At 38.7% G+C, this 124,058-nt stretch overlaps 3 protein-coding genes across 14 annotated transcripts; 2 read left to right on the forward strand and 1 right to left on the reverse strand.

Annotated features, from left to right (window-relative positions):
* Nucleotides 1-8,386: 8,386 nt before the first annotated feature.
* On the reverse strand, nt 8,387-84,632 carry NAA15 (N-alpha-acetyltransferase 15, NatA auxiliary subunit). Of its 10 annotated transcripts, none has more exons than XM_089911484.1 (21): nt 84,358-84,632; nt 60,149-60,233; nt 57,748-57,852; nt 55,328-55,485; nt 50,206-50,340; nt 48,822-48,975; nt 45,310-45,429; nt 43,641-43,736; nt 43,334-43,440; nt 41,234-41,330; nt 38,414-38,583; nt 36,736-36,888; nt 35,814-35,942; nt 34,503-34,716; nt 26,001-26,194; nt 22,462-22,590; nt 21,180-21,288; nt 18,668-18,766; nt 13,397-13,543; nt 12,189-12,286; nt 8,387-10,823 (listed from the first exon to the last, which is right to left on the reverse strand). In XM_089911484.1, the coding sequence occupies exons 1-21, from the start codon at nt 84,409-84,411 to the stop codon at nt 10,623-10,625; spliced, it is 2,754 nt and encodes a 917-aa protein (XP_089767610.1). In that variant the 5' UTR covers nt 84,412-84,632; the 3' UTR covers nt 8,387-10,622. The 10 variants fall into 10 exon arrangements, with proteins under 10 accessions (XP_089767610.1, XP_089767608.1, XP_089767607.1 ...); XM_089911482.1 differs by lacking the exon at nt 84,358-84,632 and adding an exon at nt 83,759-84,332 and having other exon boundaries at nt 13,397-13,540; XM_089911481.1 differs by lacking the exon at nt 84,358-84,632 and adding an exon at nt 83,759-84,332.
* A 478-nt stretch (nt 84,633-85,110) lies between these two features.
* On the forward strand, nt 85,111-95,935 carry NDUFC1 (NADH:ubiquinone oxidoreductase subunit C1). Its single transcript, XM_022554859.2, has 4 exons — nt 85,111-89,803; nt 90,336-90,439; nt 91,934-92,013; nt 92,990-95,935. Exons 1-3 carry the CDS (start codon nt 89,737-89,739, stop codon nt 91,991-91,993), a joined length of 231 nt encoding a protein of 76 aa, XP_022410567.1. The 5' UTR covers nt 85,111-89,736; the 3' UTR covers nt 91,994-92,013; nt 92,990-95,935.
* MGARP (mitochondria localized glutamic acid rich protein) lies at nt 94,321-110,740 on the forward strand. Of its 3 annotated transcripts, XM_022554857.2 has the most exons (5): nt 94,321-94,433; nt 97,119-97,238; nt 104,463-104,566; nt 108,205-108,298; nt 109,636-110,740. In XM_022554857.2, exons 3-5 carry the CDS (start codon nt 104,477-104,479, stop codon nt 110,076-110,078), a joined length of 627 nt encoding a protein of 208 aa, XP_022410565.1. In that variant the 5' UTR covers nt 94,321-94,433; nt 97,119-97,238; nt 104,463-104,476; the 3' UTR covers nt 110,079-110,740. The 3 variants fall into 3 exon arrangements, with proteins under 3 accessions (XP_022410565.1, XP_022410566.1, XP_022410563.1); XM_022554858.2 differs by lacking the exon at nt 97,119-97,238 and having other exon boundaries at nt 94,323-94,433; XM_022554855.2 differs by lacking the exons at nt 94,321-94,433; nt 97,119-97,238 and adding an exon at nt 99,129-99,267.
* The last annotated feature ends 13,318 nt before the right edge of the window (nt 110,741-124,058 follow it).

The following is a 124,058-nucleotide window of genomic DNA, read 5'->3' on the forward strand; positions in this document are numbered from 1 at the left end:
CTTTCATGTATTTGTTGGCAATCTGTGTATCTCCTTTGGAGAAATGTCTATTTAGGTCTTCTGCCCATTTTTGGATTGGGCTGTTTTTGTGATATTGAGCTGCATGAGCTGCTTGTAAATTTTGGAGGTTAATCCTTTGTAAGTTGCTTCATTTACAACTATGTTCTCCCATTCTGAGGGTTGTCTTTTCATCTTGTTTATGGTTTCCTTTGCTGTGCAAAAGCTTTTAAGTTTCATTAGGTCCCATTTGTTTATTTTTGTTTTTATTTCCATTTCTCTACGAGGTGGGTCAAAAAGAATCTTGCTGTGATTTATGTCATAGAGTGTTTTGCCTATGTTTTCCTCTAAGAGTTTTATAGTGTCTGGTCTTACATTTAAGTCTTTAGTCCATTTTGAGTTTATTTTTGTGTATGGTGTTAGGGAGTGTTCTAATTTTATTCTTCTACATGTAGCTGTCCAGTTTTCCCAGCACCACTTACTGAAGAGGCTGTCTTTTCTCCATTGTATATTCTTGCCTCCTTTTTCAAAAATAAGATGACCATATGTGCGTGGGTTTATCTCTGGGCTTTCTATCCTGTTCCACTGATCTATATTTCTGTTTTTGTGCCAGTACCACACTGTCTTGATTACTGTAGCTTTGTAGTATAGTCTGAAGTCCAGTAGCCTGATTCCTCCAGCTCCGTTTTTCTTTCTCAAGATTGCTTTGGCTATTTGGGGTCTTTTGTGTTTCCATACAAATTGTGAAATTTTTTGTTCTAGTTCTGTGAAAAATGCCATTGGTAGTTTGATAAGGATAGCACTGAATCTGTAGATTGCTTTGGGTAGTATAGTCATTTTCACAATGTTGATTCTTCCAATCCAAGAACATGGTATATCTCTCCATCTGTCTGTATCATCTTTAATTTCTTTCATCAGTGTCATAGTTTTCTGCATACAGGTCTTTTGTCTCCTTAGGTAGGTTTATTCCTACTTTTTTTATTTGCTTGTTTAACATCTTTATTGAAGAATAATTGCTTGACAATGGTGTGTTAGTTTCTGCTTTATAACAAAGTGAATCAGCTATACATACACATATATCCCCATATCTCCTCCCTCTTGCGTCTCCCTCCCACCCTCCCTATCCCACCTCTCTAGGCGGTCACAAAGCACCGAGCTGATCTCCCTGTGCTATGTGACTGCTTCCCACTAGCTATCTATTTTACATTTGGTAGTGTATATATAAGTCCATGCCACTCTCTCACTTCGTCCCAGCTTACCCTTCCCCCTCAAGTCCATTCTCTAGTAGGTCTGCGTCTTTATTCCTGTTCTGCCCCTAGGTTCTTCAGAACCATTTTTTATTTTTAGATTCCATATGTATGTGTTAGCATATGGTATTTGTTTTTCTCTTTCTGACTTACCTCACTCTGTCACAGCTCACTCTTTTAAGTCACCTCCCTTCTGAGTTTCAGACCTATATACCTAGCTGCCTACTACACATCTTATGGGAAACATGCCTAAAATTCATGCCTGAAAAGACCTCCTTTCCCCTCAATTTCTTCTTCCCAATACTTGACTGTGTTTAATGGTACTGTTAAAGACAGTGTTGCATGCCAAAACCCTGGGCATCACTGCTAGCCTTTACTTCTCCATGCACCGCTCTCTTCCCTCCAACATAGCCAGCTGATTGAGGTCCTACCTCTTCACATCTCTTGTATCCTTGGCTCTCTTCATAATGAACTGTTGTTGCCCTTACTGCTTCTTACCAGATGTTATATTGATCAGAAGCAAGCACTTTGTTAGACGTACCTGGGCTTGAACGAGGATTTTTAATCACTTACAAGCTATGTGACCACAGGAAAATTATGATCCTCAAGTTTTCTGTTAAGTGGGAACGATACCTACCTCATCATGGTTTTTTTCAAGGATTAAATGAGCTAATGGGTACAAAATGCTTACTACACTGCCTGGCACATAGTAGGGACTCAGTGAGTTCTTACAGCTACTACTCACTAGCTCAGCTTGAGTCTCCTGATTAGCTGTTGTGCCTCCAATATTGCTCCCTATTCCCACCATCACAGTGCTAGCAGAATTCTCTCAAATACTTACCATCCTTCCCTAATTCTTCAATAACTGACCTTTGCTTATACAAAGCCAAATCCAGTCTTTTAGTAAGTCATCTAAGTCTCTCTTTAATCTCAGCCCCAGCCTCATTTCCCAGATTCTGTCAGGATATTTTACATACAGTTCCTGAATACATTACCTTGTTTCCTGTATCTGTACCTTTAGGCACATTCTATCTTTTGTCTGTATAGGAAATTCATCTTTATCTTTCCAAACTCAAGGAACATCCTCTGTTAAGCTTTTCCTAGTCCATGCAAACAGAAATCAGTACTGACTCTGAGGGGTTTATATATTGCTGCTGCAATCATTTCTTGATTTGCTTGTCTCCTTCACTAGCCTAAGAAAACTGTGAGAGCAAGGACTATGTCATATAGTCATATATGTCATATATCCCCAGTATGAAGCATAGTTCCTGGAGCTGGTAGGCATTCACTAACTGAATGGATGGAAGGAAGGACACTGGGACTGGCCTTATTTCATATCTTCTAAATAATTTTAAACAGCAGCATCAAGAAATCTGCCAAGTTCACTAAAGTTTTCATGAATGTCAAAATGATGGAGGTCATTTTCTCTACTGTGTGAAAAGGCAAAATATGTAAAGTGCTAGTACATGTAACGTAAAACACCAGTGGGGGGGGGAAGCAAAACTTGAGCTGTTAGTATCTAGGCAAAGATTATAAACTATTTCCTGAGTATGCTGGCCCAACGTACTACAAAAGACAAAGATATTCAAGTAGAACACTGACAAGTAAACAACATTGTTTTACTAATATGTATAATGAATGCTTACTATGTGTCAGGCTTTGTGGTAATCACTTTATATACAGTATGTTACTTAATCCTTCCAGCAACTATATGAAGTAGGAATTCTTAGTATCTTGCCTGAGGTACCTGAGCCAAGATTTAAACTTAGTTCTGTCTGGGAGTTCCCTGGTGGCGCAGTGGTTAAGAATCTGCCTGCCAATGCAGGAGACACGGGTTCCAGCCCTGGTCTGGGAAGATCCCACATGCCGCGGGGCAACTAAACCTGTGCGCCACAACTACTGAGCCTGTGCTCTAGAGCCCGCGAGCCACAACTACTGAGCCCCCCTGCCTAGAGCCCATGCTCCGCAACAAGAGAAGCCACCATGATGAGAAGCCCGCGCACCGCAACGAAGAGTAGCCCCCGCTCGCTGCAACTAGAGAAAGCCCACGCACAGCACCCAATGCAGCCAAATATAAAATAATTAATTAATCAAAAAAAAACCACCCACTTAGTTCTTTCTGATCTAAAAGCTTGTTTTAACTATATTATACTATTGTTGGACCAAGCCACAAGGTGTTTATGCCAGAAATTTGACATTTAGTCACAAGGATCAGAGAAAAGTAACTAAAGTATAAAGTAAGCCTTCCATGTGAAGAGATTAAAACAATTTGACCTCCCAGTTTGCAAAGGTGAAGGAAAATCATCCATGTCTATAAACTCAAAAATGGCAATGAACAGTATCAACCAGTTTCATTTATCAAAATCTTTAACCTGGGCTTCCCTGGTGGTGCAGTGGTTGAGAGTCCGCCTGCCAATGCAGGGGACACGGGTTCGTGCCCTGGTCCGGGAAGATCCCACATGCCACGTAGCGGCTGGGCCTGTGAGCCATGGCCGCTGGGCCTGCACGTCCGGAGCCTGTGCTCCGCAACGGGAGAGGCCATGACAGTGAGAGGCCCACGCACCGCAAAAAAAAAAAAACAAAAAAACTTTAACCAGTCAAGAACAAACTAGATAGACTTGAGGGTTGGTCTATAAAACAATTCCTATTTTGTTAAAGAAAAATACTAGACTGGATAAATTTGGGAGATCTATCCAAAATGTCATCTCATAAACTAGGTTGTAATTTGATACATAATTCTGTAGCACATAAATCTCCTTTCCAGGTTCTATACCAGCAACCCACATTTTGGTTTTAATTCCGTCTGTCCTGGAATCAGGGTTCCTTTCACATCTGAGATTTGTAATAGCAATTCACTCATTTACAGAAAATGCAGTCCTTTAGGGAGAAAAAAACCCCATATGTATTTGATTTGAGATTAGGTATGTATATTAGGAGTATATGAATTTTCAGGTATTAATACCTCCCACCTATCCTTATTTAAAAGCCTGCGGGGGCTTCCCTGGTGGCGCAGTGGTTAAGAATCCGCCTGCCAATGCAGGGGACACGGGTTCGAGCCCTGCTCTGGGAAGATCCCACATGCCGCGGAGCAACTAAGCCCAACCGCCACAACTACTGAGCCTGCGCTCTAGAGTCCGCGAGCCACAACTACTGAGCCCGCGTGCCACAACTACTGAAGCCCGCGTGCCTAGAGTCCGTGCTCCGCAACAAGAGAAGCCACCGCAATGAGAAGCACGCACACCCGAACGAAGAGTAACCCCTGGTCGCCGCAACTAGAGAAAGCCCGTGCGCAGCAATGAAGACCCAATGCAGCCAAAAATAAACGATAATAAATAAGATTAAAAAAAAAAAAAAAAAAAAGCCTGCAGGCTCCGTGCTTTGCTTTGGTGCTCATGCATTCAAAAACTCAAGCATCTACGGCAATTACTGCTTCAGTGGAGCCAAGTTACCATGACATCTAACAAAACTATGTAGAGGTGACTTTTTTCCATGTAGTAGAGCAGCAGCATGAGGGATCTTTGTTCCCCAAGCAGGGATCGAACCTGTGTCCCCTGCGTTGGGAGCGTGGAGTCTTAACCACTGCACTGCCAGGGAAGTCCCAGCAGCATGATTTAAGCAGGGAAAAAGCATGGACTTTGAAAATAACCTGACAGACCTTTTGACAGAAAGTTCAACTACAAATTCTTCCCTTTAATGTAAGACAGGGGAAAGTTAATCTTTTTGCACTTACATAGTTGCTTGCCCTTTGAGCTTTTTGAGGAAAAAACCAAATACTATAAAATATTTTAAACTTCTTCCTCAAAAAAGACAGTATCCCTTAGAATCACTGGGGTAGTCTTGAAAGAAAGAGGTAAGGCAAGAAGAAAGGGAGAGAGGGAGAGAAGCAGGATGGGAGGAAGGGAGAAAGGAAGGGAAGGAAAAGACAAGACCAATGTCCAGGCCTGGCTCCAGATAATTTAAATCAGAACTTTGCAGGTGGGCCTGGGCAATGAGGTCTGTGGCTTTTAAATAGTCCTCCTGGGATTCTAATATACAACCAGGATTAAGTTTATGACTTAAAAAGATCCAACTGCCAGTCCTAAGTAGAGAAGATCAACTGTGGACCACAGCTTTGGTTGTGATGCACACTGGCTATATATAGGTCAAGTGTCTAGAAAGAACCAGTGCAGATCCCCACCTAGTGTCTCCGTACTTGTAACGATTAAAAGGCAAGATGCTAGGCTGCAGAAAATAAAGCCTTACAGGTAAGTGGTTTGTGTGTTACCAGTCCCCTTATACTGTCTGAAAGATGAAAGAAAAACGACTGAGTGGCCATCTTCGCAGTAACTTAATTCCACTGGACATGACTGTTACCTGGGTGGCTGGTTGCTAAAGACATGAAGGATGAGTAGATTCACTGACCACTCAGGCCACAATGAACAGGCAGCTGCGAAAGCAGAGGATGGCGCTCCGGTCACCTGCTTCCTACAAGGCCAGTCACAACTGTTCCTCTGACAAACTATAGGAAAAAACCAAAAATTAGATGCGAGACATTCATTCAACATAAATAACGGATTTGTGGTATTCTGAGGAAATTCCTGAAGACCAACAGAGAGGGACAAGGGGAAGATAAATGGGAATACTCTAAACCAATAGATAAAAAATCTATGAGCCTTTGCAGGTGACCTGAAAGTTAATAGTACTTTATTGCTATTTTCTACAATCTATAGGGCAATATTAATGTCCACAGCAAATTTAACAAGGATTTGAATATCTACCATGTACATGTCCTAATCACCGTACCTTTATACTAAAGTTGCCCAGTGTAAATCCTTAAGATTTCATACATCACATTAGAAATGGATTTTCATGAGTCTGAACCAAAGCATTAATCATTTAACTTCACACTGCAATTAGATTGCTCTAAAATTAAAGCATCCTAGCAGGTCAATGAACAATGCTATGAGATATGGAATGTATCAGCCAACAGTAAGACTACTCGAAGTCAAATAGTTCGACAGATAAGTGGTTAGCTTAGTTATTCACTATTAATTAAGAAACACCAGAGTTTTAGAACACTTTAGAAAACCCAGTATCTAGACCAGTGGTGGTAAGGCATCAGGCACTAGACAATGGATTTGATAAACTTGCGGATCAAAGCAAACAAGTGGCAGGTTTATCAAAGCTCAGTACTAGGAAGCTATGGTAGGTTGGAAAGATAGCCATAGAATGGTATGGAGACAGGCTTCTTGGTTGTTAGACAATGCACAGGCAACTAAATATAGAAGGCAAATTTAATTATTAGCTGAAAGCAAGCCATGGGATCCAGAATATATTCCAAAAATCTCTTCCCTCCTATGCTGTTTCTAAAAATTTATACTTATTGAGGCCCAGTTGAAGATTTAGCGACAGCAGAAGTCTTTATATCACAGATAGGAAATTTCCCATCATGTTTTCATCACCATCAATTTTTTTTTCAGTTAGGAAAAACTGTACCACTTGTATGAAATAATACAGACCCTCAAAATAGACACCAAAAAATGTATATAAAAAATGTAAGAACTAAATTACAGTCTTGTTAGATTGCCAAGTGTCAACTTTACTTTTGCTACAGGAAGGCTTGAAACAAAATCTGTATTCTGCTTTTGGCGCACAGAACCCTACAAGGAGCACTGAGGATTAAAATTCCAAGTTTATCTAGAGTTGACAGTTCGGTGAATTCTAATTTAAATAGTACCAATTTTTCTTTCTTCTGGCTATAATCCCAGGATGGCATCGCTTCAGAGGCCAACTGGATAAACCAAGAGGCTGGAACCCTTAGACCCTCCCTCCTACAACACACAGCCTCCCTTCCCTTCTGCCCATTTTTACGTCACCCTAAGAGGGGCGTGTCCTGATGGAGGCAGCAGCGCCAAACAGGCCGCGTGGGTAACCTAGAGTACGCAACAGGTAATCCTCTGGTTATCGGAGTGACAGCACTCTTCTGCAGAGCGTCCTGCACGCTACCAACATCCGCCTCGCAGGATGCACACCGAAAGCCGCAAGCGCAGCTCGACAGAGAGTAATAACCTTTTCCAAAAATGCTTTACTGCTACAAGTTGTGAGGTTTCCAACCATCAAAATTGGAATAAAACTTAAGGTTTCAGCCCCCCACGGGGCAGCAGAGCCACTTCATGGGACTGTTTTTAATGTAGGTTTGGCAGTGGACCCAGCAAAGTTCAGATGACAGCAGAATGGTACCAGGAAACCTTGCCTGTAACCGCAAGAGGTGGAGCACGAGCTAGAAGAGGAAGACCACCTTCCATCTGAAGGATCCGTCTTCCTTTGAATCCTCTTAGTTAAGAGTAACGTCAAAATTTAAGGCTGGTAGTTACTAAGACAAGTATAGACGTATCTGGTAAGAAAATCCAACACTTCACTTTTAAACTTTTTCCAAACAGATGCTACACGTGGCAACTGAAATATTCCTAGAAATGGTGTAGAAGACAGACTTCCCTGAATTTATCACAACCTACCTGAATCCAGACCACACTTTTCTGGCCTCTTCTTACAATCACAGCTTTCGTTTCACACCCCTAACAGCAATATACCACGGAGTACAAACAACACTGTGAAAAACAAGGGCTTGATGAAACCCACAGAAAAGCTATTCACTAATATCGGGACTACTTTTAGTCATGCTATTAGATCACTTTATTCTTGTGCATAATAAATAGATACAGAAAAATGTTGAAAATGTTATGACTCAACTATCTAATTAAAGCTGAGAAAAACTAACCTAGTCAGATTTTAGTTTTTAAATGAGAAATGACAAGAGTAGTAAATATAAAGAAAAACAAAAAGAACTTTACTTCTCCTATGTTAATACAGGTCAAGGGACCCTTTCTTCTCAAAAGGGTTGATAACACCAGTTCTTAGCAATAGACATAAGGCACTTGTTTAGATTACAACATCACTGCATTTTCTTCCCACTTTTTTTTTTTTCTAACCCTGTTTTCCCCACAGTATCATTTGGAATAGAGTGAATGAGGCAAATGTGAGATGATCCAGTTGATACTACCCAGAGCAAGATAGTACAGTACAATGTTTTAGGGGTGATGCCTGGACATAAAATGAACCCTTGTCAATGTCCTCTGACACCAGACAATGTATCCACTATCAAGTAAACCTGAAAGAAAATAAAATATTTATTTAATAGTTCCAGTAAAATTGGGTTGGAATACAATATACAGGTTAGGAATTTAGCTCCTCGTGGGTGGCATCTGCATCAAGAGTTCTTAGTACTTAATGAATATTCATTCTAAGACAATCTACATCATTTGAACATTGTCAGGACAAATATATGAATTTCATTTCCATATACAGTAGCGTTTAAACATAAGTCACACATACATCCCCTATCACATGGCTGGTGCCTCCTCCCAAGACCTCGCTGGTGGTAGAGGGAACACCAGTGTTCTCCCTCCACCACCACCAAGAACTTCAGTTGCCACTCACAGGAGAAGCTGGAAAAGGTTTTGTTTTGTTTTGCCATCTGTTAAGATGTTCCTGAGACAGGGCCAGTTAATAAAACATAACAAAGCACTGGAGTTCAGTCTGTACTTGTCTTTACATCACTAAATCGTTAGACCGGGATGTGGAATGCAGGTCATGTACTATGAAACGTTGAGTTTAGCACACCTGTTCAATCAGTAAAAGGATCAGGTCTCCTGAAAATTCCCTTTAGAATATACTTTCTATAAACTAAAAAGTACCACAAAAGGTCAGTTATATATACAATCGATTCATTTTACTTAATCTCCTTATTTGCTGAGATCCTGCAGATGCAACGAGTGTGTTAAGCCTCTGGCCGTAGTTCTCAGTGTGTAGGGTTTAACATTTTAAGGCTCATTTTCTCAATCAAAATAGCAGTTCTCAGTCTTCCTTTCAAATTACTCTTTACATTCATAGTACCTGCTGCCATCCTGGCCCTCAATGAAATCTTAATGCAGGAACACCACTACACTTGCATTATGTAATTTTCTGACACCAACACTAAGCCCGATCTCAAAAGCTCCCCTCTGCACTAGCCTTATAGCACATTACACTGCCTCAGGCGTGCACCTCTGTTTCCACCTGTGTATTTTCACAGAAGCCCAACACATATTAGTTGAAATATTCACACAACTGTTTTTCAAAACAATTTATTGCATCATATTTGGTACCTTATGTTTGACAACAAAAAGGAAATTACATCTGTAACTGCAGGAAAAAGAAGCTGGTCTGTTATTGAAAAAAAAAAATCTTGGGCCCTTTAAAAATTACAAAGTCTTGGGCTTGCCTGAAACAACTGAGCAAGAAATATATTCTTAGAAATGTAGGGCTTCAAGTATTACAAACCTGTGACACTGTGGAAAAATTCCAGAGGTATCTAAACTGCAGCACTTTTTTTTCTGCATATCGTGAACAAGGCCTGCTGAGGTTTTTAACTGTTAGTCTCTTGATCGGTCATAGAATGGTAGTCAGGAGTTCTGCTCTTTAACTCCGAGCCATGGTAGATTTTCTTTTTTCACTCTTGGGTGAAAAAGTTCATGCTTGCTAATTAGTTGGTGCCACATCACAGTGCATTTGGTTCTTGCATTACAGTTTTAACAAGTTTGGCCAAAACAATGCTGAAAGGTTTGCATTGTTATTTTAGTTCTTCAAGTTTTAGTTAGAATTGAGATTGTTCCAACTGGTTCCTTCAGTTAAAAACTGTGGTACAAGAACACCAAACTGATCATGTACAGTGAATTTTGGAAACACAACAAGTGTATTGAACACCCTCTAGGTTTCTTATAATTCTGCTTGGTAACTCTATGTCCCAGCTTCTACAACATCAAGCACCTGTTGCAGGCTTCTCTGTAAATGGCGATTCACACTGCATACTTCCTATGGTCAGAATCAACCTTGTAACAAAATCAGTCAGATGCTAAAGCCCCAACACCTCTTTGTGCTCAGTGAAAGAATCCAGTGCTACAACAGCATTTCTGCTGTCTGAGATATAGTAAAATCTCACAAGACAGATTTAAAGTAATATTTCTGCCACACACCTGCTTTGTTAGCTGTAACAGCCTCCAGATTTTATATAAATTAGTTTAAAAACATGGGTGGGTAGGTAGGAATAGGATAAGGTATCTTTTTTTAACCCCTCAATTTTAGCAGCTTTTAATTTTTTAAGAAACTGAACCTATATCCTGTAATATGTTAGATATTTTATATATACTTTTCAGCAGGATAAAAAACGTAAAACACTATTTGAAGGCAAGAACATTTACTCTTCTCATTGTGTGTAAGTTAGAGCAATGCAGCAGGTGCGTGACAAAAATATTATACACTAGATATGGTCCAAAGTCATTCCATTTGCTTGTTTAATGATGTTCAAATTTCATTGGCCAGTTCTTCAGTTTCTGCAGAACTATCTCCGTTAACTGTGATCTTCATATCCTCTTCATATCCAGGAGGCATGAAAGCCAAAGCGTAAGGGAAAAGCTTATGACAATTTGCTCTGTAAACTTCAGCAGCTTCTTTACAGTCTCCTAGGCTACCAGCACACAAGGCTTCTAATACCTCCATACATGTCTAAAGAAAGAAAAAAGGTCATGTTATAACTTGTCAAAAAAAAAAAGAGAGAGAGATTTTACTGTGAACTGATGAGACATTTCATTATCAAAAGATTTCCAAAATAAGAGGCGAACGTACATATTTAAGATACACAAAAGCATTTACTCCCGCTCTGCCTTCCATTAGGATTAGTTTCTTCAGAACTGCAGGGTTCTGCATCCAAAAGGACGGCTGTTTAAACAGGGCCAGGACTAAGGTGGGACAAGCAAGGTGAGTGGGGTGCTACATCTAAAGACACTCACTCTCAGCCAGCAACCGCTGGCAACCCTGCCTCAGCCTGCCTGGCTCTGTGTATAAATGTTGCCATCTACATGCCATTATCAATTACTTTAAACTTTCCAGAGGCTTAGAGCCAGTTGGCAAAATCAAACATTGCTTTTCAACCCTGTATTCAAATTAAAGAGAACCGTAAGGTACGTCCAATGACGCAGCAGGGAAGAGAGTCTCAGAAACACAAAGGGTTATGCATGCAAGAAAAATTTGTTCATGAAAACTGGTAATTCTTTCAACCAAACCCTTACGTAGGTCTGCTTATATTTTTAAATGATTCATGCTGACTTGCATTTCTCATGTTTTCTTCCTTTACCTTTTCACCTGGAAAATACTACAGTTTCTGGATATATATAGTACCCCACAAACTCTGACAGCCTAGAAAGGTTCTAATCTAAATGACACGTTAATTAGCATGCGAGAAGTAAAAACTTTCTTTCTTAAACATATTTACTTCATTTGCTATTAAAGGAATATATTAAACTGTCTTTCAGCAAGTGCTTTTTTATCTGGCCAATTATCACAAAGTAGCTGTTCTTTGTTTTCAGCCCAAAGTAGAATCTGTATTTTGCAACACACCCATATTATCTTTTACTCTACTCAATTACATGTATACTGCAAGCTGTAAAATGAGCATTTTAATTTAATTCCTGGTAAATACATCTCAAATACATCAGAATCGTCACTAAAACCACTGCTTGCTCAGAAATGTATAGATACGAACCGAGATCCAAAATTAATTAACTAAATTAGTGTGTAAAACTTTACCAAAACAAATTTCTTAAAAATATTATTCAAAATGATTATTCTTATTATTCAACTAGATGTGAAACTAATTACTGTATGCCAAGTAGCCTGCTGTATGTGTGTGCACACATATACAATCTTAAATAAATTTAAAAGAAGCTCAGTTTCTGAGATGGATTCATAATAGTTTGGAGAACAGTATGCATAAATAACAAAAAACTATTTGGTGAAAATTATTCTCTTGGTGAAAGGAGAAACAAAAAGTAGTCCGGTACTCTTACAGAGAGATTATGAAAAAGTCTTTACCTGGAGGTTTCTGTTAGTGAGGGATTCATCAAGTGTTGTTGCCAACTCTATAGCTCGCTTCTGACTAGATGGATCTAAATAATATACCATTTTGGCAGCTAAATGAGAAGGAAAAAGGAAACTTGTTTTATTTCAAGATAAAACCAGCATTTTATCTTCTATCCATTCTACTATAAAATGCAATGTAGAGGTCCTGGAGTTAAGATTCTGCACTTCCACTGCAGGGGGCGCGGGTTCAATCCCTGGTTGGGGAACTAAGATCCCACATGCCGTGCAGTGTGGCCAAAAAAAAAAAAGCAAGGTACATGTGCACACAGAGTGTGGCACTTTATTAGAAAAATGGGAATAACCATTTGAAATATTGTTATTAAAAAAAATTCCTGAGACAGTAGACCAGAAACAGTCTAAGTGCCCAAACTAGGAGAATGATTGAGGTAAGAGAGACTATGAAGAAATACAAATATTCTAATAATAGTTGTCTTTGTGTGGTGGGACCATGGATAGTTTTCTTCTTTCTAAAATGAGCATAATTTGGGGTTGAGGAGAATACTTCAGTGTGTGTGTGCGTGTGCATGTGTGTGTTTGAGGGGTAGGGGTGTGGGAGATACCCAACCTTGATGGCACGAGCCAAAAAAACTGAATTCAGAATTCCACAAAGGCATATACAAAGCTGCTGGGCTTCTTAGCCAGGTATTTAAAAGCACACCACTAAAGCACTACCCATCAGTCCCATCAAGTCCAGACTTTGGCTCATTAGCACAGACCCTTGCCAAACGGCCCTTGCCCGTGAGATGGTTTCAGGAGTGTAGCACTGTCAAGTCTGATATCTTATAAAGCATCAGAAATGAAAGGCGATGGGTTGTATCCAAGTGAATTTTAAGAGCATGTTGATGACAGAAAGAAAATAAACAGGAAGACCCTCCCTCGCTGTATGGAGCAGATGGCTAAATTCAGTTTACACTTGCTTCTTTGTGATGCTGATGCAGAACCAGGAGAAACTACTGGCCTTGATTCATAGTAAAAATTTTATCTAAGAAATTTAAAAATTTATGAGGCATATTTAAGCTGCCTGTTTTCATGGGAGTAAAATGTGACATGTACGCATTTGCCTCTTCCCTGCAAAAAATGTGTAACCTTGTCATTGATCCATCATAATAAAAACTGAAGTTGTTTTAGAGTCTAAGATAAGGACAAAATAAAGCGATTACCTGATAATCTGTGTGGCAATGAATCAGAATTCCTTTTCAGAAAAGTTTCGTTAAAATTCTTTGGATTCGTTGCTCCAAAAAGACGATTCATTTCTTGTTTTAATACTGTTCTAACTGTATCAGGTAAATCTTTACTTTCACACACTGCTGAACAAATTTAAAACAAACTCTATTAGCAGATACTGATAAAGTTTGTAGGAATTAAAAAATTATCTACCTGATGAGGCCAATGAAACAAAACAATTATATACAAAGACTAGATAAACCTACTCATAAGTCAACATTTAAAGAGCTAAATCTATATAAATTTAAAGAATGTGTATCAGCAGAATAGCCTAACGATTTTCTAAAGGCTACCAAAGACATTTCATTGACAGATGATTCGTTTCCAGAAAAGAATTCTGTATTGAAAACAATATAGATGCTGAAAGACGGAGTACCACAGCCTTCTAAGCCCCTAGCAGCTGCCCCCCTCAACTTTAAAGGGAGTTTATAAAATAGGGGCTTGATGGCACCTACCTGGCAAGTGGTGTCACAGCAAATATGCAGTGCAGAAGACAACAGAATTTTCCTCACCCTCTCCATCTTCTTCTGTACCCAAGTAAGCCATTACAAATTTACCAATTAAAAGAAGTGGTCATTGACCTTTATTTTCAGTGATTACGTGAATTGAGCTATCACTATAATAAATTCCAAAGGACCACCAAAGTATTTTCCTGTAATGAATACACCGTATTCATCATATTCTCAGGCTTCGGCATTCAGAGATGGAAAAACTGGCCCCCAACCTCCCTGGGTTGAATCCTAGTTTAGTTTTGTTTCATTATTATTTTGGTATAGAGAGACAGTCTGGAGCTTTGAGCCAGACAGACCTGGGTATGAATCTAGGCTTGGACAAATCATAACCTCTCTGAACCTCTTTCTTGATCTGTGAAACTGAGGTGATATCTAACCCAGAAGGATCACAGTAAGGAAAAGCTACGAACAAAATAGCTAATGATGTAATAGGTATTCCATTCCAAGGTACTATTTTTGTCACGGATTGAAGAAAAGATAAATAGATTTTCCCTTACGATTAGGAACTACTGTTGGTGGCTTTCAAACTCTGACTACAACTAAGTATCTGTACTCTGATGAACATGTATCCTATGTACATACCTCATTATGGGAAATGAAAGTTCCACAGAACACTGACCCTTAATTTGTGCAACACATGCTTGGATCTTCCACTCTATTTCTATTTTAGGTTTTCAAATGCTGAAAATGACCCACTAAACTTCTTTCATGGTCTCACTAATGGATCATTACCCTAAGTTTAAAGAACACTGAACTCTTGAATAGCAAAATCCAAGTGAAATATTCTACACATAATTAGTAACTGAATAATTGATTGATATATGCCCTTTGTTGGCTGAACAGCACTTCTTCTATCATTGTACAGAACTGCGTAGTTCAAGTAAATGAGCTACTAATTAAATAATTTAGCTTAACCTCCATTATGGCTGTATTTGCAACTTGGATTTGGCAATTTATCAATATCCGTCTTTCGGAGAGGAACTGGCACAGGAGTACAGAGAGAACCAGCAGAAAAGTTGTTAAAATAGGTTATAGCCAATTACAATGAACATTATGTCAACAAACGGGGGTCATCTATAAAATATGTTATTTCCATGGGCCTTATTGGTTTGCTTGAAATGCTTTCAGGATGCTTCATATGCAGATAGGAAAGTAATTGTATAGTTTACATTATAGTTGGAAACTACACTTTTCATGTTTTTCATTACTTTCATTAACTTGTTTTCTTCAGATTAAACATCTCCCCAGAAAAATCAAAACTGCTTTAAAAAACAAAAAAACAACTCATACAATTTAAAAAAATACATAGATATGTATCTCTTGGGATGTATCAAAGAAGAAATATTTAATAACTCCCAACATCGACTAATAGCTGTTTCCTTTTTGGAGGGTATTAATAGTTTGTATTAATAAAGCAATTCTTTGTTTAACAGACAAAAGGAATGTTTCCAAAAACATTTCCTTACTAGTTCACAAATTGTTTCTGGCCAACTCAATTTTCTCCCCTAAATCATGTAGATTGGAACTGTAATTTCCAGAAAGATATTAATTACAATCAATCAACCAACCAACCAATCAATTCTACTGTAGCAAAAAAAAATTTTTTAACATTATACACCAATGAGGTGAGGAATTTATTTATTTATTTATTTATTTATTTATTTAGCTAGCTGGCTGCGCTGGGTCTTAGTTGCGGCATGCGGAATCTTTTTGTTGCCGCGTGTGGGATCTTTTAGTCGCAGCATGCAGGATCTAGTTCCCTGACCAGGGACCAAACCCGGGTCCCCTGCACTGGGAGCTCAGTGTCTTAACCACTGGACCACCAGAGAAATCCCTGTAGTAAAATTTAGAATGTCCTATGGAATTCTATATAAGGAAGTTCCACCTGTACCTTTAAGAAAAGGGGTAGTCTCAAATTCCGAAGATTTATTAGATAAGCTTTTATGGCTGAAGACTAATGAAGGGCGGGGAGTCAATCTAAAAATCCTTCGAAATTGATAAAAACTAACCAAAAAATACTGAGGTCTCAAGAAAGGTAAAAAATCTCAGACTACCTAATTATCTTCCATGATACAATAATAAGTCCTGTGAATGAATCAAGAAAAAGTAATAACTGCGGGTAGGGGAATAAAACCTTTTCTAAAAGCCTTATGATTTGAGTCCTCAGATATCCTAAAATTAAAATCATGTTTGGTTCATGCTATTAGCTTATTAGCAGATTAAATAAACCTAGTAATCACCAATAGTTAAAAGTCACACTGAGGAAGGGGCTGATTCTTAGCAAAAGGAGTTTCCCTGGGTTCCCAGGCTAGCCAGCATTTTTTGCTAATTGCGTAGAGTATGTTCATATTTTGTGTGAGATAATGACTACTCACTACTAGGTTATAGCACAAGTGATTTACTACTCAAAATGACAAAATAAATAAATGAGAGCATTAATTAAGCAAGGTGGTTTTTTTTTGGGTGGAGGGAATACATAAGTATGGAAGAAAAATAATCTGCAGGGAAAAGGAAGAAATGAGTTTGTACAAATGAGAGGGGAAAATGACTTAAGATTCACGGTAGATCAAAGTGATCAAATAATACTAATTTTAAAAGCATTTAAGGGAATTTAAACATATAAGGCAATATTAAAACAACCGAATACCTAAGCTCCTATCTTTTACTTAGAACTGACCAGAAATATAATTAAAATTGCTTTAAATTCTACAACTTAAAAAAAAAAAGTGAAAAACTTCAAAGTGGTAATATCCTCCTCCTAATTAACAACGGGGGAGGGAATACCTTATATAGTAAGTGACTACGTGTAGCAGTTATTATTTACGCTGGTAGTACAACAACATTCTGGAGATTTGGAAGGTGCCCGTAACCATGCTAAAATGAACATTCACTTAGAGAAGTCTCTACAACTGATAAAACAAGTGTGGAGGCACTGTTTTTACCTCCATACTCTCTGGAAAGGTGTTACTTGTGAGGATTTCTTTGTAAAGAAGTTACTACAATATAACTTAACATGACAAACGTGTTCCTGAAAAGTTACTTCAAAATCAAATCTTTTTCTCAAGAACCAAATATATTAGTTAAAGGAACCCTGTGGGTTATAGTAACGAAGATGCCTAAATCTAGTGAAAATAAGGATGACTTTGTAAATCTCTTCCTGACAGTGATGTCGGCTGAACGCCTGGAGCAATGGGCACAGCTAACATCAACTCCGCTCAGTCATTCTAACTTTGAATGCCAGGACCATTCTGCCTTCGTTCCTCTGAAGTCCGTAAGCATTTTAATTTTCTGAAACAACTGTTGCAAGAAAATGGTCATTATGTTCATCAATCCACACACTCATTACAAGCAAATACATCTAAATATGCCACTTTCAATTTGTATTTCAAAGGAAAGTCTCTAACTCCATAAAATTTATATGTATTATTTTATTACCTTTCAGGAAAGAATTGACTATATAAAAACAAAGTATGTATATATTGAAAATAGTTTAAACGCACTCCATTTTAACTGAGAATGAATTAAGACTTGTTTCTAGCCTTAAGTTATTTTTAATACAAAAAAAAGAGACTAAAAAGAAACTCCCTTATTTTCTCTAAATACAGCAATTATTCCTTCTATTTTCTATAATGTGGTTACATTATTTATTACATCAGAATTTTTAAAAATTGAGGAAAATTTTTCTATGATTCAGTTTCTGTAACAGGAATCATTTTTTTGACAAGCATAAATATGATTTAAATAAGGCTTTACTTTTTCTTAGAAGTCAAAACAATGTTCTTAATTGGGACAATTTAGCATTTTTCAAAAGAATGACTGGGATGCTTGGTTTAATCTCATTATTTTAATATGATTTATGGGTTCACATGGGGCTAAGTATTCAGTAATGAGATAGCTAATTTAATAGTATTTCCAAATTCTGCAGACTGTTATATTAAAGATTCAATTTCTCCTTATCCAGTCACTTAAAAAGAAAAACAAAAACAACACTACTTGACTACAGGAGTACTTTATTCTAAACTTAAAGCTCTTGTAGTAGAAAGAACAATATGAAGACTTGGGCTCTCATCCCTGCTTCATTACTAATTATTGATGTTATCTTGAATAAGTAATTTAGTCTTTTAGGGTCCCAGGTTTCTCAACTATAAAAGGAGATAATTAGCATAAAATTCCACCTTTCATCCTCTAAAATTCTGTAGCTTTACTTTGCATTAAAACTATAATGTACGGATCTTACTGTCTAAACATTTGAAAAGTGCAACAACTGTTTTAAAGTTCTTTTTAACCTGTATTTAGTGACAAAGATTTTATGACTCAAATAACTGTGCTAAAGACAGAGATAAATGAGATAACTGATCAATTTCAAAGAGCTACTTTAATTTTAGAACAATTTACTGAGTAGTTTTACATAATGAAAATATTCAAAAATTCAACTTATTAACTTTTTAGAAACAGAAATAAAGGTGATTCTCAAATATTTGGACTGAATGATTCTATGTCAAAATCAGGTAACATTTCTAGCCTGAAAATAAAGACCTTTACCACAAAGAAAAGAGCACTTTTTTTCCCCCTCAGCTAATTTAATACACAGCAGCCTTAAAATGATTGAGTTTACGATAAACTTGTACAAATCACTTACACAGTCACTATCAACTACTGGAGTCAAATACTTAAGTAATGGAAAACAAAACATACCAGTGCTAAAGAGTCGGATCATGCATTCATGAAGCCAGGGATGACTAGAATCAATAGCAAATGCCCTCTTTACTGATTGCAGCATCAAAAGAAACTTTTCTATAAAAAGAAAAAGATATATTTTGATCATTTGATAAAAAGAGATGTCCTCCTTTGGAGGACTAATTTCTTACAAATAGAAAAACTCATTTAGAGTCAATCACATCTGAACTGAAACATATGACTAAGGCAAATGATTTCCTCAGATTAGCAACATTAGCTAATATTTTCCACGCAACATTCTTTAAGAAAAAAAAGGTTTTATTAAGTATAAAAAATTTAGATAGCATTCAACATTACTTGAACTAATGCCATATAAACAAGAAAATTTTGAAGCCATTTCATTCCCTAACCTCTTTTTTGTAGTCAAATAAACTAATTTTTCCCATTACTTAGAAAACTTCATTGTTTACGCTTGAAACTAATATTGTTTATGCCTTTCTTGTGTTTTGTGACACATGAAACGGTTTCCCTTCTACCTGACTGTTCTTCCCCTGTCAATCCCCGGCTTCTCCTCCCCCTCAAAAGGTATAGTATTCAACAAGGTTATGTCCTTAGTCATTTTCTAATCTTTCTCAGTGCTATCTCCTCCCACCCCATCCCCCATGTTCTCCAAGCTTCAGTAGTGTTTCCACCTGATGAATGGAAAATTGCACCCGATACTCACCACGCTTCCAAGTCTCATCCATAAACACCTCTTTGTTAAGACTTTCCTAGTTTGGTATCATTCTCCAAATATCAAAATTCAAACCCCTGAATTCTGACAATTCCTTTTCCCTTACCCCCTACACTCAGAAAGCTAAAAATACTGCTATGTCCTTTGTCATTGCCCATTTCACACTGTTGCAACGCTGGAGAGTGATTCAGAGGTTAGTACACAGCAAAGAAGCCAACTGAATGGAATTTAGATTGCCTTTCACCAATTAAAGCAGAACAGCTTTTGTATTTTATACTTTGGGGTTCCATGCAAGAATATTTGTTTAAAAGACAGTTGTCTTGGGCTTCCCTGGTGGCGCAGTGGTTGAGAGTCCGCCTGCCGATGCAGGAGACACGGGTTCGTGCCCCGGTCCGGGAAGATCCCACATGCCGCGGAGCGGCTAGGCCCGTGAGCCATGGCCGCTGAGCCTGGGCGTCCGGAGCCTGTGCTCCGCAACGGGAAAGGCCACAACAGTGAGAGGCCCGCGTACCGCAAAAAAAAAAAAAAAAAAAAAAAAAAAAGTTGTGTTAACTGTTAAAAGTTTTTAAATTACTTGACTATTTATTAATTTTCCAGATTATAACAAAATCATTGTGGAAAATAGAAAATATAAAAAAATATTTTAATCACTCAAATTCCATCAAGAGACAATCTCTTATCTTTTGATCTATTTTCTTCCCGGCTACTTTTCTATTTTACATACTCATATAAATATCTTAATAAAGATTAAAATCAAACTATAGCTAGTTCTGAATCTTATTTTGAAACAACGTTATATAGCAACCTTTTCCTGGCATTTGATAAACATGATTTTTTAAATTTATTTTATTTATTTTAAAATATTTATTTATTTTGGCTGCACTGGGTCTTAGTTACAGCACACCGGACCTTCCTTGCAGCATGCGGACTTCTTAGTTGTGGCATGCATGTGGGATCTAGTTCCCTGACGAGGGATGGAACCCAGGCCCCCTGCACTGGGAGCACGGAGCCTTACCCACTAGACCACCAGGGAAGTCCCAGCATGGGTACTCTATAGAGGTACCATTTTATTCTATCTTGTTTAGCAGGACAGTTACACTGTTTGGGGCAGTAACTTTTTATCAGATGTTACTAACCAGTTTCTCTTTCCTTCAATATGTATCACCTCAGTGATAAACTTTTTTTCAATGAACCACTTGGATCACATCAATTCAATACTGTAAAATCTTCTTAGTATCTACTACGTATAGCCTATAAGAATTCTAAATCTGGTAACCAAGATCCTCCATTTATCCTTTATGTGGCTCAGGCAATATAGATAACCTCAAACACACACTTGTGTTTTCTTCATGGATACTCTTCCCTTCTGTGCATCTTTTCTTTTAGAAGTATGGTACATTCTTCAAGATACACCTCAAACATCACATCTTCTATTTATAACAAAGGCTAATAGCTGACATTTATTTAATGCTTACTGTGTATCAGACACTATTCTAAGATCTATGTGTATTATGTATTTACTAAATTTTATCCACATATGAACATGATAATGCCTATATTTCACCTTAATCCTGGTTATATATTGTATATCTATTTTTGATGCTAATGTCCTAGAAGAGAAAATCACATCATCGTACTTTCCCACAGCATGTTGTAAACAGGAGGTTATTTCTGTGAGGAAGCCGCACTGGCATTTGCCAAAACACCCTACAGTGGTGAGGCTATCAGAACTGGGTGACTGTAGCTAAGAAATTCCGTGATTGATCTTATCAGGGCCACTGTACCCTAATTGCCTACCTTTCCTAAAGTAAATCTCAAAGGCAAAAAGATGAGTTTCTATCTTGTTCTTCACCAAGTTCTTCAACGGAGTTAAAAATTTAATAGCTTCTTCCAATGGAGTTTCAACCTAACAAAAATAAAAGATATTATACAAATGGAAGCAAGATTTTGGGGGGATGTGAATTTACTCTTTCTATCAAAAACACTTTTTTGCTAAAAATCACTTACCAGTCACCCAGAAACACACTGCCATATTTCACCCACCCATAATCTAAAGGAAGAGGATTTTGAACTCCTCACTGGTTTTTAACTGTTGAGATTATACATTTTCTCTGGATAGAAACTATCCAACAAGTAAAGAAGAAGACTAAATAGAACCAAAACCAGGAAAAGAAAGACAGTATGAGAAACAGGTAAGATAGCCAAGGGAAAAAAAAAAGACAGAGAAGGGAAGTGAAATAGGATGAAAAGGGCTTAAAAACTGTAGAGAACATTGAAGAATGAGTGAATGCTGAGTATAATCAAGCTATCAGAAAATAGTACAGTATCCACTCTGTGTTGCTTTGTTCCACTACAAATTCTACAGAAATCTACATTTATTCAAATGCCATACTATTGGTGAGATGTCACTGGAAAAGATTTATATTTCTAGAACTCTGTCTCTACCACCCTTCATTAATTATATAAATGTACTAATTATATATCTGTGATATTACCGGGCAAGTATAATGCTTACTAGATAATTGTGCTACTCTACTCCTAGACTGAGTACGGAGACAAGACTATTCTCCGTAGACTGGGGTGGAGGTAGGTAACAACACTGTATTTATCAGAAGGGCACTGAACATCTGGGTCCTATATTCACCTTCTCTCATCACAGAGGCAATAACAATTTACCCTCAATGGAATTCGGATATGCCATATCTGTCCAACATGCTTCTGCCAGTACAGTAAATTGTGATTTCACCAACACATTTTCTGGCCAAGGAAATTATTTAATAGCATTCAAAACAAAACAAAACAAAACAAACAAACAAAACCAAGTCAAGCCATAAACGGTGTCTATAGGATTTACCTTGTACTAGTATGTAAAGCACTAGCCGTTATTCTTAAGGATATATGCCAGAAATCAATATATGACAGCATCACTCTAATAGTTGTAGATATCAAGAGACAGAGGAGAAAACAAGCGCCCTCATAAGTATGCCTTTCTCACATTTGTAAATATTCGGCTTCCTATTCCCATGACTCTATGCTCTACTGAGTTAGAATCTGTGGTATACAGGGGAGAAATAGTTACCAGGGAAAGGTAGAGAGCTGGAAACTGAAACTGCCACCCAGGCACATCAAGCTTTTCATTCCTCAAGAGGTACAGATGGAAATGAGGGTCACTGTATTGACCACGATAATTTACTCCAGGGAGATACAGCTGTTATTATTATAAAATAGAAACAAAAAAGGATATTGGGAAGTGGAATCAAACATTTGACAAGCATCACACTGACTGAAACCAAGTGTCTGATTTGGAAAGGAAAAAGAGAGGAATGAATTCTGTCTGCAGTTCTCATAAATGAAAACATACGCCCCCAAAGGAGATGTGGGTCTCTTGCCCCTGCATGCTCCTGTGTGCCTCGCACAGGGAAGATTTTGTCAAGCTAAACCTAAACAATAAATATAGGTGCATAACCAAAATAAAGCTAACTGCATTTCTACATTTACATATATACAGTGCAGTAGAGGGTGGTATAAACAAAAGCATATAAATAGGGATGATGCTCTACAATCAGTGCTTTAAGATTAAAAAAAAAAAAGTCAGGGCTTCCCTGGTGGCGCAGTGGTTGAGAGTCCGCCTGCCGATGCAGGGGACGAGGGTTCGTGCCCTGGTCCGGGAGGATCCCACGTGCCGCGGAGTGGCTAGGCCCATGAGCCATGGCCGCTGAGCCTGCGCGTCCGGAGCCTGTGCTCCGCAACGGGAGAGACCACAACAGTGAGAGGCCCGCGTACCGCAAAAAAAAAAAAAAAAAAAAAAGTCAAAACTACCCTTGAAAATCCCTGAAGTTGTTGAGACAGACACATAGATATAGATATGAATATATAATATCACTAGTTTGCATTATATGTACGAAAACCACACATTTAAGTACCAAAATTGCAATCACTGTAGCAAGATAGTCACACTCTGAGAAGCACAAGAACTGAGACGGCAGTCATACCTCCCCCACCGCAAACTCAGGTGGGGCCCTATGTCCACTGAGAGAAGTAGCGGATGGAACTGCCAGCATCATGCATACTCTTTTCTGTCTCTGTCTCGAAAAAAAGTTACATCCTGTCAAGATTTGAATTTACCTAAGTTAAATAGATACAGAAAGGGACTGCACTGTGTTGATGGGCCATTTAAGACATTTGCAAGGGCATTTTTTTAACGTGCAATTTTAAAATTTATGAACTGGCCTGAATTCTAATCCGAGTGTTAAAATATGTTGTATAGGAGTGTATCTCCCTATACTCGCAGCACAGCGACACAAAGTCTAACACCGTATGCTAGCTTAAAACTGAAGTTTAAAAATAAACACTATACAGACAGAGTGCTAGAGACTTATTACCCTTATAAGGAACGTGTGTGTGCATAGAAGGAAAAAAAATCCAGTTGAGATGAATGTCGGCCAAAGGCACGGAGGCGCATAGGGTGGATGGTACAGGAGAAAACTCATGAATACCAACTACCACCTACTGCTCATGATACCCTGGCTAAACAAGCAATACAGATTCCACCAAGCTTTCAGATGTATACTCAGTTAATTCAATATTAAACTCACTAACTAAACCTCTTCCTATTTTCCTTCTCTCCTTCTTCACTGGAATAACTGCAATTTAACAATGCTTTTATTTTATTTAAATTATCCTGAACTGGTGAACTGAATTTATCATTTACTACCTGGAAGAATGATGAAATATAACCCCCCTCCCCAAAAAAGGCAACTACAGATTATAGGCCCAGAATTGGCAGGCAGTTTTTTAAATAGCCTACAGCGTCCCTCCTGATTATGAGGGCTTGGTGTAATCTGGCCTTGCCACCGCACTGCAATATGGGTGACTGTGGATGCTATCAGACGGGGGCATCTTGGAGGCAGTTATCCTTGGAAGAGAAAGGTGTTATGTGCCTAACAGGTAAGAACAGCATATACTGAAGAGCAGTCCATGAAGGTGGGTGCCTTCCACTAGGCTCCTTTCAAATAAAGCAGTCAGAAGCACTTTATGTAGGCATTATTTTGTTGTGAGACTACAACCCTCTAGCTACGAATGTTTAGACTACAACTTGACATCTGGCCCCAAAGCAGCCGTTATAGGTGAAACACAAAGAAAATGGAATAGTGTATAAGGAGACCTGGTACAAGAATTCTGCTCTGTGGGGTACTCCTTATTAGACACTGACTAAATCCAAACAGATCCCCTCTTTAAGAACTATAATGCGAGACATAAAGAGCTACAAGAAAAAAAGTCATTAAGTAAAGTTGTGGGACACAGAGAAAGCAAGTGGAAAGAATGACAGTGGCAGGCAGTCAGTGATGGTGGTAAAAGTGGTAGCAAGAAAAAATGCTGAGGCGTAAAGATGAAAAGCCCCTAAAGTCGGTATTATCCCCGAGTAACTCTAGTTTTCCATGGGGCCTAAAAGGTCAATTTTCGGTGCTCTTCACGTCCCTGTATATTCTTCCAGTAAGCTCCCAACAACAATAAAAAGGCAGTATCTTTGTTCTTAGAAAGCACACAATTATTTGTACATACAGCTTTGTGAAATCCAAGCTACATTTATCTATGGTTCTTAAACAGTAATATTGCCATGAGATATTACTGTCCATCTGCTCTGATATAATTCTAAAAATATTTTCCAACTCTTCATTAGGTATTATAATTTTCCTTAGTTATAAAGCAATCAATGACTTTGAATTTTTAGTTACTAGTAAGGCTAAACTGAACTCTAGGGCAATATGCTTACGTTATTGCTTTAACGTAGTAAGTCATGCAATTATCTGCACGTGGAGTAGGAGGGTGTCAAGGGCCAGAAGAAAAGTGCGTATGTATGTTACTGATGAAAATGATTCACAGGACAACGAATGCCTTGGTTTCAGCTTAATAGTTTAAAAGTGGCAGGTAAGATTTTGGCTTGGGGAAAATATTTGAGGACTTTTAAGATATTAGGTACAAACAGTAAATACAATAAAGAAATGGTGTAAACTGACAACATGAGTGAGAGAGAGACATACAGAATTCACTTTTTAAAAAGCTCAATTTAGGCTAGATATAAAAAGTTCAATGTTACCACTTACAACAGACACTACATTCTTTACACATATATTTTCTCTAGTCCTAACATTTCTGCCTAGTAGGGATTTTTCCGAGTCCCATTTTATATTTGAGAAAACCATCAGAGAGGTTAGACAAAATGTCCAAGATACACAATGAAGTGTAAGAGCTAATATGTGGTCCCAGATCAGAATGACTCAAAAGCCAAAACTTTCCAATATATCATATACTAGATTACTCTGGATCAGAATCATTATTTCAAGTTCTAAATGTGAGATACAATCAGAAAAAAAGAGAGGGGGAAGAAAAGAAAGGAAGGAAGGAAGGAAGGAAGGAAATAAGGAAGGAAGGAAGGAAGGAAGGAAGGAAGGAAGGAAAGAAGGAAGCAAGGAAGGAAGGAAGGGAAAGCAAGCTAAAATTTAAAGTGATTTTTTTACTCTAAAATCTATAATCAAATTGGCTGAATAAGACCACATAAAATGACAATAGGTGGTCATGAAATTTCACTCAATTGTGCCAAACACTATTCTTAAGTACCTTGGCCAGCTTCTCGGGAATAAGTTCTTCTTTTGGACCTCCAATTTCCTCATCATCATCGTCCTTCTTCTTTTTCTGATTTCTCTGCTGCTTTTCTTTTTCTGCATTTTTTTTCTCTTCCTCTATCTGGGCTTTCTTTTGAGCTCTTCTTTGCTTATTACGTAGCTTCTTTAGCTCTTTGTCAGACATGTTTGCTGTAAGCAGCAAGTGTTAATAAAATTATCAACATGTTAATCAGATTAGAAATGACCAATTACTATGTAATATTCCCATATAAACTCCCACTAAAAATCTTTCATGTTACACATGTTCATATGCCTATGTGTACCTTTTAATAGTGCCACATTTGCTAAAGAACACTAACCTCCTCAAAAAACTTGTGAAACCCACCCTATTGTGGCAACCATAGCAAAACTCAAAAGCACATAAGCTCCTCTAGCAACAGTAAACCACTTGCAATTCTAGGAATGTGACAAGCTGGTTCATAACTCTATGGCACTGTCCCATGCCTTCTTAGTTATGCCTTCTCTAATCCTGTCAAACAGTGCTGCCACTGTGCCTCACATATTCTGCTTGTCATAATACTTTGTTTATACACCTATTTCTCTTTTAGACCGTCAGTTCCTTGGTGGAAGAGACCTTGTTTTACTCATAATCTTTGTATTGACAGGGCCTAGCAGCATACCAAAACACAGAGAAAACACTCAAATATTTGTTGAAGGAATAATGAATAACTACACAGTAAATTTAAAATTTGACATTAAAAATTAACAATATCCCTTGAGGTACAACTATAGAATGTTTCAAAAAAGACTGGAAATCACTGATAAACATGCCATAATAAAGTGGAAAATCTGTACTGTTTAGACTTAAAGCAATAAATCTGAAAGCTACGTGTACAATCAGTATTTATTTGGAAAATACTTGTTAATAATGAGAAATGAAAAAATTCATTCTAAAATATACCACCACTGTGGTGATTTTTAAATATGCCCATAAATTCTTCCCTTCAAAAAGTGGAGTCTATTTCCCTTTCCCTTAAATGTGGGCTATACTTAGTGACTCACTTCTCACTAATAGAATGTACTAGAAATGAAAGTGTATGACATCCAAGATTAGGACATAAAAGCATTGTGGACTCCTCCTTGATTTCCCTTGGATCACTCAGAGGAAGCCAGCTGTCATGTTGTGAAGAAACCCAAACCACCTTATGTAAAGACCCATGTGGCCAAGAACAGTCCTCTGGCCATGCCATCTTGGAAGCAGATTCTCCAATCCTTCAGGTGCTTTGGCTGACATCTCGACTTCAACCTCCTGAGAGACCATAAGTCTTTCCAATCATACAGCTAAGTGACTTTTGAATTCCTGCCCCCCAGTACCTCTGGGAAATAAATGTTTGTTGTTTAAATCTGCTAAGCAATTTGTTATGTAGCGATAGACAACCAACATATTTTGGTCCCTGGAAGTGCGATGCTGCTGCAATAAAACCCGAAAATGTGGGGAGTGGCTCTGGGACCAGAGAGTGGCCAAAGGTGACAAGACTTGGAAAAGAGAATTAATGTAAGCTTAAGAGCCTTAGACTATTAATAGATATCTAGATTTTGAAGAGGCTGCAAGTGAGGGCTAAAGTGAAGTGAGGAACACTTATAATCGCATAGAGGCAGACAGCTTAGCAACACTTATACAATGCATCAAGTGAACGGGATGATCCCGTTAGGTGGATTTCTAGGCCCCAAAACATGGAGGGGTGGGGGGAAGAAGAGGTTTGAAGATGGTACCTGATTCTTCTTGCTGCTTCTAGCAAAAATGCAAGAGAAAGAAACTAAAGGAAGGAGCAGGGACTTGAGGTTTTTGAAAATTCTCAGCCTCTCCAGAAATGGCTGCTGAGCAAAGATCAAACACAGGGCACTGCCAGGAAAACATGTCAAAAGGGAGAGCAGAGAATTTGGCTTTAAAATCTTTTGTTAAGCCTCAGAATTCAGAAAAATGGTGCCTCAGTTACTAGTCAAACAAAGGTTCTCTTAAAAATTTTAAGGGTGTGATCCACAGATCCTCTCAATCACACAGCAGACCTTCTAAGAAACTTAGAAGTTTTGTCCTCTCAGCAAGGTCTCAAAGTAGACAAAGATACTTGTGCGTGTGGATTTCAATGAGATTCACACAAGATCCATGAAGTTTAAAAGAGAATTATAACGGTAGAAACACGGAAACTTGGACTGAAAGGAACATAGCAATAAAATGAAAAGAGGTCTTCAGACACCCCACCCCCAAATTTTGGAAGCGGATTAAGAAACTACTTAGCTGCAGACAAACGCTAACTTTCAAGAAAAAAGAAGGATTCAGAAGGTAGAACCAGGAACCCAGAGGGCAGAGCCAAGATCCATAAAGAATTATTCCTAGGTCTCGAGTCCTCATCAAAGAACTGCTAACCTGGACCCAACTGGACATGAGAATTGACATGAACCAGTAACTCCAATGTGCCTCCCGTTCCCCCCTCACCACCCCTTTGTGTCTACAGTGGGCGCCTAGCCTCTCTCTCACCACTTTATACTGGTTCACAGGATTTCTTATCAAGAACTCTAATTCACAGGATTTCATATCAAGAACTCTACTTGAAGAGCTACACTGAAGAACCATATTCAAAAAACCTCATGAACATGTGCACCTCATTCACAAGATAACGATCTGGACTTTGAGCTAATGCTGTAATGGGATGAGACTTACGGAGGCCTTGAGAGGGGCAAGTATATTTTGCATTAAGAATGTAAATAATTTGTGTCCAGAATGCAGAACATGGCAGTTAAAAATACGTCCACAAATTCTTTGATTTCTCCTTCCCACTCAAGTATAGGTTGTACCTGGTGACCCACTCGACAAATTAAAATGTAAAGGAAGTGGCAGGGTGTTATGTCAAGAGAAGAGAACATTAAAGGTGTTATGGCTTCCTCCTTGCTCTCTAGCGTGGCCAGCTACCATGTCTTGAGGAACTCAAGACACCCTCTGGAGAGACTAAGGAATTAAGGCCTCCTGCCAAGAGCCATGCGAGTAAGCCATCTGGGAAATGGATCCTCCAGCCCCAGCCAAGCCTTCAGATGACTACAGCTCTAGCCAATATCTTAACTACAACTTCCTAAGAGACCCTGAGCCCGAACCACGTAGATGCTTCTGAATTCCTGACCTATGGAAATGGTTGGTTCAAGATGGTAAATTTGGGGGTAATTTATTATGCAGCAACAGATAAAAACAAATTTATACCCGTTTCTCTTTTTCCTGGTAAAGAATTCCTTACCACTAGAAAAGAAAATTTCAAACAAGAACTAAAAATTACATCCTAGAAACACAAGACTGCGTGAGTGGCCACATAAATTCTGGCCTTTTAATGATTTGTGAAATAACAGCTACCACTTGCATCTTTACTGCAAGACTAGACACAATACACACATTATTTTATTTAACAATCTCAACAACCTCATAATATTATTTTATGTATCAGAAAACTGAGCTTTCAGAAGAAAAATAATGACTCAGAGTGATAGTAAAAGACAGAGCAAGGATGTAAATCCACTTCACTTTGCCTCCAGTCTAAACTCTCTCTTTCCACTATGCTACACCAGGGGTCAGCAAACTTTTTCTTCAACAGGCGAGATACTAAATATTTTTCGCTTTGCAAGCCACAGGTCTCTGTTGCAACTAAACTCAGCTGTCATAGCACAAAAAGAGCAACAGATAGCGTGTAAACGAATGGGCTTGGCTAGGTCCCAATAAAACTTCATGTACCAAAACAAACTGCAGTATGGATTTGGCCCACAGGCTAGTTCGTGACCCTATTCTGTAATACCTCTCCCTGCCTTAAGAGGACTCGTCAGTTCACAATAATTGCCACACCACGATAGAGAAAGGAATCCACATAGGAAATTAATATAGACATTAAGAGTCCAAATCCTGTTTCACTTAATTTAGTGCTAATTATCTGGATAGGCACTATCTCAAGTTTACATAAATTAGCTAGTACTTGTGTGAACTTAATAGAGACTCAAAATTTTAGCTTAGGAGGAGCCAAAGGAAAATTCTACTATGCTAGAATATTGCATTATCTTTTTTTAAAAAATTTGTGTTTGTGTATATGTGCACATATGCATGTATATGTGTATACCCAGAAAATACCATCTGAATCTAGACTATTCTACCCAGCCAAACTAACATACACATAAGAATGCAAAATGAAAGAAATCTGGCCATATGAAGACTCTTAAGTTTACTGAAAGGGTAAAAACATGAGAAGCAAAAGATAACTTCTCAAGCAAATAAAGGGTACCTACCAGATCTTTGCTATAAATGTCAAGCTTTTTGGTGAACCATTAGAAGCACTGTGTCTAAGGAAAAAAATGGCAGCAAGCAAACTATTGTTCCTACTAATCAGCACTATTTCAGCAACACTAACCAATGCAATAAGCCATGGGGGAAAAAAGAGGTATGAATACTTAAACTGACTACAGAGTAATATAACGGCCTACGTAGAAAATTTTTTTAAATCAACTGAAAAATCTACTAAACCTAATATCAACGTTCAATAAGGATACCAACATACAAAAACTATAACAATATTCATTTGGAATACTGTAATGGGAAAGGGGGACATGTAAGGATAATGCTAAGAGTAAATTTGCTGAAGTTATAACACAACAATTACACTAAAATATAAATAGGAGATACATGCATTCTAGTATGCGAAGACTCGATGTTGTTTAAGATCTCCTGATCCCCAAACAGTAATCTATATGTTAAATGCAATTCAAATTAAAACTCCAAAAGAAACTTTCTGGAAGATCAATTAACTCTACAGTTCTTACATAAGCAAAAATTAACATGTAAAGCCAAGAAAAATCGAAAGACATAGTGTTAGATTAAGAAGAGAAAAATGGATAAGAAGAGAAACCCGTGTACTGATGTCAATACAACATAGTTTTACTGTGTCTTCACACTAAGTTTTAATATATGTGAGAACAAGACACCATGCCCACAACCCACCAAAGTATTTTTTCAGAGCTTACTTCAGGATAAAAGTGGCATTTTAAAAAAGTGGGGAATATGGACAACCTATTCAATAAGCACTATTTAGGAGTCAGCAGTCTTTTACGTGGGGATAAAAAAAGCTACCTTCCACCTCACATCACATATAAAAATTATCTCCAGATGATTAAACACCCAAATGTAAAAATAACAAAGCTAATAATATAAGAAAACATAGAGGATATTTATAAATATATTTTACATTTTGAAGGAGAAAAGCCTTTCTAAGCAAGACCCAGAAACCATAAAAGACTAAACAACTTTGATTTCAGAAAAATTAAAGCTTTTACATAAAGAAAGACACCCACTGTAAATAAACATAAGACCTAAGTGACAGGAAGAAAATATCTGCAACACATAAATAAGGATTACAGTCCTGAGTATGTACAGAACTCCTACGAACCAAGAAGTTTCAAAATAAAATGGGCAAAAGATATGAACAGGCAATTCACATAAGAAACCTAAAGGCCACATGAAAACGTATGCAGGTGTTCCACTCTTAAAAATCTAGGAATTATAAATTAGATGTTCTTCCCAAAGTAACAAAAATGTAAAGGATGGACAATTTTCAGTGTTAGCAATAAAATAAAATATCAGTCCACTGTTGGTGGCAATAAAAACGTTTTATGGAAGGCAATTTTATACATTTCCCATACTCTTTGACCTAGCAATTTCCACTCCTAACAATCCATAATAAAATATGTGCATAATGATGGCCTACAGGACATTTACTGTAACACTGTAAGGGGCTGGGGGGGACCCACATGGATTCCCAGAGCCATTAAAATGGCTGATGATGAAATTAGCTGTGCCCAGACAAGGAACAATACTATAAAATGAACGGGAAGAAGTGTAAATTTCAAAACACTATGAATCATATCATCCCATTTATGGGCTATAAAAATAAAACGAACAAAACAACCACAGGAACTACCCTGAAAGGTGTGTGTAGGGCATGTGTGCACATCAAGCTCTGAAAATGGTAATTGTGCACAAAGGAAATTGAACGTTTCATAGGGGTAGCCCTCTGAAAGAAGACAGCCTGCGGGTAGGAGAAAAGGGAAAGGGGATTTTCACATTTGCTAGTTATTTTTCTAAGTTGTTTCAACTTTGTATGTTAAGAGTTCATTGTGGGGGCTTCCCTGGTGGTGCAGTGGTTGAGAGTCTGCCTGCTAATGCAGGGGACACGGGTTCAAGCCCTGGTCTGGGAGGATCCCACATGCCGCGGAGCAACTGGGCCCGTGAGCCACAACTGCTGAGCCTGCGCGTCTGGAGCCTGTGCTCCGCAACAAGAGAGGCCGCGATAATGAGAGGCCCGCGCACCGCGATGAAGAGTGTCCCCCGCTTGCCGCAACTAGAGAAAGCCCTTGCACAGAAACGAAGACCCAACACAGCAAAAATAAATAAATAAAAAAATTAATAAACTCCTACCCCAACATCTTAGGAAAAAAAAAAAAGAGTTAATTGTGCATTATTTGCATAATTTGAAGAACAGGTGGAAGGCAGGAAGAGTGAACAGGAAGGTAAACAGGGACTTCCCTGGTGGCGCAGTGGTTAAGAATCCGCCTGCCAACGCAGGGGACACGGGTTCAAGCGCTGGTCCAGTAAGATCCCACGTGCCGCGGAGCAACTAAGCCCAAGCGCCACAACTACTGAGCCTGCGCTCTGAAGCCTGCAAGCCACAACTATTGAGCCCGCGAGCCACAACTACTGAAGCTCATGTGCCTAGCGCCCGTGCTCCACAACAAGAGAAGCCACCACAATGAGAAGCCCACGCACCGCAAGGAAGAGTAGCCCCCACTCACCGCAACTAGAGAAAGCCAGCGCGCAGCAACCAAGACCTAACGCAGCCATAAATAAATAAATAAGTTTATTTATTTATTTTAAAAAAGGAAGGTAAACAAAAGAAGCCAGAGGATCGCTGCTCTCAGCTTCAATGATAAATTGTCCTGTAGATTCTTACTGGTGTCTTCTTGCCAGTTGAAGAAGCAACGACAGATAGAGATTCAAGTGAAATCTGTACAAGGGTTTCTACATGTGACCTTAGAAAGTTCTAAGTTGTTCTTAGGTAACAGGAAATATAATTTAATAACAAATTAACAGAAAGATCCAAAGGACTTTAGAAGGAGGAAGTACAGAAAGTAACCAACCATAACATCAGGAGAGGCATAAACTCAGGACTGAAGAAAAAAAATCTGACACAGTTTTTATGTCCCAACTCCTGTAACATTTTTGCCATGAAAATGTCACAAAATATTTGGATGAACAATTAATTTTTATCTTTCTACATTCCTATGTCACTTTTATGCTGAGATCCTTTCCCAAATAATTAAGGAAGATTTCTCCCTACACATCCTGACATCTTGCTATAAAAATGGCATGTTAAAACTGGTCAAATGGTAAATCATTGAGCAATTTTACTGGCTTAATTCTAAGCTGGGTTTTAGTGTTCAAGCAATATTTACCTTTTAGTAGGTTAATTATAAATTATTACTAAAAGGAGAAATAACTAGATATACTGACGGCCAACACTAATGTGGAGTTCCAACACTAATATAAAAATAGTATAGTATTGTACTTAACAATTTATAGTATTGGGTAAACCAGATATTAAATGTAAAGTTCATGAAATTCAACTCCTTAAAAGCTAGTGATCAGTTACAAATTAAATTCTTGCTTAACTTTTTTTTTTTTTTTTTTGGCGGTACGCAGGCCTCTCACTGTTGTGGCCTCTCCCGTTGCGGAGCACAGGCTCCGGACGCGCAGGCTCAGCGGCCATGGCTCACGGGCCCAGCCGCCCCGCGGCATGTGGGATCCACCCGGACCGGGGCACGAACCCGTGTCTTCTGCATCGGCAGGCGGACTCTCAACCACTGCGCCACCAGGGAAGCCCTCTTGCTTAACTTTTGAAAGACTAGCGTAAACGGTATTTTTCTTTTGTTGCTTAGAAAAATTCACAAAATGGTCATCACCATTTTCTAAAGCATGTATAACATTGTCCCACAAGGTGCTTAATAAAAAGCTCAGGAAAGGGACTTCCCTGGTGGCTTAGTGGTTAAGAATCTGCCTGCCAATGCAGGGGACACGGATTCGAGCTCTGGTCCAGGAAGATCCCACATGCCGTGGAGCAACTAAGATCCCACATGTGCTCCACAACTACTGAGCCTGCGCTCTAGAGCCCGTGAGCCACAACTATGAAGCCCACGAGCCTAGAGCCTGTGCTCTGCAACAAGAGAAGCCACCGCAATGAGAAGCCCGCGCACCTCAACGAAGAGTAGCCCTCACTCGCCTCAACTAGAGAAAGCCTGTGTGCAGCAACAAAGACCCAACACAGCAAAAAAAAAAAAAGCTCAGGAAAAATCTACATTACACAAAAACATAAGTACACTCATACACACCACAGAAACAATAAGAACTCTTTGATTATTATACCTGTATCAGCTTCATGTTCTTTATTCTCATCTGTAAGGGGGTTGTCGTGAAGCTTCAAATAGATCTCTATAGCAATTCTTGCTGCCTTGAAGTAAAATGGATGCTGTCGAAGTACATCTTCTAGTTTTAATAAGTCCACATATGATCTAAGGGTAATCTTCCTCATACAGTATGTATGAAAGTCAAACTGGTCATCAGTGATTTCTATAAAATGCTAACAAAATTTTTTTTTTATTACAGTGAAGTACAGCAATAGCAAAGAAACTACAAAAATGAAAGCCTTGGAATTACTTCTCAGGCATGAAAAAAAAATCAGTAAAATTTAAAAATATTAAAAATGACAATAATTCAATTTAAATACTTTGCATATCAAATAAGCAAATATAATTGGCCATCACCTAGCATAGTATAATGGCATACTTTAGGCACTGAATTACTTGTTGAATGAAAGGAAACACAATGCTTTAAAATACATATATTTATTCCTTCCTTAATCATACTTAAATAAAGCTATCAGGACAAATCCAACAGAATTTATTAGCATACATAATAGTGCAGTACAGTAGATTTACATGTTAAACATCCAGTCTTTATATTTAGAACAATTTGCAAAGGATTTTAATACTGCAGTATTTGGTAATTTTTCTGAGAATACAAATCTGAATGCTATGCAATGAAATGCTGGTACGTGGGTGAGAAATCAATCAGTGAGTAAGTCAAGCAACCGGAAGCTAACACATTTCAACTAAGCTCTGGGGTTCTCGACTCAATAACAGAGCAAGCATGAAATTATATAAATTATTTTTATATATGAAAATCATAAAAAATGAAAGCCAACTACTAGTGATAGAAATGACTCAGAAGTGAAAAGAACTAAGAAAAGAATAAATTTATCAGAACATGAGGAATTACATAGGTTACAGAAGTACTGTGAAAAGGCTTCAAAGCTTATAAATAATATTTATCAGGGCATAAGGCACCACCAATCAACCCCACAACAAACACGTTTCTGGGATAGCTTAATGAGCTTTGTATGTATTAACGAAGCAGAAACATTCAGAAATCAATGAAAACGCAGCCAAGATACAAACTTTCCCTTAAGTTTCTTACATAAATTCTGGCAGGAAGAGTAGACAATGGGGAAGTCTGCTATTATTTCCATTATAAAACTTGAAAAATATGAACACTGGTTTTTAGAAATCACTTACTATACATTATAAGGTGAGAGAAGAGAAAAAACTATAGGATTTCCTCAAAACTTTCAATGTGTAACAAAATGAAATGAGAAACTTTTATGTATGTGGTACTTACTCTCTCAATCTCATGACATTTCTTAAGTGCTTCACCAAATTTATTCATTGCCTTATAAGCTTGGGCACATTCTGTCTGGAACCACATGCATTGCATTTCATTTAAATTCTCAACTGCTGATGTTCCTTCCTATATGAAAAGCACACACACTCAAAGACAATTTCTTATAAATACATTATTCCACCATAGGATTTAAGAAGGAAAGATGGTCAATTGATTTGAATTCTTTCAAAATAATTTTCTAATTTTTTAAACCATTCTCAGGGTAAGAGGGAATAGTTAATATGTGAAAGAAATTAGAATTGCATTTCTAACCACTAAAAAAATATACACATATAACCTGGTAAATGATTAATCAAAAGGTCTACATAATTGGGGATGGAAAGTAACATAAGAAACAGAACAGTAACACACGGCAGATGTTCAATTAGTATTAGTTCCCTTCGCCCTTAAAAATTTCAACTGAACATACATCAATATAAATCAGAGTTTAAAAACCCACTGTACAGGGGCTTCCCTGGTGGCGCAGTGGTTGAGAGTCTGCCTGCCAGTGCAGGGGACGCGGGTTCGTGCCCCGGCCCGGGAGGGTCCCGCATGCCGCGGAGCGGCTGGGTCCGTGGGCCGTGGCCGCTGGGCCTGCGCGTCCGGAGCCTGTGCTCCGCAACAGGAGAGGCCACAGCAGTGAGGGGCCTGCGTACCGCAAAAAAAAAAAAAAAAAAAAAAAAAAAAAAAAAACCCACTGTACAACCATATTTAAAAAATGATGTTTTATACTAATATTGATTTCAGTTTTTTCTGATAAGGCAATTTAATTAAAATCCTGTCTTGATATTAAAAATTTCAGTCGTAAAATTTTGAAAAATAAACAAGGTATACAAGTATGAACTGTTTATTCACAAGCAAGAAAACTAGCTGTACAAACCCTTGTAAACTTCGAGCACATTTCTTCAGCCTCTTTTATCAGATTGGCTTTTAGCATGTATTTTGCACACTTGGAGTTGATAAATCTGTCTGCTGTGTCCAAGGCCTGGGCCTCATCCATCCACCTCGCAGCTTCTTTAATATTCCCAGCATGCTAATAATAACAGGGTACAAAAGCAAAATAAACCAGTCAGAGTATGCTAATTTTACTATGCAAGTAATTAGTTTCCTGTTCATAAATAACTAAAACACAAATGGAAGAAACAGTAATCTTCTGTCTCTTACAACCCTAATCAACGTAGATGCATACATTCTACAGAAATATAAGTTCTGATACCTTTCTGGCGATGCAGAATATAAGCTCTCTAGTAAAGATAGATAGTAAAGGTTTGTTTTAAAAATTTTGTCTACTGTTATAACCTCAATGACTACACACTACAACAGTGCCTGGCACATAGTGAATACTCAAAAATAATCATTGAATCAAAGAACAAATAATAATCAAAATCTTTAAGCCAGAACAACAAAGTTTACTGTAAAGGTCATAAAAGGCAAAAGGATGGTCAAATTTCTACTCCAAAAGAACCATGGAAACATTACAATTAGGACCACTGGTGGACATTCCACAATGATCCTCATTCTACTTTGTCTAACTAGTCCATTTGGGAAGGTCACAAAACTAATGAGCCTTACTTGGCTTTAAAAAAGTGCTTTTAAAACACTACTTGGGGGACTTCCTCGTGGTACAGTGGTTAAGAATCCACCTGCCAATGCAGGGGACACGGGTTCAAGCCCTGGTCTGGGAAGATCCCACATGCCGCGGAGCAACTAAGCCTGTGCACCACAACTACCAAGCCTGTGCTCTAGAGCCCGTGAGCCACAACTACTGAGCCCACGTGCCACAACTACTGAAGCCCGTGCGCCTAGAGCCCGTGCTCCGCAGCAAGAGAAACCACCGCAATGAGAAGCCTGTGCACCGCAACGAAGAGTAGCCCCCGCTCGGCGCAACCAGAGAAAGCCCACGCACAGTAACAAAGACCCAACGCAGCCAAAAATAAATTAATTAATTAATTTCAAAAAAAAAAATTACTTAATTTCATAATTTTTTGGTAAATGAATTATTGGTTTACAATCTCTTCCCCAAGAGCTTTTATTACTAAATTATATTTGTATTAAGATAGTAAAGCAGCAACTTTAAGATGATTTTTCTCAAGCAAGACCCAGGAGTTGAAACGGCAAAGAGGTAATACGTAGAATTCATAGTAGACATCTTCAGTTTCGTTTTAAGATTACCAGATACTGATATATATGATCTTACGGAAATGTTAATAGAAACAAACATTTCGCAGCAAATGTGATTATTTATTATCTATAGTCTTGCTACTTAAACCAAGAAAATAACCAGGTATGTGTATGAACAACCATATATATGAATGACCATACGTATATATGTATACTTGTGTTTGTACATAAACAGATATAGATGGGTGGGTGAGCAAATGAGCATGACCATGACAAGTCTCAAAGTAATCAGACTGAGAAATGGACTATATTTGTTGCTCCATGTTTTGTGAGCTATCAAATACGCCATTTCTCTTACCGCATTCAGACTCTACAGCATGTGTTTTCTTAATTTGTGTTTCACTGCCTCATAACAAAAGAGGAGAAAAGATTTTTACCTTATAGATTTTAGCTTTCACAAGAAAGAGTTCTATCAATGTGGGTGTACTTTCAATAGCGGTATTTATGTACCCCAGAGCAACAGACGGCTGCCCAGTCCTGTCGTAGTGCTGTGCCAAGTAGTACTGGACCCAAAGTAACGTGGTTGGCGGTTCTTCCTTCCCATCGTCTTTGAAAAGTGGGGGGGCGGGGGAGGAAAGAAAGCAAGCTTAGTCATTAGAGATATTAGTAACCGACTAGCCACCGCAAAGTGGCTCTATCTTTATTAACAAGGGAAGCAGCTCAAACCATGTGATTTATGCATCTAGTTACGCAGCTAGCTCTAACCCTATAAAATCTTTGGAAGGGACCACGCTTTCTGCTCTGTATCATTATAGCTCCTAGCACAATGCCTTGCATAGTAATAACTTCATATAGTTAACATGGCAGATGAATGAGATCAAAGCTATAACAAGTTACCTAAAAAGAAAACTGAGGGGAGGGAGGGGAAGGGGAGGGGAAGGGGGGAGAGGACACGACAAGTTGTACTAGAACTACGAGTATACTGATCAGGATGTTATGTATGAGGGAAAATAAATAAATAAATAAAGAGAAAATTTCCATTAATGTGACGGTAAAAAAAGAAAAAGAAAGAAGAAAGGCATGACTGCTCAATTGGGTTTCTAGCTAATGTACCAAACTATACATAAATATACTTGTGATGTGGTTATTTTGAATTTTGGTGATTATAAGATTCTTAACATATTTTAATATTATTCTGAATATGCAACAATGCATAATTTAGGTTAAATAAAAATTATACCCAAAAAACGAGATGAGTAAAAATACTTATTCTGTATTTTAGTTCATAATTTTATTTTTATATACTCACAAGAAAGTGTGCAAGTTAAATATACAACCCACACATTAAAAAATGATTTTTTAATACAAATTTCTAAAATCTAAGAACTGTTATTTGCTTTCAAAGAAAGCAACAGAGTGCTTATTTTTATCCTAGTAGAAGTAGGATGGCTCAGTGGACAAACAATAGGAGTGGAACTCACCAACTCCCGTTCTGATAGATCTGCAACTAAAGTGCTGCATATTCTTGGGCATGTCATTGAACCTCTTCCACATTTGTAAAATATGTAGGAAAATGCTGATAATCAAAGGAACATCATGATGATTAACCGATGAAACCATGGTAACGCCTTCTAAAAAGTACTATTTAAATTCATCTGAGACCTAGAAACAGTGATCAACTCAATAGCAATAAGCACCCCAGGTCCCATACTGGGCTTTCCCACTGTAGGAAACAGGGCTCCTTGGGAAAAACAACTGATAACACGTCTGCTGTGGGCAGTATACAAGGTGAGCTAGAATATTTTGTCATACCAAACTGCAAGGAAGCTATCAACTACTACCCTAGTATGTGAAGGTTTAAACCATTTGAAACTGCAAATATGTTTAAAGTCATGAATTCATAATAATACCTTTAAAACACGTATTGGCCATCTTTGAAGAATGCTACTAAACCAATTCATTATTTTGAAAACTGGTAAAGAACAAAAAAGTAGGCTAGGCAGGGGAGAAAAAGCAGCATTTATCTTGCTTTTTCTATACAAACTGAAATACTGCATAAGCAGATGACAGATACTATCTCTTTAAGATAATAAAAAGACGAATGGTAGAATATCACTAGCTTGTAATTCTTAACAGTTCTTAACATATGAAACAAATACTTCATGCCTCTTGATCAAAGAACACACCACCATCTTGAAATAATCTTGCTCATCCCTTTGTCTTTAAAACAAAAAGGAAAAATAAAAATCAAATCCAATCTCATCAAACCTGCAGTCAGGCCTTCCCATGAGAAGTTTCCGTAATGATGGAAATGTTCTGGATCTGCCCTGTCTAATAGGGTAGGCATTAGATTTGCATTAGCTATTGAGCAGCGCTTGAAATGTGGCTAGTGCAACTAATTAAATTTTTTATTTAATTAAAAAAATTTTAATAGCCCCATGTGGCTAATGGCTACCATACTAGACAGCACAGCTCTGCATCCAACTACCAATTTATATCAAATCCAGAGGACAGAGAAATAACATGTTAAGCAACACGATATGGGTATATTCAGCAAAATCTATACTATAGAAAAACTCAAGGAAAAAAAACTAATTTCTTTAATAAATAAATTGCAGGAAGAAAGAGGGAAAACCTACAGATTTATAAAAAAGGGTTAAGAGACATATCAAACAAACTCAAAGTATAGATTTCACCTGGATCTTCATTCAAACAAACTTCAAAAACAAAGAGAAAAAATGCTATTTCCAAGATACCTGGAAATGTAAGCATGGACTTTTTTCTTTGATATTAAGAAAGTATTAATGTTCAAGTATGGTGACGCTATTATGGTTATAATCTTTAGAATACTGAAATATTCATGGATGAAATGATGTGATGTTTGGGATCTGTTTTAGAATAACATGGGAGTAAGGGAAGTAGGTAAGAATACAGATGAAATAAGTTTGGCCATGAGGTAAAAACTACTGAAGTTGAGTGGCGGGTAAATGGAGTGTCATCATACTATTACATCTAGTTTTGCAGGTGTTTTAAATTTTACATAAAATTTTCTTCAATAAGCTACTGTTATTATCTTCTTACCAATGTACATTTCACACAATGTGTACATTAATGCACCTTCATCTTAAAGGGAAAAAAAGTTTAAATATACTAAGCTTACTGACTAAATAATGAACAATACTGACCTTCTGATCAAGAATTTCGCAACATATTAAGATTTTCAAGATTTTTTTAAAACATAAAACTTGAGCACTTACCACTGGGGTTAAATAACCGGCAGCTTTTTAGAGATGTTTCATAACCTACTACTAATTCTTCTATGATTGCCACCTGGAGTACAAACACACAAGCACACTTTAATAAAAATAAATAAATATATAGTTACTATGCTTGTGCAAAATGTGTTATCTACTACTAGAGGGCTAAATAAACATTCCAATTCCCCCCTCCACCTCTCTCTCTCTCCCTCTCCCTCTCCCTCTCTCTCTCTCTCTCTCTCTCTCCCTCTCCCTCTCATACACACACACACACACACACCTTTTTATAAATCTCTTAACCTATGGATAAAAATTTAAAACTATACATTTATGAAGGTGTGTTTTAAGGCAAAACTTTCCCAAAAACTTACTGGCAACTCCTTTCCCTGCTATAAAATAAAGCATCAAGCTGAACTAGAAATCAGGAAAAGGCTGGACAGAAAGAGGTAATGTTAGGGATGATTTTTATCTTGGTTCATTGTTACCTCAATTCACATAAATAACACAGTTAACATTTGCACTTTAGGAATCAAGAATTAAATACTGTGTAAAAAGAGAAATTCCACAAGCATATGACAGCATCCACTCTCGATTTCATCACCGTGGGGAAAGCATCAGTAACAGAGAAGCATGGCACCGTAAGTGGGTTTCTGAGATCCAGGAGAGTGAGTGGCTGTCCCAGTTCTGGTCTCTCCTGAGTCATGACTGTACTACTTACTCCTGGCTTCGTAAGAGATCTGTGAATACTTTTAATTTATTAATTCCCTTCTTTGCTTAATCCATCTATAATGAATTTGTTACTACAGAAGCTCTCTTAAATGACCTCAACTTAACTGACTCAACAGGTTAACACCAGCTCTCTCCATCACCTCAGAAAATTGTGAGGACTGAAGGGCCACAGCTAGGTTATTCTGCTGCGCCCATGTTCTTCTCCCACAAGGTGAGCTACATGCTTACTAAGAGGTTTGTTTTCCCAAACCTGTTTGAATTCGTTGCATTCACTATCATCATTGCAGAATTTAATTCAATATTATGTAAACTTAAGAAATGAGAACAAAAAGAAAGAACTGCTTCTATTAAGTCAAATACCATGGAAAGACTCACAGACAAATTAGACATTTTTTACCAATTTAGGTTTAAAAAGACAACCATAAAGGGAAAACTCATAACAATATATATGATTCTACAATCAAAATTGCTTCACAAGCATCACGTTCTCACTGTACCAAAACTAGAAGTAAAATACCATATTCTATCAATGTGATTTAATCAAGGGGGGAAAAAGGTGAAACAGTCATCAGTAAAGCCCATATCTTGGACCTTTCAACAAAAGACTGTCAGAATAAGTGCCCTTTATATGCTTTAGGTTTAAATGTTTAGCACATTTAATCTTTCCCACCTTTAAGGTGTTTTTTTTTAAACCCAGCCAACATGTCTGATGCCACTGTACTTATAAACAAAATAATCTAAATCAAGATTAAAACACCCTTGGGACTTCCCTGGTGGTTCAGTGGATAAGAATCCACGCTTCCACTGCAGGGGGCATGGGTTCGATCCCTGGTTGGGGAACCAAGATATCCCATGCCATGCAGTGCGGCCAAAGAAAAACTTTCTCAACCAGCGTTTTGAATATTGTAATATGTAGCTGAAAGAGTAAGCTGACTTACTGGGACAGCAAACAAACTCTTCTGACAGAATTTTTTTTCTACCAAATAAAAAGGAGAAAGATTACTAAGCTTCAACTTAGTTCAAAAAAAAAAAAAAAAATTTCTTCTGGGTTTCCCCATGAGCAGGAATTAGAGAAAATATTGAAGAAATCACTACCTTACCAACTTTTCATCCCTGTACCGACTCATTAAAAAGTACATATCAGAAACAAAAGACAGAACAAATAAGCAGTAATTTATTCAGCTAGAGAGCAGAGGATGAAAAGGAAATGAGGCACAGAAGCATTTAAACTGCAAGCTAGGAAGACTGTTAGCAGATTCACACTGTGTATACTATGTGCACAGGTAGCCAAGAACCAATTATTCCAAATACTGAGCAAAGAAATGATAGTCAAAACACAAAACCAAACCAAACCATTGTATTTTGCTTTACCTTTTCTTTATCTTTGTATAGAGACCTCAAAGTATTGAAGACTGGTGGACAACCCTTGCTGAAGTTCATCCTTAGGAACTTATCCAAACATTCTTTAAACTTCTCACCTTGGAAGAAAAAAATCCTGTTGACTTACTGTTGATGTACCCAGACAACTTTTTTTAAATTTAATCCTGTTGATGTACCCAGACAACTCTAAAAATGCATACATTAAAACCTTAACATGCATACTCATATATTTAAAACCAAGGAAAGATACTGTATATCATCACACCATTTTCATTCCTTCACAATTATTCTCACTTACCAGATAAAAAGTTTAACGGCAGTCTTCTTGGCACCAATCCCCTGGGATACTTAGTCCAGGCCTCCTCATAAATTTTTAGTCGTTCTAACATATTAGCTGCAAATCAAAACAAAATTTTTTTCATATGTAATTAAAACATATATTTTTCTAGAAAATTACAAATTTCTAAAAATATATAAAAATTACCATATTAAACAGAAAATTTGAACATGGGAAAAATTATTCATAATCTAACCACCTAAATATATCAACAATCATTTTAGAATACTTCTAATATTTTCATATTTTAATCTATAATCATATAAAATACATAATTTTCCTTATCCTGCTCTGCTTTAGGTGGCCTTTCAAAGTCTGCCTGCTCTACTGTAGTTCCAAGAAAGGCTCGGTTATTATGTTTCCACCTACAGCTTCTCCAGTATTCTTTTCAGCCTCTCCTCTAACTCCTCTCCTTTGATTTATCTTGGAGCTTCTGGATTTATCCTCTATCTTCCATTTCTCCATATTTCTTTTATATTTTCTTTTACTCTCAGGTAAGAACTTTCCTTGTTCAATCTTTCACTTCACTAATTTTCCTCAGCTGTGGCCCCTTATGTTTAATCTATTAAGATTTTCATGTCACATCAAGAAGTATGTTTTTCATTTCCCAGATTCCTAACAGGCACTTTCTCTTAACTGTGCATATTCCATTGCCTCTCTTCATCTTAGGCTTCTCTATGATCTCTACTCTCCCTTTGGCTGGCACTGATGATTACCTTTCCAATGCTGGTGTTACTACAGAGGATGACATTCTTTGTACAAGGTTTCTCTCACATTTACCAATGTACCAGGAATAGTTCACTATCAGTCTTGTGGGAAACTTCGCTTCAAATTAGATCATCCTGGCTAAAGACTCTGCCTTTTTGTAGATGACATGTTTCTGGGTTTGTCCTCACAAGCAGGTCCTATTCATGGGAGAGAATGGTTGGGGAGAAGAGTGTCTCTGGACCAAGTTTATTTGAGTCCTTCTTCCCACATAGGAAACAGTGCTTCCCTTTCAGCTTGGCAACATTCACTTGCCCCTGGCAGGCCACTCTGCTATAGCCACAGGTTATCAGAGAAGTCTTTACTTTGGGGAGACATCTCCATTTCTACTTTTCCCCTTCATGTTTCTGATGCTGCTATGCATTTGTAAATTTTTCAAACTTGTTTCTAAAATTATTTTCACAACTCTTTCTTTGAATTTGTAGTAGAAGAGAGGTTTCAGAAAACACTTAGTCTACCATATTAAATGGAAGTTCACAAATGTACTTCTATATTCAGATTTTGAACCAATCCTTTTTTTTAATTAGTTTTTCTCCTGTTAACCTTTCTCTTTTAAAAATATTTATTTATTTATTTAGGCTGTGCCAGGTCTTAGTTGAGGCACACGGGATCTTCGTTGAGGCATGTTTAGTTGTAGCATGCGGACTTCTTAGTTGTGGCATGCATGTAGCATCTAGTTCCCCGAACAGGGATTGAACCCGGGCCCCCTGCATTGGGAGCGCAGTCTTACCCACTGGACCAGCAAGGAAGTCCCTGAACCAATTCTTAACCAGTTCTTCTAGTTATGATTTTCACTGAGTTAACACAATATATATTAACAAAAGAAGCAATTAAAACTTAGAGAGTCAGTTTTAACCAATGCTACCTGGCTTGAGTGCCTTTTCCAAGCCTTTGTAATAGGCCCAGTTTTCAGGGTTTCTCTCTTGTAATCCTCTGTAAACATCAGCTGCATCTTCCAAACGACATAATTGCAACAGAAGTTCCCCTGATAAAAAACAAGTTAAGTATCTTCTGAGTGTAACTTTAAGTTTTCCTCAAACTTTCTCTTAAAACCTCTTCAATATTGGGAAGTGGGTAGATTTGGTATCCTCCTGAGTTCTCAATTCCCTTCAACAAGACTATTTACCATGTTACTTTATTGTCCCTCCTTTTTGAAAGCTCATGTGTAGAAATGCCATCCTCTTCACATCCTCACTTTATTCAGGTATTTTTCTAACTCCAGGCTACTCTCTCAAGGTCACTGAACACAGTCACCAAGCCATCATCTACTACTCAAGTATTCCTGACAACGTATGGACAATTTCAAAATCCAAATTAATGCCCCAATCCAATACCCTAACCTTATGATGCCCTAATCAACTAAGAAACGATTGTGCTCTAGCAGCCCATAAGCATGGCCACATTGTCTCTCTTCCCACTACTGTTTTTTCTCTCTTCCAACTACCAAATATGCATCTTGCTTTAAACTTAACTATCTTGACTTTCTTCTTCTTGTCTCACTAATCCAACCCTCCAACCCTAGAGGAAAACCGTTCCCTTTTCTTCACGCCTTTCAGCAACCTGTAAGGCTCACTGCTTGTCTTCTCTGGGTTGCATGACCAATCTCATCCCTGAATGACATTAGCAGCCCCAAATATGAAAACTAATCTCAAAACCTAGGCTCCCTCATTTACCAATTTTAAGGCCTGGATCACCCCGACTGCTTGCTTGCTGTACACCTTCGCATAAAAGAAGTCAGCAGATGAATGGACTGAGGCACTGGTTTCACTAGAAATATATGAGCTCCAAACTCACACAAGCCTCAAACACTGCTCGGGAATCCTTTTCCCTACCTTAATGGGCTCCCATTCACCAAAGGTGTTATTTTCAAACCAGGACTTCACCCTTGTACCCTTTCTATTATCAGATAATAAAAATGAACACTTACTGAGAGTGAAAGTGACTTCTACATGTTTCCCTTGCACTACTTAATTCAGCTCTCAAAGCTCTATGAGATAGGTTACTATTATCTGTGTCATTTTACAGCAGAGAGCATAAGTAAACTTGTCAAGGGTCTTTCAGATAGTTAACTGTTAAGAGTCAGGATCTGAACCCAAGCAATTTGGCTAAATGAGCCCATATTCTTAATGTTTATACCCTCAGTGGTTCTCACCCAGGTGCATTTTTGCCATCCATGGACATTTAGCAAGATCTGGAGACATTTTTGGTGTCACAGTAAGGCGAGAAGGTGCTATGGTATCTGATAGGTAGAAGCTACCAATGCCGCTAAACATTACGCAACATACGGGAGACTTCCACCTCCAACACCTTGGTCCCAAAATGTCAACAGCGCCAAAGTTAATGGTCAGCTCTACACTAACCAAAAGCCTACTTCACTAAAAACATAAATAATATTCTGCAACTTTTCTCCCCTATGATACACCCATCCACATTTCCTTCCCGTAATCTTTACCCACCTTTCCCTTGTAGAAGAAACTGATGGTATAAGAATTAACAATGAAACTTTCTGCCTAACTATGCCCACTCACCCACGCCAGGAAATTCCTAAATTATCCTGACTACCCACCACTAACATCAATGCCTTTTATTACTGGAATATCCGACGATTGATGATTCTACTCTTAGTTCCCTTCTATTCTCTTTATATACCCTGTCCCCAATGCCTGATTCACTGGAAATATCAAAACATATTATGTGGAACGAACTGATGGCTCTGTTTCCTATTTCACTGAGAAAATGGAAGCAACTAGAAGAGAACTCCCAAATACCCACTACATCGACACACCTGCTTGCCCATACACTCTACCATCTCTCATTACTGGGGATGAACTATTCATTCTGCTATCTAAGCCCAACCTTTCAACTTACCCACTAGATCACACACCCTCTACTGTACTGCATATTCTGTCTCATTATCCAGTGAGCATAAGCAAATGCTGTAAAAATCTTCTTTTGATCCTATAACCCATTCCATCCACCACTACCCTGTAGGTGTTTCCTATACAGCAAAACTACTTGTATGCATCATTTATGCATGCTATCTTCAATTCCTCTACTTAAATCTCATTTAAATCTACTTGATCTGTTTGGGCTTTTACTACCCTCCTTCCAAATGTTCAGAACGTTTTTTTGTTAAGGTCATCAGTAACTTCCAAACTGCTAAATCCATGGGTCAATTCTGAGTCCTCAGCTTGAGCTGTCATTCTTCCTCACTAAGAAAGTTATAAAAATAATAAAACAAAACAATGTACTTAAGAGTATTTTGAACAATGTCACATATTTCCGTAAAGAAACTGAGGCTCAAGTCTTGCCCCTCATCATTTAGCTGGTTAGTAGCCAATGAAGGAATTCAAACTAGTTTTCTCAACCTCGTGATCTTTCCAGTAAGTCAGAAACCTACTCCTTTATAACTAACAGACTGCTAAGGGATGATCAACTCAAGTGCGAGAGGGCTGTCTTGGGTCTACAGCTCACAAATGAGCTCCAGACGCCTTAGACTTCCATTCCTTTCTTGCCAGCAGCATTATCCTCTGCTGAAAAGTTCATCAAGCAAATGGTGGCTATACCCACTCCGCACACAGACACCACACCTTCTAGTGTTCAGCTTCAAGGGAAGCCAAAGAAATCTGAAACCAACGAACTTCCGTCGCCTGGTGTCACAAAGGTAAAGGAATATTTCAGATGGCAATTCTTAGGAAGTACTCATATGCTCAATTACTTGTTATTTTTCTTTCACTTTCCATAATCAGTTCCTCAACTTTTAAAACTACAAAGACTCCTTCTCAAGCCTCTAATAAACGGCAGAACTGGAGATCTTTATTTAAGGATCTACCCATCCTCCTACCCTAATCCACACATATAAACCCGAATCTCTGGTTTCAATTCATGTTCTATGTTCAGAGAGACATTCAGATAAACCATAAAGAACCCTAGGAATGTCCCATAAGCACTTCAGTAAAGACTGACTTATCAATATATATTACTGACAATAAAGAAATGTGTTGTACACATCCAGTTTTGCCAATAAGCAGTTTCTAAGAAAATCCTCTGTCTCATAAAATTGAGCAATTGCCTCCAGTGTCTTAATCAAACTCTACAGTATTTTCAGATCAAAGATACTTAAAGAGAAAATATTGTACTGAGTCACTTCATTCAATGATTTATTGTTCACAATTTTTTTCCCTATAACAATATCCATTGTTTGAATGTGTATTTTCCCACATTACAAATTATTCAAAGTGCATGAGTAAGAAATAGATTTTGACATCAAATCAAGAAGTTGTGTTATATGCAACTATCAGTAGCAACTAGATTTTCCAGTTTTGCTCTTTGTCATAATTAAATACCAGAATAAATTACACTCTTTAAAAAAAATACCTTTGGTTTCTTCTACAGCAAGTTTATCACAAATCTGCTTTTCATAGGTACAAAGATGTTCCAGAGCTTCTCTATAGAGACCTGCTTCCCGAAGAACTTGATTCTGATATAAAAGGAGTTCACTATATTCATAATCCACTTTATCAGGGGATGTCTATATATGGATATAAGGAATACTAACAGTAAGAATTTTGTTTTCATATTAGAAAATTGTTCACACACTCAAATACATATAAAAAGTCAAAGGATAATATATGATGAACAAAATTCATTTTTTAAAATTCCTAAATATCTTTCTAGGGAGCAACTAAGTAAATAATGTCAATATTAACTTATAACCCACTGAATAAAATAATCCATTAAGTCCTTACATATAATAAATAAATAGGGGAGAAAGGAAAGCTCTTACTTAAGAAGAGAATGTCAAATAAATCTAGAAGGAATAAGACAGAAAAATCACCATTTTGAAACTATCATAGGAACAGTTGACTCAGGCAAGAATCATAATCAATGAATGCTAAAACTAGTGGTGAAAGTTTGATGAGGAACAGACTATTCATAAAGTTTCAAATTGTTTATTAAATACAAAGAGAAAAAAATAACAAGTTTATAGTGAAGAAACCTGGCAGACACCACCTTAACCAAGTAATCAAACGGAACAGACACCATGTGACTCAATGTGGTGAACTAAGAAGGGCTTGAAATCACTTCTGTAGTTTCCTGCCAAAAATGCATAACAATATCTAATAATGAGGAAACATCAAATAAATCCAAATTGATGGACGTTCTACGAAAGCACTGCCATGACTCTTCAAAACTACCAATGTCATGAAATACAGGGAAAGCCTTTGAAACTTCCAGATTAAAAGAGAATGAAGAGAAATGACAACTAAGTGTAAGTTATGATTCTAAGCTGGATCCTGAAATGGAAAAAAAAGTCCTAGAAAGGATATAAACAGGTCGATTAGTAAATTTTGAATATGCATTGTGGATTAGATAATAACAGTCTATCAATGTTAAATTTCCTAATTTTTTGATAATCTATACAGCAGTATGTATACATTTGACAACTATAAAGTTATTCTTAGGAAATACCACACTGAAGCACTTAGGAGTAAAAGAGCATGGTATCTACAATTACTCTCAAATGTTTCAGGAAAAAAACTAAATAGCTAAGTAAATATAGAGACTGTAAGTAAATGTATCAAATATTAACAATTAGTTAATGTGAGTGAACTTCTATATGGAGTTCTTTGTACTCTTCTTGCAACTTTTCTGTAAGTTTGAAACTATTTCAAACAAAAAGTTAGTAAGGCTCTATACACTTCTTTTAGCTATATTAAGAATAAGACCTAGTTTACTAGGTATGACTTCTGGTTGTTACCTGTTGTGTTTTCCTAAATTCTTCTAAAATCTTTGCTGCCATTTCATAATCTTCTAATAAATGGTAAGCAATAGCATAACCAATCCACGATGCTCTCTGTGCAGGTCGAAGCTGGAGTAATTGATATCTCGTTTCCTTTAAGAGGGGAAAAAACACTTGTTAGTTTTACAATGAAAGTAAATGCTTCTTAGAAAGATGATGTTCATTTACCCCAAAACACTGAGCAATCTGTAACACAAGGACGGAAATCATAACAGAATATACTTTCAAACATCCATATTGTGTAGCTTTACAGAAGCAAAAACGTATTTCTTAAGAAGCACAATGAAACTTCCAAGATAATCTTGTAATTTTTTAAAAGGTTAAGACCTGGTACCCTTTATTACTTACTGATCTACTTACTCTAAGAAAAGAGGACATGGGGAGGGGGAAGGGTAAGCTGGGGCGAAGTGAGAGAGTTGGCATGGACATATATACACTACCAAATGTAAAATAGATAGCTAGTGGGAAGCAGCTGCATAGCACAGGGAGATCAGCTCGGTGCTTTGTGACCACCTAGAGGGGTGGGATAGGGAGGGTGGGAGGGAGACTCAAGAGGGAGGAGATATGGGGATATATGTATATGTATACCTGATTCACTTTGTCATACAGCAGAAGCTAACACACCACTGTAAAGCAATTACACTCCAATAAAGATGTTAAAAAAAAAAACCAAAACCTATGGGATGCAGCAAAAGCAGTTCTAAGAGGGAAGTTTATAGCAATACAAGCCTACCTCAAGAAACAAGAAAAATCTCAAATAAACGATCTAACCTTACACCTAAAGGAACTAGAGAAAGAAGAACAAACAAAACCCAAAGTTAGCAGAAGGAAAGAAATGATAAAGATCAGAGCAGAAATAAATGAAATAGAAACAAAGAAAACAATAGCAAAGATCAATAAAACTAAAAGCTGGTTCTTTGAGAAGATAAACAAAATTGATAAACCATTAGCCAGACTCATCAAGAAAAAGAGAGAGAGGACTCAAATCAGTAAAATCAGAAATGAAAAAGGAGACGTTACAACAGACACCTCAGAAATACAAAGCATCCTAAGAGACTACTACAAGCAATTCTATGCCAACAAAATGGACAACCTGGAAGAAATGGACAAATTCTTAGAAAGGTATATCCTTCCAAGACTGAACCAGGAAGAAATAGAAAATACGAACAGATCAACCACAAGTAATGAAATTGAAACTGTGATTAAAAATCTTCCGACAGGGCTTCCCTGGTGGTGCAGTGGTTGAGAGTCCACCTGCCGGTGCAGGGGACACAGGGTCGTGCCCCAGTCCAGGAAGATACCACATGCCGTGGAGCAGCTGGGCGCGTGAGCCATGGCCGCTGAGCCTGTGCGTCTGGAGCCTGTGCTCCGCAACAAGAGAGGCCACAACAGTGAGAGGCCCGCGTACTGTAAAAAAAAAAAAAAATCATCCGACAAACAAAAGTCCAGGACCAGATGGCTTCACAGGTGAATTCTATCAAACATTTAGAGAAGAGCTAACACCCATCCTTCTCAAACTCTTCCAAAAAATTGCAGAGGAAGGAACACTCCCAAACTCATTCTATGAGGCCACCATCACCCTGATACCAAAACCAGACAAAGATACTACAAAAAAAGAGAATTACAGATTGATATCACTGATGAATATAGATGCAAAAATCCTCAACAAAATACTAGCAAACAGAATCCAACACATTAAAGGGACCATACACCATGATCAAGTGAGATTTATCCCAGGGATGCAAGGATTCTTCAATATATGCAAATCAATCAATGTGATACACCATATTAACAAATTGAAGAATAAAAACCATATGATTATCTCAACAGATGCAGGAAAAGCTTTTGACAAGATTCAACACCCATTTATGATAAAAACTCTCCAGAAAATGGGCATAGAGGGCACCTACCTCAACATAATAATGGCCATATATGACAAACCCACAGCAAACATCATTCTCAATGGTGAAAAACTGAAAGCATTTCCTCTAAGATCAGGAACAAGACAAGGATGTCCGCTCTCACCACTCTTATTCAACACAGTTTTGGAAGTCCTAGCCACGGCAATCAGAGAAGAAAAAGAAATAAAAGGAATACAAATTGGAAAAGAAGAAGTAAAGCTGTCACTGTTTGCAGATGACATGATACTATACATAGAGAATCCTAAAGATGCTACCAAAAAACTACTAATCAATGAATTTGGTAAAGTTGCAGGATACAAAATTAATGCACAGAAATCTCTTGCATTCCTATACACTAATGATGATAAATCTGAAAGAGAAATTAAGGAAACACTCCCATTTACCACTGCAACAAAAAGAATAAAATACCTAGGATTAAACCTACCTACATACAGGAGACAAAAGACCTGTATGCAGAAAACTGTAAGGCACTGATGAAAGAAATTAAAGATGATACCAACAGATGGAGAGATATACCATGTTCTTGGATTGGAAGAATCAATATTGTGAAATGACTATACTACCCAAAGCAATCTACAGATTCAATGCAATCCCTATCAAATTACCAATGGCTCTTTTAATGGAACTAGAACAAAAAAACCTTAAAGTTTATATGGAGACACAAAAGACCCCGAATAGCCAAAGCAGTCTTGAGGGGAAAAAACGGAGCTGGAGAAATCAGACTCCCTGACTTCAGACTATACTACAAAGCTACAGTAATCAAGACAATATGGTACTAGCACAAAAACAGAAAAATAGATCAATGGAACAAAATAGAAAGCCCAGAGTTAAACCCATGCACCTATGGTCAACTAATCTATGACAAAGGAGGCAAGGATATACAATGGAGAAAAGACAGTCTCTTCAAAAAATGGTGCTGGGAAAACTGGACAGCTACATGTAAAAGAATGAAATTAGAACACTCCCTAACACCATACACAAAAATAAACTCAAAATGGATTAGACACCTAAATGTAAGACCAGACACTATAAAACTCTTAGAGGAAAACATAGGAAGAACACTCTTTGACATAAATCACAGCAAGATCTTTTTTGATCCACCTCCTAGAGTAATGGAAATAAAAACAAAAATAAAGAAATGGGACCTAATGAAACTTCAAAGCTTTTGCACAGCAAATGAAACCATAAACAAGACGAAAGACAACCCTCAGAATGGGAGAAAATATCTGCAAACGCATCAACGGACAAAGGATTAATCTCCAAAATATATAAACAGCTCATGCAGCTCAATATTAAAGAAACAAACAACCCAATCCAAAAATGGGCAGAAGACCTAAATAGACATTTCTCCAAAGACATACAGATGGCCAAGAAGCACATGAAAAGCTGCTCAACATCACTAATTATTAGAGAAATGCAAATCAAAACTACAATGAGGTATCACCTCGCACCAGTTAGAATGGGCATCATCAGAAAATCTACAGACAACAAATGCTGGAGAGGGTGTGGAGAAGAGGGAACCCTCTTGCACTGTTGGTGGGAATGTAAACTGATACAGCCACTATGGAGAACAGTATGGAGGTTCCTTAAAAAACTAAAAATAGAATTACCATATGATCCAGCAATCCCACTACTGGGCATATACCCAGAGAAAACCATAATTCAAAAAGACACATGCACCCCAATGTTCATTGCAGCACTATTTACAATAGCCAGGTCGTGGAAGCAACCTAAATGCCCATCGACAGACGAATGGATAAAGAAGTTGTGGTACGTATATACAATGGAATATTACTCAGCCATGAAAAGGAATGAAATTGAGTCATTTGTTGAGACGTGGATGGATCTAGAGACTGTCATACAGAGTGAAGTAAGTCAGAAAGAGAAAAACAAATATCGTATATTAATGCATGTATGTGGCACCTAGAAAAATGGTACAGATGAACCGGTTTGCAGGGCAGAGGTTGAGACACAGATGTAGAGAACAAATGTATGGACACCAAGGGGGGAAAGCTGCGGGGGGGTGGGGATGGTGGTGTGCTGAATTGGGCAATTGGGATTGACATGTAGACACTGATGTGTATAAAATTGATTACTAATAAGAACCTGCTGTATAAAAAAATAAAATTAAATAAAAAAAAATAGTACAAAGGAAAACACCCACTTTTTTTTAATACAGTGCCCAACAACTGAGGTAAGATCTATAGAAGACAACTCAACAGGTACTACATGGAAACATAAAAAAAAAAAAAGAGGGACTAAATAAATCTGATTTAATAGGCGGATTTAAGCGTTAATATATAGCTACAGTGGTGATCATTTTGTAATGCAGAAAAATACAGAACACTATGTTGTGCACCAGGAACTAATATAGCATCATAGGGTAATTAAACTTCAAAAACTCCAACCAACCAACCAAACTCAGAGAAAAAGAAATCAGATTTGTGGTTACCAGAGGTGGGGATGGGAGTGCGGTGGGGAGTACGGGGTATTAAATGAAGGTGGTCAAAGGCACACACATCCAATTATAAGATAAATTAAGTACTAGGGGTGTAATGTACAATATGATTAATATAATTAACACTTCTGTATGATATATGTGGAAACTGTTACAAAAGTAAACCCTAATAGTTCTCAGCGCCAGGAACAAATATAATTTTTCCTTCTTCTATTACTTTGTATCTATATAAGATGATGAATGCTTACTAAACGGTGTGGTAACATTTCATGTAAACAAAATCATTATGCTGTACACCTTAAACTTATACAGTGCTGTATGTCAATTATATTTGAATAAAACTGGAAGGAAGCCCCCGCCCCCCCGCACACACAATGTAGCTACTAAGACAGAATATTAGTCTCTATGGAGGTAAAAAGAATAAACAAACAAACAAACAAACAAAATATATGTATATAAATGTTACTTTTTCGCTGAATTGATTAACCCAATCTTATACAGTAATCCAGCTCTGCCTCACAGTAAAATAAGTTTTAAATCTGATTAGTCCAGGCATAAACACAATCACTACTGGGAGAAGAGAGCAAGATTCAATTAAAATTTTTTTTTAATGGAAAACTTGTTATCAGAAAGTACTCAAAAAGAGTTTTAAATATTTAAACAATATTTCTTCCTTAGAATAAAAAAATTCTCTACTTACCCTGTAACCCTCAAGATCTCGCATTTGAATCTGTAGTAAAGAAAGGTCCCTTAAGATTTGAAGATTGTCTTTATCCCATTTTAGCGCATTTCTGTAACACTTAATGGCTTCATCATATTTCTTATCTGACCTCTGGAGAAGGCCATAAACATGCCAACCTAAAGGATTTAGTTAAGGATACAACCTCCAGGTCAAGAAATAAAGTTCCAATAATATTCTCTATGAAACTCAGAAAACTACATCTATTTATAAAATTACAAGCTTAAAAAACAGAGAGAATATAAAGACAGAAGGTAGTTTGATACAGTGGGGAAAAAAAGCACAGCTCTTCGAGCCAGAGAAAACAGGTCCAGCCTGGCTTATTAGCTCTGTGACCTTAAACAAGTTAATTTAATCTTATGTTTCCTCAATTATAAAATATAAATAAATAGAAAGTCTATACAGCAAAGCAAAGCACAGCAGTTTGGTGACAAAATGGAATAACATATAAAATGTTCACTGGCTTGCACAAAAATAAATGCTCAATAAATATTAAGAATTATCTTTACTTTTAAAAGGAAAAAGAGGGAATGGGTATCCATGACATGTAATTGTTTTAAATCAAGTGTATTTTCTTTTCCTTAGCTAACAAGGTGCTTGGGACAGACCCTTAGTGCAGTATAAAGTTCCTAAAAATCAACCACTTAAATTTAGGGTGCAGGTGGCCAAAAGGTACAGTCTCCTATTCAAAGAACTTCAAGTCTAGTAAGGGATACAGATAAGTAAGCAAAATTATAGTAGGTTGTAAAACTGTGCTACAAAGGGGGAAAATATGTAAATAATCTCACTCCCCTAAAACAGGTCTTTTTCACTTTAGATCTTGATTACTGCAAGCCACCCCATCCTCCTGCCTTCAGTCTCTCTGCTTTTACTCTCACCTGCCAGAGTAACCTTTTAAAACACACATAATCAAAAGAAAAAAGTCTACTTCCCTTTCCAGAAATGAGTAATGTTTCTCTCTCAGATCAGATTCCAACTTTTCAATCTAACAACTTCTACACTCCTTAACAGAGTCAGTAAATACAGAATTTCTAGGGTGACATGTATAACTGAAAATACATATATAATGGTATAAATTTTATTTGAAAAATAATCTTCATTTTCATAATGCAAATGACGAAGTAAAGGTTAACAAATCTTCTCATTTGGTTGGAACATGGTTTTAAAAAGCCTGAGATACACTACCCTTCATAATCTGGCACCCATTACCTACCTTCCTATTCCCCGCACCCCCATTTCAGGACTTGATCAACTCTCTTGAGCACTGCAACACCTTTTAACTGCCTTGAATCTTCTTCTTCTAAAAATCTATCCTCAAGGAGTTTAACACTGCTAAAAATTTAAAGAAATTCATGTTCGTCAAGAGGAACCCAGTTAAATAAAGCGTGGCAAGTACATACAGAACACCGCACCAACATTAAAATGATGAAAAGATATCTACAAGATCTTATTAATTAATCCTTTGCTTACCTTTTCAGTTTCTGGTTACTCTCAACTCACTCACTTCTGCTTTACCGGATTAGTGATAATTGTTGAACAAATTATGACATTTTATGTAACACTCAGAAGTGTTAAGCTTCTACCAAGTATCTTCCTTCACTAGACTGTAAGATCTTTGACAGCAAAATCCATATCTTTTCTTAGTCTGTATTATTCCAGACTAACACTTGAAAATTTGCTAAGTGTTTCAGCACTTCATTGTGTTAGCCAACAAAATGAGTAAAGAAATATTTGTCAAAAACTATTTAAAAAACAGTAACCCACAATTTTTTCTCTGTCTTCCCTCAGACATTTGCACTTGATTCTATTCTCACACTTCCCTTAATAAAATAAAATAAAATAAAATAAAATTCACCTCATACAGTACAGCATTATCAGGGACTATGTTAAGCATTATTAAATCTTTACACCACCACAGTGAAGTGGGTATGAGTATTCTCATTTAACACATAAGGAAACTAAGCCCTAAGATCACAGTTAGAAAGAAGCTGAGCTGAGACTCAAACCAAAGTGAAGCACACTCCAAACTCTGGGCTCTCAATCAGTATACTATACTGCCTTCTAATAGTCCTTATTGTACATCCTTCTCTAAATTCATGCTATGATGAAATCTGCAGGGTACCTCTTTTTTTAAGTGTGGGGAGAGCTTTCATAGATATTTTAAAAGCCAAGTCCCATTTATCTGTGACTAGATACAACAGTAGAACATGGTAGGTATATAAAAATGTTTCCTGAATGAAGGCAGCTGCTATTATTCAACTGAAGAAAGAACCATCTCCTCTGGAGTTACACAGTAAGAGACATCTAAAACTTCTGACTCCCAAATTGCTGCCTTAGCTCAAGACACCACAATCCAACCCTTAACTATACAAAAAGGATACACACATGACTCTTCAAGTCATTTCTCAAACCTCTACGAACCAATTCATAAGCTTCTTCCTTTTTTCCCAAACAGTTCAATGTTAATCCTTTCATAGCCAGGGTTTCTATTTAAAAAAAAAAAGAAAAAGAAGAAAAGGAAGAAAAAAAGAAAAAGAATTTAAAGATAACTAACAACAACAAAAATGGTAACCATAATCTCAAAAACAAATGTTACATTATCCTTAATATTTAAAACTTCAAGGAGATTCCTGGGAAAATGTCCAGGTTTTTACAGAATTAAAATATTTGTTAAATTGACAAATGAAGTAACTACACATTTCTATACTGTAGGCCTCCCTAGATTTTTTTTTTTTTAGATAAAAAGATACAAAAATGCATAAATATCTGGTAATCCATATGCTAACAAGATAAAATGATTTTCCTACTGTTCAGGGGAATTCCATGACCTTATTAAATTGCTCCTTTAAAGTATGAAAAACTTTATCTTGAAACAGACTATCTCTGTGAACCCAAGTTACATAAAGGTTAAATTCACTGTTCAACTATTTAAATATACACATAAATTACATTTCTGGTTTTCATAAATTTATCTTAAAACGGTTATTTGGGATTACTATTAAATATACAAGTAAAAGAAGATGTCAGACACCTGTCATTCACAATCCACAGATTAAAAAAGAGTTGAGGAAAATATTAATTTTCAGAAAGGGAAAAACAATATTTCTAATTTCACAATGTATATTCTATGAAACACAAATGAATATAAATATTCATTATGATTAATTTGTCTTTTAGGACTACAATTTAAAATTTATAGAAAAATTAATTAGGAATAAAAGATAAGGATTAAACATATTATCCTGAGGAAAAGTCAACATTTATAGTAAAACATAGATAAAGAAATGGAAGCGGGCTTCCCTGGTGGCGCAGTGGTTGAGAGTCCACCTGCCGATGCAGGGGACACGGGTTTGTGCCCCGGTCCAGGAAGATCCTGCATGCCGCGGAGCGGCTGGACCCGTGAGCCATGGCCGCTGAGCCTGCGCATCCGGAGCCTGTGCTCCACAATGGGAGAGGCCACAACAGTGAGAGGCCCGCGTACCACACAAAAAAAAAAAAAAAAGAAGAAGAAAAAAAAAGAAATGGAAGCAAAAAAAAAAGAAGGAAAAAAATGTGTACAAAATCATCATAAATCATGCATAAATTTAAAGAAAAAGGAAGCAAACAAACAAAATATATTTGGCAAGTAGCCAAATTAGCAAGGTACTGTAGAAAGTAACACTTTGTTGTTAAACAGGTAAAAATCTATTCTTGCAAGAAACAACTTCAAGTGTCTTAATTAATGAAAACCCAGGTTGTCAGTAAGTTTAGAACAAATCATAACTTATGTACTGTTAAAAAGTATTTTCAATTAAATTATGACACTTCATATGCAACCTGATTTCAGATATGTTAAAGTATGAAGGGAAATTGCATTTTAGACACAATGAAAGTTGGTACTCTGCTGTACTGAAACTCTATGGTGATTATACGACTAAAAGTTACATTACATTATGCATACTTTTGGAATGAATATAAAACAACCTAATATCCAACTGGCTAGCAAAACTATTTTTTAACAAGGAAATGGAGAGAGAAAATTTTAGATACTTTATTCCCACTGCTTTCCATCTTTAAACAATTTTATCACTATAGTGAAAGTACACGAGAGTAAAGATAGCTAACAGGGAACTATTGCTCTCTTCCTCTTCAATACTAAGAGAACATTATCAAATTAATTAACAAAGAGCCATGTTTCCTAACTACAAATCAGACCTGTGGAAGCTTATTTTTCCTTTGCTTCTTTACAAGTTTATCCTACAAACATTTCACTGTCCAATTTTCTACCCTCACACAGGCAAAAGCTATGTAAACTTTCAAAATCATGTCTTAACCATGACTGTCTTGAAAAACTAATTAAGATACAATGCTAAATAAGAAGGTGCAGGTTCATGAGCAAAGACCCAAATGGATACTTTATGAATAAGTTTATTGTAAGAAATAAAATTTATCTAGCTCAACCAAAGTTCTCAAGCAAAATTTTCTTGTAACATTTTAAATAAATTTATTTATTAAACTTAAATTAGCATATTGTCTTACTAGGTTCTTTTGCCTTTCCTATGGTGCTAATATTCAAAATAGGAATAAATCAGAACTCAAGTAGATTGTGTTATCATTTTCTCGACAATAAATTCAAAGTATCAGTATTAAACATCTCACAGGAGTCAAGGATAAGAAGGTCCATTCTCTCTGGAAAACAGTTAGGCAGCTGGGATTAACAGAACCCAAATAAGTGAAACCAGATAAGTAAGCAAAGCCTTACCTAATTATGCTTACAAGCAAGTGTACAGTATTTACACTTACCTCCATGCTCAGCAAATTTGGGGTTAGAGAGGATTTGTTTACAGAATTTCAATCCATTTCTGTACTGTTTATGTTCATAACATCTCTGTCAAAACAAAAGAGAAAAATTTAAGTTTAGCAAGAAATGCAAACAATTTTAAATTCGGTGCTAAATTTTTGATTCTGTTAAATACAATAAAATGATCACGTTATTTCCATATTCTCCTAAATCCCACTAAAACACAGTTAAAAAAAATAAATACAGTGAGTTCTCTGGTGGCTTAGAGGTTAGGATTCGGCACTTTCACTGCAGTGACCTGGGTTCAATCCCTGCTCAGAGAACTGGATACTGCAAGCCACACTGTGCAGCTAAAATTTAAAAAAAAAAAAAGAAAAAGAAAACGGAAGGTTCAAATACAGAAAGTAAAAGCAAGACAAAGGGACAAAATATACATTAGAAAAAAATAAGAAAATCATTAGCTTACTCCAAAAGGTCCAACAAGTGTTAATAATGTGAAAACTGAAAAAAAAGGAAAGGTGTAGAAATTATATTTTAAAATAACATTTTCTTTTTGCTGAAGGAAACAAGTCTCTGAAGCCACAAGGGACAAACAAGTGCATGCAAATTAACAAAGGGGAAAAAAAGACCCACACTATGGTACACCATAATGAAAATTCAAAGCCTGGAAATAATGGTCCTTAAAAACTTCCAGAGAGAGGGGCTTCCCTGGTGGCGCAGTGGTTAAGAATCCACCTGCCAATGCAGGGGACAAGGGTTCGAGCCCTGGCCCAGGAAGATCCCACATGCTGCAAAGCAACTAAGCCCATGCGCCACAACTACTGAGCCTGAGCTCTAGAGCCAACGTGCCACAACTACTGAAGCCTGCGCGCCTAGAGCCCGTGCTCTGCAACAAGAGAAGCCACCACAATAAGAAGCCCGCGCAACGCAAAGAAGAGTAGCCCCCGCTCACTGCAACTAGAGAAAGCCCATGCGCAGCAATGAAGACCCAACACAGCCAAAAATAAATTAATTAAAAAAAAAAACTTCCAGAGAGAAAAGAACAAGTCACATAAAAAAGATCTGTAATCAGAATAGCACTGAAGTTTTACTCCAAAGCAACAATGGAATATTGCTAAAAGCTATAAAACTACACACAGCCTTCAAAATTCAGAATTCCTTACCTAGCTGAACTGTCAATCAAGTATATGTAAGTAAAATGACAGCTTAAAGCTTCTCAGAAAGTTAAAATTTTATCTCTCTGCACTCTTCCTTAGGAAGCTATTAAAAGGAATCAAAACAAACAAAAAAGATAACATGGGACTTAGTAAATAAGTAATCTAATGCAGAAAAAAGAACTAGAGAACAACCACTCCAAAATAAAACAGGATGCCAAAGGCCACCATGGCATAGGTTTCTATCAAGGACAAAAATGGAAAATTTTATTTATAAACACCTGACAGAAATACAGGCACATTTGGGGAAAATGAGCAATGGGTCTATAGAAAACCAGGTAACTGAATAAGTAAGATAGGTATTAACTCCAGGAGAAATAAAGGCTTATATAAGAGAGTGTGGTGGTCTTAGTGGTCTTAGCGTAATATTTGGCTCAACAATAAAAAATACATGTATAGTTTTAAAAATGTAAATATTTAATACTGGTTTATCAAAATATTGTGATATAAGTATAAAGAGAGAAAGACAAATGAGCAAATGTGTGAATGATGAAGTTCCAAGTCCTCATTTTCCATAAACAGAAGTCAACAAATGTCTAAAATTCATGTATCAAGAAATACTGTTATAGGGACTTCCCTGGTGGTCCAGTGGCTAAGACTCCATGCTCCCAATGCAGGGGGCCCAAGTTTGATCCCTGGTCAGGAAACTAGATCCCACATGCCACAACTAAGAATTCGCATGCCGCAACTAAAGATCCCACGTGCCGCAACGAAGATCCTGCGTGCCACAACCTAAGACCTGGCGCAGCCAAATAATAAATAAATATTTTTAAAAAGAAGAAATAAATAATGTTATATTACTAAGCAACAGAAAAACAAATACCAGAGAAAATGGCTGAAGGACTGAGGGTGCTTTATTCTGGTGTGGGAAGGTATGGAGGGGATGGGGAGGGGGGGTGAGTTGACAAATTCTTTTTCATCATAAACCTGTTAGTGCTATCTGACTTTTAACTATCACCATGTGCTTTTATAGCAATAATTATTTTTAAAGCACTGTATTCATTACAGAAAACATCTTAAAGATATGACTCTATGCCAGATTTCACTGTCATAAGTTTAAACCAATTTTACTCACAATTTTTAAAACAATACATTCAAAATCTGGGAGGGGTAGTTAATGCAAATGATAATAAAATCATAGAAAAATGTGGAGAAACAAAAATGTAAAATTTTACATTCAGCACCATGAAATCAACTGCTTAAAGCTCAATGCTACAGCCAACTACAGAGCTGTCCTATAATCAACTATGTACTCACCATCTCTATTTTGTTGTTCACATCTCAAACCTAATACACCATCCAAAACACAACTGATTTTTCCCCCAGAATCTATTCACCAACTCTTCACCATCTCAAGAGATGCCCTTCCCTCAACTCACCCTCACTCAGATGATGAAGCAAAAAACCTAATTATCCTCTGTGCTTTCCTTTCCTGACACTTCCATTCTCTAGTAGATCCATCAGTCCTACTTTGTCTGCAATAGCTTCCTCTCAGCCCTTCCCACAATCAACAGGCAAAGTGATCTGGGGGATAGGAGGGAGGGGAGAGCAGAAGCAGTAACGTAACCATATGCAGCCAAAGAAACATCCGACTAAGCAACTAAATTTAGTGTTCCTATTTACTTAGCAGAAAGCCTAAAACTAATTTTTCTTATAATAATTAAAATAACAGTAAAAAGCATTAAAGGAAGCTATGACATAAAGACTAGGCTAATTAAAAGTGACACTCCTAACTTGTCACTATTTTCCAGGAACTACATACATACAAAGAATAGTTTAAGCACACTATTTTTTTTTAATAGATCTTTACTGGAGTATAATTGCTTCACAATACTGTGTTAGTTTCTGTTGTACAACAAAGGGAATCAGCCATATGCATACATATATCCCCACATACCCTCCCTTTTGAGCCTCCCTCCCTCCCACCCTCCCTATCCCTCCTCTCCAGGTCGTCGCAGAGCACTGGGCTGATCTCCCTGTGCTATGCGGCTGCTTCCCACTAGCTAACTATTTTACATTCGGTAGTGTATATTTGTCCACGCTACTCTCACTTCGCCCCAGCTTCCCCCTACCACCCAAAGTCATCAAGTCCATTCTCTATGCCTACCTCTTTATTCCTGTCCTGCAGATAGGTTCATCAGTACCTTTTTTTTTTTTTTTTAGATTCCATATACATGTGTTAGCATACGGTATTTGTTTTTCTCTTTCTGGCTTACTTCACTCTGTGCGACAGACTCTAGGTCCATTCACCTCACTACAAATAACTCAATTTCATTCTTTTTATGGCTGAGTAATATTCCATTGAATACACGTGCGACATCTTTATCCATTCATCTGTCAATGGACATTTAGGTTGGTTCCATGTCCTGGCTATTGTAAATAGTGCTGCAATGAACACTGTGGTACATGTCTATTTTTTTTAACATCTTTATTGGAGTATAATTGCTTTACAATGGTGTGTTAGTTTCTGCTTTATAACAAAGTGAATCAGTTATACATATACATATGTTCCCATCTCTCTTCCCTCTTGCGTCTCTCTCCCTCCCACCCTCCCTATCCCACCCCTCTAGGTGGTCACAAAGCACCGAGCTGATCTCCCTGTGCTATGCGGCTGCTTCCCACTAGCTATCTATTTTTTGTTTGGTAGTGTATATGTGTCCATGCCACTCTCTCACTTTGTCCCAGCTTACCCTTCCCCCTCCCGGTATCCTCAAGTCCATTCTCTAGTAGGTCTGTGTCTTTATTCCCGTCTTGCCCCTAGGTTCTTCATGACATTTCTTTTTCTTAGATTCCATATATATGTGTTAGCATACGGTATTTGTTTTTCTCTTTCTGACTTACTTCACTCTGTACGACAGACTCTAGGTCCATCCACCTCACTACAAATAACTCAATTTCATTTTGTTTTATGGCTGAGTAATATTCCATTGTATATATGTGCCACATCTTCTTTATCCATTCATCTGATGATGGACACTTGGGTTGTTTCCACCTCCTGGCTATTGTAAATAGAGCTGCAATGAACATTTTGGTACATGTCTCTTTTTGAATTACGGTTTTCTCAGGGTATATGCCCAGTAGTGGGATTGCTGGGTCATATGGTAGTTCTATTTTTAATTTTTTAAGGAACCTCCATACTGTTCTCCATAGTGGTTCTATCAATTTACATTCCCACCAACAATGCAGGAGGGTTCCCTTTTCACCACACCCTTTCCAGCATTTATTGTTTCTAGATTTTTTGATAATGGCCATTCTGACTGGTGTGAGGTGATACCTCATTGTAGTTTTGATTTGCACTTCTCTAATAATTAGTGATTTTGAGCATCTTTTCATGTGCCTCTTGGCCATCTGTATGTCTTCGCCATCTGTACACCTTCTTTGGTGAAATGTCTACTTAGGTCTTCTGCCCATTTTTTAATTGAACTGTTGTTTTTTTGATATTGAGCTCCATGAGCTGTTTTTATATTTTGGAGATTAATCCTTTGTCTGTTGTTTCATTTGCAAATACTTTCTCCCATTCTGAGGGTTGCTTTTCGTCTTGTTTATGGTTTCCCTTGCTGTGCAAAAGCTTTTAAGTTTAATTAGGTCCCATCTGTTTATTTTTGTTTTTATTTCCATTACTCTAGGAGGTGGGTCACAAAAGATCTTGCTGTGGTTTATTTCAAAGAGTGTTTTTCCTATGTTTTCCTCTAAGAGTTTTATAGTGTCTGGTCTTACATTTAGCTCTTTAATCCATTTGGAGTTTATTTTTGTGTATGGTGTTAGGTAGTGTTCTAATTTCATTCTTTTACATGTAGCTGTCCAGTTTTCCAAGCACCACTTATTGAAGAGGCTGTCTTTTCTCCATTGTATGTTCTTGCCTCCTCTGTCATAAATTAGGTGACCATATGTACGTGGGTTTATCTCTGGGCTTTCTATCCTGTACCACTGATCTATATTTCTGTTTTCGTGCCAGTACCACACTGTCTTGATTACTGTAGCTTTGTAGTATAGTTTGAAGTCGGGGAGCCTGATTCCTCCAGTTCCATTTCTTTCTCAAGATTGCTTTCGCTATTTGGGATCTTTTGCGTTTCCATACGAATTGTAAAATTTTTCGTTCTAATTCTGTGAAGAATGCCATTGGTAGTTTGATAGGGATTGCACTGAAATCTGTAGAGTGCTTTGGTTGGTATAGTCATTTTCATAATATTGATTCTTCCAATCCAAGAACATGGTATATTTCTCCATCTGTTTATGTCATCTTTGACTTCTTTCATCAGTGCTGTATAGTTTTGTAAGTATAAGTCTTTCACCTCCTTAGGTAGGTTTATTCCTAGGTATTTTATTCTTTCTGTTGCTATGGTAAATGGGATTGTTTCCTTAATTTCTCTTTCTGATTTTTCGTTGTTAGTGTATAGGAATGCCAGAGATTTCTGTGCATTAATTTTGTATCCTGCAACCTTACCAAATTCATTGGTTGGTTTTAGGAGTTTTCTGGTGGCATCTTTAGGAATTTCTATGTATAGTATCATGGCATCTGCAAACGGTGATAGTTTTACTTCTTTTTTTCCAATTTGTATTTCTTTTATTTCTTTTTCTTCTCTGATTGCTGTGGCTAGGATTTCCAAAACTATGTTGAATAAGAGTGGTGAGAGTGGACACCCTTGTCTTGTTCCTGATATTAGTGGAAATGCTTTCAGTTTTTCACCATTGAGTATGATGTTTGCCGTGAGTTTGTCATATATGGCCTTCATTATGTTGAGGTAGGTTCCCTCTATGCCCACATTCTGGAGTTTTTATCATAAATGGGTGTTGAATTTTGTCAAAAGCTTTTTCTGCATCTACTGAGATGATCATATGGTTTTTATTCCTTAATTTGTTAATATGATGTAAAGACTAGGCTAATTAAAAGTGATACTCCTAACCTGTCACTGTTTTCCAGGAACTACATACATACAAAGAACAGTTTAAGTACCCTATTCTTTTTTTTAAAAAAATTAATTTATTTATTTATTATTTTTGGCTGCATTGGGTCTTTGTTGCTGCACGCGGGCTCTCTCTAGTTGCAGTGAGCAGGGGCTACTCTTCGTTGCGGTGCGCAGGCTTCTCATTGTAGTGGCTTCTCTTGTTGCAGAGCACAGGCACTAGGCACGCAGGCTTCAGTAGTTGTGGCACGCAGGCTTCAGTAGTTGTGGCTCACAGGCTCTAGAGCGCAGGCTCAGTAGTTGTGGGGCACAGGCTTAGTTGCTCTGCGGCATGCGGGATCTTCCCAGACCAGGGCTCGAACCTGTGTCTCCTGCATTGGCAGGCGGATTCTTAACAACTGCGCCACCAGGGAAGCCCCCTAAGTACACTATTCTTAAAACCCTCAATTTGCTTTCTAAAAATTTATTTCTGTAAAAACATAGTAAGGGAACTTCCACTTTTAGCCATGATGGAGTGAGGCTGAATTTGTCCTTCTAACATAAACAACAAAACTGGACAAAATGTATAAAATAACTGTTGCCAGACACTGGACAACAGGCAGTGCAGGATTGTGAACCATGGGTTGGGGGGACATGACACACTTGGTAATGTCACTGTTTTACAGATTATAGCACAGGGAGAAGGATCCAAAGCAGAGCACAGCAGTCCACAGAGTTGAAGAAACAAAGATTGAAGGTCAAGGAGGCTGAGGTACTCTGCAAGGCAGAGTACTGCAAGTGATGGAACTATTCAGAGAAAGACATCCAAAAATATGCGTGGGGTCCTTGTGCATCTGTTGCCAGAGATTACAAACCTAGTTAGTGGCAAAATTCCTAGTTAGTGTTGGCGGGCCTAACAGTCTAGGTCCTCTGAGTCCCAGTTAAGAGCTCTTTCCATCACATACAGAAATTTTATTACATTTTATTAACATAAATATTATTAAAGCCAACAGTTTTCATCTTTTAACAGATCTTCTAACCAACAAACTCAACTTTTATCTCACCTTTTGTTCCTTTGCTTACTCAGTACTATAATCAAACAGGCAATAAAAATGCCAAAAATAAAGTGACAAAAATGAACACACACAGATTAACCAATTTGATAATTCCCCCAAATAACTGAGTTTACCAAATGAAAATGAAAAACCGAACTCCACTTTCTTTTAATGAGATAATAATACTAGAGCACTTAGTTTTTTATTTTATCAAACTTCAGAAAAGTAATTAAGTTTCAGTTCCTAATGATTATGCTCCCAATTAATGAAATTTGGCGGCTGCCCATATTGAAATTATACTCAATGCCACTAACCCAATTATCTTCTGTCAAGGTGACCCATAAAAATAATTGAGAATGGCACACCATTCAGTGTGCACTTAAGGAAACAGACCTCAATCTCTTTTTTCCCTAAAAGCACTACTCCTACAACAGGTCACTCATAACAAATGAGAGTAGTATTCTCACAGTTTAATGGAAAAAGTAACAGCAAACATTCAATTTACTTTACCCCAAAAAATTTCCTTGACACTTCTGCTCTTGCCCAAAGATAAACTCTAGTAGCATACAGGGTTTACAAGAAAAATAGGAAGTGGTGTATCATATTCAACAATTTCTTTCCTCCAAACATATAAGGCCAGATCTATGTATAATTCAGCTTTAACACAGGTTTCTGTCTAATCAAAATGGAATCTTATAAAAGCAGTCTTAAAGTATAACAGAAGATATAATCATAAGGAGTCCTTTTTCGAACCATTCAAAAGGCGTAAATGTACAAAATGAAAAAAATAATTTGCTTGTTTTTAAAACTCCCATGTAACGCTATCACTAAAGTTCACTCTACAGAATCATGGGAATAAAGCTACCATGATAAGATTCTTTTTTTTTTAAAACCATAAGATACTTAATGCTGCTTTAATCAAACCCATAGACTTAAAGACAATTTTTAGAGAATTTACTTTTATTTAGGTTAAGAGAGATGCAAATACTACATACAGTATAGTTTGAGCAAAGGTTTCACATCAATTCATTTAAAACAGGCTTTGTAAAACAACATTGTGGGCAGACATGTTAAGTTCTCCATAGTAGAATCATAAAATTAAATAAAAATACATGTCTATAATCCCATCTCTGAAATTCTTGTATTTGGGGAGTTCTTGAAATTTCAGAATTATAAGTAAGTGGTTCCCTTGGTATGGAATGAATGCCATAGTATTCTGTTTGTCACCTTGCCTGTAACATGAACATATGTTAATTCAAGATCAAACATAATAGTTTCAAAAATATTAGAATATTGTAGACTGTTAGCTTTCATTAGCAGCTAAATTTTAAAATATTAACAGTGTGCTACAGAAACAGTAAGGCAAAACAGGATATAACTCAAATAGAATGAACTGTTCAAATCCTGTGTGCTAAATGCTGGCACCATACACTGAGACTCCTGCTTCTAAAATGTCTAGGAATAACTGACACCAGCTCGTGCTCCTGCCAAGCATAAAACTGGTTAAGTAAATATGAAATAATTATTTTCAGCCATTGGACAAAAGCCAACACAGGACTGTGCTCTCAGAAGGGAAACAAGGTAAATCCCAAGAAAATCTTTTTTTTTTTTGCCTATAGGCATTTTCCAGACTGCAGAATAGAGAGGAGGAACACAAGTAGAACATGCCACTCTTACTGACCTAAACAGATATCTGAGACAGAAAATGCCTGAAGAGCTGAAATTTATGGAGCAGGGTATTAGAAAGAACTGTAGAGAGATGAAATTTCAGAAATTTGTACAAGAGTTTTGGTCAAATATTAAATTGATCAGGTACACTGCAGAATTCTACTCAAGTTGGCCAAGAACAACTACCAAGTAGCATGAGCTGAACAACTATGGATGCTTGTACATGGCTGGGAGAGATATGAGTTCCAAACATCCAGTTAGAGACTTCATTAAACACTCCAGGATTCATCAGAGACCCAGAAATGCCACACCTTGGGAATAAGGATAATCTAGAGCCACTTTTATTAAAGCTTAAAAACAAGAACAAGCTGATGCACAAGCAAATTAACCATCTGCCAAAACAAAACTCTATTACAAAGGACAACAAGATCCAGATACTCAATATCCTAGTGTCTATAATACACATTACAGAAAAACAAAAATTAGAAATGTGAAGAAACAGGAAATTGTGACCCATGACCTACAGAAAAAAATTAATCAACAAAAACAGATTCAGAGATAATGATAGAAGTAGCAGACAGACTTTAAAACAGTAACTATTAAGTAATTTTAAAAGATTGAAAGGAAAACATGAAATAATCAGAAAACAAACAGGAAATCTCAATAGAGAAATGGAAACTATTAAACCCACAGAACCAAGAATCTCAACAAACTCCAAGCAGGATCAACTAAAAAAAAAAAAGAAAACAACAAAACAAAAAAGCAAACAAAAAAAGAGGCACATCACAATCCAAATGCTAAAAAATAAGGACAAAAGAGAAAATTATAAAAGTAGTCAGAAAAAAGTCTGTATTCTAAAAGGTCTCCAATTATCATATCAGCTTCCACCTTAAGAAAGTAGAAGAATAAGAGCAAATTAAACTCAACATAAGCAGAAGAAACAAAAGAAAAAAGAACAGAAACAATGAAATAGAAAAGAGAAAAATAAAGGAAATCAGTGAAACCAAAATCTGGTTCTTTGAGAAGATCAATAAAACTGATAGGGCTTCCCTGGTGGCGCAGTGGTTCAGAGTCCGCCTGCCAATGCAGGGGACACAGGTTCGTGCCCCGGTCCGGGAGGATCCCACATGCCACGGAGCGGGTGGGCCCATGAGCCATGGCCTGTGCTCCGCAACGGGAGAGGCCACAACAGTGAGAGGCCCGCGTACCACAAAAAACAAACAAACAAACAAAAAAAAACCATTTATTAACTTACTAGGAGCCTGGCTAGCACTTAGTAGTGCCAGTGTACTGGAACTACTTTTAGTAGTCCTACTTCTGTAGAGCAGACAGGTATGGAGAAAGGGCACCTACAGTCTTTAGACTCAGAGCTATAGCTATTTAACGTTTTAATTAGCTAATATTAAATAAAATTTAAAATTCTTCAGTAAAGCTCCTCAGTCACACTACCCACATCTCAGGTGTTCAATAGCCACATGTGACTAATGGCTAACATATGGAAATTCAGATGCAGAACACTTCCATCATCACAAGAAATTCTATTGGACAACGCTGCTCTAGAGTCTACAGTTCAAATCTTAGAAAACACTTAGGTTTGCATCACTGGCTTAATTAAACTTATTAGAGCCTCAACTGTGTCACCTGCAAAATGTGGACATTAACAACCTTGCAGGGTTAAGGTGAGAATTAAATACAAATGTATATAAAGAACCTGAGTAAGCACTCAATAAAATGTTTAAACAAAGCACTACGGTAACAGTTACAGCTTAAAATATTTAGACCCAACACAGTTTGACTGATTATAGAGAAATCTGAAAGCAGAAACTGAATTAAAATGTACAATCAAGAGTAACAAGGTGTCTATTCTGAGATGGTGTAAATGTTCTACATCTTAAAAGGGGCATAGGCTGTACTGGTTTATGACTTGTCAAAATTAAAAGAACAGTATGCTCAAGACAACTAATAGAACGGTACACTCAAAACGTGTGCATTTCACTGTAGGTAATTATACTTTAAATTTTTAAATGTTTTTTGAGAAGAAAACATAGGAACGCTGAAAAACTACCTTTATCCTCCCTTTCCTTTAATTCTTTTAGTTGGAGCTTCCATTTGCAGACAGTATGTTAGCCTTTTATAGCATACAATTTCTGGCAAACTATTACAACCATGAAAACAAATCTTAAGAATGATTTTTCCCCCTCCTAGTTTTATACTATTTAAAAAAATAAGTCTGTCTTAATTCTATAGTAAACATCATCTGGTGCAAGGGGTCACACAGCTCTTGTTGGTACCAGTTCGCTCTACTGAAATGTTTTTAGCTATATTGAGCCAAACTCTATCACCCTCTAATTTTTGTTTACTGATTCTAGCTCTTAAGACTTCAGTTTTCTCTTATTCAAGCTAAGCATCTTTGTAATTTTAGCTGTTCCTTATATGAAAGTTTTAAGTCCTTTGACCTTCTGTGCCACCCTCGGAAGTCGATACAGTATTGTTTCCATACTTGTGTATTTTATAAAACTAGTAAAATTTCAAAAAAATTAGACAATTTAAATGGGGTTGGGGACTTCCCTGGTGGCGCAGTGGTTAAGAAGCCACCTGCCAATGCAGGGGACACGAGTTCAATCCCTGGCCCGGGAAGATCCCACATGCCACGGAGCAACTAAGCCTGTGTGCCACAACTACTGAGCCTGCACTCTAGAGCCCATGGGCCACAACTACTGAGCCCGCACGCCTAGAGCCCGTGCTCCACAACAAGAGAAGCCACCGCAATGAGAAGCCCTCGCACCGCAACAAAGAGTAGCTCCCGCTTGCTGCAACTAGAGAAAGGCAGCGCGCAGCAACAAAGACCCAACGCAGCCAAAAAATAAATAAGTAAATTTATTTTAAAAATGGGGTTGCTTAATTTTTATTTTTCCAAATAAACAATCTTTTTAAAATCTGTCAGTATTTCACAAAACAAAAGGCACTTCAAAAATTTAAAGTAACGAGTACATAGTCTCAGAACAAAAGACAAGAAAGGTCTGTGGGAATTTTACACCAATATTTTTGAGGTGTGCCAGCATTACGGAGTCGTTGGTCCTTATCTCTCCTAGTTTCGGGTCCAGAAGCTAAAGTTACAGGTGAGGTCTTACTAGCCACAGAACTGAATGTGACAATCACCATCTGCCTTCCGGATACGAAAATCCTGTTAATGCATTATAAAACGTGCCAGACTTCTCTTACCTTTCTTTTTTTTTCCTCCCAGCGTTAAATTATGTCACTTGAGAAAAGAAAAGTGAAGGAAAATTTAGGACTCCTGCTTAATGTGAGTAGAACTCTGCTATGAACTCTGATTGCTTAGGGATAGGACAAAATTCAATAAAACTCAAGGTATATACATATGATTGAGAGTCAGCTATTTAATAGAACCTCATAATTATTTCAATGATAAATAATCCCAAAGAGTTTAAAGAAAACAATGGAGTGGTCATGGGGACACAGCAACAAAAGTATAAGCAATTACTCAATTATATAAAACCTGAACTGCAAATTATCTTAAAGCAAGCACTATTATTTTCAAGCATAACACATAAAACCAGAAATGAATTATTTACAGGATAATGGCTGCCCCCTAATTTCTAAACATTACACAAATACTCAGAAAAACAGGTTGGGGCTTCCCTGGTGGTGCAGTGGTTAAGGATCCACCTGCCAATGCAAGGGACACAGGTTCAAGCCCTGGTCCGGGAAGATCCCACTTGCCGCGGAGCAACTAAGCCCGTGTGCCACAACTACTGAGCCCGCGCGCCTAGAGCCCATGCTCTGCAACGAGAAGCCACTGCAATGAGAAGCCCGCGCACCTCAACGAAGAGTAGCCCCCGCTCTCCTCAACTAGAGAAAGCCCGCGTGCAGCAAGAAAGATCTAACTCAGCCTAAATAAATAAATAAGTTAATTTAAAAAAAGAAAACAAAAAACCATACAGGCCAAGAAAGGAAGCAAATAAAATCACCCAGAGCATTACAAAGAGATAAGACAACTAAAAACTCTAATTTACATGTAATTGCATAAACACTGAAGACCAGAAGTCCCATGTTCCAATGGGAACTGTCCAAAAGAAGAATACAGCAGGGTCCTCGTGGTGAGTGAATGGGTAATATTCAGGATTCATTCAAGTTCACCCAAGCCAGAGGTCAAAAGGAAGTACTGAGAAACATGATGGATGAGAGCAATGGCTACTGGGGAGTCAAAATGTAGAGGCTCAGAAAGTCTTTAAGACCAAAGGTGGCAGTTTTAGTAAGGCATAGCTTTGAAGAAGGAGACACCTTAGAAGGAGAAAGTATCACTTGAAGGTTTGATGGAGAGGGCAGCACTGAAGATCAAGGCCTTATTGAACCAATACAGAACAATGTGGGACAGGGGACTTATTTTAAAAACTGCATTTGACTGTAGCAACAAAGAGGGTACTCTTGAACTAAGAGACTGAAGAAACCACCCAGCCTCACCCCAAAATAAAATTGTCTATATTGCTGGTGCAGTAAAAGCCACCACAAATAACCTGAACAGAAAAAAAAACCCAGCGTTCATACCAAGTTACTTACATAGTATTTTTAAAAGTGAAAAATTTGGGCAGATGAAAACACACCAAAAACCAAAGCGATAACACAGAGGAAAGATTCAACACTCCCTCACAAATTAGAAATAAATAACAAATGAAGACATAAAAGAACACCTCAAATCAAATATTCAAAAATTTAAAGAGCAAACAAGTTTTAAAATAGGAACAAACTAAACTTAAGAAACAGAAAAAAAACAAAATCATCACAGAAATGAAGACTAAATTACAAGATGTATGATCTAAAAAGATAGAAAATAAGACCTCTCAAGCAAATGAATAACAGAGAAAAGAATTGAAGGAAACATAATATAAAAGAGATGCAAAGATCACTGAAGAATGAAACAACTGACCAGAACTAATATTCAAAACTGTAATTCTTGACTCAAGAGAAAACATCAATCTACAATCTGAAACCACAAGGGAAAATTTATCCAGAATAGTCAACACAGAGACATATCTCAGTAAAACAATTCAATTTTACAGATAAGAAAAATTCAAGTCTTCGAAAAGAAAGACCAAGTCATCAACGAAGAAAAGAAAATCAGGTTGGCATCAGCAACATATATATAAGCAAGACAACAGGGGGGCAATTATTTTCAAGAAATGTAAGAAGATGTGAATCAAGGATTTTAAACCCAGCCAAGCTGTCCTTCAAACATCAAGACACTAGGAAAACACTTTTAACATCTAAGACCTTAAGAGATTTCCACAAGGACTGTTGAGGAATCTATACTAGACAATAAGCTTCATCCAATCAAGAGATGACTGGGAAAACTTCAGAAAAAGGTCTGCTATTTAATATTAACTATATTTAATTGTAGAATTAAATCTAAAACAAAGGTATTGATGCGGGTAGAATAGTACATAAAATGGCATGCTCTCACAAAGTAAAAATAACTTCAAAAAGTCAGAGGAAAAGAGACTAGAAAAAAAATTTAGTAGAATAAGCTCATTCACTGCCTCACACATAAGAAAATGGATTTACCGCCTGCCAATGCAGGGGACACGGGTTTGATCCCTGGTCCAGGAAGATCCCACATGCTGCAGACCAACTAAGCCCGTGAGTCACAACTACAGAGCCTGCGCTCTAGAGCCCGTAACCCATAACTATTGAAGCCTGCGTGCCTTGAGCCCATGCTCCGCAACAAGAGAAGCCACCGCCATGAGAAGCCTGTGCACTGCAACGAAGAGTAGCCCCTGCGCGCCACAACTAGAGAAAGCCCGCTTACAGCAATGAAGACCCAACACAGCCAAAAAAAAAAAAAAGAAAGCTTCATGACATTGAATTTGGCAGTGATTTCTTAGATGTGACTCCAAAGGCACAGAAAACAAAAGAAAAAAGAGAAAAAGTAGACTTTTTGAAAATTTAAAAATTTTGTGCATCAAAAGATGACACACAGGGACTTCCCTGGTGGTCCAGTGGTTAAAACTCCACGCTCCCAATGCACGGAGCATGGGTTCGATCCCTGGTTGGGGAACCAGGATCCCACATGCCTGTGTGGTGCAGTAAATAAATAAATAAACAAACGAACAAACAGGCCTGGGGGGAAAAAAAGACTACACACAGATGGAAGAAAATAGTTGCAAGTCATTCGATAGCCAGTAAATAGAGAGAAATCTTACAACTCAACAACAAACAACCCAATTAAAAAATGTGCAAGGACTTAATTAGACATTTCTCCAAAGACAGCATACAGATGGTCAATAAGCACATGAAAAGACAATCAACATCACTAATCATTAGGAAAACGAAAATCAAAATTGCGATAGGATACTACTTCAGGGTCACTAGTATAGCTATTATGAAAGAAAAACGAAAACAGTAGTGTTGGCAAGAATGTAGAGAAACTGGAACCCTTGTGCATTGCTGGGAACCACTATGGAAAACGGTATGGTATGCCTCAAGAATTACCATATGACCCAGCAATCTGCTTCTTGGTATATACCCAAAGGCACTGAAAGCAGGGTCTTGAAGAGAGATTTGTACACCCATGTTCATAGCAGCATTATTCCCAATGGCTAAAATGTGGAGGTAACCCAAATGTCCATTGAAAGATGAATAGATAAACAAAAAGTGGTATATAAATACAACAGAACTTTATTCAGCCTTAAAAAAGAAGGAAATTCTGACACTTGCTACAACATGGATGAACCTTGAGGATACTGTGCTGAGTGAAATAAGCCCGTCACATAAAGACAAATGCTGTATGATCCCACTCCCATGCAGTTCCTAGAGGAGCCAAACCCACAGAGACAGAAAGCAGATGGTGGGTGCCAGGGGCTGGGGGAGGGGTGGTGATGGGGGAGTTGTTTAATGGGTGCAGTTTCAGTTTGGGAAGATGAAAAAGTTCTGGAGATGGACGGGGTTGATGGTTGCACAATGATGTGAATGTGCTCATTAATGCCACTGAACTGAACACTTAAAAAATGGCTAAGATGGTAAATTTTATATTATGCATATTTCACCATAATTTTTAAAAATGGGGGGGAAAAGAAAATGGATTTATTTTATAGGTGACAAATAAAATAATAGCATAAAATTCACAATCACAGCATAAAATTCCCTCCCCTCCACACCCTAAGTAAGAAAAAAAGAGGACTAAAGGAATTTTTTTTGGCCACGCCACGTGGCTTGAAGCATCTTAGTTCCCTGACCAGGGATCAAACCAGGGCCCACGGCAGTAAAAGCGCCGAATCCTAACCACTGGACCTCCGGGGAATTCCCAGGAATTTTTAAAGGTATAAACATAAAAGTTTATAAAACATAAAACTGATTAAAACAAAAATATAAACCTTCCTAAATAACAAAAAATATACAAAAGCTAAATAATAATATTAAACAGAATACAAAGCATAACATAAAACCAAGATGAGATCAATTCAATGAAAAAGCTAACGTCCTTAACAGACTACACCTATAATAGATGTTTACTAATACATATGCTTTACCATTTACCAAGGACTTTTATACATATCTCACTACCTGACCAGTGAGGTAGGTCAGAAAAGTACTGTTTCTCTCTTTACTCAAATTTACAAACTAAGGCTTAAAAAACATGAAAGATAAAGTAAAGCAAAGTCAGGATTAAAACCCATCATCTATTTTTCTTTCCACACCAGGCTTCCCCCATTGAGCATCAAAACTGTTTCAAAATACAAATTGAAGAAACGTATATTTTATTTCCTGCTTTAAAAGTGTTACTTAGCCACCCCACAAAAATCTTTAGAATGAATTAGTCTGAAACTTTTGATACTCTGGGTACAAAGCTTCTTCTAACAAAGAAAATGTTTGAAGTTTAAGTCTCCTTAATGGCAGTGGCAACTAAGTTGCCAAAGAATGTGACACTATCTCAGATACTAGATGCAAGATTAGACACACTTCAGGGGACTTCCCTGGTGGCGCAGTGGATAAGACTCCGCACTCCCAATGCAGGGGGCCCAGGCTGGACCCCTGGTCAGGGAACTAGATCCCACATGCATGCCACAACTAAGGAGTCCACGTGCCACAACTAAGGAGCCCTGGAGCTGCAACTAAGGAGCCCACCTGCTGTAACTAAGACCTGGTGCAACCAAAATTTAAGAAAATAATAACAGACACACTTCAGAGTGAGGGAAGGGCTACCCAGACCCAGGCTGTTTGACCTCTAAGTAAGTTCAGGTATGGCCAGTTCCCTACAATACTAGTTTTGAAAACACGTATTTGCTCCCACACGATTGATAATTTGACATTTTGAGCATACTAAATTTCAAGTTTGCTTCTGTGGGATTTGTCCACCAGAAATACTAGATGAACACAGAAAACTGCACCCAGCTGAAACGAGCTGCATAGGCACGCACAACACAGACACACACCTCAAACATCAAAACTCCCTCAGTTCACCTTGTGGGTTATGAGGTGTTACAACTTTCTCTCAGATTTAAGATAACTTTCCTTCCATCATTTCATAATAATTCACCAGCTGCAATCCTTCTGACACCTACCTCTACAAGCAAACTTCAGGTCTTTTCCAAGGTAAAAGGCAGTATTTACATTATAGTATTTCCATATTGGTTAGCCATTTTACATATGGAAAACTGTGCTATCATTTCTGTTAGGTTCTTACCTTGGTTCCTAATTTGGCATCAATGAAGTTTTTAAGTGTTGTACCGACTCCATTCTCCCCACAAGCCCTGTGGGTTTTATTACCTGATTTTGCATAGTGCACTGACTTTTACAAACCCGTATGTTCTGATATAGCACAACTGACTGCATATAAAGCAATTAGAAATATGCTTTAGACAATGTAATCATAAGTATTGCCTATACTTATTACAATTTCCTCAAAGGAGTAATGCAAGGTTTATATCAGCTAATGTGGAAAAAAAGCCTGACATAGAATCTGGCTCAAAATAGACGATCCATAAACGTCAATTTACTTCATTTCCCTCTTCTTAAAGATTCTGACTCAGTTCCCAAGCACTGATAACCAAAGGTGATCTTGTAATCTTCAATGAGATATCTCTGAAAAAAAGGGTACCATATATTAAGTGAAAGCCATTAACATAAGGGGAAACATTTTTTTTCTTAAATCAGAACCACCACCATGTGTGGAAGTACACAACCAGCCTGGAGGGCTTTTTTTTCCCCCCTAGGTCTATATTCCTTTTTTTTAAACACATGGGCATACTTTTTTTTTTTTTTTGGCTGCGCTCATGCTTTCTCTAGTTGTGGTGCGTGGGCTTCTCATTGTGGTGGCTTCTTTTGTTGCGGAGCACGGGCTCTAGGAGCGTGGGCTTCAGTAGTTGTGGCACGTGGGCTCAGTAGTTGTGGCTTGCGGGCTCTAGAGCGCAGGCTCAGTAGTTGTGGCTCACGGGCTTAGCTGCTCCGCAGCATGTGGGATCTTCCCAGACCAGGGATCGAAACCGTGTTCCCTGCATGCGCAGGCGGACTCTTAACCACTGCGCCACCAGGGAAGTCCCTTAGGTCTATATTCTTAAAAGCAAACTTTCATCTCTCCTTTTATACACAATCAGATAAAACAACTCTTACAGATTACACAGAGAAATGCTTATATAATCTCCTCTATAAAAAAAAAACAAACAATCTTTAAGATTAAAATTATCACTGAGGGCTTCCCTGGTGGGGCAGTGGTTGAGAGTCCGCCTGCTGATGCAGGGGACACGGGTTCGTGCCCCGGTCCGGTAAGATCCCATATGCCGCGGAGTGGCTAGGCCAGTGAGCCATGGCCACTGAGCCTGCGCGTCCGGAGCCTGTGCTCCACAACGGGAGAGGCCACAACAGTGAGAGGCCTGCGTACTGCAAAAAAAAAAAAAAAAAATTTATATATATATATATATATATATATCTCACTGGCTTCAAATAAGATTATAATTTCCCCAGTAGGTTTTAGTAGAAATTTCAAATGATCTCAACTGAAAATGTGTTCCTATTATACTTACCAAAGAAAATCTCAGTGGAATAGAGCATATCAGGTAACAAAAACATTAACCTCTCCATCATTTATTTCTATATCGCGATTTATATTTCACTTTTAAATAGACAAAAAGATTGCTTTTATTAAATTAAAATTTTATGGAATTATTTTAGTTCCAAACTAAGTAGTAAAAATACAATTCATATCTTACCTAAAGGGGAAAAACCACATGCAACAAGTTAAACTAGTTTTTTTTTAAGTTACAACTTCAATACAAGTTTGTACAGCGTGCATCATAAAACAGCTTAAATGTAAATGTACAGCCGACATTCCAGGGAAATTCCCAGAAGTCAAGAATACAGACACAGGACTTCCCTGGTGACGCAGTGGTTAAGAATCCGCCTGCCCATGCAGGGGACACGGGTTCGAGCCCTGGTCCGGGAAGATCCCACATGCCATGGAGCAACCAAGCCCGTGGTCCACAACTACCGAGCCTGCGCTCTAGAGGCTGCAAGCCACAACTACTGAGCCCGCGTGCCACTACTATTAAAGCCTGTGCACCTAGAGCCCGTGCTCCGCAACAAGAGAAGCCCACGCACCGCAATGAAGAGTAGCCCCTGCTCGTCGCAGCTAGAGAAAGCCCCCGCACAGCAATGAAGACCCAACGCAGCCAAAAATAAATAAATAAAATTAATTAATTAAGGAAAAAAAAATACAGTCACAGCAAAAATTGCCTCCCCTCCACATCCTAATATATATACTAACAACCATCACTCTTTTAAATCTTTTCACTTGTTCTTCTTACCATCAGCACTGGCAACTGACATTATTTCTAAAACCGCTTTTCACTAAGAATCTTAAGTTTTTCTCTCTTCAATAGGGCTACTGCCTACAAATAGAGACCAAAGTTGTATTTAGATGTGGATGCTGAGGGTTGGCTACAGTCACTGATTAGTTAAGTGGCTTGCTCTGCAACACCAGCTTCCCAGCACACCTTTCCCAAATTCCAAGAATTCAATTTGATTTTTAAATTTTCTAAAAAACACTCACAAAGCAACTCTAAATTACAAATGTTCTCCCTTCTAACATGTTATATTCCTGTCTCATAATATCATATACACTGGTCCTCAGCCCTGACTTTGTGTCAGAATCAGTTTTAGAGCTGTATGAAACTACAGATGACTGAGCTTTACTACCTGATACAACAGGCTCCTCATGACAAACAGCCTCATTTAATCCAGATACCATTTCTCCTCCAATGCTAACACAACCAAAAAAGAAACAATAAAAATTTCCTCTTATGCTTCTATGATGGGAAAAAGACCATGTAAACAAACCTAATACCATGATTCATTAATAAATGAAACTTCCAAGGTCTCACCGGGTAATACAGGTTCTGCCTGATACCCTACAATTACCTCATATAACAATGCATTCTACAATGCCAAGGCCCAGCTTAACTAACTCCCTTCTCCAAAAGTCTTTATGCAAGCACAAAATCCAAAGATTACAATTTCTCTCTCCTGCCCTATAGTCACTGTCTTAACACTGATTTTATGCAAAAATATTTCTTGAATACGTATCATGGTACGTTATTCTAACTAATGGGGGTATAGCAATTAACAGAACAAAATCCCTATCCTCATAAAACCTACGTTTTAATTATGGTAGACATGTGATAAGTTACTTGTATACGTATGTCAGATGATGATCAGTGATGAGAAAAATAAAGCAAGGAAGGAAATAAGAAGGTTGAGCTGAAGAGGACTTCTGGTCAAGGAAGACCTCAATATAACATTTAGAGGACATCTGAGCAGAATTCTAAAAGAAATAAGAGAAGAAATGAACTATGCAGTTATCTGGGGGAGAAAATTCTGAACAAACAGTCCTTTGCATATGATCCCTTCTATAACCTAGCTTTTTATGTCCAAAAGCACTTTTTTGAACAAAGAAAATATATTTGAATCAATGCTCTCTAAGAAATGCATTATCAGAAGCAGAAATACTAAAGGAAATTAGAATGTACACTAAACAAAGAGATCCCTTCTGTTAAAGCTGGTTGGCCAGTAGCTCTCCTGTCCACCAATCATACAGGGCACCATGTCTGCCTCTGTGGAAACTGCCTTTAACCAGTCTTCAAAGTAATACTTGGGATGGCAACTCTATACCATCAAATAACTTAGTTTGTGTAATCCCCAATAATGGCCAAGACTGCAAGGCTTTGAAATACTCGCATAAGCAAACGTTAAATTCAGTTCCCTATTAGCTTTTGTCTGCTTCTCTGCACATATCATGTTGTCTATTACAAGTGAAAACTAAACTGTAGTCGTTCATTTTTTTTTACCAGAATATTCTATTCTAGAAATAATCTGCACAAACAAGTATTTTAATCTACTTTTAACCTAAAAGAATCATGTCTTGAACATTTCAGGTTTCTAACACAATAAAGCATTTAAAAATACATATCCTTTGTCAATTTATATAAAAACATATACTTCTGTGTTCGTTCATACTATATCCATTCCAGAAAGGATTTAGGATAGAAATCTAAAAGAAAACAAACAAATCAGTGAATTTGCCACATCATCAGATTTTTATTCTCATAAGATTCTTTACAGACTTTTAAAAAAAGTATTTTGTGAGTTTCATAAGAATGTAGTGTATTTACATTATATCAAAATTGCATTTTGTTTTCTAATTCACTTCTTTTTTTATTAAGATTTTTTTTGATGTGGACCTTTTTTTTTTTAAAGTCTTTGAATGTGCTACAACACTGCCTCTGCTTTATGCCTTTGCTTCCTGGCCGCGAGGCCTGTGGGATCCTAGCACCCCTGACCAGGGATCGAACCCACACCCCCTGCACTGGAAGGCGAAGTCTCAACCACTGGACTGCCAGGGAAGTCCCTCTAATTCACTTTTAAACAAATTTATTCTAGTTCAAACATTTGATTACCTACTGTATACAGAAGAAAGGGGACTTCAGAGCAGGTAAAACTTTGTTTCCATTTTTTATTTTTTCTTTGTTATATTCTAAACACATGCAGTATGGGTAAAAGTATATTAAGACCAATTTCAAGGTCACATTCCTTACTCGGCTGCAAAACTATTATTGTCACATAGAAACTAAAGTCAGCTGACCTTCCTATGCACATATGGAAATCTACTTGTTAACAATTCCTAATTTTAATTTCATCTGCAACTAAGTCCAACCTAAGTATCATTAACTGTAGAAACAGCACTTTTTCCAAAAGCAATAAATAACATGAAATAATTTACCTACAATATTTGTAGGTACCTACAATATGCGTAGCCACCTAACAATTACTACAACTCCTTTTACCTAACAAAGAACTATGCAGGTGTGGTATAAGTGCCGTGAAAAAAAAAAAGTTTCAGGACTTCCCTGGTGGTGCAGTGGTTAAGAACCCGTCTGCCAATGCAGGGGACACGGGTTCGAGCCCTGGTCCGGGAAGATCCCACATGCCGCGGAGCAAGCCCATGCGCCACAACTACTGAGCCTGCGCTCTAGAGCCCGTGAGCCACAACTACCGAGCCCTCGTGCCACAACTACTGAAGCCCACACGCCTAGAGCCCGTGCTCCGCAACAAGAGAAGCCACCGCAATGAGAAGCCCGCGCACCGCATCGAAGAGCAGCCCCCGCTCGCTGCAACTAGAGAAAGCCCGCGTGCAGCAACGAAGACCCAACACAGCCGAAAAAAAGTTGCATTCCTGACCCTTACACTAGCTGTTAGCCTTAATTTCAGGGTGTTCCTTAATCTTGAGACATCTTGAGACTAAATTAAATTAATTAAAATTAAGAATTCAATTTCTCAATCACACTAGCCATATTTCAAGTGTACAAGAGCCACATGTGGCTAAATGGCTATCATAATGGAGAGAACAACTACTCCTTTAAAAGTTGTAAAAGTAAATAAATTGCTGTGGTAAAAAGGTGCTATAGTCCTACCTACACTCCAATTAGTCTTGAAACCAAAAAAAATGGCAATAAGGACTTCAAAGTAACTAAGAGTTAACACCGTATTGGATGCAACTTTCCTATATGTTTCCACACGAACTGACTAAATCTGTAGGCATACGGATATTTTTGTAAAATCAAAGTTAGTTCAGCATGGGTTACTTTCCTTTCTCTAGAAAACCCGGATCCTCAGAGCTGTTATACTTTTCAAACAAATGAAATACATTTAAATTACAAGTGGAAAGAACTAACACTTTCGTACACACACTCCAAATTTGAAGTCTTAAGTCTGGGAAATGCAGTTAATCCTTTCATAAAGAAGTGTCTGCACGAAAGCGGCAAGCCACACACTAGATGCCAAACAAAAAACGTGCTACAAAGTATTAATTATAGCACCAAAGCTACAAGGCAGATGTTACAGTGTAAACAGCCCCTCCAAACATCATCGCATTTACGGTTATTAAAAAAAAAAAATGCAAACGGCAAACGTGAAATGCAGGAAATTATCGAGCCTGAGCTAGCGTCAAGAAGATCCATTTCACAAGTCCTTATATTCTCTTTTCTCTGCTAATCACTTCTTGCGTCAGTGTTAATACACTTCGGTCTACAAGAAAATCTGTGTCCAGAACTTCTCCGCTGAAAGCTCTTAACTTTCCACTTCCTACTGGACCGCCCCCTCGCAATGGGCCCCACCTCCCAAGGAGGGTGATGTTTCCCGCTCGGAAGCTAAGAAATAAATGTCTCTCCCCTACTCCTGAAAGGAGGTAAAGAGGCCGAGAAGCTGCAGATCTCAGCATTCCTACTGACTCCATCGAGGCTGTCGTTTAGAAGCCTTCCTCTCCTCTTCTGAACGCCTTTCTTCCTTCCCTCCTCCCAGGTCATTCAGTGACCCCGAGCCGGGCGGGGACAGGTGACTCCCAAGAGAAGAGGAAGAGGGAGGGACGGACGATGGAGAGAGAGCCGCGCTTGGGCAATGAATGAGCTGTGCCGCATCCGCACCACCTGTTCCTTCCAAGGGTGCCACCCCGGCCTGCCGGCAGGCTTCCCAAACCACCCGGGCCACCGCTCCTACCCGTGTCGCCCGCTTCCCCGCTGAAGGCCAGGCCTCTGCCCCCTTCGCTCAGGGCGAATGAAAACCGGCCGCTTCGAAGCCAGGAGAATGGGGCCTACTCCGGAACCACGGCCTCCGGAGAGTGGGGACGGGAGGAGGAAGCCCGTGGCCCCTGGCGCGCGGGCCCAAGTGAGAACCCCGAGGAGGGGACGAGGCATTGCATTCGGCCTGACTAGGAGCACGAAGGCGGGGTCCCGGGCGGCGGTGGCCGGGTGCCCCTGGACCGTGGTTAGGGGTGACAGGCCCGTGTACCGGCTAAATCCTCCTCACTGCTGGTCCGGAGCCTCCCACTTACCAAGATCCGCTTGAAGAGCGCGTTCTCCTTGGGCGGGAGGCTCACGGCCGGCATCGTTCCGGCTCCTCCCGCTGCTCCCGCCACCGCCGGGCTCGGTCAGTCTGTTTGTCCGACCGCCGCCGCCGCCGCCGTCGTTCCCTGGCTGCTTCAGCCTTGATTGCCCCGATCCACCGCCGCCACCGGGCCTCGGGTGTCACCGCGTCGCCCAACCCAGACACCCCCTTCCCCTCGTAGTCTTTTTTCCCTTCTCACTTAACACTGCCGCCGCCTCCCCCCCCCCCCACGGGTCTCCGTCGGCGGTTCACGTGGTAACTGAACAGACCGACAGAAGGCAGCCAAAATGGCGGACGTGGAGAGCTTTCCCACCCGGGTCACACCTCCTAACACGCAGGCGCGATGACCTCCTTTCCCCACCTCCTCAGTCCTGGAGCTTGCTGGGAAACCTGGAGGCCCGCCCAGGTCCGCGCAGGCCGCGAGGGTCGCGGCAGGCCCCGCCTATCCTTTCGGTTTCTTGTCTCCGAGGCGCCGGGGAAGCGAGGGGAGAGTGGCTAACTGCGGTTCCGACCCCCTCCGCATCAACAGTAGCGATTCCACTACTTTTTGCTAGATTGGCTTTTCATTCATTGGGTAGACTCTTCCAGTCTGTATAATCATAGTTTGAGCCTAAAGTGCTAAAATCCCGGTGTCCAAAAAGCGGTGTCTTTGATCGTGGCCCAAGTGCCTAATTAAGCAGCAGAGGCGGAGGGGAAACGAAAGTTTCACCACAGTGGGGACTTGTAAATAGATCCAGAGAGGATGGGGCTTACCGGAGTCTGAAAAGCGTGAAAGAGTTAACCAAGTAAATGGGCCTGGCTGGGGCATCAGTGATTTACTTTTATTACTTTAAGAGGACCCTGGAAAGGTAGTCAGCCAGATCCGAAGTACCATGTTTGCACTGCCAAAGAAACATCTGAAGGTTAAAGTGTGTGTTTTTATTTCATCGCCGAGTTCATGCAATGCAGCGTTGAGGACTGTATGAATCACCTTGGGTTGTGAAGAATTCAAGGTCACTGACTCCCCTGGAACTGGCTTCAAGCTAGTGCTTAATACTGTGACTCCCCGTCATTAGAAATCCTTAAATCTTAGGAAGCCGAAGAGTATCTGGCAAGGATACTAGAGAACTACTGCAGTAAGCAAGGTCAGACTGATACCTAATAGAGTCTCTTCAAGCCATTTCACTAAAACTCGACAGTAAAACTATTTTAAAAGTGGCATTCTGTGGATGACTACAAATTTTCACATCGTATGAGCCATTTTTATCCTTGATTGTTTTTGATTATCTCTCTCCAGATCCTGAATTCCATCAGTAGTAGCATTCTGTGCATCATGAATCATTATACAATATATGCAGTAGCTTTGATTTTTTAATCATAGTTACACAGATGTTTTACTGTTTTCGGCTTGCTCTTTAATCCTCCATGGAAGGTGTGAGTTGAGTAAGATGTTTCCCAGTGGAAAAATCTGCGGCTAATACTTGGGTTTTCTAGCTGCTATCTTGCACGCCCTCTCTTTTGCCTGGGGCATAAGTAAGATTTTAGAAGTCAGATCCTGGAATTTCTTCAAACTCTGTGATGTCTCTTTAAAAGTTTCATTAAGAAAATTGTATGTACAAGAAACCATTTTTGAGTTTCGAAATACGGCAAGTTTTTTAACTTTAGCTTTTAAAAAAAAAAACTAAGAACAAATTTTGAATTCATAAAACGGCTGTTATTTACTAGTAACCTTCAAACTTCACCGCCCCCAACAGGTCTTTCAACTATCTGAACTATTAAAAAGTAGAAAAATTGTCTAACTTAAGGTGATAATTTTAGCTTAGCTACTAACTTGGGTTTCCATATCTCTAGCTTCATATCCAAAAGTCCTTCTGGCAATATTATTTGCTATGTTTTTTCTAAATTTCTCCTGTAAATAATATTCTATTTTCACTTTGGGGGAAGAAAATTTCTGGTCTTTGAAACAAATTGTAGTTTCTACCAGAAGCTGAGTAACTGAATAGATGAGCTAGCAAGATAGTTTGGCAAATATGTTCCTTTTGGCTAATGACAAATAAATAAGTCTTTAAGACTCAGTGAATACTAGTCTGATTCAACATTTATGTGAGTTATAAACATCCTAGTTAAAATGCATTTACAGATAGTTGGACCGCACAGTCAGTAATTTGATAGCCTGAACTCAATAAAATGTCTACTCTGATAGACACCACTATTTGACAAATAGCGATCCCATTTAAGGGCTTATGCTTTGAATGACAGCTATGCAGGGAGTTAACATATCCAAGGCTAGGTGTGATGATGGTGATGGTGGTGGTGGTAGTTATTTCATTCATCTTACACCATGTGTTTGCATATCACTTTTGTGATAAATTCACCATAAATAAAGAAATAACTTTGCAAACTTTAATTCTACAAAAGGGGTACATAGAGTGAAATTCCTCCATCTTCATAGATGTAAGAGGTTCTCTATTGACACTTCTACATCTTTACATTTTCTAGAAACAAACATGAAAGAAATCTATGTATTTGCCACCCAGATTTACAAAATGTTAACGTTTTGTGATTGCTTTTTTTTTTTAATAAAAACTTTCAGATACAGCTATCCCTCTCCAGATTTGAATTTGATGTATAGTATTCTCATGCTTCATAAATCAGTAAACATGTAGGAAGCACTTTTACCTTTTATACTGTTTTCAACTCTGGCTTTACTTTAACCCTTCCCCGGGAGATGAGAGTTGAGTAAGATGTTTCCCAGTGGAAAAATCTGGGACTAAAAATTTGATTTTCCAGCAACATGGATGGACATGGAGATTATCATACTAAGTGAAATAAGTCAGACAGAGAAAGACAAATATCATATGATGTGCCTTATATGCGGAATATTAAAAAAAATATACAAATGAACTTACTTACAAAACAGAAACAGACTCACAGATTTAGAGAATGAACTTAACTACGGTTACCAGGGAGGAAGGGTGGGGGGCAGGGATAGACTGGAAATTTGGGATTGACATGTACACACCGCTATATTTAAAATAGATAACCAGGGCTTCCCTGGTGGCACAGTGGTTAAGAATCTGCCTGCCTATGCAGGGAACACGGGTTTGAGCCCTGGTCGGGGAAGATCCCACATGCCGCGGAGCAACTAAGCCTGTGAGCCACAACTACTGAAGCCTGCATGCCTGGAGTCCGTGCTCTGCAACAAGAGAAGCCACCGCAATGAGAAGCCCGCGCACCACAATGAAGAGTAGATCCCCGCTCGCCGCAGCTAGAGAAAGCCCGCGCGCAGCAAGGAAGATCCAGCGCAGCCAAAAATAAATAAATAAAATAAGTAAATTTATTTAAAAAAAATAAAATAAAATAAAATAGATAACCAACAAGGACCTACTGTATAGCACAGGGAACTCATCTAAAAATTCTGTAACAACCTAAATGGGAAAAGAATTTGAAAAAGAATAGATACATGTATATGTAAAAATAAAATAAAAATTTGATTTTCTAGCTGCTAACTAGAAAGGGGGAACCCTCTGCCTGGGTCATTAATAAAGTGTTAGCATTCAGTTTCTGGGGATGCTTAAAAGAATGTCACGTAGCAACTTCTACCAAAATATCACAGCTATTAGCTCCTGGCTGCAATTGCTTCATCAGGATTCTTTTCAAGATGGAGTTTCACCTACAGCTGCCTACTCCAAGTGTAGGGTTCCATCAGCTCTAACATGCTGAGAGAAATGTGCTTATACTTCATCACTTTCCCAAAATATACACTGGTAAAAGGATACAGGGGGCAAAAGAACAAAACAGCCTTTTCCAATAGCAGTAGTGAAATTTAGTAATTTGCCTAATGGTTTTGTATGCTCTGACTAAATGTGGCTTCTGTTCCACTTGTTGGATTCTAGCAAAAGCTGTGTCAGGATAAACTTCCAAGGGATGGGGTAGAAAGGATATACTACTGACAGGTTGCTGAGTGGACAAGAAGCCAAGAAATTGAGAACCAACAACTGACTCAGCATGTTAGTTGCATGGTTTGTTTTCTTGAGCATGAGTCCAGGAGGCTCAAACTAGGTTACAAACTATAAAGTGACTCACAGTTTAGCAATCTATGTAGCCATCAGTTGCATGTAAAAATGAGCCAGAAAACATAGAACGATTATTTTACTGTTTTGGTTAACAATTTTTTTCAATAACATTGCTAAGGAAAGTATAGAAAGAAAAAGAGATTTGCTAACATTTATTTTGCCCTTAAAATGAACCCAAATGACATTAGGCTTAAAAGATTAAACCTAATTAAAATATGTAAAAATATACATATTTTTACATGGCCTTTAGACCTCAGTTTGAATCGAGAATTAAATGCACAAAAAATCTGGTTCAATTGTGAAAAATAAAACCTATTGGTCAGTACAATAGGTATCAAAGAGATAGGCAAAAGCAAGTTGTTTAAAACCACCAGACACGCTCTAAGCTTCCCAACGACCCTATAGCGTAGGTGTTTTGTTCCAGATATAAAACTGAGGCATGGAGAGGTTAAGTAATTTGCCTAAAAATCATGTAGCTAAAAAGAGGTGAGCACGAATGGCGCTTTGAACTTGGCACTTTGAGCCTGCTCTTCAGCTTATGGCCTCAGGGGACTGTTTAAACCTGTTGGGTGGTCTAAGTCCGAGTCCCAACTTCCCCAGCTGTGTGGTCTTGAACTGGTCGGGGCACTTCTGAAATACTAGGATTCTCTTTTCCTCACAGGGTTGTGAGGCTTTACTGTGCTAGTGCGTATAAACAGACTTTGGGAACTGTTAAGAGGTCGTTTCAAATATGAGGTGTATATAATATGTCACCTTGGAGGAAGAGCTTGTCTTTTGAGCTTCATCTATAAATTGAGAATGATAATCACGGCGTGTCCTGCGGCCGTTGTGAAAGTGAAATGATAGTGCATGTAAATCAAATGATGCATTAAGGCACAGTGCCTGAAACACCGAATTCGATCAAAATGCTACTATTCAACCCCCTTCACTTGCAGTTTCCCGGCTTACGCAGGAAGATTTTGGTAACTCTCTTTGTAAGTGTCCCTGGGGTGGGGGTCTGAAATAAACTCTTCGAGGACAGAGACGCGGCTAAACTACCTTTTATTTTTCCCCTTGTAATCACCTCCTTCGTAATCCCACTGTGCAGATTGAGGGCTGAGACCAGAAGAGCTAGAGTACCAGGCGGTAACTCCAATTCTTGGGGTTAGCGCCCGCACGCGGCGCGGCCGCAGAGCCCGCGGTTCCGCGCCTCCGCCCGCCAGGGGGCGCTTGGCCGGACGCCGACCCCCGAGAGCGGCGGGGCTGGAGGAGGCGGAGCCCAACCCGGCAAGATGGCGCTGTCCGCCTTGTTGCGACCTTTCTCCAAGCTGCTGGCACCGGCCAGGCTCCCGAGCGGCTGTAAGTGTCCCTCCTCGAGCAGGCCGCCCCGACCTTCCAGGCTGCGGCTCCCAGGGCGAACCCAGCCCCGCAGGGGCAGGAGGCGGCTGCGCCCCGGGCTTGTCCGGCAGTGACCTTCGCCGGCCCGCCTCCCGGAGCCCACGCCTGCCTCCACCCTCGGCTCCCTGTCAGCCGCCGCCCACCCTCCTCCCGGTGCCGTCCGACCCCTCGGGGTCTCGGCGAATGGACTTTGAGTCCCTCCTCCTGCAGACGCGGGAGAAGGAGACCCTCCCGGGGGCGCTTCTATCCGCCCACCCCCGAGACGTCGGAGGGTCGCCAAAGCCCGTGTACGAGGCTTTGAAGGCGCTACCCGGTCTGGCCCTGCTGGTGGCCCAGGGCGAGTTACTAGGCCTCTCTGAACCTCTCTTTCTGTGGCTGCTTAAATGAGGAAGTAGAAGGGGGAATTAAAAGCGACAATACGCATGTAAATGTCAGGTTTATCCCTACAGGGTGATAAGTTATAGATTTAGAGACCCTTTCTGTCCCATTTCAGCTTCAGCGCGGTCAAAGTTCTACATTCGGGAACCGCCACAAGGCAGACCTGACTGGCTGAAGGTTGGACTGACCTTGGGCACCTCCGTTTTCTTGTGGATCTATGTAAGTATATACTCCCTTAAATCGTGCTACTCCAGCACGCTGGAGAGGACAGGTACCGGTGTGAGGTTGAGTGTTGCGCAGCAAATCTCCCATACCATAGGTTATTTATGTAACTGCTAATAATCTATTTCTCCAAGGACTAAAAAATATTAAGGTTTCAGAGGCATCGAGAAAGTATAATGAGGCTGAAATTTCTGTCATTGTTCCTTTGCCTGGTTTTGTCGTGAATGGCAGTTTTACTACATATTATCCTTTAGTTTATTTCTTAATAAAGATGGAGGCAGGTTGGGGTTTTATGAAGGCACTTTTTTCAGATGCCATAGGGACAGATCGTAAAGGAACAAGCTATACAAATTAAATCCCATTGGACTTACAAGATATAAGATTTTAACAATGTTTGTGTAAATACATTGTTGGAAATTGTACCTAGTGTGTAGCAGCCTTTTTCTTTCTTTCTTTCTTTCTTTTTTGTCTTTGTTTACAGTATGCCAAATGCTTTACCTGTAAAAACTTGTTTAATTTTTTCAACAACACTATGTGGTAGTACTATTATTATTGACCTTTTACGGATGTAGGAAACACTTGGAGAAATTAATTTGCCAAACCAAGTTCTCCCTGACTTCAGAGCTATACTGTAGACCACTGAAATACTGTCTCTCCATAGATAAAATTTTTAAAAGTATCTGTGCTACATTAGTATTTAAATTTTTTGTTTTGGAATTTCCTCCACTGCCGCCTACCTCCAGCTCTTAGATCTCTTATTTGGGATTTTTTTCATTAAAGTAGTTCAGCTCTTTGACATGGAAAGGAGGAAGAGAAGATGAAAGTTACTTACAACTTAGTAACTAATCCTTTCAAAATAATGTTTGTTATAATGTAACTTTATACGTTCTTAAAGTTTTCCTAAAAAGAAACTTGTTGCTGAGAGCTCTGATTGATATTGGATCTTTGCAACACATGTCACCCTATATCAGCCATGGTTCTAGTTGCATATTCTGTCAGACAGTGGTTCTGAGAAAGTGGCTGTCCTCCGTGATATCTAATTAATACATATATAGTTGGGGGATGTGGGTTGGTCGTTCACTCACAGTTTCATACTTCTGAGGTTAGAAGTATAGTACACATCCACCAACCCCATCTAATAACCAGGTTCTGCTCTGTCCTGTTGCTTTAGCCCCTCTGTGGTAAGGCTCTCCATTCCATTAATTACCCACTGAGTGAAGTAATTTATTTGCAGAAGTTGGATTTAAACTTTTAAGGGTTGCCTTCTCAAATTTATAGTATGTCAGATTGTGGTGAACAAGTACATATCATTCATAGCTTTTGGACTTTTGTATCCCTTAGCCTTTTATTTCTGACTAGAATAGTTGTAATTCTTTTAATCTATCCTTATTTCTCTTGCAAAATATAAATATCATTAGTTGATCTTCTCCTTCTCCTCTTTAAGTTGCCAGGAAGATTGCATTTCTAATTTTAACTCTTACCTGCTTCTAGCTCATAAAACAACATAATGAAGATGTTTTAGAGTATGAAAGAAGAAATGGGTTGGAATAAACTTTTGAAATACCGATACAGTAAGTATGTGATTTTCTAGGATTGAATAGACTATGCAAGTTTGACCTCTTTTTAAATAATGTGTTTTGACTTTTTTCATTAGGTTTATACTTTTTAGCACCTATATTCCTGTCTGTGACAAATTTATGAATTTTTAATACCTTGGCTCAAGGATCTCTTAGTATAATCATTTTTAATCATTACACTTTGACTGTGTTCAAAGGAAGTTGTGCTTAAGAATGAAACCAAAATCATATTTCCTTAAATCTAATAGTGCTGTACACAGTGCCTTCATAGCACTTAGGACAAGTTATCATTGTTTGTGTATGTATTTCTTAATACCTGTTTGTCATATACCACACTTGAGTGTAAAATTCCATGAGCACAGGGCATTCAATTGTTAAACTTCTTACTGCATGACGATTTTATTATGATTGTCATTACAACTAACACCCAGTTGGACAATTCCTGATAAAACCTAGCTGTGAATAAGATAGAATACACTGCATGGTCTGTTATTTAAAAGAGTGAGTTTATTTTATATGTATATATGTGCCATATTTCTGAAAATATTTTTAAAGAAATCCTATATTAATCCTTCTGTAAAATGAAAAATCATCCTTATAAACCTCAGCTTTCTTGGATTAGGTTGATTAAAGTAGATAACTTATATGTGCTGAAGAATCAAATAGAAATCACAAGTGTACATTTTGTTCTATTATTATCACCTTGCCCATTTCACTACTTCAGTCAATCAAGAGATAAAAATGAAATAGGTTTTTAAATCAAAACCAGATGCTTTTGCTACTCCTGTAGTTAAGATTTAAAAAAAAATTTTTTTTTGCTAAAATTTAGATAAAATGAGGAGTTGATATTCTTTGTGGATTTGTTTTTTTAGACTTCCCCTGACACTTTAAGGTGCATTGTTCAGAATGGTCTAATTTTAATATTACTTCTGCTGGTTAATGCTACAGTTTTCTTTTTTTTCCATTATAGGTATATAGTGTTTATAGCAGTTCCTCTGGATTCACCAATCTGTTGAGCTGTAAACTGAGAGAAAGAGTTACATGTGAACATATGTCAAGTCAGCATTTGTGTTTCACATAATTAAATTAAAAAATACTTCTGTATTCTTCAGATTATGTACATTGTGACAATGTATAAAATGTCAATTCTAACGTAAATTACTAGAAGTATTTTAATGTGGAAAGTGCCATCTGATAATTGGTAAGAAAACTTTTTAAGGATATAGATTTAAAAAAAAATCACTGCTGAGGATTTAGTCCTTCTATCAACTTCTGATTTCTAATCAGAACACTTATTTAGTGATCAGGATGATAGAACTACTCCTACTCTATTATTTAAGATACAAAAGAACCCAAATACTATTTTCTTCTTACCAGAGTTTCTTCTGACTCCATTTCCTTGAGTTTGAATGAGTTTCATTTGGGTGACTGTTTTTCACACCGGTATGGCCACAGTTGGCTCTTTTTGCTCATATGACTTTCATCCAATGAATAACAGACTATTCAAAAAAAGGAGTTGGTGAGAGCTAATAGAGACAAATGAAAAAACACTTCATTTATCCCTCATTAAAACCCTTTCGTGTGAATCAGTTAACACCTATTTATATGCCACTTCCTTAACATATAATTTAAACACTTAATGTATTAATACTATACATTTGAAAGTGTATTATTTGTATCTCCATTCTGATGTTAAATAGAAAGTTTCATTGCCTTATAAATGGCTTTGTTTGTGTTTTGGGCTCTGGCCAACACTTACTCTGGGAGATTCATGGCCCAATACCTTTGGAAGTCACTCCTGAACATAAAGTCAGAGTTACATTATCTCAGAATAAGTATTTAATCCAAATTCAGTGAAAGACCAGATAAAACCGTAACTGTTAACTTTTGTCAATTCGGAGTCCTAGGTGGTAGAACTGGAAAGGACCTTAGGGGGTCATATAGACCAATTCCATAATTTTACAAATGCAAAAACCAGAGGTAAAGAGTCATCTGCCCAATATCACTGGAAAGTAGAGTGATGGACCCTTAAAGATGACCATGTCCTACTCCCCAGAATTTGTATCTATGTTAGGTTAGGTTAGGCAAAGGGGAATTAAGGTTGCAAATGGAATTAAGTGTCCTGATCAGCTGACATTGAGATGGAGAGATTATCCTGGATTATCTGGTCGGGCCTCATGTAATCACAAGGGTCCTTAGAAGTGGAAGAGGGAGGCACCAGGATGTGTCAGAGTGGTGTGACATGAGGAAGGTTCAGCCGGCCATTGCTAGCTTTGAAGATGAAAGAGGGCCAAGAGCCAAGGGACAGAGAAGTCAAAGAGATTCTACCCTGGAGCCTCCGGAAAGGAACAGCCTTGCTGACACCTTAACTTCAGCCCAGTGAGACCCATGTCGGATTTCTCATCTACAAAAATGTAAGATAATACATTTGTGTTGTTTTAAACCACTAAGTTTGTTATAGCAGCAGTAGGAAACTAATACTGTCACGTGGTAATGGACCAAGAAGTCAGGTATCAACTCCCAGTTCAAGGAACTTTACCCTAAAAGAGACACTTAAAATTCACATCCCTAAAGGGAACAGAAAACTCTAAGACACTTGAAATTCTGGAAACTGATAACCTTAGTTGGAAATAAAATACAGCTTTAACAAGCAAGATTTACTGTATGTCGGGCCTTGAAAATAAAGCTGCCCTGTGTGGACTTTCATCTTGATCGTGCCTCTGTAACTCCAGGGGGAGCCATTCGCGAAGACTAGGGCTGTCCAACAGAACTTTCTGCGGTGATGGACAGGTTCTGCCTGTGCTAGCCAGCGTAGTGGCCACTACTCCCATGTGGCTACTGAGCATTTGGAATGCGATTAATGTGACTGCATTTGTTTTAGTTTTATTTCCTTTTCATTAAATAGCCACGTGGGGCTGGTGGCTGCCGTATTGGGCAGTACAGATGCAGATTACTCTGAGTAACACCTCCTAGAGTTGTGCCACACAGGGGCACTGGTGGCACTGGTGAGAGGTGCTTTCTAAACTAAATATTGAAACCTAACTCAAATTATATTAAACTAAAAGAAGGTTATGAGGAGACAGAGTGACTCACAGACTGCCGTAACAGGCATGCACCTGAGCCCAGGAATAATTGGGGCCTGGCATTCAAATGTTACCCAGACTTTTGCTCTTGGCTCTGCTTTCTGCCTATGTGCTTTATTTCCTTTGCACACAGACCATCTCTTCCCCAGCCCACATTGTAAAGAGAGGGCTACAGTCAGTAGTCTCTTAAACTGAGATGTTTTAGCTGGACTGAACAAGAATCGTTCTGATACACAACTCCTAAGAAGAACTTGGTCAAATGATGCTTCCTTTAGCAATAATGTAAAAGAATTTCCATAAAAAAGAAGATAACAGACAAATTCATATGTCAAATGTTGTCATGTTTTTTATTAGATCAAAATCGGACCTTTTTTTTCAGATTCAGTGTCTGTGAGATAGTCATTAAGTTAGTTTATTAAGTTGCCGTAGAAAAAAAAACAAGCTATAGGAGCTCAGTTTTAAGTACAAGAAGTTGTTATGGGTTAAATTTTGGTCCCCAAAAAGATATGTTGAAGTCCTAGCCCCCATTATCTCAGAATGTAACCTTATTTGGAAATAGGGTATTTGCAGATATAATTAGTTAAAATGAGTATACTGGAGTAGAGTGGGCCCTTAGTCCAATGTGACTGGTATGTTTCTAAGGAGAAAAGACACAGACACACAGGGAGAAGACAGGAATGATGGAGGCAGGGACTGGAGTGATGCATGTGGAAAGCAAGGATTACCGGTAAACGTCAGAAGCTGGAAGGGTTCTCGCCTGCATGTTTCACACCTTGACTTCAGACTTCTAACCTCCAGAACTGTGAGAGAATAAAGTTTGTTGTTTTAAACCATCCAAGTCTGTAGTAATTTGTTATGGTAGCCTTAGGAAAATAATATGGAAGGGGTAGGGAATGTCATGTTTATTTTACTACAGAAGAGAAAGTGAATAGATGGGAAGAGTACTGAGGAACCTCCAAGAATAGTTTAAGAATTTACCATCTTGATTGCCCTTTCTCCTTCATTTTATCGAAATATTTTAGGCCATCAAAAGCGTGCATACCAAATGTAAAACATAGCTAGTGGGAAGCAGCCACGTAGCACAGGGAGATCAGCTCAGTGCTTTGTGACCACCTAGAGCGGTGGGATAGGGAGGGTGGGAGGGAGACGCAAGAGGGAGGGGATATGGGGATATATGTATACGTATAGCTGATTCACTTGGTTATACAGCAGAAACTAACACACCACTGTAAAGCAATTATACTCCAGTAAAGATGTTAAAAAGCGTGCTTATCAGCACTTCTTCAAATTGCTTTCCAATTTGTCTTCCTAGATACTCTTCTAAATTGTTTCACTTTATATCCGTATTGATCTGTTGAAAGTACAGGTTATAGATTAGGGATTTAATATTAAGAAAAAAAAGCTGTTTCTAGCTTTCTGTGGAGCCTAGGAAATCACTCAGTCTTTGAAAATTGCCTTTAATTATATGGAACTTAAGCCTTGAGTAAGTATGACTAATAGTGCCAGTGGTTAGGGAGCTTTGTGAGCTCCCTCTCTTACAATATGTTTTCAGAACTAATACTGTCTTTGTCAACAATCAAAGTTAGGTGGAGATCATCTTAGATAAACCAAGTTAACTCTAACCCTAAGTTCTTGTTTTCCCAACAAGACCAAGAAAAATGTCAAGGATGTGCTCAAGGGCAGCATTATAAACAGTGTGACTAACAGCTGGGAAACTACTGTCTCAGCCTTAAGAGTCTTGCATAGCGGAGACCTACTGTTAAAATTCTCTCAGGGTTCTGGAGAAACAGCTTGCTACAGAGTGAATTTGACACCCCACAGGCATGTCCCTTCTTGGGAAGTGTTTCATCAAAATGTGGGAAGAGTTTGACATCAAAATGGAAAGCCACATATCCTACAGGAGCAGTAGAGTAGGTGGCAAATTCCCTTTGATCCAAGAGGCATGAGCTTTTAGCTAAGATGAAAAGGGATCTGGAGAAGTGGCACTATTTATCTCACAGTTCTTGCCTTTGCCAGCTGGGATGGCCACATCCAACCTAGAGGATATGATAAACTCCCCGCTGGACCTTACCATATGATGAGATGGTGGACTATAATGGATCCTATCATGTGCGCACTGAGAGGCATCAGAACATTGTAAGTGGGCCTGGAGCTTCGGCTTAGGCTGGAAGTCAGAGTCTAGCCCTGCCTTCTCCAACTAGCTGAGCGTGTTTTATACCTAATGTGCTTTACAGCTGACAGCAACACAATGAATAAAGGAGTTATCCACATTTTACTCATGTGGATACTCATTAAAATGCATTTACTGCCTTTTACTATTTCCTCTCCCTGGCAACTAAGTCAAAATTCAGCCCTAAGTAGACCAAAGAAGGAATGAGCTGTAGTGGTAAACAGATTTGTTTTCTCTTTTAATTTTAAGTTGAGCTGCACTAAATTGGAAATGGTTAGGAGCTCTCCCCACAGATTTGATTTGATTTGTCAGTCTGTACTAGCTGCCAGCAGTTCATTCTAGGACGTGTACTTGATGCTGGGCGAAGGTAGCAAGTGTACGAACCTGCATTTTGTTACTTTCAGGACTACCTAACTTCTTGGTGGAGGGTCTGGGTCTAGCCCCTTCTTTGGGGCTTGGAAGTCTAAATCTGACCTCTCATTAACACAGATTACCTATTTGCTCTTAAGGTTTAATCACTAGGAATAGCTAGTGACTGAGCATCAAAACACTAGTTCTGGGGCTTCCCTGGTGGCGCAGTGGTTGAGAGTGCGCCTGCCGATGCAGGGGACACGGGTTCGTGTCCCGGTCCGGGAGGATCCCACATGCCGCGGAGCGGCTGGGCCCGTGAGCCATGGCCGCTGAGCCTGCGCGTCCGGAGCCTGTGCTCAGCAACGGGAGAGGCCACAACAGCGAGAGGCCCGCATAGCGAAAAAAAAAAAACAAAACTAGTTCTGATCATTGGCTTGTACTCCTTAAATGAGACTATATTAAATATTATTAGAATTGGGTTCAGAACGAGAACCTCTGAGGAGTGTTTAGTTATTCACCTAGCAAATGAGCAAGTAGTTTGCCTGTAACATGCCAAGAGAACTTGGAACTAGAAGGACTATGTTCATGTCCTTTAAAAAAAAAAAAAAATCATAACCATCGGTCCTTGAAAATTCCTCCCCACCACCTGGTCGTTTGCTAAACCGAGTAATTGCCACCTTCCTCAGAGGGATGAAATAAAAATTAAAGGAGAAAATTATGTGAAAGTGCTTTATAAACTGTCAAGTGCCAAACATACTTAAGGGGTTATAATAGTAGGAAATGGTGCCTTCCAAAGATTAATCACTTAGAAAATGTTGTAAGCACAAATTATTGGTTTCCATATTCAAACCATGACAGATTCTTGTTGCCACAATGAGGCAAGTGATTGAAATCTGGAGGGAGAAACTAATAATTCAGTGTTTTTAGTTGATTTGGAAATACTAGCTTCACATCCCATAGAGGAATATGCAGCACTTTTGGAGTTTATATTTAAAAGTCATTGTAATCGTGAATTGCCTAGAAATTCAGCCATTAAGCGGGAATTTTCTTAGGATTCTGAACATCACCCAGAGCACTAATGGGAGGCTGAGGCTACCCCCCTCCTCCATCTCCAGGGAACTTCCAGCTACCCTTTCCACTCCTAGGAAAGCTAGCGGAGTGCGTGAGAGAAAGTGGGTTCAGCTTGCACACGGCATGATAAATCTTGTCTGTGTCTTATTCCGGATGCGAGTCCCGAGACATCTCAGCCTGCTCTGAGGAGTCCCACTGACTGGAACAGTACAGGGCAGGCAGATGACGGCGACTTCTCGGTTCTCCATCCCTTTTCCGAGATGCCACCATCGGCTTCTCGGGCCCAGGCGAAGGCGACAGAGCCTGCAGATTGGGTTGAGGGAGGACGGTGCGCACGACCAACCCCTGCGCACATCCCCCACGGTGCCGCGGGGGCGGGGCGGGGCGGGCAGGGGTCAGCGCCCCTCCCCGGGGCGGGGCTCGCCAGGGCTCCCCGCGCCCCGCAGCACCGCGGGGCTACAGCGGCAGCGGCGTGCAGGGAGCCGGGCGCGATGTACCTCCGCAGGGCGGTCTCCAAGACCCTGGCGCTGCCTCTGCGGGCGTCCCCAGGCCCCGCGCCGCTCCGGAAGGACGGTGAGTCGCAGGCGCTGGCCCGGGGGGCCTCTCCCGGCGTCCAAGCCTGAGGAGGACAGGTGCCTCGCGCACAGATCGCGCGGGCGCGCCGGTTCCCGCCTGCCCTTCGTGGGCCAAAGCCAACCCCGGCAGCAGAAGCCTGAGATTGGGGATAGGGATGGGGATGGTGGGGGTGCGGGGAAGAGGGGGGAGGGTGGCCGGGAAATCACCTCGAAGTTCTTGGAGACTTTGGAAGTAGGGTGCCTTTCCAGCGCGGCTTCTGGATCCGGACTGGATTTCCTGGGTTCGAGTCTTGATCTTGGGCAAGTGATTTCACGTCAGTTTCCTCATCTGCAAAATGGGGACACTAATGAGTTTTAATGAGTTAATATGTAGGTAACAGCGCTTAGAAAAGTGGCTGGCGAGAGTAAGCTTACCCCTTGTCTTAATACAGGGCCCAAAGCGCTCTCCAACTTCACGAGGAAGCAGAGGAATGGGTGGGAAGATGGACCCTGGTCTGCGGGCTCGGCAGGGTGCGCGGAAGGCAGTGCCGGCCGCGTAGAAGTTGGGTAAATGCTCCTGAGTAAATAGACTCAAGACCTGTCCAGGACTCGGCAGCCGCGAGCCTGAGCCGTGGCATCCCCGGTGAGGAAGGGGCTTCGAAACGCTTTCCTTAGGGGCTGCAGAGAGATCTGGAGCCCTCCAGCTGTTGGGCTGCGTCCCACCCTGTATCCATCACCTGTAGATTTTCTAAAGCACGGGAAAGGGAGCGAATTTCCTGAAGGGGAAGTGGCAGTGCGAGCTGGAAGCTTATTAAATAAAAATTGATACGCACGAAAGCGCCTAGCCTAGGGCCTGGGCCATCGTAGGTGCTGAAGTGTGAGCAGGAGAGCATTTTCCCTGCCAGCCGCCGGCGGCCCTGCGCCCAGGTTTGCGCTCGCGGACAGTTCTGCCCCAGCCGGCTCTTTACTAGTCGTCGCGCATCTTCCTTCTCTTTTCCGTCCCAGACTGGGGCGCTGGCTCTTAGACAACCTCGTGGAAAGTTCTTAGTTCTCCCTTCACTTTGCCCCACTTGCTAAGGCTTGCTTTGGAGTCGGGGAGAAAGAGAACGACTCCTGCGGAAAATTCCATGGCCAATTTGTTTCAACTTTGATTAGGCCTGCGGTGGTGATGGTGATGGTGGGAGGGAAGGAGGGTATGTGTAACTAGCTTTAGTTTTCTCTTAAAATGCTACTGAGAAGGAGTTGCCTCCAGTAACAGAAATAAGGAGTCTTCGTTTTCCTTGATCTCTATGCCGAGTAAGACAGAGCAGACTTTTCGCTGGTGAAATAGGGGGAAGCCATTCCTTTGAAAGTTCAGAAGATAACGGGGCTGTTGTGATTGGGGATGGGGAGATGGAAAAGGCCCTGACCGTGGCCTTTCGAGCTCTCTGAACGCAACCCTCACCGTCCTCACGGACACGCATACACATCCTTTTTTGGTAGCCACACATATTTCAAATAATTTCCTCCCCAACTTGGGGCAAAAGAAAAGAAGTTTGAAAATTCTGAACAGGTAGTTAGCAATACTGGTTGTAGCAGTGCTGGTCTTTTCCTCATTTTCATCTAATTACTTTTCTGTAGTGTTGATTCATTTATGTATTTTCAGAACTGTAGTTGACTGGAAATTTGGCTTCGGTCATGGACATTAACCTTGTATTGGTACTTCCAATTTGGATGAAAAATGAAATTGTTTCAGTTTATTGAAGGATAAAATTTTAACCGTGCCTCATCAAATTTTGTTCTCTGGTTTTTGCTTTTAAAAATGTAAAATTTTAATGAATAAATAAATTAGGTTTACAGTAGATCACCGAAAAAACTCAGAAAGACAAACTAGAAGTCGCCTGTAATTCTACCACTTAGTGAATACCACTATTTATCTACATTTTAGTGTACGTGGTGTTCCAGACCTTTTTTCCCCCTTCCTGCATATTTTTTTCTTATGTACATTGCTTCCACAATGTACGTAATCTGGGATAGTCCTGTAAAGATCATTTTGCTATAACTTTTCACTTAATATATTGTAAATATTTTCTCGTGTAGACAGTCTTCTGCAAAAATTAAAATATCTGTTTCACATTTATGAATATGCTAAAATTTGTCTAATCTTTACCAAATATTTATTTCCCATTTCATTGCTCTTTTAAATAACTCTGCCATAATTGTATTTGTCTTTACTTAAACCTCTATAATTTTCTCTATTTCTTCCTATTTAAAAAAACTTTTTTTTGTGGTACGCGGGCCTCTCACTGCTGTGGCCTCTCCCGTTGCGGAACACAGGCTCCAGACGCGCAGGCTCAGCAGCCATGGCTCACGGGCCCAGCCGCTCCGCGGCATGTGGGATCTTCCCTGACCGGGACACGAACCCGTGTCCCCTGCATCGGCAGGCGGACCCTCAACCACTGCGCCACCAGGGAAGCCCTAAAAAAACTTTTTGATATTTATTACTGGTTGCCAACTATGAAAGCTATATATTCCCTATTTAATAACAGCTGTATTTTTAAACCAACAAAAGCTCCACTAGAAGTCAAAGACATAACCTCTTACCATAGCCTCTCAGGGCACATTTGTAGGGAAAAATTGTTCTTTTCTAAGAGATGATCATTTATATCCAAACTAAGAACATATATACAAAATCTTCCCAATTTTGCTACTATGGAGATTTGTAGTTTGTGCAAATGTCTTGAGATTTGCTTTCTGCAAATCATAACTTCTTCCAGGTCCCTACACCCTTATTCTCTGTGTCAGGCCACATCAAAATACGTTGAGTTTTCCTAGTCACACTGAGTCTCATGCTTTTGCACACGCTCTGCCTTCTGCCTCCAATGCAACTTTCCCTCCCCTTGTTTATCTGACAAACTCCTACTTTCCTTCAAAGCTCAGGTCACGTCTTTTCAATCGTGGCAGTTACCTTGAGCCAGCTAGCTGAGTTCTTTCACTGCGTTTTCATGCTATTGTTGCTTCTGCTTTCATCTATTACAGCATTTGTCATACTGCATTGCAATTATTTGTCTAAAATTATTCGCCTGTATATCTTTTCCATCTTTTTTGAGGCTAGGGACCTTGTGTGTTGTGTTTACAGTTATACTCTTTTTTTTTTTTTAAGATTAGTTTTATTTATTTTTATTTTTTGGCTGCACCTCCGGCATGTGGGATCCTAGTTCCCCAGCCAGGGACCAAACCTGCACCCCCTGCATTGGAAGCGCAGAGTCTTAACCACTGGACCGCGAGGGAAGTCCCTACAGTTATAATCTTTTTTTAAATATAAATTTATTTATTTATTTATTATTTATGTTTGGTTGCGTTGGGTCTTCGTCGCTGCACGCGGGCTTTCTCTAGTTGCGGCGAGCAGGGGCTACTCTACGTTGTGGTGCACGGGCTTCTCGTTGCAGTGGCTTCTCTTGTTGCGGACACAGGCTCTAGGTGCGTGGGCTTCAGTAGTTGTGGCATGCAGGTTCAGTAGTTGTGGCTCACGGGCTCTAGAGCACAGGCTCAGTAGTTGTGGCGCACGGGCTTAGTTGCTCCTAGGCATGTGGGATCTTCCCAGAGCAGAGATCAAGCCTGTGTCCCCTGCATTGGCAGGTGGACTCTTAACCACTGCGCCACCAGGGAAGTCCCTCTTTATCTTTAAAATAGAGAATTTGAGCTATATGAACTTTAAGCTTCTTCTAGCTTTGAGTCTATTATAAAAATTTCAATTCCATAGCATATGGTATATACAAATTCTAGCACTATAGAGTTAATATATTTAAATAGAATAATACAGTACCTTAATCTATTTCTATTAGTTTGTACAAAATTGCCCTTCTATTTTAGATATGACCTTATGGCAACATTTGTCTTAAAAGAGCTTATATACGGTGGGAATGTAAATTGATACAGCCACTATGGAGAACAGTATGGAGGTTCCTTAAAACACTAAAAATAGAACTACCATACGACCCAGCAATCCCACTACTGGGCATAGACCCTGAGAAAACCATAATTCAAAAAGAGTCATGTACCACAATGTTCACTGCAGCTCTATTTACAATAGCCAGGACATGGAAGCAACGTAAGTGTCCATCGACAGATGAATGGATAAAGAAGATGTGGCACATATATACAATGGAATATTACTCAGCCATAAAAAGAAACGAAATTGAGTTATTTGTAGTGAGGTGGATGGACCTGGAGACTGTCATGCAGAGTGAAGTAAGTCAGAAAGAGAAAAACAAATACCGTATGCTAACACATATATATGGAATCTAAAAAAAAAAAATGGTTCTGAAGAACCTAGGGGCAGGACAGGAATAAAGATGCAGATGTAGAGAATGGACTTGAGGACACGGGGAGGGGGAAGGGTAAGCTGGGATGAAATGAGAGAGTGGCATGGACATATATACACTACCAAATGTAAAATAGATAGCTAGTGGGAAGCAGCCGCATAGCACAGGGAGATCAGCTCGGTGCTTTATGATCACCTAGAGGGCTGGGAAAGGGAGTGTGGGAGGGAGACACAAGAGGGAGGAGATATGGGGATATATGTATATGTATAGCTGAATCACTTTGTTATAAAGCAGAAACTAACACACCATTGTAAAGCAAGTATACTCCAATAAAGATGTTAAAAAATAAATAAAAATTTTTTTTAAAAAGCTTCTATCTGCCCATCTTTAAAGGTTTTATATTAGAAGAATTAGAGTTTCTTTCTATGTCTACATTTGTAATATAGATTTATAGAAATGTGTTGGATTTCAACATAAATGTTTTATTTAACATATAAACTTTAAGCACAAATGTATTTAATTAATTTTTTGTAAAAATATCTTTTCCATTGAATCCTGTGGTGTAGAATATACAATAAATGGATTTCTTTTGCTCACATGCATCTCGTTTGACTGTTAAAATTGTTTAATGCTTTGTCATTTCTCCTTACACACGTCTGCATTCCTTCGAAGTAAAGCATGATGCGAAGCATCAGGATGACAGGTTTCATAAGTAATTATCAAATTAGATTAAGAAAATGTCAAGTGGAATTATTACCCTACCTTGTAATACTGTATTCCTTTAAGCTAAAATCAGTTGATGTTAATAGATTCTAGGTTCACTGAGGGGTAAAAAATTTTTTTTGGATGTAATCATTTAAAATAGTTTTGCCCGTGGTGGAGCTAACTGTGTTTAAACTTGTTTTCCTAGCATCTCTTCGCTGGATGTCATCTAACAAATTCCCTGGATCATCTGGATCAAATATGATCTATTATCTGGTTGTAGGTGTCACAGTCACTGCTGGTGGATATTATGTAAGTGTTTTAATAACCTTGGTGCTCAGGAATTCATATATTTTACAACCTGTGGTAAAACTCAAAGCAATGTCAAGATCAAGACATGGGATTAATTAAATATACAAGATTATGAAAAAAAATTTTTAAGTATAAAATACTTAATACCACTAACTATGGATGACTTTCATTAAAAACAATGTTATTATAAATACTAACAGTACGAATGGCTGACATTCGAGTGTTTACCACGTGACAGACTCATGGCTCATTTAATTATTACAACAATTCTTTAAGGTAGGTACTATTATTAACATTTGACAAGAACTGTTTTGAGAGAGAAACGTTTTAAAAATTAATAGACTTTATGGGACTTCCCTGGTGGTCCAGTGGTTAAGACTCCACGCTTCTACTGCAGGGGGTGCGAGTTCCATCCCTGGTCAGGGAACAGAGATTCCCCATGCTGCACAACACGGCCAAAAATAAATTAATAGACTTTATTTTTTGGAGCAGTTTTAGGTTTACAGAAAAATAAGCAGAAAGTACAGAGAATTCCCATATACTTCCTCTTACTCCTCTGCCCCCCTTTCCCAAATCAACAACCTCGCTTTAGTGAGATACATTTGTTACAACTGATGGGTCAACACTGATACATTATTATTGACTAAAGCCTGTAGTTTACATGAGGGTTCACTCGTGTTGTACATTATATGGGTTTTAACAGATATATACTGACGTGTATCCACCATTACAGTAGCACACAGAGTAGTTTCATTGCCCTAAAAATCCCCTGTGCTCCAACCATTCATTCTTCCCTCTCTCCCCCTAGTCTTTTAACTGTCTCCATAGTTTTTTATTAGCTTTACATCTTTACTTTTATTTATTATTTTTATTTTTATTTTTTTCCGGTACGCGGGCCTCTCACTGTTGTGGCCTCTCCCGTTGCGGAGCACAGGCTCCAGACGCGCAGGCTCAGCGGCCATGGCTCACGGGCCCAGCCGCTCCGCGGCACGTGGGATCTTCCCAGACCAGGGCACGAACCCGTGTCCCCTGCATCGGCAGGCGAACTCTCAACCACTGCGCCACCAGGGAAGCCCAGATTATGTAGTTTTTATCTGGAATGTTGGAAGCCTTCATTCCCAAGAATCTTAGGCTACTTTCAGGAGGAAATACAGAACCTGAGGCACTCAAAAACCCATATTCTAGCCCTCCCCTTCCCTTCCTTGTCCTGCACTAAAATAAATTCTATATTAGGTTTATCTGAATTGAATCCACAGATGCTCCCTAGGCAAGAGCACTTTTTCATTTCCAAGTAAAATCTACTACCAGAGCCTCTGAAAATCTGAGAAAGGCCCAGGTCACTTCCATGTTTTGAGGGTCTGGGTATCTTGGGAGAGCAAAATGCCAGACTGGTTTCTAAAAGCTGTGGTAGATTTTAGATGCTTACATTTAATAAATACAAAATATCATTTGGAAATAACTTCAAAGTCTAATTTTGAGACTCTCTCTTCTAATAGACCTTTCTTCTACTGTGTGCTTGATAACGTTCGATTTGAAAAAGCTATAGATCCTCTGGGTTACACATGAGTGTGAATTATTCTTATATCTCTTTGATTCTGCTTTAGCAGCTAAATTGTGTTTTAGCCCCTTGAACAATAAGACTAATGTCCTAGGGATGTTGCTGCTGGGATGGCCATTTCAGGGACATGAACTTGGGCACAGGTTCAGCTTTACTGTACTGAGAACTGAGGGTGCTGACTCCGTGTACAAGTCAGGAGCTCCCACCCCACTAGGAAAATAGTCCCTGCTTTTATACAAAAATGTTGACTGTCATTCCTGCTGATCCTGTTTGCTCTGTGTGTTTCAAAGCCAGATGATTCAAGTCAGAATTCACCAAACCCTGAGGGTTTGTTCAAGGGCCACTTTTGCAACATTTCCACCCCCGAGCTTATGGAGTTTTCCATTTTCACAGTCTAATTTTAACATACTATAAAATGGTTTGTAATTTGCATAGGATTACTTTTAATGAGGTTAATGGTTTATAATGATTAAAAATTTAGAAAATACTACATATAAATATGCAAATTTTTAAAATGTCATCCTACCTGCCACTAAGAGAGAAATATCTACCAGCATTTTTTTAAGCTGAGATAATATGAACAATATTATCTAGTGAGATTTTCTTTTTTGTTTTTGCGGTACGCGGGCCTCTCACTGTTGTGGCCTCTCCCGTTGCGGAGCACAGGCTCCAGACGCGCAGGCTCAGCGGCCATGGCTCACGGGCCCAGCCGCTCCGCGGCATGTGGGATCTTCCCGGACCGGGGCATGAACCCGTGTCCCCTGCATCGGCAGGCGGACTCTCAACCACTGCGCCACCAGGGAAGCCCGAGGTTTTCATTTTTAAAATATCATTGTCTAATATGAATACGCCAGAGATTACTACTTGATTTTGAAATGAAAGGAGGCCTGCACGTTGTATCTAAGATTAAGATAGCTTTATTACCAATTTTGTTTCTCAAGTAACTTGTGGGTCAGTCATATTACTGCTTTTAATGACTAAACCTAGCTGACTTAAGGAATCTTCATTGGGGTCTACAAATGGGTCATTTTGGAAGACTTTTGGCAAACTTTTCATTGCGGGAGAATTGAGTTTCACCTGCAGTTATAAGAACTAATACAGAGAGAGCTCATTTCCCCCAGTGACAACATCTTTGCTAACTATAAAACAATATCACAGCCAGGAAACTGACACGGATACGATCCATAGAACTTATTCAGATTCCACCAGCTTTACATGCACTTGTGTGTGTGTGTGTGTGTGTGTGTGTGTGTACGCTCAAGTGCATGTATTTAGTCCTAAGCAATTTTATCACATGTGTAGATTCGTGTATTCACCACCACAGTCAAGAGACCAGACTGTCCCATCACCACAGGGGTCCCATGTATTGTTCTTTTGTAATTGTACTCACTTCCCGTCTGCTCCCCCGCTGCCTTCCTCCTGACAACTACTCATCTGTATTTCTCTATTTCTTGTCATTTCAAGAACATTACCCAAAAAAATTGATAATAATAATAGCAATGTTACATAAATGGAATCCTAAGGTGTGCAACCTTTTGAGATTGGCTTTTTTCACTCAGCATAATTTACCTGGAGATTCATCCAAATTGTTTCCTGTATCTATAGTTCATCCCTTTTATGGCTGAGTAGTGTCCTATGTCCTGGACGTACCACAGTCTGTGTAACGATTCACCGGTTGTAGGACGTCTGGACTGGTTCCAGTTTTTGGATTCCAAATAAAGCTACCATGAACATTTGTGTACAGGTTTTCGTGTGCATATAAATTTTCATTACTCTGAGATAAATGCCACAGGATATTCGCAAATGCCTGTCAGAATATTTTGATTCTAGCATAATTTTTTTTTCTTCTTGGTCTTTATCTATCCACCTTGTGTGTTTTCAGTTATCTTTGACCTCTGTTAGAACATTTGTTTCTTTCCTTTTTTAAAGCATTCTACTTATTGACAAAGATTTCCAGAGGGGAAATAAAAGAGTAGATGGTGTGTATTGGTTTCTCCTGTTTGAACTGTAGATAGCTTTAAACTTGGCATGATGAATCTTAGAGCTCAAGAAATAAACTTAAGCACACATTTACTTTCAGACTTACAAGAGAATCACATCAGAGAAAGCCAAACACAGCGATCATATAACGAATTTGAAAGAAAAAACCAAAGCAGAGTTACATCCACTTCCAGGTAAAGTGAATTTACTCTTTTCTTTTTCCTTGAGGCACTGATTTTCATTATCTTAGTCTAGCAATGGACAGTATTTGTTTTTGGCTTCTTTACTAACGTAATCCAAAATGACTCTGGGTAGAAGTTCATTCAGGAAGGGAAAGTCCAACCAAAGCCTAAAGAATATTGTTAGAGGTTTTGGATGAGGGCATTTGGTAAATGAAAACATTGTACATTTAATCTGCTGACCAGCAGCTTTGACTTCTTTGTGTGGTAATATTACTTTTCCCCTACTCAGGTTTCCATTCATGCAGGCATAATTTTAGTATCTGTCTCTCTCAGCAGCTTGACCTTTCATTTCTCTCGTTAATTTTTTTTAAGTCATGAAATTTTGTTTCAGTTTTGGCTAAGACCACCTGTGTGCAGTGACATTAGTAGATTCAGTCATGTCTACTGAGTCCCTCAGTTGATCTGACTGATCAAATGGCAACTTGTAAGAACAGAAATTTGACATTTTCACCCTAATGTATATTTCTTGCCTAAACTGCTTGCTTTAAACCATACTTTTTTCCATCTCAACTATAAGGCCATTATTATCAAACACCATGATCGCTATTTAGGGACAAAGAAAACAGCTGCTCATGGACCAGTTTTAACCTTTTAGTCATGAGAACAATAAGAAACAGAATATCATTAGTAAACGTTATCGAATATAATCATGAGATGGCTGATTGTAATAATGATAAAATACAGCATTTCCATAACACTTCCTCGGTTTTAAACCCCTCTTCATACATATTATTGTAGTCAGTCCTCCCAATAGTTCCGTGAGGTAGGTATTATTAATATCCCCATTTTACAGATGACAAAACTGAGGTTGAGGGAGGACTAGTGGCTTTTCCGAGTCATCAGCTAGTAAGTTAGCTACTTTTCCATGCTATTTCACATGACACATTGCCTGTTTATTTTCATGGTTTGTATTTAAAATAAATAATCACATGAAATTATTATTTTCTTAAGTTCAACAGAGTCAAAAGGGTTTTCAGAAGAGCAGACCCTTCATTTTACCTCCCCAGAGGCAACCAATAACACCAGTTTCTTTGTGTCCTCCAGGAGAGGGTCTCTACAAATATAACTCTAGGTCTATATTACCCTCCTTTTGTCCTAACACAAATAGTACCATACTGTATACATTGCTCGTTTCCTTGCTTTTTTTTTCACCGAACAGACTACCTTGAAGACCATGTCATATCAGTACTTATTGATCTGTCTCATTTTTTTTAAATGACTGCACAGTGTCTCACCGTTTTCCCATGCTCTTTAAATTAATACTTTGCTTAATGGACTAAATTTTAAAGGTGAAACAGAGAACCTTGTGGGTGCCGAGGAAGCCAGTTCAGAAGCCCCCCAAGTACCTTTAGGGGAAGCTCCGGTGGTGGATGCCATAGAGCTTCCCAGCGCTACAGCTGCAGTCATCAGAGAGGCTTCCCCCTGTCCAGGCAATGTGGAGGCCGCTGCCAAGGAGACCACTGCCGCTGGTGCTGAAACTGGGTCAGAGGTGACAGATGCGGGGACGGGAGAAACCGCAGAGGTCAGCACTGAAACCACGTCAGAGGTTACCAGCGCAGTTCGGGATGAAGCTGTTGCCATCAATAGTGATAAAGGTACAACCGAGAACGAAAGCTGTGGTGAATATGCTGAACTAGAAGAGAATTCTCCAGTTGAGTCAGAATCCTCTGCTGGGACTGATTTGCAGGAAGAAGCCAGTGTTTGTTCTGAGGCCGCCTCAGCCCAAGGCTAATCTCATGCTGATTGACACGTGGGCAAAAAATGCCACAGAGGGTCTGATAGGTGTTTTTGTAGTTTCAGTAACCTTAGATTTTAAAAAGGCTTCTTTTCTAGAAAATGTTAGTGTGCCTTGAGGATTTGGGGTACCTACTGATAGATTTCAGGATCGAGAGATTTGAGATTTTGCATGCTGAATAGTTTTCTACTCTCTGGGATCAGAATATGACATGTAAAGAGCTTAAAGAGTTTCACCTGTGGATTTAAATTTTATATCATAGGAATTGAGCTATCTATACAATCTGCATTCACTTTAATTTTGCTATAATTTTACCTTTCTTTAATGTATGTAAATCTAGATTCTTGAGTTTTGATTTGAACTCATTTAAATAAATTTGGAAAATCTTTAGTGCTTCTATTATTATGCACTAATATTTATATGTATAAATAGTATATACTAATATACACACATAACATCACATGAACATTGCAATGTTATCAAAGAAAACATCATCTAGGGAGAACTCTGCATAGGGCAATATATGTATCTATTCTCCCATCTATATTACATGGCAGGCTGTGCCAGTATTTTCCATTTCAGTTTAATTCTCTTCAAGCAGCATTTATCCTGGCACTTTTTGCCAGTCGTCATTCATTCATTCATTCATTCATTCCCAGAGTCAACAAATGTTAACTGAGCACCTGTAATTTACCAGGCACTGTTTTAAGTGTTGAGATTAAAAAAAAAAAAAGATAAAAATTCCTACCCTCCCCAGCTCATGTTCTAGGGTATATATAAATACTCTAAACAAATATAAATAATAAACAAGATAAATAAGACAACTATATAGTATGTTAGATACTGATAAGTATTTGAAAAGAAAAATAATGAAAGTAAAGGGATTATAAGTGTTGGTTAGGGCAGACAGAGAAGACCTTACTAAGAGGCTGTCTTGTGAGTATAAATGTGAGGGATGTATAAGGGACCTAGTCATGAGGACATGGCAGGGCGGGGCTGCTGGGAGAGCAGCGGAAAATCATCCCAGATGAGGGGACTGAGAAGGGTAAAGGATCTGAAACATGAATATGCTAGAGAATTTGAGGAATTGCAAGGTGGCCAGTGTGTGGCTAAAGTGGAATGAAAAAGAGGGAGAGCGGTGGAGACAATTTCAGAGAGAAAGAATGGTTATGCAAGGGTGGGCTAGATCACGCAGGGTCTAGTAAGATTTCGGCTACTCAGGTAAGTTGGGAAGTGGTAGTGGATGCTACTGATGCTCTGACTAGATCCCTTTAATTGGGCCAGTACATTTAATCCTAGCTGCTCTGAGTGTCACACACTCCCCCCGCCCCCAACCTCACCCTAGGCAGCTCACAGTTGATGATGACTACTCTGGTGGTACAAAAGGTGGAGCCTTCGCTGAGGGACGACGCAGAGCTTCCCAGTCGAAGCTGGTTTCCAGCTGAGATTACATCCCTGCTTAGCTTTCTCCCCCTGTTCTATCCCGCTTGCCTCCTTCCTATTCCCCTGGGAGCACTCCTTTAATAAATCACCTGCCTCCAAATTCCTGTTTCAAGCTCTGTTTCTAGGAACTCCACCTAAGATCATTGTACTGGATGTGGTCCCAGGAAGCAGACCCCAAGAATAGGGTTCTGGAATTGTATCACTCTCCAGCTGGATGGCGATGAGGACCCCATCCCTGGTGGTAGGTGGAGGACTGCTATTCCCTGGCCTTCTGTAGCAGTGCGGTTGCTAAGATTTTCACCCATGGTAAACTAGGGTAGGATATAGGTGCAAGATGATAAACTGGCTGGTTTAATCCCTCTGGAATTTGAGAGCTAGCAAGAAATAATAACTGCAAGGACTTAATCATTGCAATTAAGGGATGCTGTTTCACTAAACATTCTGTAAGATAGGGCAGAAACACTACCCGGTACCACTCTACGACCTCAACACACACACACAAATGCATTCTCCTCCACTGTTTTAGTTAGGATGCTTTCTGCTGCAAAGAACAGAAACCAACTCCAAAGAGATTAAACAACAGAGATAGTTATTATCTAACCAGCTCTCCAGAGGTCAGGCAGCTGCCGGGTTGGTTTATTCTGTGGCTCAGTTGTTAAGGACCAGGTTATTTCTGTTCTACTGGGTTGGCCCAAAAGTTCGTTTGGTTGTAAGTAAAAGACACATTTGTCATTGTCACCGAGAACTTTATTGGACAACATGGTCATTAACCGAACGAACTTTTTGGCCAACCCACTACTATCAGGAATGTTTTGGCTTTATCCTTGGTAGACTTTCCTCATGATCACAGGATGAATCACCGTAATTCTAGCTATTTTATTCAGCCACATGATTAATGTCCACTCAAAGTCATTCAAAAACACAAACTTCCTCATCTTAAAAAAAAAAAAATATATATATATATATACATATTTCCTTTTAATGTTATATTGTGGAAAACTTCAAACAAAAGTAGAGAGAACAGTGTCAGGAATCTTCGTGTGCCCTCACCCAGATTTACCAATTATCAACTCTTGGCAAATCTTGTATTTGTAGTCCCACCCGCTTAATCTTCTACTACTACTAATGCCTGTACGTAAAATAATAATAATAATAATAGCGATAATAATTCTTTAGTATTGCTAATTATCTAGTCAGGAATCAAATTTCCTTAACTGCCTCATAAGGGGTTTTCTCCTCCCTTCAGTTTGTTTTTGGCTCAGAATCGAAGTCCACAAATTGCAATTGGTCAATATGTCCTTAAGTCTATTTTTCTATAGGTTCCCCTTCATCTCCCTTTTGTTTCTCCTTGCAATCTGTTTTCTTAAATAAACTGGGTCATTTGATCTGTAGCTTTGTTTCAGTCTGGGTTTTGCTTATTGCCACCACATGTATTTTTTGGGTTTGTTTTAACATGTTCCTCTCCCTTGTACTGCCTATAAGTTGGCAATTAGCTCTAGAGGTTCGATCAGATTGAGGCCTATTGTTTGGACAGAAATACTTCATAGGTGGTCTTCACACTTCCATCGGTACCCACAATGACTCATTGTTTTTCTCTTTGTGATGTTGGAAGTCATCGATCCATTATTTCTCTAGGAGTTATAAAATGGTGCTATTGTAATTTTATCATGATTTATTAGCGGGACTACTTCTATAACGGGGAACTTCTTTCACCAGCTGTTTGATTACATTGAGGTAAAGCTCATATAGGAAAGATAGAGTAAATACTTGGATCTCTCTTTTTATTTCCAGGTTTCAAAACGATGTGATGGCTCCCTAGCATATGCTCCATAAGTGACCAATACATTATTTTTTAGTATCATTATGAACTCAGCAATTTAAACATAAATTATATGCTTTAATCAATTGCAGTTATTACCCTTACTAATGCTCAATTTTCCCATCATTGACAAATGGGAGAGTCTTCAAGTGTGCTTTCTGAGTCTTTCTGCCTCAAACCTAGTAGTCTTGGATAGCTTCCTTGCTTTCTGGTGTGATAAGATGTAAATATCCTACCCCAAACCTGGAATCAGCTATTTCTTTTAGGAGTCCTGCTGCTTTTTAATGTGACTGTAGTATTTAAGGATTTAAGGAGTTAAACTATAATCTGGGTGATTAAGGGATGTTGATTGCTACTGGGTTGGTTACTGTATCTAGGCCTTTAAGCAGACAGAGTCATGTCATTTTGCATTCCCAAAACAGCAATATATGTGGGTACCTGTTTCCTGTGAGAGTATATTGTCAAATGTGATAGATAAAAAAAATGATATCTCAGTGTACTCTTAATTTACATTTCCTTTATTAAGAGGGAGGTTGGACAGTTTTTCATTCGTTTAAGGGCCATGTACATTTCTTTTTATGCAAACTGTTCATATCTCTAGTATATTTTCTATAGTGTTGTCCATCCTCTCCTTTTTGTATTTTTTAGAAGCTCTTTATATAATAGAGATAGTAAACTTTTTTTTTTTAATTTATTTTTGGCTGCGTTGGGTCTTCGTTGTTGCACACGGGCTTTCTCTAGTTGCGGCGAGCGGGGGCTACTCTTCGTTGCGGTGCGCGGGTTTCTCATTGCGGTGGCTTCTCTTGTTGCGGAGCACGGGCTCTAGGCGCATGGGCTTCGGTAGTTGTGGCATGCATTCTTAGTAGTTGTGGCTTGCAGGCTCTAGAGCGCAGGCTCAGTAGCTGTGATGCACGGGCTTAGCTGCTCCGCGGCACGTGGGATCTTCCCCGACCACGGCTGGAACCTGTGTCCCCTGCATTGGCAGGCGGATTCTTAACCACTGCGCCACAAGGGAAGTCCCGAGATAGTAAACTTTTGTCTGTAAGTTATAAATATTTTTCCAAGTTTGTCATTCATCTTCTTAATTTACTTATAATGTTTTTGTAGTATAAGAGATTTTTAGTTTTTATTGTAATCAAATTGATCAATCTTTTTCTGTATTGTTGCTGAATTTTGAGCTATTATTAGTGTAGCAGATTGGGAAAAAAAATGGCCACACATTCTTCCCCTGTATGCATACTACTGTGAGCGTGACTTTGTATCTCTTCCCATCAAGAGGTGAGGACTACTTTTCCCTTCCCTGAATTTAGGCTTGCCTTGTACTTTGCTTGGTAGAATGCTGAGAAAGCGACTTCATGAGAGTTCTCCCTCTCTTGGAACCTTGGGACCGTCAAGTGGAAAAGCTTGGGCTAGTCCATGAAGATGAGAGACCACGTGGAGAGAGAGGCCCCACCTACCACTGGCACCAGGCATGCCTGATGGCTGCAATTGTCAGAGTGACCCAGGCAAGACCAGATAAGAACCACACAGCTGAACACAGACCAAACTGCTGGTCCTCAAAATTGTGAGCAAAGAAGATGGTTGTGTATTAAGCCATGAAGCTGGGGCAGTTTAAGCACAGAGGTCTAGCTAAGATAGTTAGGAAATAAGACTTTGAATTTGGTGCGGCCCAGCTCTCGTGTGTTGCATTTCACATTCCTTAACTGGGATGAGAAAACAACTAGCTATGCCCAGCAGATCCAGTATTTGTCTGGCTTAACCTCCTGACCAGCTGTTGCCTTTTCTGAAATTTATGTTTTAGAACTACTAAATGCCAAGTGTGACTGTACCCAGAGGATTTTTTTTTCCTTTTACAATTCAATGTTTATCGAAAACAACCTTTTCAAGTCTAAAAGCAACCTATATTTTATTAACCTTTTCTGACTTTAACAACCAGTGTAATGAAAACTCAACAACAGTATTCTATAAGCAGCGTTGAATTATCAGACCGCTGACTGACTTTAATAGAATAAAAAATATGTTCAAAAAGAGTCAAGGGACTTGCCTCGTGGTCCAGTGGTTAAGAATCTGCCTGCCAATGTAGGGGACGTGGGTTCAATCCCTGGTCGGGGAGCTGAGATCCCACATGCTGTGGGGCAGCTAAGCCCGTGCGCCGCAACTACTGAGCCCATGCGCCACAACTAGAGAGCCTGTGTGCCACAGCTACTGAGCCCGCACACTCTGGAGCCTGCACACCACAGCTAGAGAGGAGCCTGTGCACTGCAACTAGGACCCGAAGCAGCCATAAATAAATAAATAAATATTAGGGGAAAAAAAGTCAAAATGAGAGAAATAGAGTGTGAGGCCTAGAATGGGAACCCAATTGCAAAAGATAAAAATTGGCAGCAGAATCAGACAAGCAGGTTACTTCCCTTCGATGAAGACATATAAGGATATAAAGGAAGAATAAGTTTAGAGAAACACAACACATTCTAATCAATGACATGCCCATGAAATTTACATATTACTTTAACTGTTGAAAGAAAGGTTTGGAGCAGTCTTGAACAAGGGATCTGAGGTAACTACTCTGTCCAGTTTTTCAAAACATGAATTTTTTATTATGAAGTACAGTGTATTCCACCGCCAGCTTTTGAGAGTTGAAGCTGGATTCAGGGAAGATTAGTTTCTGAATGTGTTAGTAATTTCTGTGCCAAGTATTTGTCCTGTCAGATAGCATCTGTTGACCAGAAGCAACACTGTCCTTTATAATAAAGCACGTCATATAATGTTTTCCCTCAGTTAAAAAACCCTCTAAAGAAATTTCTAGAAAAAAAAGTATTTATTTTATTTAACTTTTGGGGTAAGTTTTTAGAGAATTAGTTGGAGGAATTTAGAAAGTTAAACATTATTATTTGAATTTTTCACATGGATATATAATTTTAAGTATTCATTGCTCCAATCAATGATTAAACTAATATAAAAACTTAACCTTTATTTTCTGAGATTATTTCATATGGATATTGATTTCTGGGTTGTGGGATGAGAATAAAGAGAAAGTTAGCATTTGGGGGGAATTCCCTGGCAGTCCAGTGGTTAGGACTCCACGCTTTCAGTGTCGAGGGTGCAGGTTCAATCCCTGGTTGGGGAACTAAGATCCCACAAGGCTTGCAGCGTGGCCACAAAAAAAAGAAAAAAAATTAGTATTTTCCTTTATCAAGCGACATGAAGATGGGAAGATTGTGGGCATTATTTACCCCCATTAAGAATGAGAATTCCTCCTCACATGTCAGAAATGCTTTCATTCAGAACTAGGGAAAGAATCTTCCTTTGGAGTGGAAGATTCTACGTGGACTGTGGTTATATCTATTATGTTTCAATCAGAAACCAAATAGAATGACCAATTAAACTGATTTTTAAAATTCATCTTTAGATGATAACTGATTGAAATACTCGTGCAGTGATTTTTATACAGAACTTTCTTTCTTCCTTCCTTTCTTTCTTTCTGGCCACGTTGGGTCTTCGTTGCTGCACGCGGGCTTCCTCTAGTTGCGGCAAGCGGGGGCTACTCTTCGTTACGGTGCGCGAGCTTCTCATTGCGGTGGCTTCTCTTGTTGCGGAGCACGGGCTTCGGTAGTTGTGGCGCGCGGGCTCAGTAATTGTGGCACATGTGCTTAGTTGCTCCGCGGCATGTGGGATCTTCCCGGACCAGGGATCCAACCCGTGTCCCCTGCATTGGCAGGCGGATTCTTAATCACTGTGCCCCCAGGGAAGCCCTGTACAGAACTTTCAATAAGGAAAATAATACATTTTTTTAAAGAACTCAAATAGTAGCAAAATATTCTGGAACTGAGATTTTGAATTTACCACCATCACATCTCACTGCTCCCGGTCTTCTCCGTCTCCAAACTGTCTCCAAACTGTTACCTTAGTTCAATTCCTCATACCAGCAGTCTCTTAGCAAGTCTCCCTACCATTCAATTCACTGTTATCCTTCTAAAATAGTTAGTGGATCATGTTACCTCCCAGTTTAAAACTCTTCAGTAGCCCACCAATATCTGATTGAGGACATTTGAATGTGTTATTGCTTTGCAGTCAAAATTCTTATTTTATGGTACGACATTCAGGGCCCTCCACAAACCACAACTGTCCAATCTCTCTTCAATCTTATTATTTTTTTTTTTTTGGTCCTTACTCCTATTTTCCTGTGGCTTCCAGCCACCTCCCGTGACCCAACAGCCTCAGCGATTTAGCAGCATCATTACTTGAACTTGCCATCCTGTTTTATGCCTCAAAGATCTTGTACATGTAGTTCACTCCATCTGGAAAGACACGCCCAACCCCTCAGCTGGCTCAACTTCTTTCTGATTACTCAGCTCAAGCATTATTTGCTCTGCAATGCTTTTCCTCACCTGACTGAGCTGAGCTGAGCTGAAGCTGTCATACCTTCCTTTGTGTCATTCTACCCCTTACTCTGTTATTGCATTTATCGTTCTGTTTTTCAATTACTTGTTTATGGTTTAGAATCTCTGAATGGAATGGGGGTTGCCTGAGAAGAAAGATCATGTTAAGGCCCTCAACAGGTGTTTGTTGAAGGAATTTATGATCCTCAGGGAGTTATGGCCTGTTTTATAGAGTTGACCTCTCCGAAACTGCTGATATCTGGTCATTTTTGACCTACCAAAACAGCAATTTTATAAAATTCAACCTAAATATATTCCAAGAGGTAAATCTTGAGAAAAGTTCAGATTGCTAATGTCACTAAAATACTTATAATTTTGCACTTCCCTGGTGTTCCAGTGGTTAAGCCTCCGCACTTCCATTGAAGGGGGCATGGGTTTGATCCCTGGTGGAGGAAGTCCCACGTGCCACGCGCTGTGGCAAACAAACAAACAAACAAAGACATAATTTCTAATATAAACACAGAATTTTCTCAGATTATTTGGAAAATCAACTGAAGAAATTCCCAAATATAAATGTGTTTTTTCAAAAAGAAATCAGACTATAATTTCTTCTCTTAGTACCAGATCCACTTGTCATTCTGAATTGAATTTTCATCCCATTTGCATTTTATTTTTATTTTTTTTTAGAAAGCATTACGTTTATAGATATCTTGCTCTGTTTTCTATCAAGACCTTTTCCCTTCATACCTCTGTTAACAGTCTAGAGAGGGCAAGCATAGGGTTTTGGTTCAATAGTGCTCTGGGAAGCCTTTTCAGCTCTAGAACAAGCATCGCCACATTAATCAATTTACATGAGAACTGTAGCTGCAGGCAGATTCCAGTGCAATTACATGTGTCACCTCACATTATTTTAGCTTCACTGTTCCTGAAGAGATTTTTTTCCCCAAGTATTTAAACATGACTCTTCATAAAACAATGACTGTCTCTCTCCCGGGGGAAGTTGAACAGAAATACCCAATATCTTCATATTATTCCTTAAAACTCATTCAAATCAAGTCAATATAATAAAGTTGATCTGAGAGTTTATATCAGTTCTTGCAAAGACATTTCTTGTCCAACGATAACTCACTTCAAAAGATTTATCTGCGAAAGCAGCAGTAATGAAGCAGGGTTCCCAGTATCATCTTAACTCTTTTTTTTAACCTATTGGCTATTTAGGTTACAGTAATATTTTCTGCTTCTCCCTGAAAGTCAATTTCCTCGTAACTTGGCATTAATTGGAAGCAGAGGTTCTCATATTCTTGTCAGTACAAACAGTTGGCCATCATCTGGACTGTGTGGAATATCTTCGTGTGGGTGAGTTTTGTCTAGTCAAGTTTCCATAGCTTTCAGTGTAATATAAATATATGGCTAAATATGTATGGTTAAAAAATGAAGGTAGTTTTTTTGGGGGGCACTTACTATGCTAGATATAAAGACTTATAAAGCTATAGCAATTAAAATAGTAGTTGGTATAGCTGAACGATAAACAAATAGCAATGGAAAAGAATAGGCAACTGAGAAATAAGCCCAACATATTTGAAAAGGAGTATTATGACCGATTTGAAATCAGTGAGGAAATGATGAACTCTTTAGTAAGTGGTACAGGGACTACTGAGTATCCTTATTGAAAAATAAAATAAAATTAGCCCCTTACCTCACAATATACACGCAAAAAATTCCAAATGGATTAGCAATTTAAAGGTGAGAAGAAAACTTCTAAGAGTTTTGGAAGGAAATATTTGACTTCAGAAAAGGGAAGGATACCTCAAGACACAAAATTACCAAACAGAAGAAAAAGATTGATAAATTTGATTACATTAGTATGAAACCTCTACACAATAAAAATAACCATGATGAAAGTGAAAAGATAAACCACAAGATATAAAACTGGCAGAGTATAAGGATCCAGACTATTTCAAGAATTTTTACCAATAAATAACAAAAAGAGAAACAGCCTAAGTAGAAATTCACAAAGGATGAGAATTCATAGATGGGGACTTCCCTGGTGGCGCAGTGGTTAAGAATCCGCCTGCCAATGCAGGGGACACAGGTTCGAGCCCTGGTCTAGGAAGATCCCACATGCCGTGGAGCAACTAAGCCCGTGCGCCACAACTACTGAAGCCCGTGCGCCTAGAGCCTGTGCTCCACAACAAGAGAAGCCACCGCAGTGAGAAGCCCACACACCACAACTAAGAGAAAGACCACGCGCAGCAACAAAGACCCAACGCAGCCAAAAATAAATAAATAAATAAATTAATTAAAAAAAAATTCACAGATGAAAAAAGCTGAATAGCTAATACATATATGAAAATATTCTCAGCTTTATTGGTAACCGATGAAAAGCAAACAAAAACAATAATATGCAAAAAATGCATACCTATCAGATTTGCAAATATTTCAAAAATCTAATAATACCAAGTCATGTGTTTGTATATTCAATGTTTATTGGTAGATCCAATTCGAAAAGGAATTTGACAATAGCTAGTAAAGATGAATATACTCATACCCTGTGACCCAACTATTCTATTTCTAGGTATATCTTTTAGAAATGGAAACCCTCACATGTGCTCTTGGTGATATGTACCAGAATGGTCACAGAAACACTGTAATAGTGGGGAAAAAAGGGAAATAACCTAAATGAATCTCAATAGAAAATGGAAAAATAATTTACGGTTTGCTGGTAAAATTGTATCCCGGAAAATTGAGATTCTGCATGGATATTCATCTGTTTGAGTCCCTTATTTATTTTTCTAGGAAAACAATTTAGTTATAAAGAGGGATACCCTTATCTATTATATATACTTTATATATCAATTATATAGTCCACATTAATAAAAAGTTTAGGGAGTTCCCTGGTGGCCTAGAGGTTAGGATTTCACTGGTGTGGCCTGGGTTCAATCCCTGGTCAGGGAACTGAGATCCCGCAAGCCACTCAGCGTGACCACAAAAAAAAAAAGAAAAAGTTTAGTGTTTTACATTATCCGTCAGGTGATTGTGGTTAAATATGACAAAGTTATTGAGCAAAATTAACCTCCTATGCAAACATAATGTATAATTTAAAGTAAAGGAAACAATTTTCTACAGCAAACATTTTAACCAATGTAATGATGACTCACTCAAGTAAACTTTTAAAGGTTTTTTTTTCTTTTTGCCATTTTTAGTAAACAAACTTAGAAAAGCAGTTTTCTGTTGATAAGATAGCAAAACTATATAGAGCTCACTTAAATTTTTGGTAACTGGTATGCAAATATAATATTAATCTTAACATTTCTTTCCAAAGAAAGAATAAATTGTTAATGTGGTGCTTGAAGTTCTCAAAATCTCTTGTTTCAGTAGCTTCTTAATATTTTTTACTAAATGCCATTAAAATTTAGGATCTATTATTTCAACTTCTCTTCTAATCAATAATGAATTTTTAAAATGGAGGATTATACATTTATATTTGTATAAGCAGAAAAGCAGTGGGGGGAAAGATTGTGAATAGTATATAGCAGTGAAAATGAAAGAAATAAAACTACACGTATCAACATGGATAAATCTCAAAAATATAATGTTGAATGGAAAAGGCAAGTTGTCTGTAGTGTATGATACCATATACTTAAAAATAAGAAAAATAGTCTACTGTTTATAGATGCCTATGTATATTATAAAAGTATAAATATATGCATATATATTTCAGAAGAGTGGTTATCTCTGAGGAGGGAGGGAGAGGAATGAGGTAGGGGAAAGCTACATAGGGGAATTTTATATTTTTCCGGCTTTATTTCTTAGAAAAGATGTAAAGCAAAAATGGCAAAATGTTATGATATTTCAAAGCGAGATGGTGGGTAGCTATGTATTTATTATACTATTCTCCATCCTTTTCTGTGTGTTTGAAATATCTTGAAATTAAAATGTTAGGTAAGAGGCAGAAAAACCTCACCGTTTTACGCTTAACGTTGTACTCTATCCCTCTTTTCAAAGCTAGAAGAATATTAGCTAATTGGTCCTTCTGAAACGGAAAGAGGATGCATCTGGCATAATAGCACTGTGGCGAACTTAGAAGCCTGGGTTTTACTCTTCTTTGGCACTAAACTAACTGTGTGGCCTTGAACAAATCATATATCCTCTCTAGACCTCGCTCGATAAATGGGAAAATTGAACTAGAATGTCTTCTAAGTTTCCTCTGACACTAAAAATTTGGGATTATCACAGTACCCGTGAGACCAGATGGAAGAAAGAATCCTTGCTGTCCTAAGGACCTATTCTGAAATGGCTGCCAGGAGACTGAAAACGCCTGTTGGTCTTAAAGGCAGACCCTGCATCTGATCTAAAAACTCTATAACGTGGGAATCCCCTGGCGATCCAGTGGTTAGGACTCTGCTCTTTCACTGCCCGGGGCCTAGGTTCGATCCCCGGTTGGGGAACTAGGATCGCACAGGCCTCGTCTGGCTTGGAAAACAAACAAACAAAACTCTGCAATGCTACAATGCCCTCGAGTCCTACTGAAAAGGCTCATTTACTTTCTCTGAACTTCTTGCAGCTCTTCTGCTATAAACAGTTACCCTTATTTACCAATCTAGTTGATTCTAGGTGGGCTCTTTTCTTACTGATCTTAAAAATCCTTCTCTCAAATGCCACATCTATTGTCTTAGGCCTCAAAAATTCCACAGTGCCCTTCGAAATAAAGTTAAAGGTGTTGACTGCAAGCTCCATCATTTTCCACCAGTAGGCTCTAGCCTACTAGATAATGGCCTTCATTATTCATCATTTCTTGCTGATTCAGTCTATGATTCCATGAGGTACTTTTGTTCCCTTATCCCACAGTTTCCATTCCCTTTCTGTCTCTTGGCCTTTTCAGAACATTCTGTATATTTAAAAACAAATTATTTTCTTCCTTTAATCTATTTCTGTTCTTCTTTTCAGTATTATCCCCCAAAGAAAATAAACTTGCATTATATGTTTATCATCATATATTGCATTGTATATTGGTTGAGTTGACCTTTGTCAATTCATTAGAGCCTAGTGTCACACAGCGATATACAGTTGTCACAAAGAAAACTGGAAAACATGTTCCTCTCTGTACGTGACTCCCTTCTACATTTTCTGTGTAGATGTAATTACTGGGTAGAGAATGGTGGAAATCAGGCTAGCCTTGTGAATCAGTACCCCGTGTATTATAGTTACCTCTGCTCCGGTTCAAGAACAAAACCTAGATTCCCAACTGTAAAAGTTCAAGAAAATATATGCCATTAGTCAAAGAAAGGTTCACTTAGGAGAAGGTGGTTGGTGTAGCACAAACTACTGGGTAAACGTTACAAAGGTGATGCCTGACTTACAGTGGATTATCGTAAGTGATATCATAGGATATCACTCCTTATCCGAGTTTCTGGGTTACGGTCTACATGAGGACACAAAATACCTCATTAGCCTTCGTCCACAGCACACAGAACACTGCCAGGACACACATTCACTCAAAGTTAGTTCATGACGGTTAAGGAAATGTAGTTGTATATTTGTTATTTACCTACCTGGATTTCAAAGGTGTTTACAGTAACTTGCAACAAATCCCACTCATACTCTGTGAGAATTAATACAGAGAAATGTAAAAACAGGTAGAAAGAAGAGGCAATACTTATAGATTCATAAGTTTATTGAATACAAACTCTTCTAGTACTTTAAACTTGCCACTCAAAGTTAACCACACTGACTTCACTTGTAATTTTAAAGGAGAATGAGTGTGACATTTCTTTAACATGGAAAAGAAATACAGTAATGAGAATTCATTCGATTATGATGAGACTGAGTCCCACTTACAGCATCTTAGGACTTAGTAAAAGTCACAGAGAGAATCCTTTTCTGCCTCCCTGCAGGAGACCCAGAAAATATGAATAGATGGCATTTCCCTATCGCGTTCCCCACACTAAGAAAAGATAAAACCAGCTAGGCACTTCCCCGGTCACTTCAGGCTTGGAAGCAGAGCTGCAAGTGACAGCCAAAAAAACGTAGACAAGAAGTTGCCTTTTCCCCTCCTTCGGACTCCTGTAATGTAGGAGGTGAGAGAGAGTCCTGGTGGAGGCCCAGATACAAATGATAAATAACTCAAAATGAAAGGAGTGTCTAATTATGGTGGCACAGATAGAGGGATAATAGTTTCTTTTTTTTCCCCATCTTTGGGATTTTTTATTTTATTTTATTTTATTTTTTGCGCTACGCGGGCCCCTCACCGCTGCGGCCCCTCCCGCCGCGGAGCACAGGCTCCGAACGCGCAGGCCCAGCGGCCATGGCCCACAGGCCCAGCCGCTCCGCGGCACG

This window comes from Delphinapterus leucas, chromosome 5, assembly GCF_059928025.1.
Source record: "Delphinapterus leucas isolate spDelLeu-1000000601 "Yukka" chromosome 5, BTC_Dleu_Yukka2, whole genome shotgun sequence".
NCBI lineage: Eukaryota > Metazoa > Chordata > Mammalia > Artiodactyla > Monodontidae > Delphinapterus > Delphinapterus leucas.

Coding starts and splice junctions, on each gene's coding strand:
- NAA15 (XM_089911481.1), bottom strand. CDS start 83,833: ATGACCTGGGAGGAGGGAAGGAAGAAAGGCGTTCAGAAGAGGAGAGGA. Junction 45,430..48,821: donor TGCTGTAGAAGAAACCAAAG/GTATTTTTTTTA, acceptor GTTTTTTATCAG/GGGAACTTCTGTTGCAATTA. Junction 22,591..26,000: donor TTCCCGAGAAGCTGGCCAAG/GTACTTAAGAAT, acceptor TAATAATAACAG/CTGTATCTCCCTGGAGTAAA.
- MGARP (XM_022554855.2), top strand. CDS start 99,186: ATGTACCTCCGCAGGGCGGTCTCCAAGACCCTGGCGCTGCCTCTGCGG. Junction 99,268..104,462: donor CGCGCCGCTCCGGAAGGACG/GTGAGTCGCAGG, acceptor TTGTTTTCCTAG/CATCTCTTCGCTGGATGTCA. Junction 108,299..109,635: donor AGAGTTACATCCACTTCCAG/GTAAAGTGAATT, acceptor TAAATTTTAAAG/GTGAAACAGAGAACCTTGTG.
- NDUFC1 (XM_022554859.2), top strand. CDS start 89,737: ATGGCGCTGTCCGCCTTGTTGCGACCTTTCTCCAAGCTGCTGGCACCG. Junction 89,804..90,335: donor GGCCAGGCTCCCGAGCGGCT/GTAAGTGTCCCT, acceptor GTCCCATTTCAG/CTTCAGCGCGGTCAAAGTTC. Junction 90,440..91,933: donor CCGTTTTCTTGTGGATCTAT/GTAAGTATATAC, acceptor ACCTGCTTCTAG/CTCATAAAACAACATAATGA.